Below are 141,973 nucleotides of genomic sequence, written 5' to 3' on the forward strand. Positions count from 1 at the left end.
TTTTCACTAAAAGTTTCTGATTTGATGATTTTTTGGCAACACGTAAAATGAAGAATATGGACCTGATCTATGTAGCAATATGTGGTGTTTTAAAAAGATGTTTCCAGTTTGCATTATTTGCTGTTACCTGAGCACAGCAAATGAGCCCAATACCACTGCAAGGAGAGGGCTGCTCCAAAGAAACCCAGAAAACTTAGAGTGAGTTTGTAGACAGAGACCACTAATCAGTATAAAAAAAACAGTTTCTTGAAAGTTAAAAAAATATTGAAGGAACAATGTTTGCACTACTTGACTAGAACAGACACTGAACTGAGCTTTACAACTGGGGTAACAAGAGGGTGGAATGTTCAGTCTCAAAAGAGCTTGGGTTAGTTATTGTAAGAAAAAAAAAGAAAAAACAATACCAAACAAAACTTGCCAGAGATTATGATCTCTCTTTCAGAAGAAGCTGGGGAAAAGGGAAGGAGTGTCAGGATAGGAGAAAAAATAAGTACAGCATTAGCACAGGACCAAGTGTATATAGCCTGACTATAGAGTAATATTATGACTTCTAACCAACAAAGGATCTGAAGCAGTCTTGAATAGAAGTGTGCGAGAAAAACCTTATGCTTAGCAAGGGCTGTGATATAGTAATCATTAGGATTGTTTTACTGAAGAGATTAAGCGACCTGATCCATAACCAAGAATATCCTTCCAGTCATGAATTTCACAAAGCTAGACAACAGCTTCCGTGTATAACTTCTTGCATGTGATTATGCCTGTCTATAGTTCCCCTTGTCTGAATTAAATTGTAAAATAATTACAATGTTTCAGAAGCTGATCAAGAGAAAAGGAGTATTTCTGGCTTTCATTTCACCACCTCTTCTGTTACAGGTTTTTCATAAATATCCTGTTTTGCTGCAGATTTTCTTCAGGGTGGGGGTTGTTGAGAGGAAGTGTCACCATTAGCTGATTTTAGCTGGGAGGCTGGGAGGCATGAAGTCTCTTGTGCTTATCATTCTAATCAGGTTTGCTTATGGTCCCTGTGATAAATACAGTAATTCTGACTAAATATGAAATAGAGAGAGCTGCATTAAGTAGAATTATTCATGTGCTTACAAGAAGTTGTGTTCAGGCACACAAACAAACAAACTTAGGTCAAGATAAGTAAACAAGGACAGAATGTTTCCAGGTAATTGCTACTAATTTAATAAACTCCCCCCATTCCCACGCAAGAAGTTCTTTGTTCAGTTCTGCAACGTTTGAAATGTGTTAGATATTTCTGGCTCTCTGGCTCTCCTGGAAGTAAATACAGCATGTTTAAATGCAAATTTTTGTGTTAGAAGCCATAAATGTTAGTCATAATTAGGTCACGGAGCACTGAATTCTGAAAGACTTACCAGAAAATAATTTCAAGAAGTAGCACATGACCAGCTGAATGAGATTCTGCAGTACATTAATACAATTAGAGGAACTAACGTACAGACTGTGGATACATATAAATTAAAAGAAAAGTTATTGCAGCTACATGTAGCATTTGAAACACTATTAATTAATTTCTTCTGTTGGGATCAATGCTTTAAATCAAAAATTGCTGTCAATATGAAAATGCTTCTGAAAAGGGAGATGTGAATGATTTTGTCCTGAATAACTTTACTCAGAAATCAACAGTTATAGACCAAGTAAATCTTTTTAACTTAGCCAAAGAAAAGGCTAAGTAGTCATTTCACACCAGCCATAAGTACCTTGCATGAGAAGATGATTTCAGGTAGGAGAAAAGTATTTTCTTTTCTTCTTTTTTAAATCTATGAGAGAAATATGGAAAGTGTCCGGTAGTTGGATACTGAAGGTAGATACAATTAGACAGAAATGAAGTGAAGAATTTTTACGAAGGGGAGCTATCTTTATTGCTGAAACCTCTCGCCTAAACGTATGCAAGACTTGTAGTCTTCCTATTAGCTCAGAAGGAAGCCCAGTACTAGCAGTGCAGGTAGAATTACAGCAGCTTCTAGCAGTGGAAGACAAATCAACTTCTTAGCCGGATGTCTTGGGGACCAGACTGCTTGCTGCTTTCTTGTGTTCTAATGTCCAGTTTCTGCAGCACTGCAAAGTTGTGGGTGAAGGCAGAAAAGCTGTATGAGAACTACAAAGAAAGAAAGGAGAACCACCTTCACTCTGCAGGAAGAGACAAAATTTTTGAGATGATGCCCTGAACTGATACATCAGGTATGCTGCCAGCAGTCTATCAGCACCAGGAGGTGGTAATGACCTTGATTTCCAAAGTGATCTCAAGTTGGTTGCAATGGTGTTTCCATCCTTTCTGTATGCTTCCAGGGCAGAATTCTGCCTGTTATCTGCTCCAGGAAAAGAGGCCTTGTATCTGTGCCTTTTCCCCCCACCCCCTCCTGTGGTTCCTGTCTACACTTCCGAAAAGCAATTTTAAGTAATTTTAACCAGAATTTGTACAACACAGATTTTCCAAATGCTCTCAACTGCTTATTAACAGAAAGACAGATGACTGACTGCTATTGCTAAATCTATCACCAGAAATTAATATTCTGGGATTTACCGCCAGATTTGGGGTCCAGTTGAACACACAATAAAAAGATAACATTTTCTCATAAGAATTTATAAGGTAAAATAAATTATTTGACAGATACCACTGAGAGAGGAAGTAGTGCAAGCAGTTGACAACACAGTCTCAGCATGTGGGTAGCCTAGATATCATCTAAGTTTCAGAAACTCTGTAAAGCAGAGCTTTACAGGGAGACTTGAAGAATAAGGTTGATGTAGCCCAAGAGAATTGTAAGCAGCACCTTCAATGTGTAAGCAGTAGTATGGAGGATGATTAGGAGAAGTAGATTTAATGATCTAGTTAAACATAACTCTAACATCATAGAGTTAACTTCTAGATAGGGAAGTGAGAGATGACAGGAAGACAAGAAGCTGTCAGTGACTTTAAAAGTGGGGACAAGAAGCTTATGCTTGATGAGATAGAGAAAAGAGATAGAAGAAATGTGTAGATAAATGTAATGGGCTCAAAGGGATGGACATAAAATAGGATTTTGTGTCTCTGACTCTTGGATGGCTGCAAGTAAGATCAGTTTACAAAAGCCTGATAAAACATGAAGTAAGGATTTCGCATGGAGATACATGCATAAGATTCTTCAATATGCTTGGGTATCCTTTGATACATATGATATTATATGCCAGCCCATAGCAGACAGCTGGGAGTTCTAGGCTTTATTCCACTTATGACATCAACATTTTTATAAGGTATGTTGCTTAATCAATGTAAATTATTCTTCTTGCAGCTCATTCACATGCTCTTGTATGCTCACCTAAATCTCAGAGAAAGTCAGAAACTTCAGGCTCTGATTTGGCAGTGGCTCTGGACTCTTTCAAAATGTGTTTTGCTCGTTCTCACTCCCAGAGCAAGATTCTGATATTGATAAGACACTTGACAAGGTCTAGCAATGCATGTTTGCAGCCCAGAAAGCCTGTTGTATCCTGGGCTGCCTCAAAAGCAGCATGACCAGCAGATTAAGGGAGAGGATTCTGCCTCTCTACTCTGCTTTTGTGAGACCCCCACTCGCAGTACTGTGTTCATTTCTGGGGTCCTCAACATAAGAAGGGCATGGAGTTGCTAGAGCAAATCTGGAGGAGGCCAAGAGATGATCAGAGAACTGGAGTCCCTCTGCTATGGAGACAGGATGAGAGCTGGGCTTGTTCATCTTGGAGAAGAGAAGGATCCAGGGAGAACTTAGAGTCCCTTCCAATACATATAAGAGCTATAAGAAAGCTGGAGATGGGCATGTAGTGATGGGGCAAGGGAGAATGGCTTCCAACAAGCAGAGGCCAGAGTTACATGGGTATTTTGCCGAATTTTTTCCCTGTGAGGGCAATGAGACACTGGCACAAGTTGTCCAGAAAAGACATTCCTACCCCATCCCTGGAGGTGTTCCAGGTCAGGTTGTGTGGGGCTTGGAGCAACCTGGTCTAGTAGAAGGTGTTGCTGCCCATGGCAGAGGGTTTGAAGATCCCTTCCAGCTGAAGCTATTCCAGAATTCTATGATACAATGAGTGGTGCACAGTGGGAGCAGACACAGCAGATCTGCAACCTTGAATGCTCGGTTTCCATTCCTCACTTTTTAGCAATTAGTCATAAATCACTTGCTCTCCCTCGGCCATAATCCCTTCCTTTGCTTACATCTCTTCCAGAGGCAGCACTAACAGGCACTAAAGATAGGACACTGACTAGCACTTACAAAGTAAAACCATGACAGGCAATAGCATGTCTGTACCAACAGGTACACTCCTTCATCCACTAAGATTACCCAAAGCGCAGAGTCTCCAGAGAAATCTGTCATGCCAGTATGTGTAATAGGAGGGGTACCCATTGCAAACAATCATCCCTGCCTATAAGAAAATCCTTTTGTAGGTCCTTAAAGAAAAATTAGTGATACCTTATCTACCTTCTGAATATCTAGGCCTCTAAGCACACGTTTGACAGAAACACATCAAAAGTGCACAACAGGGTCACATAAGACTTATCCTGGGGAATAAGGAAAAAGTAGTTGAATTTTCTTATCTGCACAGATTATCCAAGAGAACCCCATATAACAAGCCTTTTTCTCCCTTCATCTTTAGAGAGCCATTTTCCCAAAAATTTGATGCCCACAAACAGCCATGTACTTTTAGATGTGATATACTTGGATCCCAGAAAGAAAGCTGCTTCAAATGATGATTGCAATAAAGCAACATTCATACACACACACACATATATATATACACATACATTTAAAAAGTATGCTCATGTCTGCAAAGTCCCAAACACTAAGGACTATTTTGGCTGGATTCCTTTACATTCATCTCTTGCAGTCAGAGAGGAGTACCTTGTTCAAGATGGCCCTTCTTTCAAGCACAATCCATCAGAATTATTGCAACAGTGGTGTTTTGTGCTCAGTAAACTATCAGAACAAAAGTGCAAAGACACTTCTGGTCTTCAGGCTCCTAGTTCAAGAAACAATATAGAATTCCACATTTAGATAAAGAAATATTTTTTAGTATTTTGCTCAGTAGACGTCCCCTAACATTACATACTGGAATGCATAGAACAGAAATATGGTAAACTGTCTTACCAGCAAAAAAGAAATGTCACTTTTCACCCTGCTTCTCTCCCTTGATAGTTTAAGCTGTGTGGTTTGATGATCAGGCAGTAGCAGCAGTGGCATAATAAAACAGAGCTTACTGTGCCTGATTTTAAAGATAATCTCAAGAACCAATGAAAAACTGCTCTGATTATCAGATTGAGTTGAAGTAGCTATATATGTAATTTCTCATTAGTCATGGAGAAACAGGAATTTCTGCTAAAGGGTTAACATTTAAAAGGGCAAGTAATTTGCTGAATAGAAAAGTATCTGCTTGCAACTTTTATATAAATAGGTCAACAAAATAACTTTCTAAGTGACCTAAAGCCATTTCCTAGCCCTGTGTGGATATGGGGCTAAACTGCTTCCAGCCAAGGCCTGTGCCCAACTGTGCTCAGATCCCTGCAGCATCCCTGAGCTTCCCTGCCCTGTACTTCTTCCACAGCTGATTGCTGCACTGTGCTCAAAGGGCAGGTCTGGAAGCAAAGGCAAACAACCATTGCAGCGCTTCCTTGTCCTGATCCTAGAGTGTATAAGGAACGGATCTTCCCATGCCCAGCAGCAATGATGCAATGGCAGTGTTACAGCCAGGAATCCATCAAGTCAGTCCTGTACACAGGTCTAGTGAGAGAACAGAGAGAGAGAAGCAGTCAGAGAACAGACTGAGTAACGATCTGTCAGTATCAGCTTCTGGGGCCAAGAGACAGAGAGGCAGGGGCCATGCAGAAATGGAGATGGACATTTCCAAATTGGTACATCAGAATGGATTGTGGTGCCTCTCCCAGTAGCTGCTTTTCGACCCTATTTTTCCTGGGGGAAAAAAAATTCCAAATCAGAACTGCTAGATCAGGGACATTTGCAGTTTGCTCCTAAGAGGCACTGAAAACCCCCCACCTCAAACCCCTCCACATCCACAGTGACGACTCCCTGACCAAAAGCTTAATTGTTATACATTGCTTCAAAGGGAACAACTTCCCTTATTTTAATACCCTTGTGTCACACACTTGTTCATGAAGTCTGCCTCCTAGGGTGAGCAGAGATAATTTCCAGCCCAACATAACACCAAATCACCACCATCTATCAGATGTACAGCCAGACAGTGTTCCAGTAACAGTTCTTTCAGCAGTTCTGGGGCTATCAATACAAATGGAAACAGAGCACACAGGACTGAGATATAAAGGGCCCCAGAAAAACAAGCGAGTTTCTCCTTTAAGCAGCCCGGGCTGAGTTACCACAGTGTAGTTTCTGAAGTGAAAAGAGCTGCGAGATGAAGCTGCAGAAGACTGCGCTGAGACCATCAGAAATGCTTCTGTCCAGTACACATTCGTATCAACATGATCACAATGCAAGCTGCCCTCATAGGATAGCGTGGGGCAGTCAGCTCTTCAGGGCAGTGGAGCTGGGGTGATTCTCTGCTGGATTCTCTGCTGCCTTGTGGAGGGCATGTGAGGGACCAGTAGCAGCAGGGAGCATGCATCAGCACATGAAGACAACTACTCCCATGACTTATCACAGCACATGACAAGAAAAATGGAAAATAAGGAGGGAAGAAACCGAAGAAGCTAATATATCTTAGAGCAGTACCCAGGAAGCCACTGAGCTAGGGATGAAATGGGGGAGTAATAACTACATGGACAATACTAAGTCATGTAGGTCCAAAATCAACATAACAAATACCATGGCAGATCTGAACAATCAAACCAGAGGATGTGGATGCAATGCAGTACTCTCCCAGCGTTCACCTATGAAAAAACCAGCTTCTCTTTACTACAGTGCTCTCTCCAGTTTAGGGAGCTGTGGGGTTGCCTATAATCTCAGGTAAGAGAAGAGGGTGAGGGAAGGAAGTTTATTGGTATCACAGCAACAACAGATTATTACTACACTGCAAACATGCATCATTCACCACAAAGGTTCTCTCAAGATACGACCTTCTGGAACCAAGCAGTCTATGGGTTAGTAGCACTATGTCTATGTAAGATGAAGGTCTTCACATTCAATTTCAGTATTACTCTTCAGCGACTTTTTAAGACATGTATCCTGGACAAATCAGAGATATGGAGATGCCAGAGAGAAAAATGGATTCAAGGTTACAGTGCAGTTTCATATTTGGCTTTATTAGCTAGCAGAAATTGCTCAAAATTTGTGCTACTGACCGGTTAACTGCAGCAGAGCAAGTCCAAGGCAGAAGTGGCAGGCATATCCAGGTAGGATGATGTTTCGATAATTTTGGCAAAATTCTAAAAGCTGCTCAATTAAAATGCTTGAAAAGTGCAGGGAGAGAGTCTGACTCAATAGAAAAGCCAAGTAGCGAGAGGTTGTTTAGAATTATATATATTTTGAAGTCTTTTCATTTGCAGACTCTGCCTGGAAAACCTTTCTGAAACCTGAGTTGTGCTTAGTCTCTAGTACACACATTTCTGCAATGATTTCGTAAGAATTAGTTTTGATCCCCATGGACTGGTCTGGAGCCAGTCTGTCATTAACAGACTATTAGAGCTGAGTTTAAAGAGCCAAAGATAGTAGAAGGAAAAGTAACATCACATGTTGTTTGGAAAGGTAGGGGAACTTTAACGTAGCAAACATGCTTGCCATGGGTTATGATTCTAAGGTTCCACGTGCAGCCAAACTCTTAAGTCATGTGAGAATACCAGGGAAAATAAAGTTCTGTACTCTTTATAAGATTACTGCAAAAAATTTTTCATATTTATATAAGCCAAAGGATCATTTTCAAGGTACAGTTGCTTTTTTCTAACTTTTTTTTTGACATCAAGGGAGGCTTGATCTATGATTCTAAAAAAAACCAAAACCCAACAAAACTCAGGAACAATCAATCACAACAAATTTGAGACATTAATAGGATAAGTGGGAATAGAAACAGGTATATTTCTGTGGACCTAACAGGTGTCAATTTATGCAATAGAGCTTACACAAAGTAAACTTTGTTTCTCTTCTGAATTTTGCTAGCAGTTTGCTCCTGGCACACTATGAAAAAGGTCCCACACTCATCCAGTCCTTAGTTTGTCTGTGTCCCACTGATGGGGCTCTCAGAGCGGCACGAGACCCACTGCTTGACGTAGCTCCGTGTGAGGTCTTGCCCGTCTTGCTCAAGAGGGATGGACCCACAAATGGTCTGACTGTTTTGCCCAAATTCAGAGTCAACTGGACTTCCACAGTCTGAGTCCACAAAACCACTGTCAATAGTGTCCAAATCTATACAGATCAAAGGATAACTGTCACCAGGCTTTGTATTGTGAGGGAAGAAGTCATAGGAGCCTTCACTGTAGGAAACACTTTCACCATCAGGAGAAGGTAGAGAACCTGGATTTTCCAAATCCCACTGATATGGCTGCAAGCAAAGGGCTTCTAGGATGCTCCCCACCCCTCCTTCCACTCCCCTTTCTCCTTGCTGGTTGACTGGGACACTTGTGCTCCTCAAGTGGTCTGTGGACACAGAGCCTGAAGCAAGTATTTTGTCCTGTGTACTCAGATCAGCCAAATGCAAATCACTGGATATCTTTCTGTCTTCCTCATCAAGGTTAACCTTGGGGTAACCGGGTTCTCCAGCACTATCATCTTCCTTGTTGGTATGGTCATGTTCCCTGTACACATGATTACAGCTGCACTGGCAGTTACAAGATGTAAATTCATCAGCCACAGTCACTGTATCAATTGACAAGTGCCCATATGACTGATCCTCAGTCCCACCACTACTGTTTACACTGCACCACAGTGACTGGCTACCATGACCTGGGGTAGTCAGGCAAGACACACAGGGCTTGCAAGGCAGATTCTTTCTTAGCTCATGCAGCTCTTCCTGTGGGATGCTGTTGGAAGGATGCATGGTGTAAACTTCTAGGACTTCTGGAAGGACTATTCCCCATTCAAAGAAATCAAAGGTCATTTTCATATGGGATGCACCAACCCACTTCTGCAGAAAAAGAAACACAGGGAGAGAGAGGTTAGGTTAGCATCACAAGATTTGAGGTTCCACAGAAATAACCAACTTTCTTACACTTTTGGAGGCAAAAATGAAATTCACTGACTCCACCAATATAACAGGAGGATGCTATTATTATGAGACATGGGCAACTGCAGGGGAATTAATTGAAGTAATTGAAAATAATTAGCTCTGAGAGCTTTGCAGTTTTCTCTGACACTCCCGACAGGATCCCAGGCTTCAGAAATCCCATGAACTCAACTCACACATTGAGACAGCACTTACAGAGAATAAAGAGTATAGATGTAACATAAAGATTTTCATGGCACTGAACAGATACTGGAAAGCTCTGGTTCTTATATCTGGAGACGTTTGGCATTCCTTTGAAATAGATTTCTCCTTCTACTACCCTAATGAAAATCCCTTGCTCAGGATAGCATGATGGCCTTTTAGTTTGTCATGTACTCCACTCACTTGAGTAGCCCATTTATACCTTAAAATCTCCATTATGAGCCATGTAAAGAGGTTTGAAAAAGGGAGCAGGGTCTGGGATGCAAGCCATCTTCTTCCACAAGCTGGAAGAGAAAAGAGAAGAGTTAATCACACATTACAAATGCAAATCAAGGCATCTCTAGATCCATTTCAAGCAACTGGAATCACTTGCCCAGCCCTGTGAGCTAGCAAGCAGCCGAGGTTCCAAGGATGTCTTATGCTGCCAGAGTCATCTAATAGCCTTTCTTGTGAACCTCACTAGAGGCGAGACCTCAGCACTTGCACACACACATTCACACTGGGGTAAGAGGTTTCAGTTTTTTTCCTTCCTGGAAAAGCACTAAATGCTAGAAATGCATTTTTACTGAGGCTGAGCTGGTTTGTGGTCTGCAGGCCAGACCACAAACCTATGCAATTCTTCTGTGGACCTAGGCTGTGCCAGCCCTATTGCTGCACCAGCCCAGCCCTCCTCCATGTCAGCATCCCGTATCTCTTCAAGGGCGTAAGAAGCCTCTGAGAGGGACAGAGGCCTCCAGCCAGCATTGAGGGACCTATGTCAGCTTTGGAAGGGGGCAGCTAGCTCTGGCTACTGTGCTCTATCTGGCAACTGCAGAGCACAGACAAGACCAGGAGAACCGCTCAGAAGGCTGTGTTGCCCTTGCTTCATTCCCATGTGCCACCATCTTGGCCCAGCCAGCTGAACGGCAACAGAGTCACAGAGAAAAGCAGGTCACTCGGGGCAGTACATCAGCCAGTGACCATTCTTGGCTGTCCCTCACAGGTTCATAGCTGCCCACTCATAGATATACAAGACTCAAGGAAGGCTGCATGTGAACACCCCATCTTTAACAAGACAGAATAAAAGCATTAACTTCTGCCTCTTGAAGCATTCTTACCTCTGCTGTTTGGCCAGAAATGTTGTGATTGAAGCCATGATTGCCACGACAATACCAAACAACAACAGCCATTCCATGCCTGCTCTCTGTGTCACTGCTGAAGAAAGAGACAAGGTCACTGAGGCTCACCTTGCATTTATATCCTGATCAAGAATCAGGAGATGGTGAGGGGGAAAAGGGTTTTTGCAATGCAAAGTGTTGTCAAGCATTGGAATGGACTGCCCAAGGAGAGGGTGGAGTCACTATCTTTGGAGATCAAGAGACTGGACATCGCTCTTACTACTATGGTCTAGTTGATTAAGTGGCCATCAGTCAAAGGTTGGACCTGATGATCTTGACGTCTTTTCCAACCTAAATGATTAATTTCTATCCCAGATTCTCTCATTGGGATACTGAGGCTGTCACCTGGGCATCTGTACTCCAGATAGGTTTGATTGAGGGTGCTCAGTGATGACTGCATCAATGAAAGGAGCAGCACATCAGCTGCCCTAAGACTTGGCTGCACAACAGACAGCCAACAGTTAGGGCAGGACAGCTCCTTCCCACAAAGACCCCTGGTGTTCTGACTCCTGGTTAGGGACACCTCCACAGATGATCTCTGAAGTGAAAGAGTGCAGCTGATTAGAGACAGGTGTTGACTAGATGACGGTTTGGTAGCTGCTCTCCACCTGTGATGAAAAGCAGCATCTTTGAGATCCAGTACTCAGATATCCCTTAGCAAATGGAGCCAGGCCATGCTGCCATTGCGCCATGTAAACCCTGTAATACATCAGTTTGAGCTGCAGAGCAGTGAGAGCAGAGAAGCTTAGCACATACTGCTGGCAGTGATCACAGTAATTTTGTACCTGCTCTATTGGAGCAAAGGCTCCTTATTTTCATAGCCTCTGTTCCACCATGACAAGCATCAGTGTACTTCCATATACTGTGAACTCCTTGCAGAGTACTGCAGAGTGGGGGCTACCAAACAAAACATCCATACCCAGCATGACCCAACATCACAGTCCAGACACAGAACTCAGGTTTGAGAGCAGGATCCCCCTTCCCTCAGCTGAAGACAACACTAAGACCCAGTAGAGGAGATGTCTCCCATTTCTGAAAGCTGCAAATAGGACCTGGGACATTTGACATTGAAAAGGAAGCCAGAGGCTGCATTCCTGCAAGTGGTATCCAAATGTACAGCAACTCCACAAAACACTCTTCTTTTGTGACACACTTAGAATGTCAATACTGACAGCCCAGGCTTGGGGTTCCCATAACCAGTAAGGAAGCTAACCATACCTGTCTTCACTGGACTGTTTAAAATTTGTTCCAATTAATTAGATTTTATTAAATTTCTGAAAGCATTCTCTGACACTGGACTAATTGAAAGGGCAAGGAGATCTGGCAGCATGTACCGGCAGGGCTGGTTTTCAATGACAGCAGAGAACTCCATTCACTCCAAAAGCCACCATAGCCACTGTCTTCCCGGGGTCTAGCTCTCACTTGGAACTCGTACTCAGTGTCTGCCTGTAGTTCCCATGGCAGGATCACCAATGTCCGTTTATCTTCATGAACAGCTTTAGTCTTCTGAGTCTGTGAATGATTAAACACCAAACACTAGAGTGACTGCTCTTACTTTGCTCACACTGCTGCACAGTGAGGATGCCTGCAAAGTAACCTCTTCTGCTTTCATCTTACTTCTGCAAGGCCATGCTCTGACTGGTCAGCAGCTACATGCAATCCTGGGGGAGCCTTCCAGGCAGGACAGCATGAGAATCAAATGAATTATCAGTCTTCCGCACAGGATCTAATACTTCTCACACAGCTCCTGCGTCTCAATTAATCTTTGGATTTGCCTGTTTTCAGCCCAGTCAAGCAGAGAGACATTTTTTCTAAACCATGAAAACCCTTCTTTCCCACCAGTGCTACTGTCTTAGTTGTGCTGGCCTTCTCTTTTCTGGCACACCCTACTTGATGGTAAACTGACATCTCACTTACCTCCCAGGTGTCAGTTCTTCTTTTGTAACGCAGCTGATATTCTAGTTCCCCATTCAAAAAGTAGAAGGAAGAGTTCTGGTAGATGGTTTCCCAAGAAATATTGTAACCCTCTGAGAACAAAGCGGTCAGGTTGAATGGAGGCTGTGGTTTTACTGAAAGACAGGATGGTGTTACTACAGTTAAGAGATGGCCCAACACGGTAAGAGCAATGCAGAGTGAGTAGGGACCAAAGCTGCCCTAGCAGTGGTGGGCCTTCCTACACTAGAGAACATCCACATCATTCCTGTCCTCAGCCATGCATGGAACCCCACATGTGAGGAATATAATGAAGTCAGGACCACATTTCTCTGAATATATCTTCAGCTTGTCTCTGAAGCTCCTCATTGACTATGGAGAAGGAAAGATAGTACACAGAGCTAATAAACTCCTGGGAGATTATGTAAAATGTAGAGCACCTTGTTCTTCTCATGACATAAAAGAACTCTGTGTAGTCGTGATCACTCACAAGACTGGAGAAATACCCCTCAAGGTAACAGAGTCATGAGGAAAAGCTGAGGCTAGGAGACACTGCATAAACCCACTGCAATTCCATGCCCCATCTGCTCAAAAAGCAAGCTTTTGTATCCCTGCAGGGAGTGTTCATATATTGAAAAGCAGTCATGCAAAACTCCAGCAGTCTGCAGGGCCCACCGCTGAGCTATGATGCCTTTGGATGAGGGCCTCTAGGAGATATGCAAAGCACCACTACCCAATCTCTAGTCTGTCAGTGGGAGCAAGGAGGCTTCCTGAAATGTTAAGGCATTTGTCAAAAAGATGACGCTTCTCAAGTAAAGTTTCAGAAGAAGTCAAATAGAAAAATCCTTTTCCTACATCTGCCTGGTACCCATCTGCCTGGTTCACCACTCCTTTTTTTTTTTTCACAGTTCCATACACAGCCCAGAACTTACCAGCATTCCACCAAGCCAGGTGTATGATTGCATTCAGTCTTCGTGTCATGCAGGAGAAATGATGAGGAATTGCCCCAGAAAGGGGAGCTGCCACATCCAGTACATCTGGGAAACCTTGTGCCACCCAAAATAATGTCATGTTTGTTCAGGTGTCCACTGCAAAAGCCTTTTGGGAGCCTCCAGCTCCTTGGATATTACAAGAGAGCTGTAGAAAGGCTTTTGACAAGGGCATGTAGTGATAGGACAAGGGGGAATGGTTTCATACTGACAGAGGACAGGGTTAGATGGAATATCAGGGAGAAATTCTTCTCTGTGAGGGTGGTGAGGAACTAGCAAAAGTTGCTCAGAGAAGCTGTGGCTGCTCCATCCCTGGAAGTGTCCAAGATTAGGTTGGATGGGGCTTGGAGCAACCTGGTCTAGTGGAAAGTGTCCCTGCCCATGGTAGGGAGTTGAGCTGAATGATCTTTAAGGTCCCTTCCAACCCAAACCATCTTAAGGACTCTGTGATTTGTGACATTTGTTATAAAGTAATTCCTCCTGCCCTTTAGAATCCAGCCAAGAACAAGCTCTTGCATAGCCTAGGTATGAGACTGGTCTAAGGTGATATTTATCACCTACTGCTTCATGGGGAAAAGGAATTTCCACACAAAAAGCATGGAACAAGCCAGCTTGAAGCTCAGCTTCAAGCATAATCACAATAATAAGAGTACAGTGCTTTCTGTAGATGACTGTACAGCAAACATAGCCCCACACTGCTTGCTGCCACTCTCACTCCTTGTCCAGACTATCCTAGCACATAAAGTCAAAGAGTATTTATGGAATTCACCATTTTTGTACTTACTGTTGTCTGACAAATAAAATTCTTTGGAAAGCATGTGCTGCCTATCAGCTATCTCTGTAACATCCACCTGGACTTTGGTATCTGCTAGGAGTTCAGTCATGTCCACAGTGCACATGTACTGCGTGTGACTGGTGTTTCTTGACAATTGCACGAGACTGCAAGCAGCCACAGTATTTTCTGGATCTTCCTCAGGAACCCTAAAAAAGCCAAAACAAAGAAGTCTGCATGTATTACATGCTGTAGTTGGATTAATTTGTTACTGAACCACCAGGCACAGGAAATTATTAAAATGAAAAATCAACATGTTCAAATAAAAAAATATCTTTGAACTTCAAAACATATTTTTTCCCCTTCTACTTGTTCAGCTTAGCATCTTTGAGAGAAATAGGAAAGTGTTTCTGGAAAGGAAAGGTGCTCCTCAGGGCTACACAGCCCAAGACTGCATCCACTTCCTTGCTGGGACAGAACAGCAGCAGACTGGACAATCTACATGAGCCCTGCCAATGCACAGAGGTGAAATTTCACTTTTAACAGCAGCAAAGGGCAAGGTATTCCCATGGTAGCAGAGAAGGCAATGCTAAGGAAGCTGGAGTCAGCATAGCAGCCAGCAGCAAGAAGCACAGTCAGTGCAGATAGGAACCAGGGGTCCTTTGCTAGGGAAGAAGTCAGTTTGTAACTGCAGTGCAAAAAACCAAGTAAAAAACCAGCATGGCAGCAAAACCAGGATTTCTACCTAACAAAGAGGACAGAAGGTCACCACTGTGCTATGGCCATATAGAAGCTCTTGCTAACTGAACTTTGCTCATCCCACCAAGACATACCATGTAGCAGTGAGATTGTATGAACCAGCACCCAACTCATCTCGCAGGATACAGGACAGGGTCTGTACATAGTCCACAAAACAAGTGAGGCTTTCACAACACATAGCTGTAGGTTTGGAAAGAGAAAACGCAATATCAACTTCTGTGACAAATCAACATATGCACTCCTCAGGGTTCCCACTACATCTGAAGGAAATAGACCAGTCTCTGACAACCGCCCTCCCACCCACTGAAAGTCTCCAGTTTTGGGGCATAAGACGTGTTCCAACTCTACAGGGTGACAAGTCACTTGACGGCAAGATAAGTGTCAAAAAAAAACCTATTAAAAACGCTGAGGCAACCAAAATCAGGAAATGCCCAAATTGCGACTCCTGTAGAATCACTACAGCAGAGTCACATATTTCTGCAGGAATCTTAGCTTATATGGCACATAGAAGAGGCCTGAAACCCAGTAAGAAACAGTAGCATATTCAAACATTTTAATGATACCACTTTCAAAATTGAGTACTGTTCATTGCTAAGATAGTTTTCATTGTACGTCTACATAGCACTTTACACATTTTTTCAAGTGCTATTTTAGTAATTTTTTCTTTGCCATTCTCTTTTCTGTTTTCTAAAGCTTGATATCTGCAGTATCAATACTTTTTATGTCCAGCTCTAGAATCTTGAAGTACATTTTTAATGAAATTTGGGAATAAAAATACTGCAAATTTGTAGGTACTATAATTTCTATAAAACATTCCGATAAGCACAATTTATTAATTACAGACTTCTCAAGAGAACTTGAAATGCAATTGTAGAACTTATACTGGTCACCAGGAAAATCAAGTCATTTTTTGAAAGTGGTCACAAAACAGCATTTATACTCTTCTACTTGCTCTGCGGGAGCTCTGCTCAGAGAGTGTGTGCTTTGTAAAAGTACAATTGTCCTGTACATAACACACTTACCTCCCTGGATTTCAAGGCTGGTAAGACAGTAGCACAGTGAGTAATGTCTGCATTGACAAGTCCCCTCCTGACAGCTCCCTGGGCTGACAAGAACCACACCATTACACTAGGAAATGGCTGAATGAGGAAAGGCCTGCAGGTGATGCAGCATGCCATGCTGGTTCAAACCATGCCTACTGCAGTGACATGTAAAGTAGTACCCATTTTCAATGGGAATAAAATGCTCATCATCTAGGAAAAGACTCATGATTGTCACATCCATACTTAAATCAAGCATGTGTCCTCCCCTACTGCAAAGGCTGCTCCCAGCCTCCTGAGAACACACTACTTTGCAGCCATCAGGCAACCAAACCCTTTGATGCTAACCATGCTGCAAGCTCACTTCCCTTTGTTGTTCTGCTGCTTTCTTGGTTAGAGAAGCTGCACTCCCTGCTTCCTCCTTCCCTGTTGCAACATGCTTATGTCCAGAGTGTTGTTTGTTAACGTGATATGCTCAACAACCCCAATGCCCAATCTTACAGCTGAAGCTGTACACAGGGAACCACCACAGAATGCAGACAGTGTGTGCAATGAAGGACCAGAAACATCGGTTCCACCCTCCCCATTAAATGGCTGTCCACACAAACAAGCTGTCTGCATTGACAGTCACAACGAACAGCAGGCATGTCCAGCAGAGGGTGCAGCCTCCTTCTAGGGCGGGGTAAGTCCAGAGGAAAACAAAGTCCAACTTTTCCCTGCTGAAGTCACCCATCACAACATTTACTTCCTAGTCCTCACGTATCAGAGCATATGCTATTCTCCCTACACAAGCTCTGGGCAGCACTCAAATTTGCATACACAATCCTTCTTAACCCAAAGGTTTAGGATGGTGGCAGAAGAAATTTGGGGATATTTGCAACAGATTGGTCCCAAGGATGTACATTTGATTTTTTTTAAACCTTTATTTTGACTTTTTAATTTCATACTGAGTTCAGAATTATTTTTTAAATTTTAACTAAGTTCTCACATTTTATTTTGAACCCTCAATAGACTCTTCTGAGGGTCCTGGACCAAGCGTTGTTTAGTTCAGAATCCTGAGCAACATACTTTTTCTCTTTTAGACTAACTTTATTTTCCTAGAAAAAATGGGGTTAGGAAACTCTTGCATTCCTTTAGAAAGGGCAGCAAGTATTAATAGGCTATTAAGCATCAGTAATTAGTGTTCCTCTACATTATTATGTTGATTAGTCAAACAGATTACTATTCCTAGGTGGACAGACTACTATTCCTAGGTAGCTGGTAAGTTGCAAGGGTATCATTGGGCAAGACTCTGTTAACAAAATTAAGAGGACAGCTTTTTACTGGAAAAGGAATAATTAAGTATCCTAAAACCAATTAGTTAGATCTAGGATCTAGATCTAGGAGAAATGTCTCTCCTTGGCAGCTTCAGAAACAATACTCAAATACTTTTAACAGTAAGATCTAGATTTATCAAAACTGAAATTAGTACATGGTAATTCCCTGGCTTGCATCACACAAAACTTGGACCAGACATCACAGTGGTCCCCTGTGATAGAAAGATATAATTCTGAATGCATCTTTTCTCCTTATTTAGGTCTGGGGAAGGTCCAATGCTTTGCCTACAAGCAGCAGGTAAGATACTAAACTTGCATGGTTCCCTGCAGACATGGTTGTCACTGCCTTGTTCTGTCCAGCTGATCTGTTCAGAAAATCAAGTCTGAGTCAGCTGGAGTTTGCAGTGTGGGTAGGAGCCAGGAAAAAAAAGGGGGGCAGGGGATGTGACTATATGCACAGTTCAGTCGTAAGCAAAGGGACTCAGACTAGGAGAGGTTCACTACACTGATCCTGGCTGACCAGACAACAGCAACCCTGGGGATATCCTGGTCTTGGCCACCAGAACCTTTTCTACAGCAAAGGGTATTTTTGATGGGGGAAATCCTACTCTAATGCCACTAGGAGACATTTCAGTGCAAGGCAGGCACTGCCTCTGCAGGCTCTCCACAGGTGCTGCCCCCCAGAGCCGTATACAGCCTGGCTGAACTCTGCCCAGCTGTGCACCTTCCTGTGCCTGTCCTCCACTCATTACTGCATGGAACTCTCTCCCCTAGGACCTTATCCTCTGCTTGCTGTCCCATGGCAACCTTGTGCCATGCACATCTCATCAGAGCTGGCACATATGGTCACTAAGATAAATCCTGTGGTTGTACAATCTGAAAGAAATATCTGAGGACTTACTGTGCTGGAATAAAAGGCAGATGAAAATATTCTGGAGCCACAGTTTGTTCTTCATGGTGGTTCTCACTGGATGTCCTGGGGAAGAAAAAAACAAAACAAAACAACCACAAACAATACTCTCACAACCAGTTTAGAGCTCTGCTCAGACATTTACTTGATTAAGGTTGACGTGGAATTAATCTTGCTTTCATTTAAACGTCTAAAAGTAGAGTGCCTTTTTAAGACAATTAACTTCAGCTCTTCTGTGCGTATCTTTCCCATGGGCTAAGAGGGGTATGACCAACAGCCTGCCAACTTGCCATAAGCAAGGTCTGTGAAATCTTTGCTCTTTGCTACCACATGCACAGAGAAAGCAGCAAAGTGACTGCAGCTCAGATAATCCAGGCAACAAGAAAGACTCTTGTGCTAATTGCTAACCCATTTTTTCTTCATTAGTATCTTGCAGCTAGGAATGGCTTGCCACTAGAAGTGACGTTGCTGCAGATTAAATAGCTACACAGTGAATTGGCCAAATGGAGTCTGAATATCATTGTGGGTCTGTGTGAGGAAAGCTAGTGAAAACTCATTGATTTGGCCTACCTGTAGTTAAATAAGCATGAAATATCTAGTTAAGGGACTCCAGAAAGACAGACCAGAGAAAAAAAATTAAAAAAAAAAACTAGCTTCCCATGTAGCATATGAGAGAACAATACAGTACTGACTGCAGGGAAAGGCTGCCCTGATGGTATAGTGAAGAGAACCTACAAGAAAGTCTTCAGAGAAGATGACAGCAGGACGTTTAAAACAGAGGAAATGGCATCGCATACAAATGACTGTTCAACACACAGTTCCTGCTCCAAGACAAAGCCTTCAAGTCATAAGATGTATTTAAGGCTGTGTTTTCACAGCATTTAAATATTTATAGAAACACATGGGTGTGCACAGAAAGACTTAAAATATGCTCTCTGCAGAGTATTGGCTTTGATACCTGGTACAGACTTCAGCACTGTTTTCTCAAGCTATTCTTAAATGGGGCAAGACTTCGGAGAAGCAATGTGTATTATTTTGGCGACATAATTTCATTGAAAGCAAGTTGCAAGAATGCACAGACAACAGGAAGGGCCCATATGCCATGCCACATAGTCTGATCTACCCTTTTGATTTAAAAAACCATCACCACTTGTCCTGTTGCAACAGACTCTGCTAAAAAGTCTGTCCTTATCTTTCTTACTGGCTCCCTTTAAATAATGAAAGGTTGCAGTAAGGTCTCCTCAAAGCCTGCTCTTCTCCAGGCTGAACAAGCCCAACTCTCTCAGCCTGCCGGACATAGCAGAGGTGCTTCAGCCCTTGAAGCATTTCTGTGGCCTCTTCTGGACTCAATACAGCAGTTCCACATGCTTGTCACATTGGGGGGCCCAGACTTGAAGGCAGAACATCAGGCAGGGTCCCAAGAGAGCAGGGTAGAGGGGAAGAATTCCCTCCATCAGCTGCCCACACTACTGAGGAAGAACCCCAGGAGTTTCTGGGCTACCAGCACATATGGCCTGCTTATGGACAGCTTTCATTCCACCACTGCCTCCAGGTCCTTGTCAGCAGAGCTGGTCTCAATCTGTTTGTCCCTCAGCCTGTATTCATATGGGGGGTTCAAGGTATTCAGGTCCTGGGGTGCCTATGCAGCATCCACCACAAGCAACAAACACCCAGGCAATCACCCAGCAGAGAGAAACCCATGAAGCCTTTAAGACTTGGGGAACATTTGTGGAGTTTAAAAATTTCCCAGGTTTACTCAAATAATGAAAGCAAAACAAATTTAGCAGCCACCAGAAAGCCCCTGCAGCCTCATGTGAGCTCACAGATGTGCTCTCAGGGTGTCAGTGCCCAGGTGAGACTAGCAAGACTCATTCTGGAGGTGCCACAGACACATGTGTCACACTCTGCTGTGGGAGCAGTGATGCAGCTGCTGCCCCTTCTTTCCTGCCAAACAAACCCTGCCCATGAAGCACTGTTCCAGCTCAGCAAGGAGCCCCAGGCACCCTACCATCCTCCCTCACCTGCTGCCAGTGGCAGGGCAGACTCTCTACCTTTGTACTCCAGCTCTTCTTTCTGCATCACACATTGCCTTGAGTAAACACCTTTTCTTGACCCCTCTGGTCCAAGCTCTCCAAGTTTTCTCTGTATAATAACTCTCATCACTACCACTACTTTTGGTGGTGCAGTCCCTAGGCACTGAGATACAGTCCACTATCTAACTCCATCTTGTGATCTCACCCATCTCCATAGCTCTTCTCCAAATCCTCATTCCTTTGAGGAAGGCTTGCTGTTATCCTGCTATCTGAAACCTGCTCATTTGACTGAGACTGCACCATGAGCCCATCTCAGCATCACTTAGTATTGTAACTGTCATGCTCCACACTCTTGGCCACCATAGAAAACAAAGAAAGGCAACTTGTGAAAGAAAAAGAAAAGAGAAAGGAAAAGGAAAGGGAAAGGCTGGGCCCTCAGAGAGGTCTGCAGATCCACCACTTTTTTCAGAATCCAACTGGCAGGGCCTCTCACGCTTTGTATTCATGACATTGCAGTAGCTCCCTGTTTTTATGCTTATTCCTGCCTAAATGAATAGACCAATGCAAGGAAAGTCTTTGCTGCTTTTACCTATTGGACTGTGGTTTCTTTCAAGGACCTCCCCTACTTTTCTTTCTCCACTCAGAGAATGGTACCATTGACCTGAAGGGACAGGCAGGACTTAACTGGAAAAAGTCAAAGCAAGGAGCCCAAGTCATCTACCCATCACTGGGTAGATGTCTTACAGAATTACCAGAGACTGCCATTACACAATGGGGAGAGGTTAGCATACAGCCTTGTAATCTAGAAGGAAGATTCATGAAGATGAGCACAGTAGCAAAAATAAGAAAACCAGTAGGATCTGCTAAAATAGCTGAAACAAAGAGACAATACTTCCTCAGTTGGGATGTCACTGTCCCATCTCTCACCCTTGCCAATGCCCACAGATTAGTCCAAGATTTATCTTCTTCTATTTCCCTACCTCACTGTGGTAGGAAAGGACTCTGACCTCTAAGAGCACCACAGACAGTTTCAGTACTGCTGAAACTGTCTGACCTCCTGGCTGTGCTCCAAATTGTTATGACAGGACATGGACAGACAAGACATGTGCAGAAGAGCTGGGAAAGCTGCAGCTCTGCAGCAGCATCTTTGTGGTGTTTGATGCCAAAGACCTCATGACTTCAATGGAGATGTATAGCAGCCCTAATTCTAAAGCATGCTCCAGTGTCAGGCCCCCTGCAAGCTTCAATCCCAGTCTATTATTGGGACCCCCACCTTTCCTACATCCCTGAATTTGTTACACCTTTCCCATTTGCTTTTATCTGTCAGCATGTGATTGTTAACCTGGAGGAAAGAAGGGTAGTGGGCAATGAGCAAAGGCAGGAACTTATTCCCAGACTGGCATTAGAAAAATCCTTTCTACCGCCTCATTTCATTTGCTCAGTCTGTGAAATGGGGACTCAGAATCAGCTTCATGCATCCTTGCAACACAGACACTTGTTATAAAATGTCAAACATTTTACAGCTGCCAAGTACCACATCTGCAAACTCTATAATATCCTTATGAGATCACAGCAATAAAGCTGAGTAGCCATTCATAATATACACGTGTAAATGATGCTACAAGTTTTTAATATAACAGAGAACAGGAAATAGGACCAATACAGACAGACATTTATGAAGATTATTTTTGTTAAGAATCTGGAAATATGATGCTATAAGCTGCCAAACATTGATGCAGTCTAAGCTGACAGTTTGAACTGTTTTCAGGAAATGTACGTACTTAAAAAACAAAACAAAAAAACCCCCCAAAACAACAACAAAACACATACAAAAAAAAAAAAAGGGAAAAAACCCCAAGCAAACAAAAAAAAACCCACCAGAAAAATCCCCCAAAAACAAACAAACAAAAAAACCCCCAAACCACCAAACCCCAAATCAAAACTAATTAAGAACTCAGTTTAAGTAAAAAAAAAAAAAACAAGGAAAAAAATATTTCCAAACATGAGAAAATTTTTTGCACCCAAGCAAAAAAAGAGTGGAAGACACAGTCCACCAGTTATATGCCCAAATAAGCCTTCCTCTTGAAAAAAAAATCATTATCAATGCACACTGCCATTTAATCAGAAAGCTGAAGCAACAGGGAGACAAAGGGGTGCCCTGACTGTCCAGAGGCTAAGAGCAATGACGCTGGGCCACAAAGGCCACATCAGCTATAAGAAAGATTTACAGTGAAGTTGCAACATCAAGCAGGAACAAACTAGCAGCAGGGAGAGTTGGTGAAACATGGATATTACCTGCCCTGTTCTGTGCATTTCAGCCCTCCAACACTTCCATGACCAGCCTGGTTAAATCATTACTGCAATTGCAGACCCCACCTGGGGAGCTGAGGAGCAGGTGGGGCTCCTTAGCACTGAGTAAGAGCAAAGCCGACTTGTGCACAACCAAGGGCTGTGGTGTATTGGAATACACAGTGATAAGTGGAGATTGACGTCACCACTGTATCAGTATTACTGTGCCAACAGAAGGATGTGGTGAGAGGAGGTGATGAATTCAGGTCCAAACACCCACACAACGTTTATTACTGTACTGTTCTGCTTTTTTACATGAGAAAAGGGTGGGAGAACTGATAAAAACTCACAAGCCTCCTATCTAAAAGGTCATAGTGAGGCTTAGACTTGTGCAGTGAGGAGGCACCAGTATCAAGGTATTAAAGGGCTAAGCCAAACTGCATAGTACAGCATGTGCCACATTGGAGACAGTCAAACACCACTGTGTTCAGCTTCCATCCTTTCCCAAAACGGCCCAGGATCAGGGCAACAGCACCAGTCCTTAGACCACAGGCAGGGAGGTCATCTGGCTCCTACATAGGTGAGGGGCTCACCCCTGTTGTATCTCGTGCCTGTGACTTGTGTCTGGGCCAGGTCTCTTTAGATCGCAAGGTTGGCACTGATGGAGGATCCATCAGCTCACCTAATCATATCTTTAAAGGGGCTTCAAGGAACACATGCACACTCACTGTATCCTTGGACAAGAGGGAAATGAGCAGCACTATGGAGGGATTTGGCACACACAACACAGTGTGGAGGTAGGAGGAGCTAGGAGCAAGAACAAGGAACTGTAATAACCCAAGAAGACTGCAGCAGTGAAGTTGGCACAAAGCAGCAGGGTGCAGGATGAGGGAGCTCCATGTTAAGCCCTCCATACCTCTGACTCACCCTTTGAAAAAAAGATGTTTTGGAATGTTCAAGCCAGGGCAGGCAGCTCTTGACCATGCTTGCCAGGTAGTTGCTGGTAACTGAGCTGGTTGTACACGGTTAGGGCACGCATGGAGAAGGTCACATGACTTAATCCAGAAGCTACTCCTCATTGTGTTTGGAGCAGCCTCTGTGAAAGACCAGCTCTCCCTTCTGCATGCTTTGTGGATCACTTACAGGCACAATGTCAGGCCCAAGCTTCTAGAAAAGACTCGTCTCAGCTGATAGTGCCTGTGGGCTGTGGAGATTGCCACCCCTCTTGGGTGCAGTGTGGGACAGTACAGGGTTAATGAGGCTGAGTGGCTAAGTCAGAAATTTCCCAGAAGTAATATCTTTCTGTTGTGAGGACAGCACACCAGGACAGTGGTGTGGCTTTTGCCCCCTGCTTACACAGGACTCTCCAAGGTGTGCCAATATTGTTATTTGTGCAGAGGAGAGAGGGGAAAAAGCAGCATGTCTGATCAGTCCAAAGAGTGATAGTCTGACAGACATACGCCATACTACTTTTAAACCATGCATTAATATGTATTTGATATTACAGAGCTAACTTTAAAAACAGGAACACTGGTAGCACTCTAAGACTAATGGCTTTATAAATTTAAACACATTGCACCAAAAGGCCTGTTTTTCTCAAATTTAACTCATAAAAAGTGTAATTTCAGCCTAGCCTGCAGCAGTAATATTCACCAAGAAGCAAGCATGAAGGGCACACAAGGGAAAGCTTGGTAGATGCTGTTATTCATGACCCAAAACCATTTTGCCATCACTGGAAGAAGGGCAACATCATTATGTATTTATCAGCAAGATAAATCATCAAAAAAACAACATTCAGAGCTGACAATTCTTTCTCTAGGATATAAAACCAGTCATGCTTGGAGTTATCAGGTTCATGATTTGACAAAAAAGAGAAAAAACTCCACAGAAACAGTACTACCTCTGTACTTTCTTCCTGTCATAACAGAATTAAACCAATATCCCCAGCAGCATCAAAGATACAGACCTGGCATAACTTCAGAGTCAAAGGCACCATTACTGGCTGGTGACATTTAGGAGGAAGATAATCATACATTACAATAAGCGAAAAATGGCAGGACAACAGCTGAGACATGAGTAACAGTGTTCTACTGGAAGGGAAAGCAATAGAAGAAACCACCTCAAAGCTCAGGAAACAAGCTAAAATATGAATGAGCCAGGCAGAAAGCGGAGGTGTTAGTCAGCAAAGCAGCAGGTTGAAAAACACCGAAGCTCTACAGGTGGTGGCTGTGAGCTGACACAGGATGCTGCAGGGGAGGGAGGAGTGCATTTCTTTCAGTCTGGGGAATACTGAATATCACCTGCAGAGACCCCAGCATCCTGCCCTCCTTCTGCCTTTGCTAGTTATCTGTAGCCATCAACACTGGGGTCAGCCTCTTGTTTTCCCCAATATCCATTGAGTCTGAACCCATACTCCATGAATGCTGCTGTAAAAGGACATCACTTTGGCTCTAGCCAGAGCAAAAGAGCTTACCTTCCCAGAGCTGTGGCCATGTATGTCTTGCTTGCATGGAGGAGATTGCACAGAGGCTTGTATCTTCTCTTAGGAAATCACCCAACACATGCTGGTAAAGAGAAACAGGAATGACTGTGCTTGTGAACTCACCCTGACCATCTGGAAGAGAAACCTACAGCTCTGCTCAGGCTCGAACCCAACATCCGCAGCTGCACCATGCAAAGCATGCCCAGAGCATCTCTGCACAAGGTCAGCAAGACTCACGCATTCCCACAGTGCTCACCTGAGCTGGCAGTGCTGGCAGAACTCCCTGCTCCTTCCACGCAGGTTGGCAGAAACTGACCCTCTTAAGGCAACATTGATCAGCTTGTCCCAGATCTCTGCAATTGGGGATGCACCAAGACCAGAACTCTACTCCTGGCACACAGTTGTTTATGGCAAGATCCTCATCTGTATCTCATGGAGTTCTGTTTTACCACAGCTGTCAAAAATCAGCATGTCCCACCTATCCTGCCTGGCTGCAGCTCTTCCACACTTGGGGCTGGTGCAGCAATGGAGTGTGCCTTAAGCACTTTCTGGCACCTGTCACAGGGTGAAAAACACACCAGCTGTCTTCAACCTCGGCTGTGGCAGCATGTGCAAAGCAAAGGCCTGACACAGCAAGCTGCAGGGGGGTAGCCAGCTGCATCTGTAAACCACAGAACATGCAGTCCTAACACATTTGGTGACTTCTCACGTCACTGGCAGCAAGTGACGTGCCTTTAGGAGAAAAGGCAGGAAGGGAGTGGCTTCTCAGAAAAGCCCCCCTTCCACTATAAAATCTTGCTACACAAAGCCAATACAGGAGCAGAGCCAGAGGTTTTTAAGTTGTAAGAACAGCAAAGGCAGCTTGACCAGAAGTGGGAAGAATTCCTAACACTTCTGAACAAGAGTGTCTGTTGCAGGGGCCCAGCATAACTCAGAATGAGGCCATGAAATAGTCAGCACAGGCCAAACTGTGTATCCTAATTCTTGCTATAGTAGAGGAAACAAGGCATTTCATGGCTTCATTGCCCCCGGTCATGTTGTGGAGGAGCATGCTATGTGCTTCTGAAGCACCTCAGCCAGGCAGTGGAGGGGGAAGACCCGGCAGCAGTGAACTGCCCTGCACAATCTTCAAGCCCAGGGCCTGCCAGACATGAGCACTGGTCAGCACTTGCAGCACAGTACAAGCCACCTCCTCCAGACCTCAGCTGGCTGTTTACCACAGGCACTGGCTCCACGGCCAACACACATCTGGTTCTCACAGAAACTCCCTAGGGTGTCAAAACAAGAACTGGGGACTGGTTATAAGGCTGACCCAGGCGTGGAAATTCTACCCCCAGAATGCCGTCCAGTGCTTTCTCACTTCATCGTAATTTTTGCTGCTGTGTGGGTGGCTCATTGCAAGTGAAACCAGCAGAAGCTGAGCTGGGGAGAAGCAGTCAACCTCAAACCTTTCAGCTTATAGTGAATTTCCCCATTTCTAAGAGCTGGGGAAACAGCACCAAGTAGGAAAATCCCGGTGCTACGTATTAGTCAACAACTTGGTAGCCTTCAATCAGAGGACAAATACCACACTGTTGTGAATGCCCTGCTCTTTACAATTGGGTAGAGACAGGATGAAGGAAGTGGCTGATCCATCACTAAACTGGGACAGGAGCTCCTTAGGATGCCTGCCATGCTTCTTGGAATGGGGCAGGTCTAGCACAGAAATCCTTCTACCAAAGACAGACTGTGGCTCACAGGCTGTACTGTAACAGCTCTTGCCACAACAACTGCCTCTCTGCATTCAGAATACAGAATCTTAGGCCTCATGCAAAGATGATCAGTTTTATAGACAGCATTCTGACTAAGAGCAAAAAAGACCTAAACAGCTGTTCCTCCCCTCATGCAGCTAAACATGCCACAGCAGCCAGTTCCCCATTCTGTTCAACTAGGGCTGTTGCCAGTTTTTCTTCTCTTTCATCTTGCAGTCTTACTGAAGGGACAGTACGGAGATTTCAACGTTATAGAAAACTACAGGATGGGCAGATTGGAAGCAGGGCAGCAAAAAGAACAAATAGAGCAAAGCACCTTTGGCCAGAGTTCTGCAGAGATGTAAAGTTCCTCTCAACAAGATTGTCACAAGGAATGAAAATACTCAGGATTTAGCAATCCAGCTGTGCTGCTGATAGCTGTTAGGCACTCTGGGAAAACAGGCCAACGTATGGCAATTCATTAGGCTTTGGTTGTGTTAGTGAAGCAACTGGAAAATGCTCTCTTCCTCACTTGACTGTGTTTTTCCTTTGCTTGGGAGCAATCTGCTTAGAAAGACAACAGTCCTGCAGTTGAAAACCAACCAGTTCACTGATCTCCTTGCTTTTTTTACCAGAAAGTTCCTTCTGACCTTTTGACTTTGGTGCAGTAGGAGAGGCCTTGAGGGCTGTTGCCATGACTGCAAGGTCTCAGTCAAAGAAGCATGCTGAAAGAAACGAAAATTCCAGGTAATGTGAGATCAAGATACATCATCATGGGTGAGCCTGGGGCAGATCTTGATTTCAGCAATCTGCAGAGGTGAGAAATGATCTTGTGTGCATGCATGGGCAACAATTAATAAAAATTACCTATTTTTTGTAAAAAATAGGCAGCAATGTGATGTGCCTTTAGGAGAAAAGGCAGGAAGGGAGTGGCTTCTCAGAAAAGCCACCTTTGTAGCTCCCCTCCACTATAAAATCTTGCTACACAAACCCAAAATAGGAGCAGAGCCAGAATTGCACGAACAGCAGTTCTTACAAGTTGTTTAAGTTTTTAAGTGGCAAGAACAGCAAAGGCAGCTTGACCAGAAGTGGGAAGAATTTCTAATACTTCTGAACAAGAGTGTCTGTTGCAGGGAGAGGGCGAGCCAGACACCTGCCCCCTCAACCCCACTGGCTGTGTCCAGTTCTGGGTTATACAAAGACATAGGAACAGGGATCCCCCTTCTCTGAGAGTCAGGTTCCATTTCACCAAAGGACTGAAGGGAGAGAAAAGGAAGAATAACTCCACACAGAAAACCATTGTATGGAAATGTGCAGACTGGAAGGCATAGCTGTGTTGAACAAAAAAGCCAGGGAAAGGCAAAATGGAGCTGGGGCTCAGCAGAGAAGCAAGTGCTGCAGCAAAGTTGGCCTGAGCAGACCTCTCCAGCCAGGCACAAGCCTTCATGGATGCAAAATCTTTCTTCTCACAAAGAATGCAAGATCGAGCACAGGTGTAGAAGGGAAAGAAAGCACCACCGGTATCCCTACATAGACACCTCTACTACTTTACCATCTTGGAAGAGAGATTTGCAGTACCAATTGCTGTGCTTAGCATTATGGTTTCCTTCCTTATGAATAGCAATACAAGCAGAGTTTTCTAAATGAGAATAAATGTATACATTTCAATTGAAATAACAAACAACAATTCAACTTGCCATACGGTTTATTTCCAAAGACTAGTTCAGTCTTGGCAAATGTGGCTAGGCTACCTCCATATAGCAGTTGTTCTCTTGGGCAAGGGTTCGCACAAAAGTTTCCTTTTCTCTCATTTTTCCTGCTGTTTTCCACTAATAGTTCTATTGGTCTTTTTTTTAACTGCAAGTGCCAGTCTGGAGTCCTCATTGTGAATGGTGTGAGAGACAGAAGGATAGGAGTTACTCACAAAATTATTAGGTAGCACCTTGTCTGAGCCATGGAGCTCCAGGGGCTCTACAGTTTTTCTTTCTAAGCTTAGCCCAATACTGTCCAGTGATGCTGGTAAGCTGAGTGCTGAGGCACACCCCCTGCCCCCGTCTGCATGCTTCAGCACCTCTTCACTTCCCCCTGCATCTCCAAGTTCCCTCAAGTGGTTGTGTGAGTGGCAGTGGAAGTTAGTAATTTAGTCTGTTATCACCACTCTCTTGCGTTACTTTCCCAGTAGGGTTAAAGCTTTTCCATTTTGTTGCCTTTGTAGCTCTTTCTCTGCTGTTTAAATCTTGACATTTCATCTCTAACAAATGCAACAGCTGTTCATCTCTGCTGGTATTTTCATCATTGCTATCACCATACAGCTCATTAGTGCTGTTGATCCAAGGGCTACCATCACTCATCTGCGTGTCATTCTCACTAGATGCTAAACCTGGGACAGCGGTGCAGTCAGAACCCTGAACAGTCAAACACACACCATCCTTTATCCTTGGGTCAGATTCATAGACTGCAGTATCTGGTGGTGCTTCATTCAGGTTGTCGCACAGATTAATGAAGGATTCATATAGTGATGTAGACATAACCTCATTGTCACTGTCCCAGTATAGACCATTACATTTACCTGCACTACCAAAAGGCTGATAGCCAGATGGCTGAGGTGCAATGGGGCAAGAAATTATATCAGCTTTCCTTCGAACATTTTGATATATTACTTGCTTATGCATTTCTTCCTCTGAAAGAAAAGCTGAAGCACCTTCATTTACATGTGTGGAGAAAGACGGAAAATCAGTATGTTCTGAACAGGTGTTTGGAAAATCAAACTCAGTGCTGGGAGATCTGTAGGTGTTGTAACACATCTGATTGCTAGCAGGCTGAGCCCTTTGGTCTCTGCAGCTGCATTCGGGCATCTCTGACAACTGTCTCAAAGGCGGTAAGGAAGGCACGCTTTCAAAGCCCAGAGTCAGGCTACTGTTAGCCATTGACTGAGACACGAGGGCACTGAAGCTCTTGTATGCAGAGCTGCTTGGTTCCTTGCACGCAGACACAAGCATATTAAAGCTCCTGTAGGCAGAGCCACAGGGCTCCAGGGATGGAGACAAAAGGGTGTCACAGCTCTTGTAGGCAGAACCACACAACCCCATGGACGCAGACACAAGGGTATCAAAACTCTTGTCCGCAGGCCTGTTTTTTTTGTCTGTTTCAGTTCCAAACAATGACTTATTTATAGACTCCTGGGTGAGGACACAAGAGCCAAGCTCACTTTCAGAATGACATAGAAAACGGCTTTGATGAACCATTTGTTGAAGATCTCTTGCATCCAGAGAAGCAGAATTTATGCTGGAGCTCCGATATCCAGATTCAAAGGATTCTTCTGATAGTTCTGACTCTTTGCTGGCTGTACTACAATTGTAGTCATCTTGAGAGGCTTCGGTGAAAAGAGGAGCTCTATGAGAAATATCACACGGTTGCGGACTCTGGGCTACACTTTCTTTGGGATTTTGCTGTGATGGATTTTCAGACCCAATGTTCTCTAAGGTCTTCCTCTCAGCTGTGGGGATATTTGGGCCTTTATTGTCTTCCATGTTATTTTCATCTGCCAGGAGTGCATCAAACATGTTAGCTAGTAACTCATTGTGTTCAGGGTGCTCTCTGAAAGCACCAATGCTGCTCTCACAAGGCTCAAACATGGTGATCTGGTTGTCAGTTTCTTCTTGGCTCTCAGTTTCACTGTCTGTTAAACATACACAGATCTCTATACAGTCTTCAACTGGTATTGTATCAGGGGTTAAAACTGCACTGCTGCCTTTTGGCAACCACTCTTCAGACTTGCTGGGGCAACTGCAAGATTTCTCAACATTTCTGATGTTATCTTTTCCCTTGAAGTTTTGGCTTGACAAACTTTGAGCCAGACAGCTCTTGCCACTTCTGTTTTTGGAAGTCAAAAGGAAAGGACAGTTAATGTTTATAGTACAGGAAACAATTTTATGCTGTAAAGCAGAGGATTTTTTTAAAAATCTTACTTACATTTGTTGTTCCATGTGACTCTGCTTTAAGTCCTGGAACGGGAACTTAATTTCATCAAAGTAGCACAAAACTGAAAACTAATAAAGATACAAATGGGATTTAGGACACATATGAACTGTATTTAGTATCCCTTACACTAGACAGACAATAGAATTTACTACATATTCTACTTCTGATGATCAGGAAAAGGTATTTTTTGCAAAGCTTTTAAATTACCTTGACATTTTTTACAACCGATTGGCTCTTTGCTGGATTTGGGATTTGATCCCACCATTCTTTCTTCACTCTGCAAGGAAAGAATGAAAATAACTTGTTTTGACTGCACTTGGGCTTAATCAGTGTACATTTCTCTCTTCTGTTCTCCTTTCCCTCTTAGGCATCTGCACTGCAGCAACAGAAAATATTCATTTTGAGCATCTCCTGATTTTCATTAAACCAGTGCAAAGATGTTTGTATGTTTGGTATGTGACTGCTCTGCACAGCAACAGTCACCTGTTCTTCTAATCATGTTTAAAAGGATGTGTGAAATAGACAGGCTCTCATTACCATTTAAAAATTTCATATTACCATTTAAAAATTTTTGAAAGAAATAAAGGTATTTAGCCATCCTTACTTGAACTCCAGCAAAGACCAAGGTCCAAAATTGACAACCCCTACTATAATAAACCTATTCTAGTAAGTTAATAAGATTATTCAGAAAATGACAAATCATAAAACTGACTTGTGTTTATAAAATCTCTGCTCACAGACAGCTAGATAAAGGTGCTGAGAAAACCCAAAACATTAGATTTCCGTGCTACCAGACATTTGTCTAACCAATAGGAATACTGATATCCGTATAAACAATTACTCTATAAACTCTGTGACAAGCAGGATACCTACTTGGTGAAACAGAAATAACAAATTATGGATCCTGCCATGATCAGTATGCAGGATGTGGGCACAGCCATCTGCAGAATGTCTTCAGCCTTCACTGGGTAATCTGTTAAACATGCAAATGTCTACATGTGAATGCGCATCTAAATGCAAGCACTGACAATACCAAATTATTTGCTGCTCTTCTGCAACTCAAAAAAATGCCCTTTTAGAGGATGTAAAATTAAGCTTCCAGCACGTTAACAACAGACCCCCACAGCTGCCAGCAGCAATGGTGTGTGGTGTGTCAGAGACCTGGCACAGGTACTGTGCTCAGCTACTGGGTGTGGTAGGAGCTGGGAGAGCCAGTGTGCACTGCGAGGCCACTGTCAGCCCTCAGGGACAAGGGCTATCCCACAGTGCCTAAAATGGCATTATCATGCATTATCATTGTCACTGTAGTGCAGCTATGTTTCTTGTTCTCTCTGTTGCTCTTCAGGGCCTTTTATAAACCCTCCTACCTCTATTAAAATACTGCTTTATTTGCAGCATATATATATATATATATATATATATATATTTATTTATATCTATATATATATGTATATATACACACATTTATAGAGAATAAACAGATTCCTTTCAGCCTGTTTTTCACAAGGCTAAGCAATCCAACCTCCCTTGGTCTTCTCTTCCTTAGTTTCCCAAGGAGCTGCCTATCTATGTTTAGCATCTTTGGAAGCCTTTACAGATGTATTCACGTTACATTCAAAATGATGAAGATGGTGAGTCCATAACTCTCCTCCAAGAGAGCAGCAGAGTATGTAAGACTGTATACCATCCTTTTACCAAGCTGTTATTTCTGACACTATTACCATAGCGAAATTCAACTTCTTCACTCCATTCACTCCAGTAGGCTGGGTAGTCCACATAGTTACACCTGAGACTTGCAACATAATCACAGCCTCTCTTCAAGGAGCTTGCAGTAATCTCAAAACTTTTTGCCTGGTAGTTAATTGCTTTTACAGAAACCTGAAAAGAAAGTGAGAAAGTTCACTTTGATTTCTTTATAGGGTGAAGGGTTAGTGACAACAACTGCATATCAATAGTGTTATGTGTTTCAGTGACCGTTCACAAATGAACAAATGAATGCCTTGTGTATGATACTGCAGTTCATGTCATTGGCAGGTGGCATTTATTACCTGGCACCATGCATGTTCTTCTGCTACCAGAAGCAGCCCAGCCCAGAAATGCTGAATTATTCAGAACTCACCTGCCCCACAGAGCCATCAACCTCCAGCTTCCTGATGTCTAAGGAGCAAATGAAGTTCAGGGAATAGAAGCACTGTATTTTCAATCTCTGCCCTGTCTACTGCAAGCAGCAGACCATTTTGGGGTGTCAGTCACAAGAGTTTCAATTCTCTGACACCCAGCTGAATCATCTTGGGGGCAAAGTGAACTGTGGCAAGTGTGTAATCAGGATCACTGTGCTCTGGCTGGCCCTTACATTATTATTAATGAAACTATTTTCTAGAGGACTTTTTAAACCTTTAAGCCCTGGAGATAGAAAATGAAGAGCTTGGTTGTCTCTTACCTCTGTTGGGTGCTGCTTCCTCCAGTATTTCACTTCATAGATGACTGGCTGTCCAGAGAGAAAGGATGGATGAGAGTAGCTCTCCTCCCAACTCAGATTGAAGTTACCATTTTCAGCTTTTTTAATGGCAAGATTTTTGGGGGCTCTCGGCTTAACTGTATGGTAAAAAATACAGAACAGGGTAATGGGAGAGCACTGATAGAGAGAAGCAGAGAGAGAAGCATTCACCAGAGACCAGAATATCATTGCAGTCAATGCACTTAGCCCTTTTCACTATGGTGTACCACAAGAATAGAGAGGCTGAACCTGAGCAACTTGAGGGTATTTATTAAGCACTGATTCCTCAAGCTGGCTAAACCAATTGCAAGCACGGTCTTTTGGTGCACTGGATGCAGCTTTCACCCCGGAGAAACAGGAACAACCTGTACCCTGACAGCAGCTGCTGTGAGGCCAGGTGGGAACAGAGCTCCAACATCACAGCCAAGCTGTCCTGGCTCCCTGTCTCTTGAAAATCAATGTGGACTTCTGCTTATTTGGCAGATAAGCAGCAGCATCAATCAAGTATTCTGAAGAGAACCAGCTCCTTGGCCTGCCTAAAGTATGAAAATGGTTTCTCTGAGTGTTTAAGGTGACAGGCGCTACCAACAAGCACACTGTTCTGACCAAACTGGGGGTCTAGGCAGAGACATGAACTCTGTCCTGTTTAGGAGTAGTCTCTAACTTTTTTATCATTGACTGTTAAAATCCAACAGGAATTACTGTAAAAAATCTCCTGCTCATTTGGCATGATTCAACTAGCATGAAAAATCAGAGCATGACAGAGACAGGAATGGGAAGAATTTTAGCAGGGATAACCTAGTTTATTTCCAGAAACTGAAAGTAGTATGATTCCTCTTCCTCTTGTAAGCCACAAGTAAAAGGCACTAAAGATAATCTAAGTCCCCAAACTCCTTTTGGCTCACAGCTGAGAGGGTACAGCTAGAGGAACAATCACTCTCTGCCTTCCCCATTACTTACATTAATTCCTTAAGAATCTAATCCAGAATCAGGTTTCTAAAACAAATGGATTTTGCATTTAAGCTACCATGACATTTTGCACCTCTGACAAGCAAAAACTGTTCTGGAGACGTGAATGAGAAGTTAGCTAGGATTGCAAAGCCTTGAACCAGATGCACCAGTGACAAAGTAAACAAGATCTTACCAACAAGGGCTGGTGTAACATTGTAATTCCACGAATCAGTGCCATTGAATTGTAGGGCTAGAATATACGTGAGGCCTAATACAAAATATTCCGAATATATTGTACAAGTGCATCTTAAACTGTCTTTTTCATTCTCAGGAACACACTTGTTTCTGAAAAACAGGCACAAAATTATGTGATGTTTAAGACAATGCTACACACTATTCCTTGAAAAGGTGAAATCAAGTCTCTCAACATGTATAACAAATCAGAACTGAGACAAGTCAGTTCTCAGAAATGTTTCCAAAACAAAATCGAGATCCTCAAACAACCCACCCTCCCTAGCCACCTACTGGATATCTGTATCATGAAAATTAAAAACTTGACAGAAAGGCCAAGTATTGATTCCAAATACAACCCTTTGTCACACTTCAGTTTCTAAAGGAAGATACTAACAGCTTGTTAGTATAGGAACAGGTTTATTGCAGTGTATCAGCAAGGTTATTTGAATGTTGGTGTGGTGAAATCATGCAGCAAGGGAAAGGAGAACCCAGATGCATCTTCTTGAGTAAGAGATGATGACTGGCCCTGCTCAGAACAGGGACAACAGTCTGCGCCTGAACAAGGAGCTACACTGTATGCAGAGACAATCACCGGGCCTTCAGTGGAAAGGATCTTTCACACAGGCTGCAGACCAGTGAATCAAGAAAGACTTCTCATGAAGAAGGTAAAATTTTACATGAAGTTCTGTAAACTTCTAAGAGCCCTACCACTCCCACCAGTAGGACTTGATCCATCCTCTGTCCTAAGAAAGCAGAAAGTTCTACAGAAGAGTAGACCACTGAACTGAGGGTGCTGTTAATTGCAGAAACCCATTTTACTTAAAAGGAAATAATCCATTTTTCTTTAAGAGCAATAATGTAAAGTACATTTTGTCCCAGACACCCACAGTAGAGGGAGGAAATTAAAGCCAGTAGTGGCTATAGGATATATAAAACTTAACAATGGCAGTGTAACATCTTAAACACTTACGACACAGAAGTTTCCTTGCTGTAGTAGAGCACGAATTCTTTGGAGCAATTGGTTTGTGCAGGCACCTTCCAGTGACAAACCAGCTCTTTGTCATAGTCAGTGAAGCATGCAAATTCTTGTATGTGTCCTGCAGTCAAAACTAGGGGAAAGCAGCATAAAATGAGAAGCAAGAGAATCAGAAGACTATATTGGACTAAGCAGAAATACGAACTTTTCCATCTAAACAGAGCTGCCACATCTCTACAAATTAAGTGAAAACATTGCTATTTTTTGTGTCTGGGTAAATGGAAAGAGAAACAGACACTCAGACCGTCTCCACCTTTCTGGAGACAATGTCTATGGTCTTGGACAGGAGAAGTCTGCAGTAGTAATAATGAGATAGAAAGGCACATTTCAGCCAACACAGACTTCCAAGAACAGAAAATCTGACTGCAATAGCTCTATTTAAAACACATCAGCATTAAATGACATTACATTAAAACAGCATTAAATACAAAAGGTTCAAAACCCAAAATGCAGATAATTAACAGAGTCAGACCAGGATCACTGCTTACAGTCATGACTCCTGCTTTACCTACAACTAAGGTAAAAGGTTCTAAGCTTCCCAAATGCATTTACCTACAACGAAGGTAAAAGGTTCTAAGCTTCCCATGCTTCATTTCACTGAGTACTTCCTGCTCTGCCTTCTACTCATCATTGTTATGAGAGCATTCAAGACTGAGGAGAGATAAAGTCACACTGAGCCAGGCACTGAGGAGCTACACAAAAGCCCAGAGTCTCTGCACTCCACTGTTCAAGTTTATAACTATTTTCACTGGCAGTATTTAACCAACAAATAGAATATAGTGGTCAAAATATTTTTGTTAGAACTGGAAGTGCAAAGAGAATCCACAATCCTCAGTATCCCTTCCAGCTTCACTTTCCTTTATTTCAATGTGCTCCACAAGAGTGATACACAGAACAGAAGAGAAGCTAGGTGACAGTAAGGCCACGTTGTTATTTGGACTTACAGTGTGCCAACCCTGATACCGGACCCTGGAATGCAATTATAAGAAAATAGCTAGAAATAGCTAATACTTTTATCATCCAAGACAATTATTTGCCTTTTCTGATGTTTGACTTCTCTTTCACAGGTAAATAAAAACAGTATCTCATTTTTCTTGCACAACCTGTACAAATATAAATCTTTTTCCGCTTTACATGTCAATCTCCTGTAAAAAAATTAAAATACCTGTTTTTTGAATGCTATTAATTAAAATTATCTGAGAATTTCCAAAGGGATTCTGCTAGAAGGTTTTCTGCGGCAATTACACAAGACCAAATTTTGTGTACACGACCCAGTAAATTACCAACTCTCCATGCTGGTCATTTAGATTGCAAATTCAAGACACATTTGCCAACTATTCACATCCTGCAAGGTCTTTGTCCTTCAGCCATGTCTGCTTCACAGTCTTATTCCTTCCAACAGGTACCTAAATTTCAATTATTCATCCCATGCCTTTTTTGCTGAAAGTACCAAATTTCATTTTATCTTCCCTAGATTTCTACTTTTCTGTAGTCCACTTGTGTTATTTACTATGATCCAACTTCTGCATACTCTAATACAGTACAGGATCTGCAAATGTAAAATGTGATGGTCAGATACCTTTTAGTGGATATGATATATAGCACAATGGGATCTATAAAATTTGGATTCTAAGTTGTCTGGTATATTGACTGCTTATAAACCTAGAACTTACTGTGATTCATGGTTTCAGTAGTGTTCAAATACTTAGAAAATGTTTTGGTTCAGTTACTAAGGCTAAATATTTATCCTGTAGATAAGAACTATTGCTGTTATGTCCTTTCTGGATGACAGTAGCATGTTAGGTTTCCTTTTTTTTTTCCTGCATGGTATCCAATTCTTTAACACTCATCAAAAAAGCAGCAAGTCAAACTTCTGTAACACTTTAACAGTCATACTGCTTTTTATTTTACAATAATCATTACTCTGTTTATGTTGTTTATATTTGGTTGCCATTTGTAATTTTATTGCTAGTTTCCTTTTCTCACTTTAAAATGTACTTTTAACAGAAGTACTATCAAGTTAAGGCCCTTAAAGATGAATGACATTATTTTTCAATCTGTTAACCATCTTGCACTTTCAAGAATACTTCAATTAATTTAAGCTCTTCCTGCTGTGTTAAGCTATGATGACTAATAGTTTTACTTTATCTTGCCATTCAGTGCTGTCATGTCTTTTCAGAACTCTAAATTATATTCTCTGCTCTTTTCCTCTCACCTTCTCACTTTTTCGTCTCTGGTATACCATATTTTTTTCAAAAAGCTCAGATATTTGAGAATTTCCTTTTGAAACCATATACAGTACAGGGTTTGTTTTGACTTTGCATAGTTAAAAGCGGAAACTTAAATACTGAATTTCTTTTTTGATCCTCAAAGAGTACACAATGCTGAAGAAACTTAAAATGCATAGTTAACTAGGCAAACAAACCCAAACAAAACACAATAAAATTAAACTTTGACAAAGATAATTTAGGGAAATGAAAAGGTGGGATTACCTACTGTCACAGACATTTCTTTTATGAAAAATCTTCTCTTAAGATTTTCCTGCTGGAGCTGAGAAGTTCAGCAACAAGACATAAACAACAGATTATCTGCTGCTGTAGAATGCAACAGGTCTGTCTAGATTAGTGCAACTTGCATGTTTATAATTAATAGCTAATCTAGAACTGAGATCTCTGACACAGTCCGAGAGAGCTTGTGTGTTATCGTTCTTTACTTTTCTTAGCTTAGCAGCTTCTAGAAACTCTCCTTTCTTTTTCTTTTTTAGTATAGTATAGTATATGTATATAACATAATAAATCAAGCCTTCTGATCATGAGTCAAAGATCTCGTCTCTTCCTTCACCCAAAAACCCTTGTGACCACCGTCACAACCTACACCAGACAATCCTGCCAATGTGTTCTTGCAAACCTTGATCCTTCTCATTAATTCAAATTGCACTATTTCATAGCATGTAAGACAGTAGCTAAAACACTTTCTTTTTTAGAGACAGGGTACTTTAAATTGTCCTTTAACTATTTTGGTTTGCTTTATAAAACAAAATGAGATCTAAGAAACTATAGACTACTGTGGAACTAGTTAAAAAAATACAGGAAGCAAAGTGTGAGATTCATTTTCCAGAAAATAAAAATGCATTATTGAAAACCATTACTATATATATATATATATAAAATTTTTTTTATATATATAAAAAATTAGTATTTTTAATCAAACATCATAAAAGATGAAATGAAAACAACTCATGTTTATGGGTATGGGAAGTCAGCTTCTGCCAACTGAGCTTAAGGAACCAGCAGCACTTGGACTCGACGCACCTGCAGGCTGACAGAAGGGTGGCAAGGGACACACCAGAAATCCTGTTCCCTGTCTGCCCCTGGCAGGGCAAGTCAGAGCTGCCACATCCCACAGACAGATCTGCTCTAATCCAGGCAAGCGTGCTTCCCAGCCAGCCACGCTGCAGACTGTGGGGAGCACAAAGTGGCAGCAGCTCTGCAGGCCGGCTCCGGGAGCGGCTCCCTCCAGCAAACCACAGCAGCCAGGGGACACCGCGGCTTCCTGCAGAGCTGCCAGGGCTACGCGGAGACCTGGCCCATGCTGGGGTGTCCAGGGCACACCAGATGCTGGGGAAGGAGGACATGGCTTTCCAAACCTGTTTCTCCTTTCTGCAAATTTCTAGTTTTTCTTCTCCACATAGAAAAGGTCAATATAAAGAGTAAAAAAAAAAATCTAAGATTTTTTTCTAGTACAGGGATACTTCTGACATTTGAAGCTACAAATTTTATAGCAGTTAATTAGTGGTAACAGCGTTACCTAGTGGTCATAGAAAAATGCTATCGAGAAAAACTTCACTATAATAATTTAAAATATTGACAAACATACCTTCATTTGTTGTATATGAAAAGAAAAGGATCCACAGGATATATGGTGCAGCACTTGGGAGTCTTGCCATTATTGATAATGGTCAGGTTTAGTAGGAAAAACTGCTGCAATTCTGCCAACAGAAAACATAATAAGCTTACATCTCTGTCTCAGTTAAGGTAAAGGTGTAGCTTTTCCTATCACTGTGCTAGATGTTAGAATTCAGACTCCCTGCTGTACCTATTTCCCACCTCTGGCCCCTAAAATTAGGACTGAGACATGTAAAAGAATAAGGAGAACATAAATGAGCTAGAAGACTTTTCTGCAAAATTTTCATTAGGGAGGATAAGGGACTGACATTGGCAGTGGAGCTACTCTCTTTAGCTACTAGAAAAGAATGGCTGCTAGTATGTAAAGGGTAAAAAAGGGCAAGCACTAGACCAAAATGAGTGACATTGTCACCAAAGCCCTATGATTCCATTCAGATAAGTAAAAGAATTTAAGAATGAAGTGTCCAATCTACTGACTAAAATGTTTTCTCCAAGTCCTATCACCAGTACCTTGATAATCTGAGTATCACCTCTTTAAAAAAAGAATTTTAGCAAAGAACTCTGAGCATTGCTCCAAAAGAATGCAGATTCATTAAAACATTAATTATTAAAAAGTTGTAAAACACATACCTAATCATTATATAACCAGAACAACTTTGGAGAAGGAAAATAATGCAGCTTTTATGTCCCTAAGCATAGCAAAACTGTCTAGGTAAATTGAAAACAGATGAAATAATTAATTTCAGACTTCAAAATAGCAAATGTCCCCAAGATATTTTACCAATGGAGCTACTTAATGTCTAAGATAAGGCTGCCAGCTTTCATATAACTACAAACGGATATCATGCATTTAAAATTCTTGTAAATTTGTAAGTGAAGTCATGCTAACTAATATGCTTTTGTCTTTGCTTTCAGTATAAAGAGGGATAATATTGGTTCAGCAGCACATTGTTAAGACACAACCCTCTGGTCCCTTCCTCTCATGCATTTGGAATTTTCTAACTTTCATATCTGGACAGGGTGTTCTTGCTGCCTGAAGCTTCAGCTGTTCTGTTTATATCTGTAGGGCTCCTGGTAGTACGCTAGTTTTTATTTCAAAGGGAAGGGAGGGGAGGGGAGGGGAGAGGAGTCTCCTTCTCTTGGTGAATGGTATTGGGTGCTCTGCATAAGGTTGCTCAAATTCTGAAGTAGAAAAGACCACTGTAAGGTCACCATTTGTGGATGGTGGCTCAATACTCTCTTCCCCAAACCAACCATGCAGCAGAACCACTATACATGTGTCTGACAGAGGTGAGTCTGTCTGTCTGAAAATACCCATCTTAGAAGTTAAGGGATAAGGACATTATTAGTCAAAATAGAAGATCAGAATGGAGACTCTTCTGTGACTTTCTCTGGGGCAGTTACTGCTCATAGAGTAGTTCTTTATTAAGAACAAACTTGAAAGACAAATTTCTCATAAGAGCTTGAGAAAACTATTACTCAGGAGCTGAGTTTTTTTCATATTCTGAGAATAGATGAAATGTGACTAAGCACAGTAATACATTTTTTTTTAAAAAGAACACAAGCACCTTGGCTGCTGCTCAGAAAAAAAGAGCCAACTGCTCTGGCATAAAAAAAATAAAAATCCTTAATTTCCTTTTTTCCTGGAATTCTCAAGAGAGGAAGCATTTGCTTTCCACTGTTAGGTAATACTGCCACATGACTGGAGTTCCAAGAAACTCTTGGAAGTCTTAAAACTTTGGCAAAGAATCCTGAACCACGTAAGCATGTCCAAATGAGCAGATGGCAGACCAAAAGCATCTTCTCATGGAAGAATGGATCTGCACATGTGGATGAAAATGGAGTTAAGCCAGTGCCTTAATGAAACTGCAAAAGGAGAAAATTTTAAAACATCCACAGCTCTTCTGCCTGTTACCTCTTAAGTTTTTCATTATAACAGATAATGAAATACCAATCTTAAAAAAGTAGGTAACACATAGACAATGCTACAATTGCAGCAAACCTAGTAATTAACTCTGATATATTTGAGGAAAGTAAATTGCAAAGACATAAGTCACTTCCGCAAAACTAGGAAAGAAATCTCTGTCGGGGTTAGAACCAGATCTACATGGTTACTGGCATAAGCTAAATCCTTTGATCACTTAACTTTCTGTTTCTTGAAAATAATGTGATGTGATTAGAATTATTTCATTCACTATAAAGAAAAACGGTACTAACTTTTGGTCTGGTCTTGTAAGGAAATTAGGGTCACATTTCATTAACAGGTACAATCTGCAGAACTGTTACGTGGAAAGAGTAACTCCTGCCCAAACCAAGAGGTCAGATTAAACAAAACAGCTTAACGCACCGTTGCTGCAATTGTACAGCTAAAGCATCATTCCCTGTTTAAAACTGCCTCTTTTTAAAACTGATGCACATCTTGTCTTACTCTCTAGTTTAAAGCACTAACTATAAACGCTGAATAAAATGAGATAAGCGGTACAGAGCAAAGCAAAATGTTCACCAACAGATTCTACATCAAACCTTTAAAAGAAAACCCGTGCAGAGTGCAATGCCTTCTGACGAGAAACTTCTCCTTTCCGGGCGCTCAGCACGAACCGGTCCGAAGCTCGTAGGCCTCCGGGCACATGGGAGGCGCAGCCTGAGCCCTGGGCTGGGCACGGCCGGGAACGGCGCCGATCGGGAATGCGGGCCGGGGATAGGCGCGGCTGCTGCGCCTACCGCGCAGCACGTCCAGCAGGAACAACACTTCGGAGAATTACACCTTTCTGTGTAAAATATTGTAAAAGGAGCACTCACATTTAACAGCCTCCAGGAAAGAGAAGCGATTCTGGCCGCGGGTTCCAGCCGGAGCCGCCGCACGGGACGGGCCCAGGGATATGCGCCCGGCCAAGCCCCGGAGGGAGCACAGACCTTCCGCCCTTCCCAGAACCGGCACGGAGAAAAACACAGACGGCACAAACTGCACGCCAAGCGCAAGTAACGAGAAGGAGGCGGTCCTGACGCCAGGACGAAGGGGCCGCCGGACGTACCTTGTGTCTACCAGCACCCGCTCCGGACCCGGACGCTCCCGAACCCGGACGCTCCCGAACCCGGACGCAGCGTTACCCCAGGCCCGGCCTAACGCCATCCGCCCCCACACACCGCCCGTCCGGCGTGGCACGCCGTGGGGCGGGGCCGGCGCGGGGCGGGGCGGGGCCGGCGCGGGGCGGGCGAGTGCGGCCGTCGCTGAGCTGGTGAGCGCGGACCGGTGAGGGGGCGGCTGATGGGGATGGTCTCGTGATGGGAGTTCCGGGGAAGCCCGGGGAACCCCGATGGGTCCCGGTAGGGCCGAGGGCCAGCGGACCAGCGGACCAGCGGACCAGCGGACCAGCGGACCAGCGGACCAGCGGGCCGGGCGGTTTTCCGGGGCCTTGCCTCCGTGGGCTGCGGCTGGCCCGGGGCCGCGCGGGCGGCGAGGCCGGAGCTCAGCCAGTAGAGGGCAGTCGGTTGGTGCAGTGGTCAGGGAATTTCCTGAGCTGCCTTTAATTACTTTAGGCGTTCTTCGAAACCTGTAGAGGGTTATTTTCTGTCCAAATTCACCCTCTCTGATCGCCTGTGCTCCAGTCGGGCTGTGTGTGGAGCCGGAGCTTTATCTAACATAGAATGATGGACGGTGTTGTGTTTGTCACCCCACGGTGTTATTTTCAGGTTTGCAAATACCGCAGGGGAGAGTTTTGTAGCGGTTAGTGGGGCGTGGAGCGCTCTCCAGCTCCAGTTCCTAGCAAGTCAAACCGGCCCAATCCAGTTTGCTCAGCAACATGCTCTGCAGCTTCGATGAAAGCTACAGCGATAGAGCAAGAGAAGATCACTGTGAAAGTTAAGAGGCTCAGTGACCCCCAGGGGTACCTAAAGACCCTCCAAGAGCATCGTCTGAGACTAACTGTGCAGACTCAAGCGACTACTATCTGTATAACCTTGAGCCAATTATGCGCGTTAGGCAGGAGTCATTCCCCTGTGTATCCAGTGCTGCAATAAGGCATTGCTTGCTTCTTAATTGGTGTTAAGAAGGAGTTTTAGTCCCGATTTTGGGTGACAACGACACAATGCCTACGTTGTTCTTTTCTGTAGCTCAGACTAGTTAGATTTTATCTCTTGCACCCTTCCAGAACCTCAGAGCTGGTCACCCTCTGCATTCTGAGGACAGCCTTGGGATCTGCTTTTTTGCCCTCATTCAATGTAATAGACTTTAATTGAAATCTTGTATGTACTTGGACTGTTGTATTCTTAATTTGCATTAACAGGTGCATTAATTCCAGCTTAAACCTCCTGCAGCACTTGAAGCCTGGTGAAACAATCTGATGGCAGCTCACATGACCAATGCTCATCGACGGTTCTTGCAGGTTCTTATGTCTAATAGGATAACAGAAGGATCAGAGGCCAGAAAATTACACCAGCACTGCTGTGAAACTGATAAAGGTGTGTCTGTCTTGGTGATGAAAGAACTGGTTTTTTTTTCCTGGTGCAGCTTGCAAATAATTGGATTTCTGAAGGGCATATACCAGCTTAAAAAAGTTTTAAAACTCTAATGATATGAGTGTTCCCTCTCTTTCCTGAAAGATAAAATAATACAGCAATGAGTAAACTAACTTCTAATCAGGCCAGATTCGTATATAGTACTTTTTGTTTTATCAAGGTTGTTGTTTATAGGTTATACATATAAATTATTTTAAAAAATAATTTTTGACACTGGAAGTACTTCACTATAGTTAATGCTTTTAAGTAAATGCACTTCAGTTATTTCTCCCAGGTGTTGTGGGAGAAGTGACTCTACAAAAATATTTCTGTGAGGATGAGATGAGGTTTCTTGGTGAATTGCTGTGCTTTCTTCCCACCTCACCTGCACTATATTGTCCATTCCAAGTGCTGGAAGCTGTGCTCCTACCAGGCTTAGGTGTGTCCCTTGCCATGCCACCATGCTACTCACTCTGCAGGGACTCTTCTGGTTTTCCTTAGGCATAAATGTAAGGTCAGATTCCCACAAAGCAATCTATTTGTATGTCTCTTGAGTCAGGAACTGTAACTTGGCCTACTTTTTAGATGCTAAAATTGTGAAGTGCAACTTTTGGTGTTCTCTAACCCCTGTTCATTTTTTATGGAGAATTTTTATCCCTTTTTTTCCACATAAGATCTACCCAAGCAGCCACTTAACATTAGAATGTAACATTAAAGTGTTAAGGTTGTTGTACAAAAGAGTATTCTGTTACCTTTCATCTTTTACCCTCTCTGGGATCTGTCACTAAAGCTCCCTGGCTGCTGTGTGCAGTGTTTCCTGCTGACAGGGACCAAGCAGATGGCAAAGCTATACTTAATTTTGTACTTACTTTACTATCGTTTTTGTTGTTTGTTGACTTTGTTCACGGAAGGAGTCTTGTATATCAGAATCAGGAACTCCTGGGCAGGAGTGTCCTGTGGGTGCTGTTTGGCACTGGGCTGGATAGTGCGGTTTGGGAGCGGGACCTTGGCCCAATGCTCTTATGTGAGTGAGGAACTCCTCATTAATTAATTTCATGATAACTGGTTGTATTTTTGAGACAGTAATAATTTATCTAAAATTATGAGTTGTTACTTTGTGGCAGCAGCTCTCTGGTCACAGAGAGGGACAGACAACTTTCCCAGAACAATACCTGGGGAAGGCTGTGAGAACAGCACAGAAAAGAATGAGAAACAATTCTTATCTTCACTTGCTGCACCTGTTATTGTGAACATGTGGAATGTGTTATGGAGATTTGTTTACCAAAGGGTGGTTTCTTAATTAGCCATTGGTGATGGTGTTTTAATTAGAGGACCAATTAGGTCTACCTGTAGAGAACTAGGGTATAAAATAAGCAATAGGTTTCTTAATAAAGAAATCATCAACATTATGTAAATGTATGGGGTCTGTGTAACTTATTACCTGGCTGGGGGCCTACTGTAACAGTACTTAGCTCTGTTTTTTAAACCATACCCTGATGAAGACAAGCAGGAGTGTTGCCATTGAGAAAGTCTTGTTTTGGATGGATGTGAGGGTTGTGCTGCTGCTGTGCAGGCAAGAACCATTGTATACTCTTCCACAGAATGACTGCAAAGTCCATCCTAATTATGTCTATGATAAAACTGCTGCTATTATTTGCTTGGTTTGTAGAAAGTGACTCAAGATATTTCTTGTGTTTCCACAACACTAGAATTTATGTTTTCTAATGTGGAACTTGAGCACTTATGTGCCATTAATTTATGAAACAGAGCATACAGAAACAAGAAGTCCCTTGTGTATAAAGGAATTCAAGTAATTGTATTTTTCTATTGTGCATAACATTTTTTCCCCAGTCATATTATCTTTTCAATTCAGCTTAGTTCAGGTCACTGTAATTACTGGATTAGTGCTGTGGGTTCTGTGCAACAAGGCAGACTGTCTGGACTCTGTCAACTGATTTTAAAGGAGCTGAGCATCTCTGAAGGCCATGAAACAGCAGCACAAGGAAATGATATGTCTGCTAAATAGAACAGTTTGAATTCATGTTTGAATTCTGCCTCAGTTTTAGCACTCTTACCTGGGAAAAAATGTTTCACATAAAAAGATCTGCCTGATGTGTAGTTGTTTGACTTTTCTCTGTATGACTTTTCTCATTCATTTTCAGTTTACTATGCACACGATAAACTGGACGATTTCATCAGCACTATTAATAGCCACCTGCAGCCTTTGTTTATGCAGATCCGGAAGGGAATATCAGAAGACGATGGGAGAGCACATTATGCTGTAGTAGGTACCTGCTGTGCTGTGCTTGCATGGGGCTGGCAGTGGCTGCAGGAGCTGCTGGGAAGATAAACTGTCACAGCCTAGATGTATGGGAATAGGACGTGGCAGCAAGGATGACAGCAGTGTTGGTGTTACTTAGCATAAACATTGCTTAAGTGCTGAAGTGAGATTTCTTTTCCACAGGAGACTTTCTTTCCTGAGACAGATTTCTAAACTAGAAAACACAAGAGAGCAGTCCAACATCAATTTTCTTTTTCTCCCACTCAAAAATCAACCTAGCACAAAAGGATTGCTGAGAAGTAGCCTAAAAGTTGTTTCCCCAGATGATCTGCAATGTGCATGTCAGAGAAGGTTATCTAGTAATTTCAGAAGACCATACAGAAGGTATCCTAACATTAGCTGTTGCCTTTAACCTTTCCTTTTTCCAGTTAAGTTGAGCTACTAATTAATAGTAGTAGCATATGCAATAAGAGTAGAAAACATGGGCAACTGGTTTTCACAGTGTAAAAACAGGGGACTGATAACATAGTTCCTGCTGCGGTCTAGCACCAGACCAGTCTAGCACCTGTGATGTGTCAGCTCTGCTGCAGCACTCTGTGTCAGTTCTGGGAGCTTGTATTGTGGAATGGCTTTGCCTGGGCCAAGGAAGCTGTGGAGAATTTGTGGCTGGAAGATGAGGGGTTGCAAAGAAAGAACTTGAATACTATCAAGTGCTCCTCAAAGAACTAACATTTATGGTAATTGTAAGATGATGTATTCTTAACCTCAAGGGTTTTTTTACAGTTTCCGGTATGAAACTACATTGGTACTTTGTCAGTTTATTTTTTTGTAGGTGAATTTGGCGGAAACTGAAGTAACTAAAATGGCATCTGACTATACAGAAATGGAATTGGAATTGTTCAGAAAAACAGTAAGTATGTCAGTTATCGCTTAGTAAATCATAGTATTTGTGACGTTCTCATCTTAAAATGAATGAAAATGGAAATGGAGATGTGGTTGAAGAAGTAGTTGCCATTTTACCTAAGTTTATCTGAGATCAAATGGGTGGAGTGGGCAGGGATGAAGGTATGTGCAAGTAATGATTTGTTGTTGTAAGTCAGTTGTGGGTAAGGCAAAATCAGCACCAGGGAATGGCTCCCTGGGTTAGGGACAAGACATGCCTACTTTTAGTTACACAAGCAACTTTCTTCAGGATTTTCAGTCAGGACTGCTGAGTTTTTCACTGGCTTCAGTAGTTTAGTAATATAAAGTAGTTTTTAATGCTGGTAACATACAAAATTAATTTGCTGATTTGCATTTAAACATTTGTCTATGGTTATTGAGGTTTCTCCTCAAAAGATCTTTGACAAAGAGCAGATAAAAAGAAATGGATCTGTCACCACTGAGTGTGGCCAGGGGTCCCTGAATGCATCTTCATTTAGGCAGCACATATACTTCTATTTGTGGAAACGTTTTCTTGGCAAAGATCAAAACTGCTAAGGGGACAATGATTGTTTCAGCTTTTGGCCTTTGTTTTACAATTCTGGTTCAAGCTATATACTGTAGTATTTCTCACATACATGGATGCAAAAAAAATGCACATCAACACATTACTGTAAGGTGTGTCTGCCTAACTGCAGTGTTTCTAATACTTGGTAATGTTTCTTCCTGTAGATGGACCTAATAATTTTATCAGAAAACGGCTTTGCCTCATCTACAGATATTTTAAATTTGGCTGACCAACTTAAGACAAAAAAAATGAAGAAAAAGGAAGCAGAACAAGTGCTGAAAGTTTTTGTGGAGGATAAGTGGCTCTCTGAGGTAACTGCATTCAGGTGTTCTTAGTTCAATGGGTCCAGCTACAATGTTCTTATGGATGTGGTAGTTGAGACTGCAGCTCTTCTTGAATGAATGATGGCAAAAATGGTCTTATGGCACCCATGCTTATTGCTGCTCCAGTGATTTTTGCAGAAAAGGAAGTAGACTTAAATGGAAAAAGTCCTTGGGTAGGTCTGTACAGGACCATGTGGTTTCAGTTTCTTGTACTGGTGCCAGGTGGGTTTGTGTGTCCAGTCCTGCCCAGTGATGCACAGACACAACAGCACAGCATCCTTTGTACACAGCTTTGTACACAACAGCACAGCATCCTTCAACCTGGAACAAGAGCTGGGGAAAGCTCTTTGGAGTGATCAGTGCTGTTAGTTGCATTTAGAATTTCCTGAAAAGGAGTAAGGCCAGACATGTTGAAAACTCCTGTACCAGAAATGCATGGGCCACTGTGTATGTGGTTACATCTGTTTTATTTTATGAGGAAGCAGTGGAAATTAACTCACCATGTGAACCATGGTGGACTGACCATGTGGATACTGCAATTGCTTGCTAAGTGAGACCTTAATCCCTTTTCTGCTGGAGTCATTGCATCATAGATCCTCAACCTGCTGCCACACAGTTACTTATGTGTTAAGTTGATTTGGCAGATATTTCCAAAGATATATCAAGCTGGAAATGCCTAGATTTTGTTGAAAGCTGGAAGAATTTCCTCTAACGTTCTTTTTGGGAGGATCCCAAAACAGCATACCTCTGTTAAGGAGCGCATGCTCACTCATCTATGCTTTCCAAGGACTAGATCTCTGTTAAAGGTGTGGGATTTTTATTCTGCTCCTCTAAACAAAGGAGTTCTGCTATTTCAAAAGTGTTTCTGGCACTGCGTTGTACAGCATGTTGGTTTCATGATGGTAGAAAGAAGTGGCTTGTTAACAGATGGTTAGCAAAGTCAAAAAAGGTAAAAGGAATGAAAAGAAATTCCTAATCTCAACACTTGTTTCCCTAGAAAAATGGAGAATATACTCTGCATACTCGTTGCATAATTGAGATGGAACAGTACATTCTCAGCTACTACCAGGATCTGGCAAAGAAATGTAACCTCTGTCACAGCCTCGCCATCCAGGTAACATGTTTTATCACCTCAGCCAATGGACTTGCATGGTCATAGCTGAGGTTTGTGATGCTTCCCTTTGGGTATAATCTTGGTCTTGTAATCTGGTCATGGTGCTCATGCATTTTGTAAAAAAAAAATTTTTTTCCATTTTAGGCATTTTATCTTCTGTCTTTAGAAATAAAATTGTCTTGGAGCATTGTCTCTAAGTATAAAATTGGAAAAGTGTGCTCCCACAATGAGGAACATGGTTTTGCTGTCTAGCTTTCTAAACCAGCATGTTAGACATGAGCTCCTGATGCTGAAAGAGGTTTAGCAGTGAGGTGTTAGCAGCGTCCTCTTTGGGCCTTGCCAATAGATGTCATCGTGACACATTCATTCTTGGTTCTGGGATTTTAATTCAGCAATTCTTTGTGTTTGGACCTCAGAAGGAACACGTGTGCTATGTAGAGCATGCTAAAGCACTGTGTTTTGATAGCTGGGATGTTACCCATTCCATCTTGCTTAAGTACTTACAGCCTGGATTCATATTCCAAAACTGCTACATTTTCTTGCTCTGTGAGCCTGCGTCTTCTGATCTGCCCAACTAACATGCTTCCATGTTACTTTTTCCATCCCAATTAGTCTCCTTTATTGCACTGAAATTGTCACCTTTAAGCTAAATTTTGTCCATATAGGGAAAAAGTATTTCCTCTTTTACAGAAAAAGATCTCCTTTTACCAGTTACCAGCTTTGACTGTTGGGTGTGTCCACCACCTGTATTGTGGGAGCCATTCTTTGGAACAAAGCGTTGTATATCTGCTGCTCTTTGTAACAACTTTCTCTTAAATTGAAGGACAGTTTAGAATGATTTTATGAATCAACACTCCTGATTTCAGAGCCAAGTATGTGAATCCTGTGGAATTGGAATGCACTTACCTTGTGCCAGAAAGTACTTCAGAGGCCAGACTGAACCCCGCTGTCCAAAGTGTAATGAATTCTGGTCTTGTGACACTCCAGGTACTAAGCAATGTATTTTTAAAAAGTTGAATGTAATAATACTAGGAAATGGGCTGTGATGTTCAGTGGTACTGCCTGTATTATTTATAACTCTGAGTATCAGGTATTTCTGACTTCAGTGGTACATTTCAGACACTAAACCACACACAGGCAGCATTGAGCCCCCACAGTGCCCAAAGAGTGCCACAGGGGCATTAGCAGACCCTGTGCATATTTTTTTATATCTATCTTTAGGAGGTAGGGGGGAGTGGGGAAGGAATAGAGGCACACACAACCCATGACACTAAAACTTCTGGAAATACTGAGCTTCTAAGAATCTCTTTGGAATTACTCCATTTGTCCAGGGAAATTTGACATTGTGAACAGCAACAGAGGAATATACAAAGCATTTTAGAAAAGGTGATTTTTACAATATTATCTTTTTTTTTTGTGTGAAGTTTATTAACCTTCCTTTAGTTTTCTTTACAGGTGTGAATCGGATGGGCTCCCAGACTTAACACAGAGCTCCACTCTTGGCCTTAGATGATGCCAGTAAAACTTGATGTCAGTGACATCTGTTTGCCGCCACTCTGGCAGAACAGCCAGACTGTATTGTATTCATTAGTAACAGTGCTCAGTGTACTCATTTTCTAAAGTTCTAAGAATCTTAAAATAAAAATATAATTGATGTTCCTGTTCATAGTAATGCTTGTACAGCTTTCTTGGAGGCTGTTTTGTGTCTGTAATTCTCCATAATCTTAGGTTGCAACCGTCAGTGCATGTTTGGGGATGAAAGATGCAAATGTTTTAGTCAGTCGTGCAATTTGATATATGCAGCTGAACTCTTGAAAGAAGCCTTTCTCAGCAAGTGCTCCCTGGTTGTACAGGAACAGTACAAATTCAGTTGCACAATGGAAATGACACCTGCTGTAGCATGTCAAGCAGGTGAAAAATCAGTGCAGTGTGTGCAAGGCACCTGGCTCAGTCTCTGACCCAGGGCTAGAGTTGGAGCACTTCTAGTTGGCACTGTGGTTGTGTTTTGTCCCTTCTTTAGATGCAGAAGAATTTGTCTTGACGTAAGGCCATGCAATGAGCAGCTGTGCTCTGTAAGGAGGGAATATTGCCACAGAAGGATTGGGAAGCAGTAGGACAGGACGTGGGGCAATGTTAGCTTATGTCTGTGAACTCCTGAAAACATTACCATTCTGAGATTCTTTAGGTTTTTTGTCTTGGCACTTGTCTCCGGTTTTAAGTAAGGATGCTTTTTCCTTTAAGAGTGACTTGGAAAGGAGCCAAGGACTGGCTATTGCCAGACACCAGACTAAAATGGCAGCATTCTTGTCCTTGGTAGAGATGTGTGACACCGCAGAAGGGTTGTGGCAGCAGTTCATATGATGGTTAATCAAAGTATAATTAAACCTCAGGTTATCTAACTGCAATTAAACTATGGATTAACTTCAGTTATGTTCTAGGCTTTAACATGATGTTGTGGTTTAGAAATGGTACTCCCCAAATTAGAGTTCCCACCAAAACGCTCCAAACCACAAAATGCTTGCTCATTCCCTCCTCCCCCTACCTCTCCCCTCATGGAGAGGAGAACTGGGAGGTCCAAAAGATCAAGATCATGAGTTGCAATAAGAACAATTTACTGGAAACAGCAATGGAATAAGAAAATGAGCAGTAATAGCAACACTATCCATAACAGTGTACAAGAGAGACAAAGATTCACACAAAGAGATTCACACAGATTCAATCACTAAAAGACCAAGGAGCCCCTTCCTGCCCCTGGCCTGCAGCAGTGGCAGGCTGAGGTGGTACAAAATAACCTCTGGGTCTGGGCCATGCCCCTCCTGGCTACTGCAAAAATGAACCCTATCCTGGCCAGAACCAGGGCATTACTAACTTTTTCCATGCAAGTGACTAGTACCTTGCTTGGTGTTAGCTTAATTTTTTAATGGATTGAACCTTCAGGTAGCAACATCTCTCTAGCTAACTCCAGGGTTTAGTGTTACTAAATCCAAGTAGAAGATAACCCTGACCTGGTTATTCAGACAGAGGCTCAGGCAGAGCCCTGGCAGTGCCCGTACAGAGGCTGTTTCTGATGGATGCATAAACAGGACAATGACCTAACAATATGCTCTTTAGGAGTTATTAGAAACATCTACAAAAATGAAGTAATTACAGCATCATCTTTCCACTTACCCATTGTGACTACTTTTCCATGCTTTAGCAAGAGTTTTTTGGTTTTTGGTTTTGCTCCACCTCTAACCTCTCCTGAGAGAGAGATGCTACTTGCCTGATTTTTAATTTAATTTCAGTGCTGCTGGCTACATGTCAGAACTATGACCACCAGAAACTAACAGAGAAGCTGAGTTCAAGCGATCGCACATAGTGCCAATATTTAACTGGAATAAACAGAATCTGTCCAGGCATCAGAATGCAGGACTGAAATGCAGCCTTTGTGAAATTTGGAAACTTGACCAAGTCTGGATCTTCCACATCAACCTATAAAAAACCAAACAATCATCAGAAGAATGCCTTTACTCAAATATGATTTGATAACATTACTGATATTAAAATTTCAAGCAACTATTTACCTGACTAGTGTTGTGAAGAATTTGGCTTTCATGGGGGTACAGGTTTTCTGAATCTTGTGGTGAATAGAGACGGATATACTTTCTTCCAAATACCTGTATGTAATAAAATAAATGTTTTCCATTGGTCATTAGCTGGCACATTACTGGAAGCTGTGGGCCATAGCTGGCATTTAACAGTAAAATATACCTGATTACAAGGAAAATAATTATTGTTAGTAATAGACACTGCTATAATAAAAAGTTAAATCAGGCTATTGGAATTCAAGTACCTCTTCACTTGGAGCAGATAAGAATTTGAAATACCATTGGAAAGGAAATGCATTAACCAGATTGCTTTCAATTCAAAGTTCAAGGAACCCAATTTATATATCATTATTTGGGCTCTACACAGCTAGAAATAAGAACTGAGAATAAGGGGCTGAACCTTCATTGCAATTCACATCAATAGGCAGAGGTACTTGCACAGTGCCTACTAACCTTCCATATACCCCTCAAACTCATTTCTGTCTCATCATTAAACCAGTTCTTTCATTGGAGTGCTGAAATGAGATGAGAATTTGTAAGGCAAGTGGCCTGGCTTCCCTGAATGCTACATGAACTGCAAGTTTTTGGTGTCAAGATATGGCAGCATGAACACGTCAAAGCTGAGTCCTCCACTGTTACCAGTGGAAGAGAAGGTTTAGGGTGAAGATTCATACTGCTGGTGCCACCATTCCAGACCACCACAAGAACTAGGCATGATCATACTTGGGAGCTGTCCTATTGTGAGTACTCTGACTAATCCCAGCAGCCTTGAGTGGCTACCCAACCATTCCTAACGAACTTGCTTTTCCTCGATCTTAACATCCGTTCCCACATAATAGAACAGGATTTCCTGATATCTTACCAACACCAAAGCTGTCATACTGGCTATTTAGAGTTTGTTGCTTTCAAGGACATCACATAAAGGTATTCTACAGACGGGGCAAGTACCAAGTACTCCTGCCCTGTCCTCCTCTTCACTATCACTGATTAAACTACTTGATCTATATAACTCTAGCTGTCCATGTGTTTTTAGGATGTATTCCATACCCCAAAGAGATCAAGGATATTAATTAGCTCACTAAAGAACTAAGTATTACAGGGTATTTTTGGTGACATATGGAAGTGACAAAAATGCTAGTTATTGCTCCAATAGCATGTTCTCTGAATACTTGAAAGTTTTTTGGGACTGACATCAGCTGTTAACACCTCCTTCTTTCACTTGACTCACTGGATTAAGACCTTGTATATTATAAGATGGCAGGCACCAGTTAATGGGCAATAGCCTGCATCTCCAGAGACTGCTTTTCTCATTAATGGAAAAACTATGATCTCAGCACCAGCCAGGATAATTTCATTTTGTTACTTGTGCTTGTGCCTTCCTGTACTCCACAGCTACAGTTTAAATGGCATCACAACACAGGGCAATTTTAATTGAAAGCTGCCAGATTATAAAGACTCTTTCACAGCACTGGCAGATAATCTCCTATTTTTTTCAGGCAGAAGAAAACAAGTTCTGAGGTTTGTAAGGGAAGTATCTTTTCCCAGTCCAACAGCCCCTATAAATTTTTCTTCCACCAAGAAAAATTCCCCTCAAGCTTTACATAACATGAATAGTACAGTACTTCACCTTCAGAATGCAGCTGTATGAGTGCGCTGAGCAGGTAGCATGCAAAAGAAATACAATCCATAAAAAGCTGCACAGCAGTTGTAAAAAACCATTCTAGGAAGGCCTGAATTAAGCTTCAGTTTCAAGTGAAAACATATGTTAGCAAGATGCAACTGGGACAGAGAAACTAAGGCTCAACCCATAAATAACCATCAGTAGAAAGTAATGTCACAATCCTGCTAGAAAAGTGTGAAAGTGTATGTAGTATTTGCTGGGTCCCCAGGACGAAGGAGGAATTGAGAATCTGACTCCATGTTCTTAGAAGGCTAATTTATTATGTTACTATATTATATTAAAGAATGCTATACTAAAGAATACTAAACTATATTAAAGAATAGAGAAAAGATACTTACAGAAGGCTTAATAAGGTACTAATTAAAAACTTGTGACCCTCTCGAGTCCCAACACAGCTGGACTGTGATTGGTCATTAAGTCAAAACAATTCACATGTTGGATAAACAATCTCCAAACCACATTCCAAAGCAGCAAAACACAGGAGAAGTGAATCAGATAATTATTGTTTTCATTTTTCTCTGCGGCTTCTTAGTTTCCCAGAAGAAGAAATCCTGGCAAAGGGATTTTTCAGAAAATATGATGTTGACAAGTGTAAGCCTGGATTTTTTTAAGTCTGATGGGACAGCAATCTCCTTCAGTAAACAAAACACCTCTCAGTGTTCAAAGATTCACAGTAGTCAACTGCTTGGATCCAGACAACATCCCTTTGACCTGTTCAGTGCTTACCACAAAAGGCCCCAATATTTTATCAGGTTATTCTGCACTAGAAGTCATCATCAAAAAGCCTACCAAGAGAAACTCAACGGAAATTATGTCAAAGTACAAGTTTTAATTCCTATCTCACAGCATGCATTAATATTTTACTGGGTAACCTGAAACAGACTAAAGTATGCATCTAAGTCCACCTCAAAACCTTGCTTTCCAGATGTGCTGGCTTTGGCTGGGGTAGAACTACTTTTCTTCCCAGTGGCTGGTATAGGACTATGTTTTGGATTTGTACTGAACACAGGGGTGATAATATAGAAATATTTTTGTGATTGCTGAGCGGGGTTTACACAGACCTGAAACCTTTTCTGTCTATCATACTGCCATGTTGGCAAGGAAGTTGGAGGTTCCTGGGAGACTGGGAGGAGACACAGCCAGGACAGGTGACCCAAACTGACTGACCAAAGGTATTCCAGACTACATGACATCATGCTTAGTATATGGGAGAAGAAGAAGAAAAAGAAAGGGGGGATGTTTGGAGTGACAGTGTTTGTAGTTGTTAAGCATGATGGGCTCTGCTCTCCTGGGAATGACTGAACACCTGCCTGCCCATGAGAAGCAGTCAAGTAATTCTTTGTTTTGCTTTGCCTACATGCACAGTTTTTGCTTATTAAACCCCAATCCACAAGTTTTCTAGCTTTTACTCTCCCCATTCTCTCCCTCATCCTGCTAGTTGGGGAATGAGAAAGCAGCTGCATGAGGCTTGGGGATTGGCTGGGCTCAAACCACAACACCAGAAAAATTAACTCCTAAGTACAACATGACAGGATCCAGATTCTTCCCAACTCTGTTACAAATTCCATGTGACCTTGGAAAAGCTGCTTCTTGTGATTTCTATCTATCATCTGTAAAACAAGGGTAAATAATGGTCTCTCAATGAGCAACACTTGTGGTCTGTAAGATTACATTCAGTAGTAAGTTGCAGTAGTGACAAAAGCAATAAAGTAGCAAAATAGTATCTGCATGTTCTCTAACCTTCGATTGTTCAAGTTGTCTGCTCCCCTTGTCTCTCACACATACCACAAACATTTTCTCTAAGCATTGCATTAATGGCATGTGCAGAGTAACTAGAGTACATACCTGGGCTAAAAAATTTTGCTGGGGATCCTGATGAAGAGGTGAGATTGTGCCTCCTGGACCAAACCAGGCATTAATGGTGATGTCATCTTCTTCCCCTTCCCCCAGGCAGCAGTAGTCAGGGATACTGATATCTTCTTTCAGTTCTGGGATCTATTTCCACAAAGAAAGAAACATTAAATATGGTATGTACTGACTTGCCAAAATACGTAATTCATCAAACAGATGAGTCAGGCTGGATGCAAAGAAAACAAATGACTGGCTGGTCCAGCAAGGGTAGGAGAAAAGTAGCTGACCTGCTAGGAATTTGCAGGAAATATTCTCAAACTTTCTGTTCTAGTGAGCAGACTCTGTTGGAAGGAGAAGCAGGAGAAAAAAAGGGGTATCCTCATTCTTCAAGAGACCCTTGGCTTTTGCAGAAATTAGAGACATCCACAAGAATAAGTACATTTGCTCCTCATGGAAAAGGAGCAGCTATCTCTTCTACACTATGCTTGCTTCCATTTTTTATGTCTCCCACCAACATAAGCTCTAGTAAACTGGAATGACATTTCAGATTATGGTAAACATATTAATGTTGAAAACTTTCCTGTCCAAATCTCTTCCCTGACTTATGAAAGGGGCTTTCCAGGTGATATCCCCCTAAGTATATGCTACATTGTACTGAAACAGCACTAGGATTGAATGTCTTCATCCCAAACAGCATTTGTTTCAATGTCTTGTAGCCAAATGGAACAAACTTCTCCCTCTGATCCTTCAAATCATGGAAACAGAAACTTAAGAATTACTGTGAATTCTCCATATGCCCTTCAATCTAGTATGGTCAACATCTTGAGATACAACTTGTGCTGCAACAAAAGGAAGACATGACTGTAGGAATTAAAAAACATTCACTCAGTTTTACCTGATCAAAAAGCTGGTGCTGGGCAAGGTATCCTACATTGTTCTGAAATAACAGCAGAGAAAGAAAAAACACAGTAACATACAGGTAAGACTGTGAGTTAATTTACTTACAGGTGAATAGAATTTACTTATAGTAAATTCCAGTGTCCTGTTCAGAGTACTATATATAACTATTTCAACAGTATAAGGTGTCTTCAGAAATAGCAACTTACAGCTCCATTGAAATAGTGAGAGTGTAGGTGTGTCTCCACAATGAATAAATTATCCAGCTTGAGTTACTGAAGGAAGCTGGGATTTCCTATGGAGTCTTGACAGCTGACAATGCACTGCATCTTTCTAGCCAGACCCTGCTGGCACACAGACCAGTTCTCCTTCACGCCCTGGAACTACTTCCATACTCTATTCCAGGGTGCACCACAGACCAATTTCTTATGGCACATAGTCCTTCCTGCCAGAGGGCCAGGAAACAGAAATGGGGGCTTGGGATCCTCATCTCTGAAAGCAAAAGCGCATTCCAGATGCTAATCAACTTGGTATATTTCTGCCTCGTGGCTTGTAAACTTGGATCTGATCCTAAATCTCACTAAGGAGTTCAATGAGACAGAAGAACAACACTGCTGGCTGAGGATCCCTTATTCTTAGATTCCACCAGTCAGGTTTTTGCTGCGTATGTATGTGTGTATCTATTAATCAAATTCCAGCTACTGTACATTTGATTATAGGTAAAAATCGAATCTATTGTTGCAATAATTATTCCTAGCTTCAGGTCTTAAAAATATGTCAAACCTTTTCATTCCGAGCTGTGCTTACAGCACACCCCCTTCCCTTGATACCACCTCTGAGTAGGTTTGTTGTAAACAGAACTGCTGTCTGTACCAGTACCATGCTGCTGTGTTTGGAGATTAAACAAATGAGTGTAACAGACCTCATCCACGACATACTGGCTGATGAAGTCACTGACAGTCATGAGCTGCTGAGACCATTCCTCATCTGTATACCGAGCACCCAACTCCACAGGGACTGTGCGGCAGCCTGCGACTTGACAGAAATAGTCCACACTGAAATAAAGAAAGTTCCATTACCTTCTATACTGCTCTTACTGATTTTGAATGTAAGGCAATCAATCCAAATCAATCTTGTTGGGTAATAAAATTCTACTACCCTGCTTTTCTCCTGTCTAAACCAAACCAAACCAACCAGAAGAAAAAGGCAGAATAAAAGAATGCAAGCAACAAGGAAATCAGCAGACAGGTTTGTGTGTACATGACCCCACAACTGTCTCTTTTGTTTTGGTTTAAAAGCCTGTTTGCCTCAGTTGTTTCATTCCAAACTAAGAAGATTTAAGCTGTTACTGTCTCTTGGCAAGGGATGGCTTTCATGGATGGCCAATCTTTTTGCTGCCTGCTGCCACATTTGATAACATGTTGTATCTTTTACTCAGTAATATTAGATCAACTCTCTGTCAGTGTCTATACAGGTGCCAATAATACCCATTCCAATTGTAGCCAGAGGGATTAGTTTGATGGGTGAAATACATCTCTCCATGGACAACAGTACTAATTAAACTGAGAAGCTAATCTTGTGAGCGATTTTGTCCCTTTTCTGGGGAATCATGACCTTCACCTCACAAATACTTGATGGTCAGTATTGGAAATGTGGGCACCATTGCGTGCAGTAACCAGGCAGCACAATGCTGTTACTCAGTCCTGCACAGTAGCGTCTGAAACTCAACACTCAAACACAACACTGAACAAACATCAGTGCTTGGACTTAAGAATGAAAAAGTCAACCATGCTTACTCTTGGCTCTGAAATTCACTTTCCATTGCAGTAATTATCGTCAAGCTCCAAGAGGTAAAAACCATTGATATATGCGCTTGACACAGATCCACTGAGCTGTGAACAGCTCACTGGCACTTCGCAATGTGCACTTCTCATGAGATCCCAGGTGTTGCCATTGGGCTCCTGGGACGGCTGAAGGCTGGGCAGAGGGTGGCCTTCACCCATGAAGAGCCAGAGGCTGGTCAAAGAGTCACCTTTGGCCCCGAAACAGCCCAGCATCTGCCTTGAATGCTATGAAGAGCTTCTCTCATCTATGAAGCAACTTCCACAGAGCAGCAGGACAGTGCTGCTAGCAAAATGCACTGCCCACGGTATCCATTGCCTGGGAAGGCCTGCGGCTCTATCGAGCATCAAGACAGGCAACACAAGGAACGATCGGGCCTTCACTTGGACAGGGAAGGAACTTGCTTCTCACCTCCACTTCTTCATACACGGCCAGTGATCCATGACGCCCTCCAGGACCACGGGCCGCTGGGGAACGAGGTAGTTGTCTCTGAAGTACTCCAGCGAAGGACAGCGAAGGTGCGGAATCACCTCCTCCGGCTGCACGGCGGAGGGCGGCGGCGGCTCCGGCCGGACGCTCTGGAACGGACGTTCCCCTCAGCAGCCGGCACAGGGAGGCCGGGTCGCGGAGGGGGCGAGGGGGGCGCGGGCGCTACCTGGGCGCGGGCTCCGTCGCGCGGCGCCGCGCGGGGCAGGTGCGGCTGCAGCGTGCGCACCAGGCGCGCCAGGACGTTGTCCAGGACGGAGGCGCCCATGAGCAGCCCCAGGTCGCAGAGCCGCACGGCGCGCGCGAGCGGGCGGCCCGCGGCCACCTCGGCCAGCGCCCCGAAGAGGCAGCCGTAGGCGTAGACCTGGCGCCAGCCCTTGCCGACCTCCCTCCATGGCCCCGCGTTCAGCTTCTCCCAGGAGTAGTCACGCAGGACGTCGCTGAGGCGCTCCAGCGCCGCGGCCGTTGCCGCCCCGGGCCGGCCCGCCGCGCCGTAGAGCAGCGCGCGGGCCCGCCGCAGCAGGGGCAGGACGCAGTCCTCCACCTCGCCGCTCAGCGCCAAGGTCAGCCCCTCCTCGGCGCGGGGCAGCAGCGCCCGCACCTCGGCCCACAGCGCGGGGCTGTCGCTCGCGCCCTCCGCGCTGCCGGTCGCCGCCATGGCCGCGCCTGCGCCGACGTCCGCCAGGCGGCGCTGTCGGGCCGGGCCGGGCTGGGGCTGGGGCTGAGGCGGGGCCCGGGGCTGAGGCGGCGCCGGACGAGGCTGAGGCGGTGTCCGGAGGCCAGTCGGGCTGCGCGCGCCGGGCTCGGAGCTTCTGTCGTACCGGCGAAGCTCGGTCTCGTCGTTCGTTACCTCTGCACTTGACCAGCCAGTCAGCTGGAATTTCGTGACTGTCATCGGCACTGCTTTCGCAGTAAAGGGGAGCCCATAGACGCGGTGAATGTCACGGTCTCTTCTCCGGCCGTTCAACGAGGGCCGGCGTGAGGAGGGGCTGCCTGCGCTGTGGAAGCCTCTCAGTCCCGGTCGTGGGACAGCGGAGCGCAGGCGGTGAGTGCTGGGGGAAAGGGAGATGCGCTCTTCCCAGCTGACCTTTTGTGCTGCAAAGAAACGTCTCTGCTCGGCCCCGCGTGCCCTCGAGGAGCTCGAGCGGAGCCCAGCGCGGCTCTGAGCCCGTGTCCTCCTGCAGGCTCAGCTGCTCGGTGTTAATCTGCACATGGGACGTGCTTTCTGCATGGGATACGCACGAAAGTCTTCTTTCTAACGCTCTGGGCACGGCATCACTGAGCCCCAACTTGCTTTGATAATGTGCCTTGAACTTAATACTAAATATTAAGTTCTCAGGACTTAATACTTGACTGCAAAGGCAAAATAATATTTTACTTAAAATTCAGCAGCTGAGGAATGTTTTAACAGGGTGAACCAAACTAAACCACCATAAGAAGAAATGAGGCTTTTTTAGCTCCTAGTTAGGGTTGAAATCTTCAGATTTGAGACAAATCCTAATTTACAGAAAAAGTTAAAATCATCATTTTCTGTACTCAGACACTCACTCTTCTTTGTTCCGTGCTCAGTCACTAGTGCTTTCCAAAAAGGAAAAAAAAATTGAGATGAATCCTTCTGTTGTTGCTGGTGGTGGCTCTCCCCTGCCCCCCAGCTGTCTCCTCGAAATGATCACTTCTGCATTCACACTTCTCACACTTCAAAGTTGTGCATTGCTTATCATGCTGGCCTGTCTATTGCCTGTCTTCTGACTGCCTTTCTCTTAGCACCTTAAATTCCTTCTGTGACAGTGTGATTTTAGCATTCATTCACTATTTTCTCCTTAACTGCTAAATGTTAATATATGCTGCTGTAGGAGAAAGTATTTAAGTGTCAAGGAGGTTTTCTTGATAGACCCTTTGTTCATTATTTGCAATTTAGGATGATAGCAACTGTTGTTAGTCTTGTGTTTATGGACTGTGCACTTGCATTTAGGTTGGTTAATACAATTCTCATTAAATAATAGTTTTTGTAGTTTAAATATGAGTAATATTTTCATGAGTTTCACTTTGAAGATTAGGATTTCCTTTCTGGAATTTCAAACAACACCAATGTCCAAACAAGTAATCTCCAGCACAGCAGTACGGCATTGAGGCCAGGATGAGCTTTGTCAGTTTCACTTCAAGTGATTTTAGTTTTTGAGTATTCAAGGAGGCTCAGTGTTCCTCTGTGAGTATACCCTGGAAGACAATTATTTCTAGTCAGTTTTGGTGCAATAGTTTGAATTCTGATATGGCATCAATAGTCTTGCATCACAGAATCAATTAGGTTGGAAAAGACATTTTGAGATCATCAAGTTGAAGCTAAGACATAACACCACCTTGTCACCCAGACCATGGCACTGAGTACCATTTCCAGACTTATCTTAAACACCTCCAGGGATGGTCACCTCCGCGGGCAGCCCATTCGAATGCCCAGTCACTCCTTCTGTGAGGAACTTCTTCCTAATATCCAGTCTAAAACTTGCCTAGTGCATCTTAAGACTGTGTCCTCTTGTCCTGTCAGTGGTTGCCTGGAAGAAGAGACCGACCCCACCTGGCTACAAACTCCTTTCAGGAAGTTGTCGTTGCAGTTAAAGGGGCTGTATATCTGCTGAGCTAATAAAGCTCAGGTCTTAGGGTGTGTACTGAGTCTTGTGTGTTTGACCTCTAACCTTAGAGGAAAATCCACTAAAAGCTCATATCATGCTGCATCTTAACAACTTGATTGAAATTATCTTCACTGGGGGAAAAAACCTAACAGATTTTCAAATGCTGAATTGGGAAGTTTAGCTCTCAGAGCAGTTAACCTTGCAATAATGCATGCTAGCTTTGAAATGCCTGTAAGCTACTGCAGATGTTTTGTATGAACTGGCTGACCAAGGAAGTGGACAACTTCAGTGCTAGACATTTCCATTTTAGTCAAGAAGAGAGAATTTAATTCCAAAGAACAAAGACTACTGCCATGTGTCTAACCTGCAGAAACTGATGGGAAAAAGAGTTCCATGGATTATGCCACCATCACTGAAACGTGATTTTGTTAGAAGTAAATTTTTTAAAGATTGTGGAAAGCAGACTGCCTAGCCTTGTAGAAAGATGTCCCTTAAAGCATAGAAGAAAACTTGGTACCAAGACTTCCCCTGCTGCTTCCTAGGTTATAGTCTGTGCTTTTTGTTCTCTTTGTATTCTTTGTATTTTAAATATGCTCCAGCCACCTCTTTTTCTCCTAGCATGGACTTTCAGAAAGAAATTATCTATTTAAAAAGACCCAAACGAACAGGCACACAATTAAGGGAGATAATGCCATCTGTATACAGATAAAACCATCTGTATTTTGCTCTTCTGTTTACAGTCATATATTCCACGACCCACAATTGATATTACCTTGTCTGCCACTCGTGAAAAAGTAATTAGTTACACTGAGTATAAAAAAATACACTCTGTATCTTATCTTGCATTTGTCTTTATTGAAAAGAGCATTGGCCAAAGAGTATTTGGCCTGTCCAGAATTTAATTTTTTTTTTAATTATTTATAGGAATATTCTCCTTTACAGCTCTCTTTCCTCATTTGCTAATTTGAGTTAATGAACAAAGTCCTGTGATTGTTTTTGGATTTTATTAAAGTTACATCAAGACACATGCTCAGTGGTTCACCACTTAAGCCCAAAATAGGACGTTTGTATTAAGTGGATCAGTTTTTAAAATGACAGCATCTGCTGGCCTGTACATATTTATTTATGATTCTTCCCTAGGTGAATGTAGCAGAAGTCTGGTGAGGAATAGCCAGCTGTTGGAATTAGCAGATAGAGAAAGCAGTTATTTGTTCTGTGAAGGAGTGTGAAAGCTGAGGCCAGGAGTAATAAAAACTAAATAGGTGCCCCAAATATCTAACACAAGTCAAGACGTGTAAATTGCTTGCAGTGCTGACTGGTGAAGTCATCTCAGATGAGTTACTTCGTTGAGAGTTCTTGTTAAAGATGAAACCTTCTTCAGCGCAACATCATGTCTAGCAATGCAGAGCGCAACAAATAACACTGAAGGTTTTCTTTCTCAGGATTTGGGGCTGCTGCTCAGCTCCTCAGGAATGCCATGTCCCTTTTGGCAGCCTGGTACTTTGGAATTTATACTCTCCTTAAAGGGAGGATGGCAAGAAGATGGAGCCAGGCTCTTCTCAGTGATGCCCAGCAATAGGAAAAGAGGCAAGGCACTGGTGCATAGGAAGTTTCACCTGACCCTGAGGAAGAACTTCACTGTGTGGGTGAGATGCACTGAACAGATTGCCCGGAGAGGGTGTGGAAAGTCCCTCACGGGAGATATTCGAGAATGTATTGGACATGATCCTGTGTCAAGTGCTCTGGGATGACCCTGCTTGAGCAGGGAGGTTGGGCCAGATGACCTACCTGTTGTCCCTTCCAACCTGAACCATTCTGTAATTCTGTATCAGGGAAGGTGATCTGTTCCCTCGTTTCCAGGGCTTTTGGAATGCCTGGGCATATGCCTCCACCGGCCATCGCAGCAGGTGAGTGCCTGCCAGTCTTGGTGACGTCCAGGAGCAGGGATGAAGTGGGAACAGGCTGCTGCTGCCCTACCACCAGTGCTTAGGCTGTTTTTGCTTCCAGGAGTGGTTGACTGGTAGCTTCCATGAGCAGTATACACAATATACTCACTTAACATTGCCCCTATGCCTCCCACGCATGCAAAAAAAAAGGTAAAAATAAGTGAAAATGGAACCTAAGATGCCCTCTGGCACTTAAATGGGAATATAAATTGATAACTGCCATGAAAGCCATAGTTGGCTCTTATTTTCCTTTACAGGAAATGATTGTCTCTTCTTCTTCAAGAACAAAAGTGTGAACACATAAGACTTTAAAGATTTTGGGTGTCGTTCCAGATTGCTTTTTCTGTTCCTCTGAACAGGAGATGAATGATTCTGATTAAAATATGTACAGAATTAATTATTAAACATAATTTTTCTCAGATGAGCAAGGTCTTCGTGATTGAGAGTAACACAGCCATGTATTTTCATGGTATCTTGGAGCTGAGTGTAGTTGTGCAGTGACAGTGTAATGACGGATATATCTTTATCAACCTGTTCCCTGAACTGTTTTTATCACTGCCATCTGCTTGGCCGAGAGTGGCAGCTGCCAGGTCTCACAAATAGTGCTGTCATGTACTTTCAGTAGAACAACATATTGTTGTAATTTCCCTGATATTACTACATGAAATAACTTTAAGTGAGATAAGGTGACATTTTGCATGGCACTTTGAAATGTGTCTCATTGCTTTGGGTATAGGACACACAGTGTTCTTTCTGGGACAAGCTATATCAGCACACCCAGTTCTACTTTCAGAAATCACTGGGAAATACTTATTTTACAAAAACATTACATAACATCCATCTGGGACATGTGTCAGTGCTGAGATGCAACTGAGACAGTATTGCTTACACATGTAGCCTTAGTTACCTTTGCTGGATGGAAATTATGTAAGTTAGACTATTTTAAAGTTCTTTTTCCTTATATCAACTTGAATCCCCTTCATATATGCAAATACGTTCAGACAGCTCCTTTAACATTAAAGAAAACATAAAATCTTTACAACTGTCGTGAATGAATGTTTTAAGGTTGCTTAAAGAATCATCAGTGAAGGTATCAGCAAAAGTATGGTTGATATAAAAGTGGAAGCATAAAAAAGTTTGTTTGCAAGGTTAACTCTGCTACTTGGTTTAAGAACTAGAAAAAGCAAACTAAAGTCTAAAATCAGTCTAAACCCAGAATCAACTCCAATATTATCTGTGTGAAGGCTGGGGGATGGAGGGGAAAAAAGGGTAAGGGTAGAAAATGGTAAGGATAAAAAGGGATAAGGAAGACCCTTCTGCTGAGTCCCAAGGTTCAGAATGGACCTCTCTGCTGAACCGAGCTGGGGTGTGACCAACAGTTTAGGCCCAAAGGTTTAACAGCTCTTAAATTTAACAACACTTAATTGACAGCTCAAGTTGAACAATTTAACAAATTATTAATTTAGCATTTACTATAGGGCAACAGTAACTACCAGGCCTAATTTACTTAAAAATCTAAACTTAAGAATTTAAGACAGCAGCATTTATAGTACATTTCATATAGCGTATTCACATTTGCACGCACAGAGACCTACACACTATTTACAAGGTATATACTTGTGAAAAATTCCCCTCAACTTCAATGAAGGATTCACACTGGATGCCTTTGCGTCTTCTCAACAGGCAAAGGGTTGAGCCTCAAGGAGTGGAGGCGTCAACCCAGGATCTATCTTGTCATTCAGCAGTGGTTGTCTGAGTACAGCGAACGAGAATTCACGGCTCTGAGGGGCCCCAGTCAAAAGGAGGTCACTGGTCGCAGCCTTCTGCAGTCCAGGAGAGTTCAAAGGGTCTCATTCAGGACCATTGTTTATAGGGTCTCAAGAGAGTGGGCTTCAGTCACAGTAATTTTTCATCCTGGCTGCAATTTGCTTTGGTAACTTCCTTTGAAATTTTGATAACAAAAATGTTGTTCCACTCAGGTTGTTATTCAGGCAAGAAAAATAAGTTTCCAAGACTGTTTGTTAAAAACAGGAGCTCATTAGACAGCACCACTTCCTGGGAACAGACACTGTTTCTGAGAAGCTCAAGAGAAGCTTGGCGCAGGTGCTGTTTGTCAAAGCCGAAGCCTAGCCAGCATTTCTTGGATCATACTGTGGCCCAAGAAGGAATGGAGCAGATGCACTACCACAAGAACAAACCTTTAAAACAATCTTTATAGCTGGAGGTGCAAAGAAAACTGAATTGGGATATTTCTTATTGCTAATGAGCATTAATGAGAAACAGCCTTTCTCATGAGGCAGAAAACCCTGTTGTGATGAAGAAGGTAGAATATGTATTCCTGATTCTTCTATCATTTTCTTGTTCAAGTGCCATAGGATGTCAACTGCTGAACAGCTGATTGGCAGCCTGAAGGTCTGAGGCACAGAGGCAGCTGGCTTGTAGTCAGCCTGTTTGGAGCACTGCTGCAGGTACTAGACTTCCTGAGAGGAATGTGGAAGGAAGTGAGGGCATGGGTCCTTTATGTTTTTCTGTTTTATCCAAACGGATGTGTAGCTTTGGCACTTCATTGCTAGTGAGGCAGAGGCCATTGGAATTGTGAACACTGTTCTCCCAATGGCAAACAGAGGGCCAGGCCAGAGGAAAGTCTCTTGGCATTTAGGTGGTGATGTACACTCTGGAAATGTAAGGCTTACCTGTCATTCCAATAGTGCATTTCAAGAGCTAATGCAGGCTCCTGCCATTGTACTGATCTTGCGCTCACACAAGATTCCCTTTTTCTGCTAAGGGCTGGGACATGTAATTTTCATCAGCCACACTTTATATACATTTATGTACATTAAGAGGAAGAATATTTATACATATATATAAACATTTTTGCCTTCCTCCCAGGATTTAAAAATCTCACTTGAAACTGTTTGATTCATCCCCTGAACTAGAGCTATAAATGCTGCATGAATTTGTTTTTTGCTCTAAGTATACACATTTATCTGTGTTCCTAAATCACATTCTTATTAATGAGCACAGTGGTTGCACTGTGGTTGTTGGTTGTATTTTGTTTCTGTGGATGCTTTTGAAAAATATTTTAAAGTCTTTGTTGAAGTTTGCATGTGCTTCAAAAATTAAATTTAGTCTGTGATTTTATTACACTTTTAATTTAATTTATCTTAACTGGTGCTTTCAAGCTGTGAACCAGCTGTTGACTTTGAAAAACACATTGTTCAATTTGGAAGGAGCATTTTAAAGCTTAATGTAATGGCTGTAAGTAATCACTACAGCAATTATATTCTCTGGTGTTGTGCGTCACTATAGCAATATTGGAGGCTGTAAGAAAATGCAGGAAAGAAACCCATCAGGTTCATATGTCTCAGTTTTGTCTGCAATGTCCAGCATCTGTCTGTTCTGTGTAGCTTGATGTCCCTGCTTGAATTGTGTCAGAAAATAAGAAGCTTCACTCTGTTGTGGCTCCATGTTTGCCCAGCAGCAATCAGGGGCTCTTGGCTGTGCTCTCCTTGGACTGGAGACAGGTTTTGATTTTTCCCATGTGGACAGATGGTAGATATGCTGCTCTGCTGCCTTCTCCTGACTCATTCCAAGATATTGTGTGGAATTTTGGGGTTGATTTTTCTTGAGCAGCTGTGTACCCACCTTGCCTGATACTTGTGATAGCAAAGGTTTCACAAAGCATACAGAGAGTGTGGCCAGAATGGGAGGTCTTGGTTTCCTGTAAGGTCAGGCCATGCTCCCAGTGTGCTCTGGAAAGCATGGTAAGGAGAATTAATAGAAATGGCTGTATTTTCATGCACATTCTGAGAAGGAATAGCCTCCATTTATTTGTGAGTAACACCAGTTCAGACAGGCTGGAGTTTTTGGGGAAGAGAATTTTCTGGATCACTGCAGTGAGGATAAGGGAAGAAGTATCCCTTCATGTTATAATAGTCTATGAAAATGCTGTGCAGCTTCCTCTGCCCTGGAGACTCTCTCCATCATGATTTTTAAAGGAATTTAATACACATCACTGTGGAAACAGACTTATATTTTCCAACGAATCACCCAGCCATGCTTTACACACAGCTTGCATTTGAGAACCATGGACAACACTATTGCTCCAAAAAGGCAGTGCAGAACTTACACTGTCTCTGCTTTTCACAGAATCCCAGAATGGCTGGGCTTGGAAGGGGCCTCTGCAGATCATCTAGTCCAACCCACCTAAAGCAGGCCCACCTAGAGCAGGTATTTTTGCCAGTGTGTGTTGCGGAGCAGGTTCAAGTCACCTGCATAGCTACCATCACTTCCCATTAACAGCTCTGTGAAGTAACAGTGCAGGTGGGAAAAACTCCGTAGGAAGCTTAGATTCAGCAGTATACTGAACCTTCCCTAAATTTAATTTGTAGCATGATCCTTCAGAATACGTATCTAATGACAGCAACATCTGAGCTGATGCAGTATTGTGAGAATAAAAGGAAGGACAAGAGTGCAGGGAGAAGGGGCATTGTGAACTTTGGATGAACTGGAGACTGGGACTTGCTACTGAGGCATAATTACAGATGTTTTGTTGCCATGGCTTTTAAGAAAGATTAGAATATGCATCTGAAAGTGGGTTTTGTGATGGCACTTGTAGTATTAGTGGTACGACTGGGGTGATCCTCTGCTAAAAGGTAGCCGTGCTTTGGCATGGGAACACCCTGCTGGAACGTATGTTGCTGTAAAAATGAAAAAATGAGATTTTCACAAGAATGAAGGCATAACTGTCTGTGTTTGCAGTGTGCATTTGTGGGACATCCTCAGCAAAAGGAGTTTCAGTGTAGTTTCCCATTTATCCCCCTGTGTGTGGTGCAGAGCAAAACAAAGGCTGCAGATCCAAGCATGTTTCAGAGATCAGGCATGTCCCTTCTGGACACATGTGGCAGAAGCTGGGATGGTGATCACAGAGGTCACAAAGGGACAGAGACAGAATCCTTATTGTGACAAAGCCAATATGACATGTGAATTGCACTATATGTGGGTGTATAAATGAGACACTTAAAGGAAGTAACTGCTAGGATGGAGACAGACATGAAACAGTGTGTTCTGGAAAGTTAAAAGCTTAGCCATCGTACCAAGGTATTTCTTAATGTAGCAGAATGAAATTCCTTTGGGTGCAGCAAATGAGACACATAAAGTGTAATGCCCTGTGAAATCACAAAGACCCACTTTCAACAGATGGAAAAAGCAACTTTAATACAAAACCAAAAATTGATAGACTCTGCCTTTGATAATCCAAGTACTAGCTTACACTTTACAGTATCCATTACTGGCTGTGAAATGTATTTTGGTAGTTAAATGCACTTGCTAGTTTGTCAGTATATAGAATTTAAAAATTTGAATTCTATGTTCTGCTGTTTTCTTCACTATGATAAACTAAAAAACTCTGTGACAAATGGCTTCCAAGTCACACATGCTGTTTCACTTTCCTGTCTGCTGCACTAGTGTGGCTGTTCTTAGTGTGGAACTGAACCCCTGGACCTGAAGCTGGTTTTAGGAGTCCCTGTGGTAGGGATGTGAGGAGGCATAAGGGGACATGTATGAGGAGCCCATGGCCAATGGCAGAGCTTTAGGCTGGCACCCTGGAACCAGGGAGCTTTTCTGCACTCTCAGAGGAGCAACATCATAATGTAAGTGGGATGTGAGTGCTCACCTTGCCTCACCACCTCTGACTGTCTTGCTATGTCCACAGAGGAGTGGGACACCTCTCCCACTGTGCTATGAGTGACTGACCTGATGTAATCCAGTGTAGAGAACTAGGAAGTGATGAGCAGAAGGAAGAATAATCCTAATTTTGTGTAGACAGTCAAAAGTACAAAGGTGATTGTTAACTGATGAATGAGACCTGGGATAGTAATAAATACTTATATGGAAAAGCTGGCATAGCAGTAAGTCATAAGAGTAAATAACATGTTAGGAGTTCTTAGACAAGCAACAAACATGTAACAGGATTGTGTCCTTACCTAAATTCCCAGTGTTATGCGCCTTGAATATTCAGTGCTGTTTCCCCATTTCAGAAAGCAAAGAACTGAACTAGAAAATGTTAGCCAAGACAAAGATAATAAAAGATCTGGAATGGTTTCTTTATGAGGAAAGCTCTGCCTTGGAAAAGAGACAATTAAATGGAATATATGTGTATAAAATCATGTGGAATAGGAAGGAATGATTGCTCACTGTCTCTGTTGATGAAGGATCTGGAGGTGGAGGGAAGGACATAAAAATACATGAGTCAAACTCAAAGAAATAAATCAAAAGGGAGGTGCTTCTTCACACTATGCATACTGGAGCTGTGGAACTCCTTGTGTCAGGATGTTGTAGGTGCTAAAATTTTCAAAAATTAAAGCAAAAATTGTGGAATTGAAATCCACCTGTGAATATTAATCACCAAGGCCTCACCACATTCTCTCTTCAGAATTTTTTCAAACTGTATATGCATCACTGGAGATTGGGAACATGCTGCTATGTGCTTTTCTATTTCTTATGGTCTTTGCTAGACATTCTTCTTCTGTCTGTTGCCAGAAGCAGGCTATTGAGCTGAATGGACTTCAGATCTGAAGCCATGTGGCTACTCTTTCATGTCTGTGTTATCCTCAACTTGAGACATTCCAGGGAAGAAGCTATGTATGGTGCAGATTTACACTTAGGGCCATTATTTTTTACTGTTGCTTTATTTACCTCTAAAATCTTCCTCTGGCTCATCAGAGATAACTGCAGCCCTAAGCTGTGGTGTGTTTAATTCTTGCAGTGAAAGTTGTATTGCCAGCAATGGAAGTCAGGTCTAAAGTTGGGAGACAAGTGCTGTGTTGCATGGATGTCACAGGTAGGCAGGCAAGGCCCTGATCCAGTGATGTTTTGGTGATTGATTGGGGTGAAGGAAGAAAGGGGAAGAAGAGGTTGTCAGCATTGAGGATCCATTCAGAGTTCTCTGTGAAATGGTCAGTTAAGGCCCTGGGAATGTTTATGGAGACTCCTATGCGGTGGACGGTGATCAAAGAACTTATATGCACTTATATGCCTGTGGAAGGGGCTAGCAGCCTGCTAGCATGGAGAAACTGACATGGTCAGGAGGTTGTGGATAGAATGGAAATTGGTATTGGGTTAAGCAGACACTCACTCTAGTCTCCACCATTCCCAATGCTTTGCACACTTGGTTGTTCACTGTATAGCATGAAAGTCCTGGGGGTGAGTTCAGGGCTGCCTCTCACTGCATGTCTGTGTTACTGTCAGGATGGAACCAACTCCCCAGCTTTTCCTCTGCAGGAAGCTTTCCATTTACATGCCACGGAAATAACTCCTGTGAAATGAAGTAATCACAGTTTACATGGTAAATAATGTGTATCCCCTGCTGGAGTGGGGGTTCTGCTGGTTCCAACATTTGATTACTGCATAATCTTCTTCCTTTTCCTCCCTTGACTTTTCTACTTTTGCTTTCTTAAACACTGGATTCTCTGTTGTAATTACTACTTTAATCTACAATGTTGTCGCCTGCCTGCCCCAACTTCTGGCCACCTTTAGGGCCAGTGCTGGTAACAAGTCAAGGTGCCTTTCAGCTGCAAGGTTCCTGCAGAAATAACTCCCTAAATAAATAACAGGCAAACTGGATATTGGAAAAGAACTTTAAATAAGCTCTGAGTTCCTATAGGGAACTACATCTTACATCTCTGTTAGGGACTAATGGGTTCAACATAAGTAATGATCCTCTGAAATGAAAAATAAGGAAACATTGTTCATCAGCCTCTGTGGACTGGAATGAGAATAGACTTTAGTGATAAAAACAAAACACAAAGATGTCCCTGGGTGGTAGATGAGAGAGCAAAAGAATTAAACATTATTGGACTATAAACATAATCTCTGACATGTGCCACAGCTTGCCTCCAGATAGCTGCTTTGGATATGATTGCTCTAGCTTTTTTCTCTCATGCCATGGGAAGAAGCTAAAGGCCCTTTACTGTGACACCATTCCTGGCAACCCTTGTGGCACATGCCAGACCATGACCTTCCCAGATGGAGTTGCATCTTTCAAACACAACCTTGTGCTGAATTCTAGCTCTTCAATGAAACATAACTAGCTGGAATTCTCTCAATGACTTTCTGTTTTTCCTCATACTGTTGCAATGCTAAAATCCGCCTTGTTCCCACTTCAGGTGATTCATTGATGTTTTTATTTTGATTGCTATCTCCCTGTTGTTTGCTACTTGCCCCCTTACCCCTTTTGGACCTTATGACTGGACAAGCCCTTTTTGGTTCTGGGAAACATATTCCTGTTAGTGGGTGTACCAATTGCTTTGTCTCTGGCTGTTTTGCTTTCTGAGCTATGAAGTTATCTGTTGCAATAGGATGGTGCCAGTGTTTGAGTCTGTGACTGTGATCAAGCAATGGAGCTTACTGTGATGTGGGTGTGATGGCATGTGCTATGGAGAAATCCTCATTTGTGTGCTGTCCTCTGCAATAGGATGTAAAGGGAATACAGGTTTTGCTACCTTTAATCTCCATCCAGTGTTTGCTCCACCAAGTGTATGCAGTGGGTGTTGCTGCTGCCACTAATGCAGCACCTGCTCTTTTGTCTCCTTTTGTTTCCTGAGTGCCTGCTTGTCCTAAAGAAAGGCTTATTCTCACTCTTTGAGCTTCAGCTGAAGACGAGCATGTTTAGTGCTGTAGACAAGACCTTTCCTTTTGAGAATGTCTTTAGCTTTTACTAAAATGAAATTTATGGTGTGCCTGTTTATGCTAAGCAGGCCATCCCTGTGCAGGCTGTGCTCGGCTCCTGAGGAGGGCAGCATGGGTTAGCTGATGGTCCTCACCTGGAATTCTGCTTTACATTCCAGCCATGTTTAAGGCAGAGCTAGTGAAACGTAAAACAGCATTGAAGGAATTGGTAGTAAAACTCTTGGCTCTGTGATGAGATGCCCGGGCTGAGCAGAGTGATCCCCATTCCTGTTCTTACAGGAGAAATTGCCTCTTGGTAGTGGTTGTGCTGCCTGCTGCAGACTGACACCAGTGTCTGGTACTGGGGGATCTGACTGCAGGCTGGTCCCACACTGCTCTCCAGGGGAGATTGCAGACACAGAAAAGCAGGTATGTAAAATCCCAGTGCTTCCCTCCCTTTGAAAGACTGACCCTGCATATTGGAAGGACTTTGTGACTCCAGTGTTGTGGACAGGTTGTTACTACCTGTTGAACACTGATGCTGAACTCAGCCTCAGTTCTGTGATATGTACAAAATAACAATATGAAAACACAGATCCCCTATACCAAGGAACTTGCAAGGTGGTGGGGTATGATGTATGTATATCACTAAGAGGAAGACACTGGGAGACCTAAGGAATTCCTTAGGTTGAAGTCTGGGCACTTCAGTGCCTGACTGTCTTACAGGTGATGAATGAACAGCTTTTTCCTTAAAGCAGAAACAAGGATGGTCTTAAGCACACAAGAAGCCTGGAAAATCAAATGGAAATACTTGTGACATGTACATTAATACTAGATGAACTAATAAGGATTAATGTTAGCAGGAATAATGCCACTGGATATCACAATGATTAGACTATTATAATAATGAGTTTTCCAGAGAGGATGATGACAGGCGATTTATATACTGTACAGATATTTCTTCTGTGTATCCAGATGATAAGCAACTCTGGCACTTTGCTGCAAGAATTTGGGACTGCTCCTTATAGCTGAATTTCTCCACACTTCTGAATAGTTAGTTGGCAAAAAAGATCCCAGACAGGAAGGGAGAGAGTGCTGAGTAGACAAAAAGGGTGCTGGTGTCTCATTCTTTGCCTAGTTGGGGAGAGCTGTTGTGAACCTAGCCCTGAGATATTTTTGGGCCTCTTTGGGAAAAAAGACAAGAAATCTGTCTGGAGGCATGATGCAGGGACAGTTTTACAAGCACCACTCAGATGCAATAATGCGATAAAGGTCTGACTGCTATTCTGTCACACTCTCTACCTTTCTGCTCTGTAGGAATCAGCTGCTGTTTTCTGCTCTGGTATTCAGAAGAAATATATCCAGTGGGATATAAACTTCTGTTGCTGTAGACAGTTTCACATAGTGTATATGTGTATGGTCTTTGCCTACAGCAAGCTGTGGTCTAACAGAGCTAGTAGTACTGCGTGTGTAACAGTGATTGAGCAGCAAAATGAGAAACCTCAGATAGTAAGAAAAGGTAGTTGCAATTTTCCATGCATGGCATTCCATCCTTCTTCATTGTGTCTGTGACTTTGCTGTGCACTGGCTGTAGTTGTTGCTGTCTAGCAGGGTGACAGCATTAGCTTAGTGTCAGCTGCTGTGTAAGCCAGACTGCAGGATGATCTCAGGTATCCCTGAGCACAGGCCGAGCTCAGCAGCTCCAGCCTTCCACCTTTCAGAAGCAAACTAATCTTGTCCTGTGTGCTCCAGGCAGACTATTTCCAGTGCATTCAGACCCATGTGACTTTTTAGGCAGAAGACATTGGTCTACTTTCTGTCATTATTTTCTAGTAAGTTTCTCCACAGTTACAGCATTATGCTAAGGCAATTAAAGGAAATATTGATTTCATTCTGATACAGAAGCTTTGAAAATTTATTAACCATTAACATGCATGTACAATCAAAACATAATGTTTTTCCTATTAGTCAGATGTTCAGAGTTGTTAATTTGACTTTCCAGAAACAGTTGTTGCCAGTAGCATAAATGGACCATTAACTAGATACATTAATGCAGTTTGTTTCAGTGTAATTAGAGACCTGTAAGGTACATTTTAGCAAGTTGAAAGTGTTAATACAGGCACACACATTTTCAGCCCTCATTGAAAATATTCATGACAATGTCCCAATTAACAATCTGTTCAGATCCAGATTTCATACAAAGGCAGGAGAGAGCTCTGAGGCACTTCCAGGTGTTCTGCTTAGTCAGGTCTGGAAACCGTGGTTTGAATGAATATTGGTCTCCAGAATGCCAACGACACAGGGCACAGATAAAATTACTCAGAGGCCTAGGTGCAGGAGCTGCTGAAACATGCCATGTGCCTGAGTTCAGGGTCAAACTTCAAAAACAGATTGTTAGAATACGTCATCTGGAGACCCCCATTCTCAATTTCCCAGAGCTGTTCTCAGCGCAGAGGCCAGCACACACATTGCATCAGCTTCTGCTCTCAGAGCCCTTGCACTCACAGTCAGTGCCTCACTGGAACCTGTGGAATGTCATCTTACAAGCTTTCAGATGTTTACCAACAGGGAATTTTCTGTCTTGGTGTGGATTGGTTGCCTTTCTTTTCTGTTAGCTGTAGACTTACAATGAGATGTTCATATTTTAAATATGGTGCAATGACATCAATAGTAATAATTATTGCATGCATCAAAGTTTTGGAGATTAGCCATGGATCATGCGCCTAAATGGCAAATGGTTATAATAGCTCTGTACATGAAACATCAAAGTCTGAGGAAATGTTGCTTTGTTATAAAAAATACATCAGAATGATCATTGCACTCCAAGTAAAGTGCAGAACTGTAAACGTGCATGGAACAAATGCAACACATTTCATACCCATCTGAGTGTTTCAAGTGTGGGAAAAATTGATTCCACAGCTCCAATTACCAATCCACATCAAGTGAAGACTGTATTGAAAGTATGAGATTTTGCACAATAGTAGGCTTAAGTTGACTCCTCCTTTTGAAAATGTATTTGTAATTAGGGCCTAGAAGAGCAAGAAGCAATATTTGGGGTTTTAATTTTTTATATGCTCCCTGGCAGAGAGAGAAGTGGCTGAGATTGCATAAAATTCTTAGACCCATGATGTTTCAAGTATCCTTTTTCTGAATCAAAATTGCTCTCTTGTAGACTAAAAGAACTGCACTGTATTTTTCTTTGTTAGGAGAAAAGTATTCCAAGCAGAGTGAAGAATGGGCTCTCTCTGCTGAGCCTAGGGACAGCTGCTGAAATAAAAAAATGCAGAACAGTCACTAGAAAAACAGAACCTCTGAACTCAGCAACTGAAATTCCCAGTTATAGGCATGCTGCTGTTTCTCCTGCTTCATCGCAGCTGTTTTGCTTGATCACTCCCCCAGCGCCAGTGGGATGAACAGTGTGAGGATGTGGTGCTCCCACAGCCAAATCAAAGGCCCAGCGAAGCCTGTGCCTCAGCCATGAGTCTGGAGGAAATAAGAGACCTTCATTAAAGTTTCAGAAAAATCTAACTGGTATGAGGACAGCATTCAAAACTGTTTTTGGGGCAAAACAAATATTGTTTTAACTCTGTTAATAATTTATGTGTTGCCAACAGAGATCCTCCTAGCATTAAGGGAATTGAAAATTAAAGTCACAGAGACACTACTTTGAGAAAACATGTTGATAAATAATTAATATGGCATAGACCTACTGGAATCTGAAGAGTAGGTTTCAGCTTGTCTTGTCAAACCTATGCTTTCTAATACCACAGTTTCTTCCAGAATGAGAGTATGGTCATTTTTGGTTTATATTGACAAAAGCTCGAGTAGTTTTTAGGCTCAGATGGAATAATTCTGTCAGTATCATGTCCCAAGCCCTTGGGATCTTAAGCAGAATATACCCAAAGATTGTGGCTTTCTTAAAGCAAGATGGATGAAAGATTGCCGATTACTTAGAAAACAGAACAGACTATGCCTTTTTCAGAGAAGCTACTGTTTGTCAGGGTCAGGCTGGATCAGAATAAAAAACACTGGTGGAAGAAGAAGCTCTGTCAATCCCTGTTTAGCAATGTAATTTATAAATAGCTGGGTGAGATGCCTTGGGATATGTAATCCCCAGGAACAGCTACTGCTTTAGTTTGTGTACCTGGAGAGATGCATTTTCAATGGTGAGGCAAATCTTGGGGACCACTCTGAAAAATCCATGGCTGGCACTTCCCCATAGCATTCTACCTGATGGGGATCTTATGGATGAGAAATAGTGCAGCTCAACATTCCACAGATTACAGGCTCATCATTATGACCAAAGAAAGGATGGACACAGAACGTGCTAAGGGAAGTAAATATGGAATTTCTTCATTTGTCTCCAAAGCAGTTCTGGCACTGCTGTGAGCAGAGCCTGCCAAGCAGCATTCTGTGACATCACTGAAGGGTTCCGCTGGTGCACAGTTCTTGACAGGAAGAGACGCTGTCATTTCAAAACTGTGTACTGAGCACTGTGTTAACTAACAGAGCTGCTGCCATCTCTGAAGGTCTGTGTCTTGCTGAAGGGCCTGTGAGCTCTTTAAACTCCCAATTTATTTCACTCCACTCCTATCTTTTAGGATTGCTATAATAAATCAGATAATAAGTCAAGCATAATTTCTGGCAGTCTTTCAAATTTAAGAAGCTGCACAAGAGCATCCATAGAACTATAGTTATCCTTTAATTCCTTTAAATAAAGCAAAAGTGAATGCTGCTTCTTCATTAGATAATCTTTAGTTCAGTACTTTAATGCAAAAGATTTGTTGATATTGATGGAATTCCTAAACACTTTTTTTTTACTACAGCAAAGTTAATAATTAAGGAGAAGAGAGACTATCCATGAATGCCGTTGTAAAAATAATTCCTGCCTTAGTTCGAAGGAAAACTCCCATGTAAATTGAGACCGTAAGGGTTACTGACTTGAAGTATAAAGGGGAGTTTTTTCCATTCTGAATAAAGTAAATGCAGTAGTGAGGTCCTGGTGAGTGTGGACTATGCAGACTGCAGCTGAGTGTGTTCTGGTTCAGGTGAGTGCCCCTTTCACTGTCCCTGGTGCCCCAGTGGCATCCATGGCACCTGTCCCACAGCCAGCCAGAGCTCACCTTCCTGCTTGCTGCTGTGGCTGCCAGCAGCACTCAGGCCTTTGTTGAAACTGCAGTGTAAAGCTCATGGACTTGCAGTCCTGGGAAGGTTGGGCCTGACATGCCAGAGGAAGAGCTGTGGAAAATTGCCTCTTGCCTGCAGTGATTCCCCCAAAGGAGAATCCCTTGGTCTCACTATGATTCCTTCCTCTGACTGCGGCTGGTGGCAGTGGGCAGGGTGGGTGTGAGCGCTGTGCAGGAGCCGCTCCTGGGCAGCCCCAAGAGCCCCTCATTGTGAGTGCCATGAAGGCCAGAGCTGGTATCCTGCAGGGAGTGGCCCCCTGCAAGGCTACATCTTCCCTCAGTTGGTCTTCCTGTCCCACTGTTGCCACTGCAGCTGCTCATCCTTCTTCAGCACGTCCTTGCTTGTGGCTCTCTGTCTGTCCGCTGCCGCAGATGCCCTGCTCTGCCCTGCCTTTCTCCCACTGTCCCTGCCCTGCCCACTGCCTGCCCCAACTGCCACTGTTGCCTCTGCTGTGTCTTGCTCTCCCGATGTAGGGACACCATCTCGCAGTCCTGCTGTGGACTGGTGGGATAAGCATGCCTGCCAGACAGCCCTATTGTTAGTTAAAGATGCTGACGCTGGGAGCTCCATGCCCATTAGGCAAAGCTGAGAATCTGCCTGATTTAACAAGGCAAGGAAACAAGCCAGTCAGTTATCTTGATCTGAAGCGTATTCTAGAAGTGATTAGCTGCCTAAACTTACTCTGTAATTATCTGTGCTGAGTGGTTTCTGCACATCATTGCCCATTTTTCTGAGTGTTTTTATCTAAGTTGATAATGGAAAATGAATAAAGTCTTAGTTCCACTCTGATTTTGACACTTGTGCCAGAAAATATCTGAAGATTAATATTTTTGTTTTCACAATAGTTAGATTAATATTTAATTTGTTGGCATCCAGCAAGCTGATTAGTTTTCCTCTAATATGACTTCACTTTGTAATTACAGGAACCAGCTTCTCATGGGGAGGAGGGTGCCTGGGGTAAGAGGCTCAGAGACCATCCTGACATCACTGCAACCATGATTTCACCAGGATAATGTACTGCAAGGTTATTGTCATATGAAATCTCTACTCCTGGAAAGAGGTACAGGTACAAGGGACGTGCTTTGTATCTTCTGAGGACAAAGATCTACCCTTGATTGCATTTAAACTGAAGTGGGAATAAGGTGCAGCTGTGTCACATCTTGGGGAATGAGGGACTCTAGCCTGCTGCTGCAGGCCAAGCCTTCTTTGATGATGTAGCCTACCTGATGTAGCTGCAGGTGTAGGGGACATGCCACAGCACTGCAGGGGGATGGGCAGAGGTAACTGAGACACAGGGACTCCCCTTGCTGGGGATCCTCTCTTGAGCTTGGGGGGTGCTGCTGTTGGCTACTGGCAGTGGCAAGCCATGGAAGGACCCTCAGCACCACCATGGAAGCAATCTGAGAGAAAGCTCCTTGGGGCATGGGAGACTGGCTGGCTTTGGCCACAGCCATTAGCAGGGCCTCTCTTTGGCCACAGCCATTAGCAGATGCTTCTGAAAAGCCTGTAGCAGACAAGGTGAGGAGTTCTTGAGATCACGATCTGAGTCCTTGAGGAGCAGTGTCTGTGTTTGACCACTGCTCTGAACTAGCAGGTGGGGTTATGCTCCAGGAGTGTCTCTGAAGCCTGTTGAAATCCTGAGTGCATCTGGACTCCACAGGATTCCTGGTAAAGAGCCACATGTGATGCGGGATCGCACTGGCTTTCCTCTATCAACCTGATAGCAAAAAAATTCCCTGGCACCTTGTGACGCTTATGCTATGAAAATGGGCTAATGAGTATTTGGTGTGTGATGGTGATCCCTCCAGCTGGGGACAGTCCTGCCTTCCTGATTGCTGTTGTAGGCAAGTTGTCCACTTCCATTTGACTGGATCCTCCAGGGGTGGGCAGAGGAGTCAGCCTGCTGTTGGGGACACAGCAGCAACAGGCAAATTTGCATCCTTTGTTTCTAGGATTATCCGATGCTTTCTTCATAAATGGGAATATTACCTGTAATTCAGTCCTTCATGTGATGGACCCTTTCCTATTTCCTCAGAGAGCAACTATGGCTCAGAATCAAATGCAGCCTTTAGAATTAACCCATCTGTAATGGCAAGTAAGTCTGGATTCTCCTGACCAGCTATGCATAGTAACATCTCCGTGCCGTATTCATCTTGAACTGTCAGTTTTACCCAGCTCCTAAGCACTCAGGAATAGCAGCACTGTCAGGGTGTTGTTATTAATTCATTTTCACCCACTTGAAGTATATATTGTTGTCATAACCTGGCACTTTGCACTGGGAACAAACTCCCCATGTGGACAGGGATTAGGACCATTTTTCAAATGCTGCAGTCTGTTAATTTGTACTGTATGATGGAAAAAGGTTTTGTTAAAACTCCATTGTGAACATTACTTCAGCAGAGCATGGTGGGCATTTGTCTCCATTAGCCAGGGGACAAATGGGTGTTGGTGACAGGCACAGTGAGTGTAACCTCTGTGGTAGCGTATGCTCGTGCACAGTTCTCATTAGTGCAGCCAAAGCTGATCTGGTGAGTGTCATCCAAATCCACTTGTTCAGCATCTGACCGTCTACTACCTGCTGGCCGCTCAGACTCCATTTCACATTACAGTCCTCCAGAACTGTGCCAAAACCTGATCAGTGGGAAGTTCGGGTGTTTTCTTTAGCTGCAGTGTGCTCCTGGCTGGATAAGAAAAGAGACAGCAGATACTGAAGAGCTTACAGTTCAGCCAACAGCTCTCACAAACGGACTGTCCTGTTTGCTTCTACACTATAGCAGCAAGTGAGTGGTTACTACTGCTGAGCCATCCTGAGCTGTGATGGGTCTTTGGTCTTCCTTCACAAAAGGCAGAAAAATTAAAAAGGAAAATTAATCTCTCAGGGGAAAACAAAGCAAACCAGTAACCTCTACTACATCTCATGGCCTACTTGAACACAGGTCTGGACTAGAACATTTGCTGTGACAATTTAGTGACCCATGCTTGTCCCAGATTCATCTTATGAACTGGAAAAAGCAATTTGTCTGCCCACATGTCCTGAAGTACTGATATTTGTCAAATTCACTGCTTTGAAAGCCCTAGATTTGAACTACTGGATATGCAGAGAGAGAAGCAAATAAAAGCTGGCTGTGATATGTGTGTTTCATCTGGGTAATATCCTGGTAAGGCCGGATTTATTACTTTTATGTCTTAAGGCCAGGCAAACCACATGGGGTCAGTCATAAAGTAGAATGAGGCAGGAGAAGAGTTTGAAAAAGGAGATCCAGAAATCCTCTTTGCCAGTAGAAGTTCCTTAGTTCGTAGCTTTCGGAATTTCTACTTCAGGCCATGATGTCAGGTCTACCATCTGTCTGGCACTTTAGCTGCCCCTCTGTTTTGATGCCAGGCTGCTGCCCACTGACCTCGGCACTGCAGGGGGCCCTGCTGCCTTGACTCTGGGGTGCCAGCGTGGTGCCTGTGGTGCCCATGCCTGCCAAGGGTGACCACAGCACTTGCTCTGTTCTCCTTTTCAGAATATAAGCTTCCTTATCTAAAAATTGATTACAGTAAAAAGCACAGGCTAGTACAAAGTTATCAATGACAGGAACTGCGCAAGTGTCACCTGTCGCAGACATCCTTGTCACTAAAATCCTTTCTTTAGGATTTTTTCCTTCTGAGAAGCTGTGGCCTCAGAAACAAATGTAAACAATAGGTTATCTGCTGCTGTGGAATTCGACAGGTCCGTCTGGATTGGCCCAGCTTGGATGTTTAGAAATAATGGCCAATCCAGAACTGAGGTCTCTCGGAGAGAGCCCGAGAGAGTGGCCTTGTTATCATCCTTTCTATTCTATTTTTAGCTTAGCAGGTTCTGGAAATCTCTCCCTCTTTTTCTTTTAGTATAGTTATAGTATATGTATATATCATAAAATAATAAATCAAGCCTTCTGATCATGGAGTGGAGGATCTCATCTCTTCTTTCACCCAAGAACCCTTGTGACCACCATCACAGTCACCAATGAACTGGGATTAACAGTAAAAGAAGACAAAGACAGGGTACACAGAAGGTATTTTAAGCCACAATACCTAGGACTATTTCTAAATTTAAAAAAAAAATCACACTGCAATTGAAAAATTATACATTTCGTTGTGTTAGTTCTGCCCAACTGGCAGTGCCTAAAGAACTGTGACATTATCTGCTAGCTTCAGGGAGGCTGATGGGGTATGCAGAGCTCTGATATCCCCTTAGTGTGGTAGGATCTTTGGGACAGTGTGTTGGGAAGAAGCCATGCAACTCTGTGTCTGTCTGCCTGCTGGCCTTGGTGCCCTGAGCTGGCCTCAGTGCTGCTGCACGGGGCAGACACAGGAGCGACCTGTGCAATGTTTTGGTCAGCAGCTACCTGGCTGCCATCCTGTCATGTTAGTTCTTCATGTTTGAATTAGGGGAAGAAACTGAAGCACATGAGGATCAAAAGTTTTGTGGCATCCAGTGCCTTTTGTGGGGAGCTTGGAGCAAAATCACAGGAATCTTCCAGAAGATTGGTTCATTTTTAATCAGCTAGGACTACAATTTGTCTGTTTAATTCAACCTGAGTGACCTAATCGCTTCAATTTGGACTTATTACCAGCAGAGCAGTCAGTCAGTTGGAAGCAGACCTAGGGTAGGGCATTTTGTCATTATTTTAAATTTTCTCTATCTGACAAATTTGAAAGTCTTGAAGAGACTGAAGCCATTGTAAACGATAGAGCATAAGAGAATAGGTCACATAGTGTGTTAAAGAATGAAAACTGATTCATTCTTTCCTCTGTTGAATAAGCAGCTGTACTTTCATCCCTGTGATCCATGAAATAAACTGTCAGAGAAATAGGAAATGTGCCACATCTGAACTTCGCTCATTGATTCTGTTCTGATCCAAGGTGTAATATTAAAACACAGTATGGTTGGTGAAGAATCTGCAGCAGTGACAGCAGCCAGACCCAGCTTACTTATCAGTTGTCTGGGCTATTTGTAATTAAATTATTCAGTGCTTTACAATGCTGGGACTCATTTACTCAAGTTATGTGGTCAGGAGAAGTTTCACAAAACCAACATTTGTTAGTTTTAAATAAAACCAAAGGCTGCAGAAAAGGCTCACAGTTCTATAATTGTATCCCCTTTAATTGGGACTAATAATTTGCAGACAATTCAGAAAAATCTACTGTAGTCAGTGTAAGAATGGGTAGCAGAGAATTCTAGAATTTGGGATTTTATCTGGAGCATGTCAGGCCAATTAATGCCTGCGACTTAGACCTAGCTGTGAAGTTAAATAGAGGACATTCCCATTATTCCCTAAAATCGACACCTGGTTTCATTTCTTGTAACAGAACATACCTTCCTTTACATGCCTATTCCCAAGTAAAAAACTTAACCTTGTTATGCTGTTCTCAAGTAGTATCCAGAGGACTGCCTGCAACTATGACTTGCTGTGTTAAGTCTGTTTTATCTACGCTGAAGTCTTTTGCTTCTTTGGTGAGTTCTTAAAAGTTTTATTAACTAAAACATCAGTTTTACTGTCTTTGCTTTATTTGCCTTAAAATTATGATTCATAAAGATGGATTTTTATAATTAAGGTAGAAATGAGAAATAACCCCCTATATATAATTTAAAAATGTTGGAATTACAGGCACTATCTAACTTCTGTTTTAAATCACAGGAACAAACTGTTCCCCATTAGCAGCCCTAATTAAATCCATTTTTCTGTAAGTCTTTGGCAAATTCCATTTTAGTAAAGCTGTGTTAAACTCTCTTTTATTTCCTCTTGCTTTGCAGAATTCTCTGTTTGAGATGAATAATGGTTTGAATATGGTATGTGATGGCTCTGTAGACTCCAAAGATATAACTTGAACAAATACATTGTTCTGGAGAGATGGTATAACAGCACTGCTGAAGATTTAGACGCATTCCAACTACCAAACAGGCAGGAGCAGGACCATCCTGGCCTGCGGCATCTATATGCAATGCAAGAATGGGCAAACATTTGTGTAGCAAGGAGGCTGTGAAAAGGTGAAGGAGGCTTGCAGGAGGGGAGGAGAGGGAGCATGCTAAAGCCAGCAGCATGCTGTTCGCCCTGACTCAGCACATTGGGGTCTTGCACTCCTGAGGTCTGGGATACCAGCAGCTGTGTCCTTCTGGTGTTGTCCTATGCCTTGCAGAGGAGTGAAGAGAACTTCCAGAGGTTATCCAGCTCTGCTTTTCCTCAGTATATCCTCAGCCATCACATGGAGATGTGTTTTCTGCAAGGCTTTGTATGTGTTCTGTAGCATCTGTGTGGGTTGTTGTGTTGAACATGTTGTGTTGAACCTTTCTGCACACAGATCAGAATCTGGCCTGGGTCACTGGTCCTGTGCACAGACAATTTTGTTAGGGTGATGGTCCCTGGTGAATTAACTGAGCAAGCACTGCACACACCAGAGAACCCACTTGAAACAGCTACTCACTTTGCAGTCCCTGTGCTTGAAGATTAACATCCTTCCCAAAACCTGCCTCAGTCCCAGAGCAACGGGCTCTGTCCTGTCCTCCAGCATCTCCATCACTCATTTACTGCAACGACTGGCTTCAGCCTTCGATTTCCTCTGTGGAGCATATTGGAAAGAGACAGGCTGAGTTGTGAACATTAATAACAATGAATAATAACAGCACAAGTTCCACAAGCTTTAACAATCAAATGAATCAACAGTCAGGAGGGTTTCATTAATAAATACCTGCAGGAGTTAGATGAAAGGGAGCTAGTGTCAAAGGTGTGTGTATCAGTTAAAGGCACTTATCCAGTGTGATCTGGGTTCTTAGCCCCTTTGTTTACCTGATGGGTTCCATGCTCTCCTCCATGACCTGCTGCAGAGGGGAAACAGGGGCCCGGAGGAGCAGAGGAATAGGTGGAGCAGACAGGGTTGTCCTGTGTTGCGGTTACATGGCAAGGTTTTGGTAGCAGAGAGACTGTGAGGAACATCTTCTATGAGAAGATGCCCAGAACTGCCCCCATGTTGGACAGAGACAATTCTGCCATTATGCTTATAGATAGGAGTAGATTCTTCATGACTCAGGGCAAAAATATTTCTCTTCCAAAGTCATCAAATTAAAAGCTGGGAAAGACCTCTTAGGTTACAGTATATTTCCCTCAGAACCAAGTGAGGGTTGCAGGATAGGGCCATCTGGCTTGTCTTATGCAGCTTTCTTTTAGATGAACTGAACCTGGGATGGTTTATAACCTTTTATGCAGAGCAAATTGCTGTGCCAAGAGGAGCCTCCCTGGTCATTATGCTTTTACTACAGCAATAGCAAAAGGAAACACAGGCTTTCATCAGTCTGAACTCCAGTTTAGCGTAATACTGATTTAACTAGGGAGAGTTTAAGGGCCAACTACCAATATGTTCATTCATTTCAGGAAAAGAGAAGGACAACTTCTGTAATTATGATTAAAGGAACTATTAATGTCTCATTCAGGTGTTCCTGTTACTATAAAAGCAGTACTTTTCTCTCTTTGGAATTTGCAGCAAATATGTCATCTGCCTTTGTTGTCTGAAATGCTTGAAGTCAATTTTGTGAACTTCCATGTTTTCAATAACAAATATTTTTTTGCTAGAAGCCTTGCCCCAAGGCACATGATGGTTATGGGAAGGACAATTGGTTTCAAGAGAAATCACAGAGTTCAAGGGTAAAACAGAACTCACTACAGTCACAAGGAGTAAAACTGGGAGCTGTTGTTCTGAGAATCTATACAAGAATTAGGCTGCCTGTCAGGAAAAGGTACTTCTCTTATAGGCGTGAGATTTTACCTCAGACAGGGACTGTGAAGCTCATTCCAGCCTGTTGTCTCATTGTTTCCTGCTGCTTTTATGTATTCAAGGGCCTCTGCTCCACTTTCTAAACCTGCACCACGCTGCCATGCCTGGCATCTAGGAGTTTTTGTCAATCAATCACCACAGCACAGGCTAATTGCACAGCACACTGCAAATGCTTGTGCTGAGCATGCTTTAGCATGGCTGGTTTGACCAGGACAAGCATGTTACACTGCTGGGCTACCCCTGGGTGAGTGAGGAAAATATATCATGGTAACAGACCTAAGCCCTTTGCATACCTGTGTCCATGGTGAGCATGTCTGACACCTGCACAGCCTGGCACTTGCTGGTTCAGATGAGCTTTCACAGTACAGGATAAGTGCAGATTGGCACTTCCTTTCTGACAAGTATTTTCTCTTACTGCTTGTTGCCTTTCATCTCGAATCTGTGTTTTGGTATGCCCGTTGCCAAATTCCACTGAATACTCTGCTTGGTATCAGAAATGTCTTTATAAAGAGGACAGGGTGCTTGGCAGCCTCAGAGCTCTTTATCTTATTCCTCTACAGCTGTTGGGCCTCTTTGCCTTTCCGGGTTTCAGAGGCTATGGAGAGGTGCTGTAGAAAAACTTGTAAAGTACCATGTGATGGTTTGTCTTTGTAGAAGTGCTGTTTCTGAGGAGCAAAGAACACCCAGTGGTCTCATTTTTGTCCTTGATCATACACAGGTGTCTTTATTTCTTGAGGACCACTGGGACCCCTGTTGCTCTGCTTGGTAACAAAGTCCACCTGACAGCTGATATCAAAACAACTTATGTCCCAAAGGGAACTGTAGAAAGTGCTTTAGTTTCTCTGTAGTGATTAGAAACACAGTGCTTCCTTCATGACATACCTTATTCACGTGCTTCTGAGGCTCCTGCACACTGAGCCTTTTGTATTTCTGTTCTCACAACATGAATTCCACAATGCTCCATTTAATGGATGTTATTTGGGTTGAAAGGTAAGCAGCTTAAATGCTTTGCTTTCTAGCATCCCTCTCCTGTTAGAGCCATCTCTCACTCACTCTCAATTGCACAATTTGTTACATGAACATGTTTAGATCAAGAGTTTTTCTCTCCTTCAAATATTTATAGTGATGACTTGTGATGTAATCAATAGGGTTTGCAGAATCTCACCCTGCTCCATCACATCTCTATTCTTCAGAATGATGTTTGCTGCAGTGTTATAGCTAGGACTGACAAGATAAAGCTGAATTAAAACAAATTGCACATTATCTGCTTCCATCCTGTTGCTAGGATTACAAAAGAGAACAAATGAAATTCTATCAAAGAGGAGCTCTTCTCCCTCCTCCCAAGCAGAGGAATGCTGGCTGCTGAGGCAGACTGAGAGCAGTTCTGACAGAAGCTGTGCTGACACAGGGCTCCTCTTCCCTCACCCCTAGCAGATAACCACAGGCCTCTGTGCCAGGCTTCCAGATCCATATCCATCTTGCCTCTGTGCTAGATCCCAAACATCTTTACCAGCTCCTCTTCAGTCTTGGCTCAGCCAGCTCCTGGGAGATCCCCAGTGTTTAGCCATCATCACAGGTCACGAAGCAGCATAATCTGAGCTATCCTGCTCCTGCTGCACACCCCAAGAAGGGCACCCATAGCCTCCTGATTCCTTTTTATCCTTCTGCAAGGAGGAACACTTTCAGGGAACTACATTTGTAAGAGAGTTTTTTTCCTCTCTGTCACAGCCAGCTGTAAGCCAGTTTTCATGGGCCCAAAGAATGCTAGTGTCCCATGCAGTCCCCACAGGAGATGCTAACAGAATCCCTTTTTTGTCAGTCTGAATGCTGGCTGTCTGCTCCATCTGGTCTGCATCATGAAGTCCAAGTGTTTGGTGCTGCAGGCCTGCTGCGACCCTGTCTCTTGTCAGCACATACTGGAAGGACTTTTTAAAAGACTTTGGGAAAGCAGGCAGCATGTGAGCAAAGTGCTGGTCAATATGGATATGTGTACACTGAACTAAGAGAAAACAGGAGCTTTTCAAGTAGTGAAAGATAAAATGTAATCTTTTCAGGAAGCCACATGCTCATGCGGTTGATGAGGAGTGAGAGCGTCCTGCCACAGAGCTGCCCAAATAGGGGGTTCAGCACAAAATTTTTGGGCAGTGCATAGTAACATCCATGTAGTTCCTTTGTACGATGGAAGTATCTGACAGGCATTAAAGAGTAATATGCTACCACTGCTTTGGATGGATCTGCCAGAAATTGCCATTTCTTGCTCTTTGCTGAAAGGTGGCTTCACGTTTTTTGTTGTATGAGGTTGGTATATTTAATGTCACATGACAGGAAGCCTCTTGGCTTCAGCAAGAAGGCATTGCGAGGAATTAGTTTTAGATGCCAGATATCTTCCCACTCTTGTTGCTGCTGCTATGAAAGAGGACAAAAAAAAAGGATTTCCCAAAAATAGAGCAGATTTGACCTGAAAGTGGAGAGGATGGCTTGGTGGATGTCAAGGGAGGAAAAAAAAGGATCAGCACTGGGAATATTACAGACAAAATACCACCTGACTTCTGTATACTTTAAAGGGAGCTCTTTGCTGGGACTCTGTCTCTGCACAGTTCTCTGCCTCAGTCTGTGAGTGCAAAACTGGGGACTCCTCTAAGTCTGTGTGAGCTGCAACTCCTCTACCCCAAGGGATGATGACTGACTGCTCTGAGCTACTTGACATGCCCCTGGAAAGATGTTTAGCTTCAAAGACATTTAGCTAGCCATTAACAAAGAGTAATTTTCAAATACTCTGGCAAATAAAATTCTACAGATTTTGAAGATACTAGAAGTCCTGGATAATTATTACCTGGTATTAGGAATTATGTTTCCCAGTTCTATGTAGAATAGTCAGGCATATACTGCTAGGTGGAAGGAACATCAATCCCATGTAGCCTTAGTGCCCTGGTTCAGAATATCCTGGGCATAGTAAAGCCAGGAAAGACTCTTCGTCCTTATTTCTAGGCATGATCTCCAAGCCCATAATTTCTGAAATGCCTTTTAACTGCTGAAGGGACAGTCTTCTGGGGAAAGTCCCTGAGCAGTGTCTTCCTGGGCAAGGACTATGGTGAGGTCTGCCAGCACCCAGCCCTGGACAGTCCCAGGCCCAACCTGGGACAGAGGTCCACGGCAGTGGAGCCAGGCACATGCCACTCTCCTGACATCCTTCAGAAGCACACAAAACCTTGAGAAGAGCAGGGACAGCCAGCCCCCTCACTGATACACCTGCATTACTATTTCATTCTAGTAAGGATGCTGAGAATAAATATAGGGCTTGAAAGTACCAGCTGGAACCACAATAGTAATGAATGCTGCATCATAAATGCAGCAGCAAAGCTGATGTGGTTCCTGTTAGACAACACAGCTGTATATCCCCTTTCACAGAGCTCTGAGGAGGCTCTGCACGTTCCCTCCCTCATCCAGTCAAAAGAGATCTGCTCTGAAAGACAGCATTTTCTTCCAGAATATCAAGGGTCTGGTTCCTTTGGGCCCAGCTGAAAATCCAGGAGCCTCTGTGTGTATTCTACAGGGCTCTGTCACTGCAAACAGACTCCTTTGGTTTCCAAGTGAGTCAAGCCCAGTACTTGTTCTGTGTTCTCTCCCTTTATATTTGTATCACTGTTCCATTACATACAGCAGGGTGCTGCAGAGAGGAGATGAAAAGAAGCTTGGATATCTGCCTCTATGAATGTGTGAATTTATTTTTAAACCTCTTGAATTATTTACTTTGTCTGCCTTTTTTTAATGACAGGTGAATATGTTTGTGACTTGTTCTCTTTCCCAAGGTAGCACTTGTATGAAGTGAATTAATTACTTGTAGAGTAAATGCAGCTGATGTTAATTTTCAAGTCAAGTTTCAGCTTTGCTGAAATTTCAGAAAAAAAGTAGTGTTTTATAAATTAACTGCTGCTTTATGTGCTTTCTTTTTAAAGAAGTCTTGGCGTCTGGAAAGGCAGCAGGGAGAGAAAACAAACATACTAAATGATGGAAACTTGTCTTTAAGGATATACTCCATCAGCTATCAGTATGCAGCTATGAGAGATCCATGTGGCAGCCCATCAGCTGTATGATGAGTGTAATAGGCTCCAGCAGCACCCCAACACCTTTGGCAGCAATTGGCTTCAGTGGCAAATTGCTGGTCTCTGGCAGGAGCTGCTGCTTTGACCTGACAGGGTGATTAGACTGGTTGCTCCTCTCTGTGACAGCACATGCCATGTGCTCAACCGGGAAAACCTCATTCTTCTTCAGAGCGCTGTAGATTCTGATCCTATGAGAGCTGAACTGACAGGATCCTGGGCTGCCAGGCATTGCCAGTGGGATAGGTGAGCCCTAGTTTCCCTTTGCTGTTCCATCTGAGGCTTTAGTGATCTTTTCAGGTCCTCCCTCCAGAAGGCTGGGCTGATCTTAGAATAACTCCTGTGGTGTGAGTTGTCTTGGGAGCACAGCACCTAGCTGGATTGGTGCAGTGGACTGAGACAGTGGCTCTGGGTCTGGCTGGACTCTCCTGAGGGCAGGAGATGCCCTGCAGACTCCCAGCAGACAGGCCAGTTGTGAGAATGATGATTGTGGCAGTTGCTTGCCAGCCCTCAGGCAGCTAACATGGAAAGGGTCATCATTAATTTAACTCTGTATCTGTCAAGCCCAGTTTCTTTCCCTGGAATGACAACTCATATGTGGTGCTTTGCTAGAAAGCAGTTCCAGCTAGCCTCCACTGCTGATGACCGGCAGTGGTGCTCTGTGCATCTCAGCTGAGGGCTTATCTGTTTTAAACATGCTCTTCTGATTATTTTGGGTTGCAGTATTTACTGTCCAAGTTCTTAGGTCTCAGATTCCCAACTATTGTGTTTAAATTTGATGGAGATGACCCTGCGGGCAGAGGGAGAAGCTCTGTTGGGGTGAAACACTCTGAGCTGAGCTGGGTGCATTGCAGTGGAGTCCATGTATCATCAGTGTCATTGTGTCCTCTTTGAACAAGCAGACTATAGTGTGCCTTGAGTGAATTGATTTCTCTGGGCCTTGTTCTGAGAAGCAATGACCACCGGGTTCCCTGTAATATTTTAGCTCACGTATGTATGAACAAACAGTGATCTCCTGTTTCTTGTAGCGAAAGGCCCATATCTGATAGTGGAATATAAAATTAATTAATGATTTGGAAGTAGAAAAGGCTAACACTAAATAATAATAAAATATAAAAATGCAGAAGAGAAATGTTACTCTAATTTCTATGAATTCTACATAGTTTTGTCTCCTTCCCTGAAGGGTTTAGTATACCTCAATGAGAAAATTGCATTCAAACCCTGTAGGCTGATCTACCATGACTGAACTGAAATTAGGGGAAATGTACAAAGTAGTTTTACAGAAGCTCTTTGGATGGATGGCTGCAGGAGGAGGCATTTGGTGTCTGGGCTCTACTGTCTCTTGAACAGGCCAGAGATGGGACAGCAGCAGGCAAGACACAAGTGCATGCTCTTGCGGCCACAGTGCTGCACAGATGGTCCTGGGGAACCTGAGTGGCCAGTGGTCTCTGCCTGCTGTCTGTGCCCCAGGATGCTTGCTGAGAGTGACTGGGAGGGAGCAGCTCCTCAGGCAGCTCCTTGCTTGGAGGGTGGGTCTCATTTTAGATGTGTTATTGGTTTGATGATGCCAACTTTATCTGCCAGGTCTGCTCAGCATCCAGTGCTGTGGTCTGACGCTTCCTAGTGGGAGACTGCCGTCTAACCCAGAACCACAGGCAGTGCTTTTGTCCCCCTCCTTAGCCTTGCTTTAGGTGTTTGCTGAGCTCCAGAACTTCGTGGAACTCCCATGAGCACATTTACAACCAAATTGTGGCTTTTTATGACCTACACGTTGTTCAGAACACCATAGAAGGCTCCTCCTGTATGCAGACACTGTGTTTTCCTCCCTCTCCTGCAGCACACAGCTGGAAAAGTCTTCCCAAAACTTGAGACGATCTTAGCTCCTGTTTCTTTGGGAATAGGGGGATTAAAGTGAACAGGTAAGTGTGTGTCTCTGCCCATGCAGGGCCCTTGGGAGGGACTTCAGAGTGAGATGGACCTCTGACACAGCTCACAGCACAAGCAGCCCTTGCAAGGTGTGTGACAAGAGCCCAGGGCTCTACACAGCCAGTCTAGTGCTGCAGCATGAGCTCTTGGGGCTGTGAGCACCAAAGGACTGGGGTTGTTAGTGCTGACACTCCGGACATGACTAAGCCATTTTGATGAAAGAAATGAAATCTGACACTTTTCCTATTTAATTGTTTCTTGTAAATTTCAAATAAAAAGTAAATTGGCTTCTTTTAAAAGAACAAACTGTGTAAAAGGCTTGATGAGCAGGAGTGGCCCCTGAAGCATGACAGGCAGCTTCGTGATCACGGCCAGCTAACAAGTCTTCAAGGCGCAATGCAGAGAGGGCTGGACTGAAAAGCAAGTGCCTCTGCAGCTCTAACTTTGCCTTGAGGCACTTGGGGATAGAAATGTTCAGGAGGAAGGGGAGGAGGTTTTGAGGTCTGAGCATACCCCAGCCCTGAGCTAAGATGCCCTGGCACAAGTATTGGCTGGGGCAGGACTGTAACACCTGTGGCCACTGAACTCCTGGATCCTGGGGCTTTCTCAGCACTTTTGGAGGCCACAGAGCCTGGCAGCTCTTGTCAGGCTCTTTGCACCTTTAGCTTTGCTCCTAAAGCCTGGTATGTTCTGGGGTATCTGGGGTATCAGCTGCACTTTGCCAGTGAAAGCATGTTCTAGAATCTTTGGAGGACTTTATTTGCAAAGACCCTGAGATCCATCAGCAAATGGCTGTAAGGAAAATGCCTTTCATCATTCAGGTTAAAGAACATCACAAAGCCTTGGAGACAGCACTTCACTCGGGAATTAAATTGCAGGAGTCATCTGGTGTCAAATAAGTTTCATTTAATAGGTTACTCAAATAAAGTTTCTGTAGAAATCAATATCACTTTCTCCTGCAATTGACAACTCAAGACACTCAAAATGGCATTTTTCACATAAGGTTTATTTAATATTAGGAGGAAGAATCCCTCCTATACGTTTTACTTGGCCTATGCAATTCTGCAACGTTATCAGCCTGCAGAGTTGGAAACCTGCCCTGCACTTACCCAGGGGGACAGTGTGAGGTCACTAACACAGATTTGCCAGTCTCAGGTGCAGCAAGGATGCCATTGTCAAAGGGCTGTATCAGAAGTGTCTTTACAGCTCGCTGAAGGAAAGAGGGACAAGTAATTTTGTTTCTTCTTACAGGTGAGCTTGACAGGACAAAACGCCTCATTATATATATCTTAGTAGAATTGGATTTTCTGTAGAGATAGGGGTCTGTCAGCTGTGAAGACTGGGGCCTTCAACAGCAGTACTTCTGTGTCCAGGGTAGGTGAATCCTGAAATTTCTACCTCCCTTAAGAACATGGGACACCTTTGCTCTGTGTTTTTTATTTCAGTCTGACGGCATCCCATGAGGAAGGAAAGAGACTTTGGCACCTTTCTGCACCATCTCCCTTGAGAAGGAACTCTGTTTCTCAGACTTTCTTTGGTCACATTTGCACCCGCTTTGCTGATGTACTGTCCTCTGAGGTGGTGGTTCTGCTCTCCACATCTCTTTATAGTGCTGGCAGAGCCCCTATGATTGTACATCCAGCAAGGGCAGATTACTGCTAGGCTGCTTAAGTGCCATGAAGAGGCATTTGGCTCTAGGAAAGGACAAGTTCACCTTCTATCTAACATCCTTAATGCTTGTAATTCCTACAAGCAGTAATATTGATTCCTGGATCTGTGCTGACTATAGCACAAATGGACAGCAGCTGGTAGGAGGAATTTCCCAGCCCTGTGGTATTGGGTTCCCTGAAGAGGCACCGAGTGATTTGTATGTTTCCAGCAGCTGCAACCCAGTAACGACAGAGGCTTGTGATCTGCATGCAATCAGGTAGATTCTGGCTGCAGGTTCTGTGGCAGAAGCTAGGCGGGGAAGTGACTTTATACCATCAGTGCTCTCCAGTCTTCTGTTGTAGCCCAGTGCCAGGGACCCTTGTGCTGTGAGAAGACTTCATGTTTCCCATCTGTTCATAGCTATGGAGCTTTCAATAATATAAAGTTAATTTTTATTTGAACATGTTTGTGCTGTTAACCTAAACTATGGGCCTGGGTTCAGTTTTCCCATCTGATAAACAAGGATAAACATAACCAGTACTAGCTGAGAAAGGCGATCTGGCAGTAAACAGAGCGTTGTTGAAGAATGTTATTTTCAGAGATGCAGTTACTTGTCTCTGACAAATTAAAAAGGGAAACATCTGCAAGGCACAATGGGAAGAAAATACTTTGGGAGAGGTTTTATCAGGAGTCAGAGGTAATAGTCCTGTAGAGACAGTCTTCTGGTACTCCACAAAGTATTATAATGCTAGATGATAGCATACAGAGAGGCAACGTAGGCATTTGTATGCATTGTGCCACGGACAGTGTGTTATTTAATCATGCTTTCCTCTAAGAGTCTGTGTTGTCTAATTCTCTGTCAGTAAATATGAAGTGTTTCTTTCAAATGAGGAGGGAGTTCAGCCTTCAGCGCTTCTGGTAGGAGAGAAGATAGAGTGACCTGTGCCTTCCCCAGGCTGACACCAGCCCCTCTCTATGATTTTGTCTGGACGTTTTAATACTGGGCCAAAGGCGAGCACAGGAAAATTCCTACCAAATAACCCAGTGCTCTTGCTTCCTGTGGCACACCTAGGAAATACCTCCTAAGGTTGTTGCCCAGAGCAGGCTGAGCTGATGGTGGAAGCAGGTGACTGCAAATGAAATATTCTGTCTCCTGCTGTCAGGTGTGTGATGGACACATCTGTTACTGAAAGAAGTATTCATGCTTTGTAATGTAGATGTATCTCTCCTGGAGATGATCTGTAATGCATCAGAGAGGAATGCACTGGGGGAGGTGTGGCAGAGGTACAAGACTCCTGCTGTTCCACACTTTTCCTTAACAAGGTGAGCTTCAGAGATTTACGGTCAAACAAAAGGCGAAGATGAACCTTTTGTAAATGGTAGTACTTAAAATTTCTGCTGCTTTGAAACTGCAGGCTGAGCAGATGCTGCATGCACAGCCATTTGCCCTCATGAGACATGGGTTTTAATTCACCTCCATTTATGTAATCTGTTCCCCATGTGCTGATGTAACACTGTAAAACACGTTCAGTTCCCAAGGTGCCTGTGGACCAAATGAGCTTCTGTTGCAGCTCATGCTGCTCAGGTCTTGCTTATCCTGTCAGAGGGTGTTGGGCAGTACCAGCTGTGGCCAGGCTGAGCCAGGCATTCTAAATCAGTCCCACAAAGCTGTCATCTGAGGAGACACTTGATTATCTGTCCATGTTTTAACACCTCCTGCAGTGCATGGTGTGAGGGTCATCAGGGAAGTTAACAACAAATTTTCAGAGAAAAGGAGCCTTTCTGGGCGCTCAGCCTTCCTTCTTATATGAGGGGAGAACTGACTGCAGTGATGCCTCTTTGTGGAAACAGCCTTGCATGGGGAGCAGATGGCATGCTCTGAGGACTTTGGTGCATTTGTGCTGGAGCTGGCAATGGGGGTGACATGAGTAGGTCCTTAAGTCAGGCTTGGCTCTGATACTTTGCTGAGTGCCAGACAACTCCTTGGATGGAGGAGGGAAAACTTGGGGATCAGGCAGGAAGGCAAGCTCCCTGGTCGCCTTTGCAGAGGTCTTTTCATTTGAAGCCCTGAGCAGTGTGCTGCAGAAATAAATTGTCTAGCTCTAGAGTAAATGTTAAGCCTGGAGACAGATGTGCTTGTGAGTACCCAAGGAGCTTCTCCACCAGAACTGCATTAAGCATCTCCTATGGGACTTCAGAGAGTCTGCAGAGGGGAGCTGGAGTGCACTGTGGGCTCCCTATAGCTAATTTTTGGCATGATTTGTAATTACTGTTGGGCTCTTGAATTTGCATATTGCCCCAGGGGTGTGTCTTGCACCTCTTGGGTTGAAAAACTGTTGCTCTTGAGCACAAAGCTGCATCTATAGCACCAGGCTTCTTGGTTCTGAATAAAAGAAAGCCAAAGGCTCTCACTTTTGTACTTGTCGTGAACAGAGAAATGATATTTTGTTGAATTACCTCTAATTCTCCAGCATCCATGACTCATTCAAAGGGCCAGTGAAAGGGTAGCACGAGCTCATATTCCAGAGAAATGCTGCAGGGTGTCTCAGGCTGGCTGGGCTAGAGCTGTGACCCTCATCTCTAGGACCACAGTCCTCTACACTACTTATGTTCCCCGGACAAAGCCAGTGAGATGTAGATGAACCTGAGGTAAATACAATTTTTGTAGTCCTTGGCACTTCCTTAGCAGAAGAAAGTTAAACAACGTAGTTTATTAAATGTCTTACAGCTCTTGTTCAGTTATGTTTATCCATAGGTGACCATCTATTTCCAATATGATTATACTGGAGGGAAGTGAGAGAATTTGATGCAGCAAGTTCTTTCAGCTGCTCAAAGCCAGGTCTAGGGCTTGGTGCTTAACATGCTGCTGCGGTACAGACACATCCTTTAAGCATCAAGAAAGAGACGTGGATTGGCTTTTTCTTTCTTCAAAAAATGACATTTTGAAGTAGGTTAAGTCTACTACTTTTCCACGTTTTCTCAGAGAGAGATTTTGTCTGGCTGGTGTACGTGCTTTCCATGAGAAATTATTTATGAGCTCCTCCATCCCCAGTCTAGTCTTGATGTAACAATAGTAGATCTGGAGGAATGACCAAGGTTAGTTTTATGGTCTCACTTCAGATGTAGTGCCGAGTTATTCAGTGCTTCGTTTTGTTAGTGCCCGAACCAAAAAGCAATTTATCTCAGCAACATCCTTCAGATTATACCTATATACCATGATACCAATAAGGCATGCACCTGGTTGCTTCAGTACCAGAAGAAATCAATGTTTCATTTCAAAGATACCAGTTCTTTCCTCTCCCTCCTTCTGCCATTCTTATGAAGAAAAGCTTTTTTAGGGGACATGGGAAGAAATACAGAAGGATTGTGGAAAAACCTCCTCTACTTCAGCTATGCATCCTGTTCAATTATGAATCATAAAGAAACTCACTGAGAGCACAGTTGTCAGAGCTTAAATGGTCAATGTATGTGAATGAGAAGGAGCATGCCCTTTGTTGGGATCCCCTCCAGGTGATGAGCCTAGACTGCTGCAGTCCTGTAGGGATGTGTTCGGTGTGACCACAGCATTTCTGTCTTTACTGGGAGAAGGCTGCAAAGATGTAGCTCAGTTCACAGCCAGTTATCTATCCTAGCACCAGTGTAATTATAATACATACTTTATTGCTTGTCAATATTTTAACCTTTCTGACATATTATCCCCTAGGGAAACTGAGCAGCCTTAACAATATAGCTGATAATTATCCTCATGGTGAATAAAGTTATCACTAGGGTCCTGTATAAATCACATGGAAAACACGATGGATTTCAGTTGCTGGCCATCACAAAAATAGGAGGAGGCACAGATTGTGACAGCTTAATGGAGAATGTAATAAAACCAACAATAAAGTAATTTATAATATAGGCAATGATTTTCAGACTTTTCTATTTGTTTTCATGCTAAAAAAAGATAAATGTCATATTACAAACAAGACCTGCAATTTCCATTAAAAATATTTTGGAAATGTCATTAGATATCAGCAATTCCCAGTGCAAGAAATGGCAGCATGGGTCTTAATTACCTGTCTTAATTATCTGTATGCGGTCCTTGGAACCAAAGTGTCCTTGTGGTCAGCAACTACCCTTCACTTTTGTAAGGAGTGAGATGTGTGGTGCCTCAGCGGGAGGAAGCCTCTTGGCCACTAGTGGAAAGCAGGAGAGCAATCCTGCCAGGGATCCTGAGTTGGGTACATCATGGCTGTTTTCATAAGGCTGCAGGTTTCCTAAGAAGTCCAAGCTGTCATTATAAGCAGAGAACAAGACTTCAGCGCAGATGTGAGAAAGCCCTGCAGCAGTACTGGAGTGGTGAGAAAGGGAGAGTGCAGTACAGTGTGGACAAAGGTCTAAGATATGCTCACTAGATACACATGAAGGAGAGGTGTTGGCAGCTCTAAGTTACTGGTCAGTATTACTGGTTGGTCCTCTGGATTGCATGCTATGAGCATGAGTGTGCAGCCTTCAACATTTATAGTCCATTTATACTAACTAATTTATACTCCATTTATACTAACATTTATACTAACTAAAGGTTTGGGGGAGTGAGTGAACCATGATGGGACTCTGGAGTGAGCAGAAGTGTTCTGGGGAATGGCTGCAGCTCCCTGGGTGAGACCAGGTGACAACCACCCAAGAGCAGTGTTCTGTGCTGAGTGGGTGCTGGGGGCTGAACAGATGGAGGCTGGTGTGCTGCTTCCCAGCCAAGTGGGGTGCTCCTCCTGTGCACTGGCTGCTTGCAGAGACAGCGCTGCCATGCCTGCGAGGGCAGGAACAGCCCTTCCCAGTGAGCAGCCTGACCTGAATGGCCTGGCTCTGGAGGGTGTTCTCAGCACTGATTAGTGTGAGGATATCTCTGGGATGAAGGCTGGGGAGGGGATGGGGAAGGGAGAGTGGTGGAAATTGTATTTGTATCTGTGCTTAACATTCTTAGTTCACTCTCTTGCATTTCTTCTAAACAAGCATTTTGAGGTCTGAGCCCCAGTGCCTCTAATCTAGTGAGTGCCTTATTGATCAAGTCTTGCCATTTGGTCCCCTGAGCTGCCTTGTGTTGCACAAAAGGGATAAATTACTCCTTATACTGTAAAGAGTAAGGATGTTTTTAGTGCATGTAGACCCATATGATAAATACAGAGGCACAGGTGGGATGAGAATAGCAAAAAGCAGAGGGATAATTAACAGCACAAACCAGTTCCCAAGCCCAAGCTCTGGAGGAACACAATACATTCATCATGCTGCTCTCTGGGCTGATGCTACAGCTCTGGGGTGTGAGGTATTGAATTACAGTCTCTAGAAAATATTGTTTAGGGAATGTTGAGGAGAGCTGGTAAACAATGTGCTGGAAGGTGACAGATATGTTTGCAGCTTCATATAGGGCTATCACAATAAAAAGAGCCATGAGGGGTTTTCCCATCTCTGCCTACCTGTCAGGCCTGGCAGCAGGCAGGCTGCCAGGCTTCAGTGGGGGATGGCAGACCCAGAAGCCAATGTGCTTGCTTTCTTCTGATGCCTATTTTCTTTAAAATATTTTTTGTTACTGTGTGAAACACTAGCAATGGCTGACGAATCTCAAGCTTGATGAAGCCGTATCTGTGATTCAGCTGCTGTAGAAAACAACATACAGAGGGCTCTTAACACTGGATTTGGACTCAGCCTATCCTGGACACCCCATCTGGGCTCTCCTACCCTCAGTGTGGTTGTTATGGAGGATGGCACAGAGGCTCCCAGCTCAGAGCTGCTGCCCGCGCAATCAGGGCACAGCCAGCGTGTCAGGAGCTGCACTTCAGTCACACAGAGGGGGGAAGGTGAAGGCAGCTATAATCTGCTTTGTAAGATGCTTTCTTTTCTATCACCTTTCTTCACAGAAAGTCTCTCACAAGACCTTGATCTAGGATGACACTTCGTTCCTGCAGACCTGTGACAAGTCATGGCAGTGTCCCCCGAGTCGAGCTCACAGCATGCTCAGGGGCTGCCTCCTCTGGAGTGTCCTGTGTTACCTCCTCAGTGGCCCAAGTGCAGGGCATACCTATGAGCCAGCAGTAAAGCACACACCAAGGTAAGGAAGGGGGAATACTGTGTTCTCTCTCAAATGTCACATTCCTCTGGCAGCACAAACTAGGTGCCTGTTTATTTCATTGAGTAAATGGGGGACTCCCACAGCTGCAGTAACCAGAGGTGTATGTGCACAGGGGATAAACAGGGGATCAATGGTCAGATTTTGTTTGTGTAATGATGAAATGGGAAGTTTTAAGGTGGTTTACTACCTGTTAAAAAACCCCACAAGAATCAAAAAGAAAGAAAAAGACACACAGACTCTATTACATGGGAAAGTCTGCAACAGCATTATGCTGCTTCTAGAGGGATGTTCCTACACACGGAGTGAGTGGTGCCAGCAGAATTGGAGCACATGGATGTCTGGTAAGGATGCATCACATGCTTTCTGCAGAAGATGTGGCATTTAAGGTTATTCCATCCTTGCCAATGTGTCACCCCCGAGGGGTGTGTGTGATAACAGGTATGGCAATACAAATACTGCTCAAGAAATCCTCATAAAAAATGTGTCACCTCAACAAAGAGAAGAGTTATGGTTTTCCATTCTCCCTCTTGGAGTCAAGGGGAGATTGTGCCACTATAGAAGAAGCCTGAGGAGCTGACAGTGGCCAAGGCAGAGGATTTCACTGCCCCTGGAGAGGGTCTTTCAGAGTTCTTAGTTATATGTTTATATTTAATGCACTGATTAGGGCCAGGACTTGTAAACAGCTACTAACAGTGCATGTGAATTGGCTTAAGCATTATTATGTACAACTATCGTCAGCTCTGCTCCCCAGGACAATTGATACACTGAGTGAATCTTTTCAAGCTGCTTCTGAAAATATTCACGACGCTGCAGTGAAAGTGGCTTCCAATGGGAATCTCTGTATACTGATGTCAGCATATATTTTATTCCTCCTGACTGCAAGGGCTGGTTAGGTTATGAGCCTCTCACTGAAATGGACTGCATACAATTGCCAGATAATTGGTTCTTTCCCTTGTAGGCTGATGAAGTTATGATGCACCCCTTACTCCCCCAAGAGCAGCAGGTTCCCTGCATGGCTTCCTTATCTCTCATCCAGGTTCTCAGCTTTGCTTTCCTTTCCACCTGGCATGTGTGGAGGGGATGGCCCAAGAGCAGAGGGCAGGAAGGAGCTGAGCATAGATTTAACCCTGGGCTCGTGGCCTGAGCCAGCAGCAGGGGCTGCAGGACTGCACAGGTGTGTAGGGTGCTGGTCCAAGCAGGCTGGGGATGGTGTGGCTGATTCAGCTGTGCAGTGATGCTGAAATCAGGCTGCTGTGATCATTGGTCCTTGGCTGGTGCTGTATCCCATCTTCTGGCCTTTGTCCCTTGGACCATGTAGTTGTTTTCTGCTGTGGCAGAAACGTGTCACAGCTGTTGCTCATGCTGGTGTTGCTTATTGCAGAGGATGTGTGGAACCCTTCAAATCTGAAGTTCGTTGTATCTGTCTGCAACTGAAGACTCAGGAAGCCTTGGGAAAGAGCGTGCCTCTTGCTTGCTTCCCTGTCTGATTTAATCTTACCAAGAGGCCATGGTGGATCATGAAAATCTCCCTGCTCCCAACTGAGCAGTCACAGAGAAGCACTGGATGTCCATCTTCCTCCTTTGGCCTTGTCCTCATTTGGATACTGACCCCCTCCCCAGCACAGATCCTCTCTCCTCTGCTAGACGTCCTTGGTATGCAAAACATGGCTCCTCTGTCCTGGTGTTCCAGAGTGGGACTGAGAAGTGCTGGTGCTTGGAGCCATCCTGTTGCTTGCTTCTCGTCTCCTTGCAGGTTTGTACAGCATCTTCATCCAACATGAGAGGGTGCTGGGGGCGGAGCAGCATAGGATAGTGGGAATGCTGCTGCTGGGATGGCCATGCATACCAGGGAGCAGAGGCTTTAGTGGTTGCTGCTGCTCTGCACTGCTGTTTGTCCGTGTCAGCATCAGTTTTGTTACCTGTTTACATTTGCTGGTTAAAATTTTCTCTTAGGTCTTTCTCTTAGGTAGGAAGAAAATCTGTTTACTTATCTTGCACCCAGAGTGCTTTTTCCTGCTGTGGGGAGGGCAATGCTGAGATGCTCTGGGAGGATCTGTGGCACTGCTACCTGGTTCCTTGTCCCAGCTCCTCCTCGCCCCATTTGCTCCCTTCTGCAGTGTTCCCATGCCCCAGTTTCCCAGGAATGGATGTGAATGAAGCTGTTGGAAGAGTCGAGCTTCTGGGTGCCCATCTGCCTGGGTCAAATGCTGCACTGGGAGCAGCACTGCTGTTGCCTGTGGGGCAGAGCCAGGATGTGAGTGAAGGACAAAAGGTATAAAAAATGATCACAGCTTGCTTTGCTAAAGAGTTTATCATTTATTCATCAGACACACCACTAAGCCCTACATTGTCTCCACAGCCTCCCTTCCCTGTGTCAGAAAAAGCATCACCTGACCTCCCCTGTCCTGTACCTCAACAGTGATGACAACACAGTTACCTGTACTTTGTGAGCTGGAGATACCTATTGTCATGAACTTGGGGTTTTGGAAGTGGTTCCTGGTGGAGATCACTGGAACACAGGGATTTATTTGGATAGCAATAATTGAGAAGCTCATTTTATTCCAGTAAGAATCTTTCAACTGCAATCAATTCACATGCCATCCCAAATAGTGGAGGTCAGCAGAGCACAGCAAGTACCTCAGCAAGCACTGATGACAATGTTAAAATGCAATAAACATAGAGCTGTGGCTCTGCATGAGGGGGTGCACATTAATCCTTGTTTGGAGAGTGTGTGATTGGCAGACTCAGATCTTTTAGGATCTTTCTGATGGAAAATGCTTCATATTTCTTTAGTTTAGACTTGTCTACTTCTCTTGGCATGCTGTGGTAGAAGCACTGTCCAGGACTGCTGGCACCTTCTCAATTCATCTCCCCAAAGCACACCTAAAAGATGAATGTTCTTGCTACTATTCCTGCTAAGGCTTCCTCCTCTTGCTGCCATTGTGCAGTGCTCTGGAATACAAAACATCGAAATAATTGAGTAGATTAATTAGGTAATGTTTGCACAGGATCTGGAAAATATAAAGAACTATATAATTGCTAAGTAGAGTAGATTAATTAGTTAGTGTTTACCCAGTGCTTTGTAAATGTAAAGGCATCAAAGCAATGCTTAGTGTTATAATTAATTAAGTTTTCACTCTGGGATGCCCTGCTCCAGTTCTGAGGTAGGACCATGGTCTCCTTCCACTGGTAGCTGTGTGCTGCTGTTGCTCTGGCCCTGCTCCCTCCCAGCCCTGTGTGCCCAGGCTGGAGGCTGTGTATGGAGATGTGCCAAAAGCCGTGCTTGGCATCAGCCACTGATGCTCTGGGTAGTAAATGGCAGAGGGAACAACGGTACTTTGCTGAGCATGTGAGGAGCAGTTCATACCCAGGCAGTGCTGAAAAAATTTGTGCTGCAGGGCCATGGTCTGACCCTGCCGTGCTGCATCTTTCCTGAGGAGTTGAGGAGCTGCTGCAGTGCCTGTGTCTGTAGCTTTGTGGAAGGAGGCTCAAGAATGTGCTATGTCCCTGGGAGATCCAAGTCCAATGGGCGCTGGCAGCTGGGAGCCAAGGCAGTCAGGCAGGCTGCTATAATGACTGCTTTGACAAGTTCTTCATCTGCCATAGAGCACTGCCTCTGCCATCTGCTGTCACTTCACACTTGGAGATGGGCTTCCCAGTGCCTTCCCCCACTTCTGTTCTTCTCTCTCTTTGCACTTTGGTCTTTGCAGAGAGAAGAAATGCGTGAAGAACAGGAGGCTGATAGAAAGGGAATGGGAAAGAAAGTGCAGTCCTTCCCTGAATGGCAGCCAGGACCTCATAGCTGGCACTGGGGAACTGCTATCTGCAGTCCATGCACTCCCTTCACAGGGAGCTCTGCTGGCCTGGCCACAAGCTCAAAACTGACTGATAGCGTGCACAGGAAAGAGCCAAGAGGAACTTGCTCCATCTGCTGAAAAAGCAGGTCTGCCTTCAGCTGCTCGTGTAGGTGCTTGGAGGACTGTGACTGGTTGCAAGTTTGGGCACCTGTCCTTGCCACAGGCTGGGCTGTGCTCACTCATGGACTCTGCTTACAGGACCATGAGGTTTTCTGTCCTCAACCCCTTGGTGAAAACAAGCTTTGTGAAATAGCTGGGAGGTGAAAGCACAGAACTTGCCTATTAGCTATATCTTTGATTTATTCCAAAACTTTCTTCCTCAGGTTCAGTGGATGGAAGTGTGGAGGAAGTCTGAAGCAAGGAGGGAAGCAGGATGCCAGGCATGGGAGGCCTGGAGCATGCAGCCAGTCCCAGTCCTGCTGCCCTGGGAATGCTCTGTAATGCTGCATGCCAGGCAAGAGGGAGTGACTTCAAAGCACATCTTTATTAGGATACACTGCTTAGCATCAAAGAAATGTCAGGGCTGCTCTACACTGACTCTCTGCCTGTGGCACTAAACTAGCCTGTCATTCAGAAGTCTGAGTACAAACCACAGCTGCTGACAGAGTCCTGGAAAAATTTATTTTTCCACATCTAATTGCCCTTTTTGCTTTGTAAACATAAAGGTTGAAGCTTAAACTCTGACAGCTCCAGTAGCCTTTTGCTTAACTCCTTTAAAAAAATGACATTCGGCATGTTAAATTTTGCTTTTACTGCAGCCTGAAATCTCACAAAATCTGCACAATGTTGTTTTAAAGATCGTTGAAGCATTTCAGTACTCACTTTGGGAAAACCCTTCAGCTAACAAAAAGACAAAAGCTGGTGCCTGAAGAGCCAAGACCTTTCCCCATAGCAATTCAGGATAAAAATGCTTGACCAAAAGAGGCACAGCGAGCAATCGGCATTCCACCTTTCCCTGGGAGCAGATTAAAGAATGCCTATCTGCTCTTGTTATTGTTCCAGAAAGAAATGAAACACCAAAGACAGGAGAAAAAGAAAAACAAATGTTAAAAAGCAAAATTGGATGTATCATAGCAGCCTGAAAACTTACAGTTCCGTTTCTTCAGTGACATGGGTTCTCTGTCCTGAGGAGGATCTCCCAAAGTGGGGGGATGCACTGTTCCCCAGACTCTACACTGCCTCCTCTGAGAGCATCGTGCCTGCAGGAGCCTCCTCTGGGTCAGGGCTTTGACCTGCTCCTGCTGCAGTCCTTCATCATTAGAGATGCATGTCCTGAATCCCTTCAACCACAGAGAAGTGATTTTGTAGCCACAGCTCTTGAAGAAATATCCTCTGTTTTTCTGGGAGGTGCTGCCCATTCCCTCCATCTGACATGAAAACAGGGCCATTGCATCACCATCATTGTCTCTGCAAAGACCCTCCTGGCCTGGGCTCTGCTTCCATCTGCCCACGGGAGATGAGGACCAGACTGCCCTGCCCCCAGCCTCCAAACCTGCATGGCACAGACACTGTGCTCGTCCCCGCCCCTGCAGCCAGCCTGGCCTGTGCCCAGCTACCCCCAGTTCATGGATCTGTGTCTGTGAACAAGTGACAGCGTGGTCGGCATTGTCCTGAGTGTCAGATTCTCCCTAAGTGGCAGCTCTAATGGGCCGTGGGGCTGAGCTGGGGAAAGAGGGACTTTTCCTTCCTGTCCTCCCTGGTACTCTTTCCCTTTTGCTGTGATCCACGAGGGTGTTCAGCGCTTCTGCAGTTAGCAATTCATCTTACTCAAATGCAGCATGCTTTCTGTTTCCCTCAGTACTGGGTGTATAGACTGTGTCTTGGCCAGGATCAGCACACAGGATTCATGTTTACTTGTGGAAGGCTGTAGGTGTGATCCGACACAGTGTGTTTTATGGCACCTGTGTTGCTGCACTACTTTGAATGCTGAAGCTGTCTGAAACTAAGCTGTTTTGGAAACAATTAAAGCTTCTTACATACACAACAGAAATTCAAAAAAATCCTCAAAATACCTTTTAAGCAAGTCCTTTGATTCAAATGGCAAGCTTGACATGAAAAGTGGAGGAGACATTTCAGGACAATCGATGTCTGTTACAGATCCCAGCTGTCATCAATAAGGAAACAACAATGATGGGCAAATTCTACATTTCCTGTGCAGAGCTGAGCACAGGCAAGACTGCGCTTTGTGCTGCTCAAGGAATAGCTGTTATACCATTACAGCAAGTAATGGCTCTGTTAAGTTTTTCACATTTTTTATCTTCCAGTTTGCCCAAAATTAAATTTCATTTTGTTTAGGTGCAGCTTTCAAAAAGGCGTTGAAAAATGACAGTTTTTCAGCAGACCAGGTCCAGAGAATGGAATGGAGCTGGGGAATGGGCTGGAGCATGAGTCTGAGGAGCAGCTGAGGGAGCTGGGGGAGCTCAGCCTGGAAAGTAGGATGCTCAGGGGGGACCTTCTTGCTCTGCACAACTCCTGACAGGAGGGCAGAGCCAGGTTGTTGTTGGGCTCTTCTCCCAGGTAACAAGTGACAGGACAAGAGAAAATGGCCTCAAGTTGTGCCAGGGGAGGTTTAGATGGGAATAGGAAATTAGGAAAAATTTCTTTCCAGAGAGGGTTGTTCACCTCCTGACAGTGGTGAGTCAACATCCCTGGAGGGATTCAAAAGATGTGTGGATGTGGCACTTGGGGACAAGGGTTAGTGATGTTCTTGGCAGTGCAAGGGGAATGGTTGGACCTGATGGTCTTAGAGGGCTTTTCCAACCTCAGTGATTCTGTGACTCCGTGACCCCAAGCAGGCTGTCACAGTAACTAGCAGTAGTGTATTTTTCCTTGGCATTCACTATTTAGCCCAGTGAGGAAGTGACAAATCCATTACAAATTTAAGTCTTTTCACAGAGAACTGTCCTGGGGTCAGTTCCCCAGTATATCTGGAGTATCTACACCCACAATGGCTGTGGATGATCAGATGCTCCTGGGATAACAAGTTTCTGGAAAGAGATAAATGCAGCAAATGTGTGTGAACAGGGGATATTGTCATGGCTTAACCCCAGCCAAAAACTCAGTCCCACACAATTGTTTGCTCACCCTTCCCCCTCAGAGGGATGGGAAGGAGAATCAGAAAAAGGATATTTTTCTGTAGATTGAAATAAGAACAGTTCAATAATTAAAATAAAGTAAAATATTGCTACTTCTGCCCTGGAGTTCAGTAGAGCTGACTTTGGCCTCTTCAGGGATCTGCTGTCAGTGTCCTTTTCATAGAATGTCTTCCATACTTTCCCAGAGATTCAGTTTGTCTATCCAGTGCATGTTTTAGTTCCTGTCCTCCAGAGTTGACGGGTAGTTCTTGGTTCCCATCTCTGCTGTTGGCTTTAGTTTTGTTTCTGCAGACATATTTGACTACTTCCTGGCCACTGTTTCATGGAGGATGTAAATTTAACCAGAGGTGTTGTCGTGGTTTGACACTGGCCAAGCACCAGGCACCCACAAAAGACACTCGCTCTCCATCCCCTACCACAGGTGGACAGCATAGAGAAAAAAATTAAGGAAGGGTTTATGGGTTGAGATAGGGACGGGGAGAAAACTCTTCAAGGGCAAAACAGACTCAACTTAGAGGTTCAAAGTACAGGTGTACAGGTTCAAGTGCAGGAACCTTGTGTAGATGCTCCCAGGTTATCACTGGACAACGTCACTTTCCCCTTTCATTAGCCTTGTTTTAGCTGCCCACTCCTGTACTTCTCCTTCAGTCCATCAGACACTTCATTTCTCTCGTGCAGGGCTCAGCTGATAGGCATTTTTGCTCTTCACCAGACAGCGTGTGTTCTTGTCAGCTGCCAGGCAGCTGATCATGATTAGATTGTAGATGTGATAGTGATTTCCTGTTCAGGTCTTTCAGGCCTGAACAGATGGTGTACTGCTCCCAGTCCAAGGCTTGACTTTCATAGTGCTTCGTGTCTTGGCCAAATGGCAGTTGTGGAATCTGTGCACATGAAGCCTCTCAAGGAGACCATTGTGAGGGAAAGGAGCAACTGTGTCCTCTAAGAACCCTGCAAAGTTATACCCACTTCAGAGGAATGCTGGGGTGCTTTTGTTTGTTGGATGCAGTCCTCCAAACTACAGTGCTGTTCCCCACCTTAGAAATCTGTTGCTATCTCAGTCTCTCAGTATCATATTTAGGCTTGATATTTTAGAGAGTAACTAGTGTTTTATCCGCTAAGAGATGCTACTTTTGAATTTTATGTTACAGGATCAATAAGGACCAGGAATGGGGCCCTATATGATAGGCCTGATAATGGATTTGCTCCCAGGATTTCCAGATTTCCTTCTTCCTCCATCCATTTTCCATCCTAACATAACAGGTTTTCCTATCTAGCAGCTATACAGGGTAACCTGATGTGGCTTCTTCTGTAGAAGGTATGTTGGGGCTTGCATCAGTGACAGAAGTCCCCCATGCCTGAGGAGTCTGGTGGTGATGGAGCTGTCAGGAAGGAGCTCCCCTGCACAATTCAGCAGATTTGGCAGTATTCTGACTGCCTTGTGAAGATCCATGAAATAAATGATCATCAAATGTGGCCACTGCCTGCCAAAAAATAACATTTCTGCTGCACCTCATCCTGTAACAAAACAGCTTCTTCTCATAAAATAATAAGCTCCCATCTCTTCATTTATTGCATTGCACGGGAATGACTGGCAGCTTGATCACATGTGCCAATTTATTAACTAAATCTCATTTACTAACTGGGAACAAATTATTTTTCTTGTAGCTGCTGAATACAAATGAGGTTTGGCTTCAGAGCTGCCCAGGTGCCAGGAAGCTTCCTTGGCCCATTTGTCCCTGTGTCAATGACAGTTGCACTCTGCCAGTAAAAGACTTCTTTTCTGATGGGCCCTGCTAGATGTGAGAGGGTTGCTGAGGTCCAGGCTAAGGAATGCTTACATTCAGGAAGGTTCAGAGACCTATCTCTGGTGCTGAGCTGCAAGAGCTCTGTTCTAGTGCAGAGGAACACATCCCCAGCACTGGCAATAATTTCTTCCAAACTGTATGCCCTGCCCAAGTGACAGAGAGAGGGGGACCAGCCTTGGAGCAGACCACTTCTAAGGGCAGCCATCAGCTGTGGCCTGTGCTCCATCCTGACACGTGTCTCTGTAGTGACAGAGTACTGGAAAGAATGATGTTCTGAGAGCTGTGGGGCACACAGCAAGGCTTTACACCCTTCTGACAAGGGCCATTTACATGCTTGTGACAAGGGCCATCCCACCCACTGCCTGCTGCAGCAGTGGGAGCTCCTGTCCTCAGGACAGGGCCAGCCAGGACAGGCAGAGCCCAGGTGGAGACTGCAGGGGAAGGGGCATCTATTAGCAGGTTTCCCTGCCCAGGCTGCTTGCTTTTCTGAGATCTTCCTCTAGGTCTCCCAAAGGTAATTATCCCTGGGTACACCCTTTGGCTCAGCATTTCCAGTTGCTCCCTGGGGGAGCATCTTGGACACCCACTGCACCCCTTGGTCCTGTCCCTACACGCAGTTCCCAAACAGTGGGTAAAGTGACCTTCCTAAAACAGCCTGGCACTCACTCCTCAGCACAGGGTCACTGTGCTGGCACTCACTCTCTGTCAGGAGACCATCTCTGTGTAGAATATGGTGGTGCCTTTCAAGAGAGGCTTTGGCAAACAATCAGGTTGAGTTTTGAAATCTCTGGGAAAAGCCAGTCTGTGATGAGTGTTTGCTTCTTCATACCTGCCTCCAGGTTTTATGGTTTTTCCCAAGAAGGAAAAATAAAAAAGATAATTCTTTTAAAACTGTTTCTCTGAGATCCTAGGTTATCAAGCTTTATGCTGCTAGATAAATCTAACTAAATAACTAAGTTCATTTGTCTGACCATAAAGTGAATTCAATAAGCGTAAAACAAAACTAATTGGTTTGCTTCCATACAAATTTAATCATACTATAAAATGTGATCAATGCAAATAAAAAGCATTGAGTAGGTTGATTATCAAGAATCTATAAAGGAAAAAAATGCACTTTCTTTCAGGAATTGAAAACTCTGTGGGTTTCCATCTCTGTACTGATCATCCCATGATATAGACCCAGTCCAAATGTGCTGTGCAGGCAGGGGCTGTGGACAAGATCTTGAGAGGAAGCTCTCAGCTTTCAGTGAGATTTATTTTGACTGCTGCAGCACTCTCATAGAGGCCTCTGAGATCTCAGGAGGGACAGGAGGGCAGGGGTCAGTCCCCTGTCAGTCCCTGAGCCAGGCACAGTCCCTCTCCTGCTCAGGAAGGAGGAGCAGATAGGAGCACTGCAGAGTCACAGTGGGTGCCCTGACCAGGGGTGACAGTCATGTTGGTTTGTCTGCTACTGCCCCACCATCAGCTCCTGACTCTGAGCTTCTGGGAGCCTCTTGCTGTGCCAGGCACCCTGGAGAGCTTGCTTCCCCTCACTCCTTTTTCCCATCTCCCCAGATTTCAAGGTTAAGTTCTAGTATCTCATAAAACATGGTCATGCCATAATTTCATCCTGCAGAAAGTCCTTTCCACCCAAGGGCTAGGATCCATACAAATTGCCCTGTTCTATATCTCCAACTACAATAATGAAACTTCAGATGCTGACAGTTTTTTTGAAAAATACCTAATATAGCTTAAATAATTATTTAATGCAGACAAATAGAAAAGAGAGCATCCATATGCTGTGTTGCAATAAATAATACTTGTAACTTGCTGGGCAGTAGCAGCAGCAGCATGAACAAAGGGCTCTACCATGGCTAGAGAAGGAGGGTGCAGCTGAGGAGTCCCCACAGGAAGGCCCTGCTGGGTGCTTGTGGTGTTGAGGGACAGGATAAAGAGGGATGAGAACCCTCCACAAGCCCAATTAATACAGGGCTGCTGAACCTGGTGGGGTAGAAGGAGCTCTTTGTTCTGCTGCTGGTGCAAAGTGGGGCTGGTGGCACCAGGAGCTGGCAGGGTCTGTGGGCGGAGGGGCTGCATTGCCCAGCACAGGTGGTGGGAAGTAGGAGAGGAGTGGGGAGCCCCATGCAGGCTGCCTGGGCAGCACTTCTGCTCTCTCCAGCTGCAGCCACGTCCCAGAGGTTCTGCACCACCTGCCCATGCTGTCTGTGCCCCTGGAGCAGGGTGCAGAGGTTCTCTGTGCTGGCAGAGCCTGGACTCACGTGCAGCCTTGTCCTGCAGGCCTTGTTGGGCAGTTGCTGCAGCCTGGAAGGAAAGCGTAAAAGAGTACAGGGAGGCAAATGGCTCCTTATGAGTGGAATAGACTCCCAGCAAGGGTGCTGCTCTGCCAGGAGCAAAGCCTGTTCGCTTTTGGAGCTGCTCCTCCACCACTTTCCCAGGCTGATGTTGTGGGTTTTGTGAGTATAGCTCTCAGTCTTTCTTTGAGCTCCACAGTCAATGACTGCTTATGGGTTTTTGCTTTGCTTTATAAGATCAGTGGTATTTGGGAAAGCATCCGGAACCCCTCCATGAGCTCTGACAGATTACAAGGGCTGCACTTAACTGAGTTCACAGTGTTCCACCGTGTCAGCCACAAAGCAGCAGGGCTGCGGAGATGTGCCTTGGCATAGCAGAAGATAAAAAACTACTGCAGAGATGGAAGATAAGTGGCAATAAAAAGTAAAATGTGGAATGTCTGCCCTTTAAAATATATTAGGCAGTTTATAAATAAGCTCTGTGTTTTTAGGATGAATGCAGAATTGTTCAGTCCCTGAAGAATCTGACCTTGAAGAGAAGAAATGCTATGAGCAGCTTTCAAAATGTTCTCAGGATGGTCAGACAGGACAATTGCTCTTGCTTATTATTTCAGCAGTAGGTGGTGTGTTTGGCTGGTGCGGTTTGGGAAGAAACTTGATCTCCAGCCTCCTCTTTCTCTCAGGTAATCTCAGTGTGCTGTCAGAAGCAGAGAAGAACTTGAGGGTAAAGTTACCAAGTGTCTGGTGAGATTTCCAGGGATGCGTCACTCCTGGCAGTTGGGACAGTCTTGGCTGGGTGACTTGTGTGCTGGTTCTGACAGCCAAGCTCTGAGGGTGTGAAGCTGAACCAGACAGAAGTGCGCAGCCTGGTTCTCGCCACCTCGCTTGGCTGCCATGTGCTGCAAAGCTCCTGCCTGGTGAGCTGAGCCATGCCTGCCAAAGCTCCTGCCTGCACCCTCCTCCTGGAGGGAAGAAAGAGCACCTTTCAGGATGTGGGTGACTGAGTTGTGCTGTACCTCTTCTCCAAGGGTGGTTGGACATGTGTCTCCCATGTCTCACAGTAGTGAGGCAGCATCTTTGAGGTGGGGAGGACTTTCTGCTGATACTGGAGATGTTCCCAGTTGTGTTAGGTACTTAGCTTTTATGTGGGGTGAAGTAGCAAGCCTGTAAGCAAAAGACTCTGTGAGGAGTGGGGAGAGGTGGGCTTTGGCTTTTGTTCTGGTAAATGCTGAGGAGTCAGATGCTTTCTCTGGACAGCTAGAGGCTCTGGCCCAAACTGGAAAAGGCTGCTGCTGATTTGGGATTCTTCTGCTTTCAGGCAGCCTGCAGCGAGGGCCAGGTCTTGTCTTCTGCTGCAATATCTCAGTCTTGAATGAATGCCATCCTACCAGCCCCTTTTTAGGCAATATGGAAAACAGTGGCCCTGCAGATTCTTTTAGGGGTATGGAGTGAGTGGAGTGGTGAGGTGAACCATAGCCTCCCTATTTTAAATATGTTCTTAGAGAAAACAGAGATTATTCCCTGTGTAGAGGAATAATGAGCAAATTGATACCTGCACATCCTGGTCAGGGAGCCAGAAGCCCCTTGTGCTCTGGGCTCTGGCCGAGAAAATGTAAACAAACTCCAGTTTTATGTCTGACCAAGGAGACATAAACCAAGCATATATTGTAGCCTTTTAAATATGTTGACATTTTACAATCCATCAAGGCCTTTAATTGTATTTTGAGTGAGTTTTTCTATATGTAAATACTAGTTAATGTTGAAATTGTTTATAGCCAAATTGTCTGTTTATGCAAGTTGTGTTCCAAGATCACAGAGCTTCTATTGTACCATAAACATGTCTGTTTTATTTAATGTTGGAAATGTTTCCTTTGGCTGCTGTTGCTCTTCACCGCTGCTAGTGTGGGGGCGAGTGCCAGCCTCCCCGTGGGGCAGAGAGATGTGATGGCTGCTCCAAGAGCTCCTGCTGTGGATCTAACTCCCTGAAGCTGGTCCCCTGGGATGGCGTTTGAACTGCTTTTCTGCCTGCACAGTCCATGGGCTGTGGTATCCTCCACAAACCTTGGGGAGCCCAGTGGCTCCCTCCACTCAGTCCAGGCTGGGGTGCAGAGCCCCCACAGGTGCAGATGCTGCTATGTGAGGGGAGGGATTCCCCCACACTCTCTGGCATTCCTCAGTCTGGCTTCTGTTAATTCGATGTTTTGGTGCAGAAGATGGCCAGTATTAAAACCCAAACTGCTCCTACTGGGTGTGAAGTGCAGAGAAATCAGCATGCTGCTCCTGCCTGTGCTGCGCCCAGGCAGTAATCGAGATCACCACCCCGAGATAAATCTCTTCCTGCCATCGGACAGAAGAGAGAAGCAGTTACTGTGGGCTTTGCCTCCAGGTTTATTATCGCGGGGAAACGCATGTAAATGAATGGCTCACCCGATACAAATCAGTCGTGCTGGAGCGCTTGCTGGCTGCGATGCAGACACACGATGTCTGTGATCTGCAGGCAAGGAGCGAGCTCAGTCGTGCCTTTGCAGTCGTGTGCAGAGGCTCTCACTGAGTGCAGCCGCCTCTGAACTGGCCTCTGTGCCCAGGCCATGCTCCTTTCCTCCTGGATTTTTCAGTCTAATAGCACTGTTGATCTGGCCTTTTTGTTTGCTCAATGTCAGCATTCCTCAGGGAATGTTGCAGAGCACTAGCAGCTACACAGCCTGAAGGTGGGCTCCCATATTATTTCTTCATTAACATTTGTTGTTCATAAATATATATTCACTACTATTTATCACAAGAACACCGATTACAAACCATAAATTCAAACTGTGGGGAATATTTCAGTCCAGTTTTATTAAAAAGTGATTTTTAAAAATGTTGCCGAGGCTTTTAGCCAGTTATGTGCTACTAAATATTTAAATCTGTATCTCTTGCGGCATGCTGAATTACAGCAAGGGGATATTTAATGTTCCCATTTCTCCAGCATAAATCTGTGAAAGATTGACTGTAGAAAAAATACAGTCAGGAACAGCCCACGTACTTGCTGAGTGCTCTCTCATGGCATGCACCCCCTCGCACGTCCCTGCCACTGGTAGCAATCCAGCCTGGAGGCAGGTGATTGCCCCCCACAGTCACTCTGCAGTCACCCTGCCGCCCTGAGCTGGGCCAGGGGCTCTGGGCCGGGGGCTCTGGGCCGTGGCAGAACCCTGTCAGTCACTGGCCATCCTGGTCTGGCACACGGCTGTCAGCAGCAGGAGCTACGAGCGCCGGGGGGCCTGTTACCCGCCAATTACACTGCGGGTTTATCGTTCGGCCGTGTGCCTGCTTTACAACATGAAAAGCTTTCAACAGTTAAATGGTACTAATATTAACCTCTCCCTCATGGGCTCTAACAGTCTCCACCATTAAAAGTGTGATTAACAAATTAAGTCATCTGGAAGGGATTGGCATGTGGTGTTAAACAATGGTGTAATGAATTTTTTTATGAAATCTGAACCCCTGGCTACATGCAGAGAGGAAGCCCTGTTGCTCTTGCATGATAGCTATGGCAGCAGCTAAATGTGGTGGGAGGACTGAGCCCTGGTATGGTGCTGGTTGCAGGTTCCTGCTGGTTGCAGGTTCCTAGGGTGACGAGAAGGCAGAACAGGACAGCACTGAGGCTGGCGAGGCAGACAGGCTGCCTGGGCCTGCCTGAGGCTCTGGGGTTTCTCGTGGTCCTCACTGAGCCAAGGGCTCTCCCCTGATGCAGGGGCACAAGCTGGTTGCTGCTCAGCTTTGTGGTTCTATATAGTGCTTATAACAGTCGCAGAAGCTTGGAAAAATGACTATTGAGGAGGCTGCAGGGCAGCGATAGAGAAATCTGCTCTTGTCTGGGGTGGACACCTGGATGCCCCAAACACAGCCCCTGTGGGCAGGTGGATGGCAAGCACTGCGATGTGAGGCCAGCCTGGAGTGAGGCACTCCGGGCACTCTTCTAACCTGCTGGTTCTAACCACTCAGCACACTATACATGGCAGTTCTATTCTGATGTGGAAAAGCTTTAAAGTGCATACACCTGCTGGCAGGTGACTCTAAAAAGCTGTTATTTGCTTCTGAAAAGCAATCCAAGATTGCCCGTAAACAGCCTATTAGGGAATAAGTAGGGGCTGGGGCTGGCAGTTCCCTCCCATATCCCCTTCCCCTTCTTCTTTCACCTTTTCTTTTGCTCTCATTTCCTGGCCGGTTCATGGTCTGTGCTGGGGCTCAGAAGCTGAACCACCATGAGGAGCAACCCCCGCTCCTGCCCCCTCCAACTGTGTCCCAGGCCTGTCCCCATCTCTGGCTCTACAGTGTCCCAGGCACTGCCAGCATGCGGAGGATGGTGCTGTGTGTGGCTGTGGAAAACACACTCTGCCTAACCAAGTTTCCTGACTGAGGAAAAGAATCAGACAACTTCTCTTCACTGCTGGAAACAGCCTTGGGGTCTGAAAAACTGGGGGAGGCCGACCCTCTGCACGGGGGCTGTGCTGGCCAGCGAGGCAGGCCTGGGTCTGAGGCCAAGGGTGCTGAAAACAAGCTGTGTGCCTGGGACAGCACACCCAGGCTGGCCACGGCAACACTTCCTGCCTGCTTCCCATGTCCTGTCCCATCCTCAGCGAGGGATGGAGGGTAAAGCCTCTGCAGTGGGGCTGCTGTGCTGTTGGAGACCACAGAGGGCTGGAGGCTCCTCCAGCCTTGAAGGAGTCACTGTTTGAGTGTGACAGAGCCATGCGCAGTGCTTCAATGAAGGCACTGAGAATATTCATATTGTGATTTATTCCGTTCTGTTTCTCCATTGATTTTAATTAAGTTCACTCTCTCTTGCCAAGCCTGGGGAACACAAGCAAAAATTGAAAATGTTGAAAGTCAGCCTGCTTTGCATTTGAGTCTTCCCAGGCTTCCATAGAACAAGAGGGAAGGGGGCCTGTACCACCACAAGGGCATTTCCTGTGCTTTGCTGGTCCCCAAATAATAAACATAAAATTAAAATCCTGTTTGGAGAGTCACAAAAGCTATTATAGTTCAGCAGCTGATATTGACTGTGATCAAATCTTTTATGTGATTCACAGCATTCTGGCTGCTCATGTTCACACCTTGATCATGTTAACTCTGGCTTGATTTTTTTTTTCTCCCACACTGAAACAAAGCAAAAAGATTGACAAAAAAAAATCCAATCTAATCCTGCTGTATCTGTTTGTATCATACTTTTGCCATGAGCAGCAGTGTCTGGTGCTGCTGTGTGGCCTCCAAAGACAGGGTCCTCCTGGGAACAGGTGCTCACTCTGGCAGTGGATGTGCCATCCCAGGCCTACACAGGGGCTGCTGGCCTGGAAAACCCTTTGAGGGCCCCAGGAAAACCCTATGGCCAGCAAGGGTGTCATTGCTTACATGGTGTCCATGGCTTGGGGCACACCAGTGATGATGCTGCTGTCCAGGGAAGTGGCAAGGATGCTCTTTAGGGCCCCTTTCATGGCGTCACGGGTGATGTTGTACTTCTGCAACCTACAACTTTTAAATAATCTTTGCATGTCTCTTGAATATTACAGGCAAGCAAAAGTAGTCCCCAAAAGTTACAATCCTTAAATCAGAAACTGGTTTAAAGAACCTGAGTTCTACAGTTATCTATCTTCATGATATTCTCAAAAGTTAGACTCATTCTTCATATCAGATAGGGTGATAAAAGGGTAAGGGCACCTCTTATTCAACTCAAATTTTAAGTAATATGGTCATGAAATTAGACATGAAGAACTAGGAGATATCAGCAAAAATTCTGATGGGATATAAACCAGGGTGATTTACTGTTTGCCAGCCTGTGCTCTCCTCTAGTCATTGGCAGTCATGGTGACTTGGTTTCTGAGAGATGTCTGGAAATACCTGCACTAATTTCTTTAGAAAGCTTAATAACCTTGGGTCATTCACTTTTTAAAATATTTTAACTACTAGGAAATAAAAATGGCAAGATTGTTGCAATAACACTCCAGGTCACATCCATCTACCCTTTGGCTAAAGGTCTGGATTCTCTGAAAAGCTGCCCCCCTCCAGCAGGAGGTGAGCCCAGCTGGCTGAACCTGCTGTCCACATTGCCCACCTGGTAACTGGTGAAATGCCAGGGAGCACGTTGTGTGCCATGGATCTGGCCCCTAGTTGGTGGTTGTCAACTGCACTGAGGGGACTGAAACTCACCACACTCCATGCTCTCACTACTGAACCCACTGGCTATTTCAGGAGAGCAGGAATTGTTCTTAAGGACAAGGTTAAATACACAAGGCAAGAGGCCCACTGAAACAGGTCAGAAATGGAGCCGTGGGCAGGATTACAGGTGATGGGGTACATGTCAGGGGGCTGTCCTTTCCTGCCTATGCGTGACCCATGGGCTGGGACACCCGGGTTCAGCACTGCAGGAATTAGGCAAAACTGCTTGAGAAAAGCTGCCTGGGGCAGCTGCTGTGACAGAGCTTGGGAGCACGAGAGGAAGAACACTCAGAAGAGCTGTGGGGTACTGCAGACAGCCCTGACAGTCCTCAGACCAGTAAGACCCAGGCTCCCTGGGATAGCAGATGCAGGCAAAGAGAAAGGGCTGGGTGACAGCCTGATCCCTGCCATGTGTGAGCTTGGCACCAGCAACAGTGAAGTGTAGGCTGGAGATGGCTTCCATTTCCTCCTTGATGTGACTTCCTTGACTGCCTGCCATGTAGCTTGGCACAGAGAGCACGGGCAGGGCACGAGAATGAGGGGCATCAGCAGGCCCATCTGGCAGGGCTGGTGGCCACAGTTTGAGCTGGCTCAAGGCAGAGGAGTGAGACAGTCCTGATAGTCCCAGACAGGAGTTTTGGAGGGGACTCTAGGATTAGTGGAGACACACTGGTGACAATAGGGCAGGTGACACACTCCCCACTTAGGTAAGAGTAACCTGTATGGTTCTGTCTTATTAGATAAAACATCAACTTTGGCGTAAATGTCAGCTGGTTCTGAGTTGGTGTTACTCAAACAAGCTTTTGAGTGACAGAAAGTCTCCATTAGGCACATTTCTGGAGTCCTCTGGCTGGCTGTTGCCAGCATATATATATTGTGCACAATAAATATTGCAGTTTGGGGCCCAGGCTTTGGATTACCTGATGAAAATCAATTAATTAATCCTTTCCTAATTGCAGCCTTGTATCACACATCAGTTACACGATTCTGAGAGGGTATAATGACATAACCTCAAGTAAGTCACTCCTGGTGGGAGTGAGGGAGGGAGGTGATCTGGCTCCTCCCAGCTGCAGCCTCTGCCCTCATCACTCCAAACCAATGCTGCTCTCCAGCTGGTCCCCAAGGTAGGTGCCAGGACTTGTTGGTGCTGCTCCAGATGTGGGGGCTTAGTCCCACTCCCCCAGACCTCGGATTCTGCATCAGGAAGCACCGACTGGGGCCACTTCCACTCCCTCAGGGCAGAGGTGTCCAAGTGTCCCGCCCCTGTGTGAGGCCAGGAGGGCCAGGGTGGGGGTCTGTGCAGAGCTGTGCTGCAATGAGGCAAGGAAATTTCAGAGCCTCCTTGTTCCTTCAGTGCAGTTCCAGGAGCCCGTTTGCTTTGCAGCAGCTCCTTTGCTGACTGCTAAGCTATACTGGTCTCAGAGGTGGCTGCTGAGGGGATGGTCCAAGCCCCTCTAACCAAGGGGGCTAGTGGGAACTTAGAGTTGCCAGAAAAGGAAACACGTGCCAAGGTTTGCTGTATTTGATCGTTTCCTCTCTGTGGTGATGGTCTGCTGGAGGAATGACCCTCATGCTGCATTTCATGTTTGCGTGGGCCACAAGACAGGGCTTCTAAACCAAGGCAAAGCCCAGCCAGTGTGGCTCACACCAGCGGGCTGTGGTCCTGTTGATACCATCGTCTGGTGCTGAGGTCTCTGGTACTGTTGTCGCTGCTGAAGCGGCCCGAGAAGCAGGGCACCCCCGGACCATGGTAGTCCAACCAATCTCTGAGTGCTTTTGGGAAGAACTGGCTGCTCTGTGTGGTGCTTGACACCTTGCTGGCCATGGGCCCAGCGATGGCACCCACCACACCAGGGCACAGTGGCCACATCAGTGCCTGCAGCACTGAGCTCATGGCATCATGGCAAATTGTTATTTATGCTTTCAGACCCTGCTAACTCACAGATAATTAATGTCAGGAAGCTGCCATGTGCCGTGGCTAATAGCTCAGGAAAAGGAGACACAATGGTCAATTAGCAGCTATTTGATCTGACAGTAACAGCAAAGGGCAGATCTGGCTGCCAGCCCCTCTGTCCCCCTCCCTCCCTCCTTCTCTCTCCTCCTGCTTGTGTCAGGGCTCCTGGCGGGCGTGGAGACCATTGGAGGGCCGGAAAGGACCCACAGACACAACCTTTGCCCTGTGCTTGCTGCAGCTTCATCGAGGCTGGCATGGACACCAAATGCCTGGCTGGATGCAGAGGTATGTGCTGGCATCATAGCCATCACCTCTCCACCCAGACATGGGGACAGGGTGGAACAGCAGAATCCACTGCAGTGGAATCAGACAGGCCCCCTTTACTGGAAGATAAACTGTTTTCCTCTGGAGAAGCCCACATTATGAATTTCACAATATTGTTAAAGTATTAAATTAGAAAGAGACCTCAGAGCAACAGAGAAGTAATATCTGCATATGCGAGGCCTCCAACTCTAGGCACAGCAATATTAGAGGATTTGTGAAGTTTAACACTATTCTTTTATCTCAGGGCTGAGGCCACAAAATGAGACACCATGATTCACCTGAAAATAAAAACATATTGAGAATGAGGCTAGATCTGTTCTATCCCCTCTGAGGGGATTGTCAGTGACCCAACCTGCTGTTTGTTGTCACAGCTGTGACAATTTCGCCAGCAGAGCATCCATCAGCTCTACATGCAGTAGGGCTGGGGAAATGCCCATTTGTTTTCAGCACCTGTTTTGCCATCACTGTCAGGGTGATCTGGGACCCAGCTCCCTGTGCTGGGCCAACTGTGAGCAGAGCAGACTTCTGAGACCTCCCGGGGGCTTCTCTCTCTGCAGGCCACTCTGTCTTTGGAAATGCTAGGCGCTTCCAGGGCTGTGCTACTTTCCTCTGCCACTCTCTGAGGGACATTAGTGTCTGGAGCTGGGATTAGTTTTGCTTTTCTGTAGCAAGAGATTCTGATTACACTCAGTCTCCTTCAGAAAACCGATGTTTTAATACTCAGTCTTGTCCAATGAGGGCTATTCGTAGAATAACATTTAATTAAGCGCTCTGGCTCTCTGCCTGTGATGCACCACTCATCTCCATAGGTGCACTTGTCTTCACCAGCTCTTTTAAAATCAGTTGCAACTGAAATTAGAATAGACTGTAAAATTTATAGGCTGTTTCCTTCCTTTGTAATTAGCACCGTAAGTGTGTGATGAGAGGCCTCAGGCCAGGGGAAGGAGCCATTGTGTTTTTTACTAGTGCCTGTCTTGATCTGCAGCCTGGCCCAGCATCATCCCCCCTAGATGGAGCTCTGCAAAAACATTTTGAAGCCAGGAAACAGCTCCCTGGTTGCCCTGCAGTCCCCGTAGACTGGTCATTAGGAAAATCCTGATCTTTGCGCTAGGATGGGCAGGAGCCAATCCCATGGTCTGCAGGCAGGAGTGGGATGAGGCACCCTCGGTGCGGTGAGAGCAGGTGGGTGCTCTGGAGTGGCCACCCCATGGGTGATGGCTGAGCAGCTTCAGCAGAGAGAGTCTGGCGCTGGCAATGGCCAGGCTGGGCTGTGCTCTGCCTGCCAGCAGAGCAGCCCTGTGTCCAGTGCTGCTCCTTCTGCTCTGGCCCTGGGGGACTCTGGACAACTCCTCGGTACCAGGGCTGTTTCCCTGCAACCCCCAGTGCTGCCTTTTCCCTCCTCTGGGCCTGCAGAAGGAGCATGTGCTCTGTACAGGATGAGCTCCTTGGCACCAGAACCCCCCTTGTTATTTCTGTGAGTGCCCCCTGGCACACCACGCTCTGGCACTGGATGGCTTTGCTCCTGGGACAATGGGATGGTGGCACCAGAGAATGATGTTTGCTGGGACTGGTGCTGCCTTTGTGCCTGACCATTTTGACTTCACTGTGCTCTGATCATCCCTCCTGCCCTCAGCCCACAGCTCTGCCAGCCCCTCACCTTCTCCAGGGCTCTGTGAAGGCTTGGTCTGTACCTCTGGCTTATGGATGGTTGAGCATGAGATGGAATTTGAGCTTAGGTACAAAATCTGGCATTTCGCAGTCCAGACCAGAGAAGATGACTTTGCTTATCCAACCTGACCTATTGCCAAAGACATGCCTGAGCAGGAGGGGTGAGAGGAAGCATCTGCCCAGAAGGATTGGCAGCAAAAGAGATAGATGGAAAAGCTAAAACATCCAAGGCACTCTGGATATTTGAAAGCACAGCAGGTACAAGAGGCAGTCAGTTGAGCAAAGTGGTGGGGATGTCCATCCTCATAATCCTTCTGTTATCAGCCAGAAAATCTTAGACTGTAAAGTAGAAAAAATTTGTAAATGACTGAAAAGAAAGTTTGTCTGTGTCATTGGATGAAAGGCAGAAGAAGAGAGATCAAACCCACAGTGACAGCACGGTTGACAAGCCTGTGGAGGAATGAAGGAGAAAAGCCAGAGGGGTGGGAACACAGGTGGGGGCACAGGGCTGAGGCAAAGGAGAGCATGTGTGATGTCACCATAGTCGCTGCTGGCTCTGCAGACATTGAGATGCTGCCACGGCCTGGATAGTGTTGCAGACAGTTTGACTTTAATGCATCCAGACAGGGAAGGCTGAGGACAGGGCTGGAAACAGGAATGATGCTGTGGGAAGGAGTGGTGTGCCTGAGATTCTTCCCAGGGCTCCCCAGTATTGGTTTCCCCTGGAATTGAAGAGCAGTAAGAGAACAGAGACCACAACAGGGAAGGTGCTCTGGGGTGCAGGAGAAGGAGAAGTTCAGTTCTTACACCAGTGTGGAAGTAGATTAGACAAGTTGTGCCTTTCTCTTTTGTTGCCTCTTGGGACATTTTGGGTAACCACTCTAGAGACGATTCATGTGAATCTCCATCCAGCAGAACTGCGTGAATCTTCCTTGGCATCACTTACGCCACACAAGGACTGGTGCAAACAACTTCTGTTTTCATGAGTGTTGCACTGAAGCTGGTGGAGATTTTCCTCCTGAAGTACTGAGTCTCAGAAAGTGGCCACTGTCTGATCTGGAGTGCTGGAATAGCAGGGCAGCTGCCTTCCTTGTGTGGTACAAGTGGTATGGCACATGTTGCTGAGCTAGCTAACTTGACCCAAGTTGCTGGCCACTCTTTCCACTGTATGCATGGCTCATGCGAGTGTGATCACTCCTTTGGTTTCACAAGCACTAAATTAAGTCACAGATTTTATACACATAAAAAGACATACTGTCATAAAATCAGCTAGCCGAGTATTCCCTGATGAAAATGAACTGCTGCTGTGCCTCAGAAGAGCTGGTTCTAGATCATTTCTCTATTAAATATTTGGTGAAGTCTGACTGAAGCCCTGGTGTCTTCATTGCTCAGCCCTTTCCAGACCCGGGATGTCATCCTATTCCTAAACTTACAAAGGCAAAGCATCCCAAGCAAGCAACCTGCAAACAGGTTCTCACTGTCCTCTGGAATGTAGGCTGCAAGTCTGCAGGACAGAACTCCCATTGTCTGTTCTGTGGTGATGCTACTCATAGGGAGCATGTATCTCCTGCACCTGAGCTCGGGACTCAAAGTGTTTGTGAATCCAAGTGGTGAATTCACCATGTGGTGAATTCTGCTGCCTTGACAACAGATAGTTTGGGAGGATGGCTGGATCAGCTGCTGACCGTGGGGAAGTGGCTCGGTACAGTGCTCAGAGACTCTCCAGAGGGCTGGAGTTAATGTGTTTGACTTGTACAGCAGGAGCAAAATGTTTCACTGCCTCAGAGCATCACTGGGGGAGCGAGGGCCGGGGAGCTGAGTCTACCCTGTTTAACAGGCAGGAGCAGGAATGTGACTATCACTCCAGACAGCTGCTCCTGCTGCTGCTGTGCCTTGCGGCACTCGACTGGTCCCTTTCCTGCCGCCTGCCATGAGCTGCAGCTTAGCTTGGTCTCCCTGACTTGGGTGCTGTGCTCTGAACGGGGCATGTGGCATGCTTATCCCTGACCGTTCCCATTGCAGCTCAGCAGAGGCTCTTCTTCAGCCTGAGCTGACAGCAGGGATTGTGCACAGTCCAGACACCCATAACCCCCTCCCAACACTCCCTCATGGAATTTTGATGGGCACATAGCACAGTTCAAGGCTTACTATACTCCTAGAAAGAAGGAAGCTTTGAAAGACCCTCTCAAACCAAATTCCAACTGCAGAACAGTTAGCTCTTGTCAGCATTAGTGCTCCTGACCAGCCACTGGCAAGGACAGACGGGACAGGGTTTGCAAGTTCAGCTCTTGGCCTTTTTGGGGCACCTTGGCTGCTGTGCCAAAGGGAGGAGGAATGTTATAGCTGAGCCTGGAACATTTTGCAGCGGCATTTCTCTTAGCAGGTTTATGATCTTTTCTGACTCAGCTGGGAAGCCAGCAGGACTGAATAAATCTCCAGGCCAACAAAAGCCCAGGATGTTTTCACAATTGCCAGGATTTTATTAATTTACAGTACATTATTGCATTTCTTCCTTCCTAATAGCAGCTTCCACGTAGATGGGAAGTCCTTTAGTGTATTAGGGTCATAAAGCCAGTAAAACGCTGCAAAGGGTCACCTGCCAAATATTTGTGCCATCAATGCCACTAGCCTGCAAATGTGAAAAGGTAAATTTGATGCTTTCATTTGTCAGGTATTGCAGTTCTTTGAAGAAGAAAGAGACTGCCAGTCACCTCCATGCCATGGAAGGCCCTGGCTTCTATGGGTACATTTAAAATACAATTAATAATTTATCAGAGATTTTTTGTTCAACAATGAGAAATTAGGAGGCTTGAAACTCTCCAAAATTTTTGTCTGATAGGGAAAATGTTTAAATTATTTCTTCTCCTTCCTGTGACTGGAATTAGAGGGGCAGCACCCCCAGCCAGCCCCAGGCCTACACACGTTGCCCTGTGGCTCAGGAGCAGAGTGAGGGGCTGCCAGAGGTGTGGGGCCTGATGCAGATTGGGTGCTGCTGAGCAGAGTCCACCTGGGAACTGGCTCAACAGGCCCCACATGTCCTGCAAGGGCTCCTGAGACCTCAACCCATCTGTGTGCCCCTGAGGACCTCCTGTCCCAGTGCCCTGGCACAGGGCTGTGCTTGAGGTGGGGGACTGGGCCAGAAGGTCAGGGCAGAGGGTGGCTTTGGGCAGGCTGAGTGCCAACACCAGGAGCCCAGCCCCGGGGTGTAACTAACCCCTAGAGAATATGGCAAAGGTGGAAATGAAAGAGCAACAGCTGGAGTTCATTGTTCACCCATGAAAAACTCTGTGTCCCACCCGTACATGAAGAGGTAAGCAGTATGAGCTGCTCTGAAACATCCTTCATTGTCTATGGAAACATGTCTTACAGAAAAAGAAATATAGTGAATTGAAAATAAATGGCATTATTAGCAGAAAGGGAGTCCCTAATTAACCAGATATAGTCCATTACTGTAGCCTTCAATTCATTAAATTGCATAATTACATAAAAACACCGTTGATGTGCTATTCAGTATATCTGGTATTGTCTTCCTAATAATTAGCTCCATAATTGTCACTTTGACAGGGTAATTAAAATTGTTTAAAGATGTTGTGTCAGCCTGTTCTCCTTTGCTGAGCTCAGTTGGATGTCTCTGGAAGATGATTTTCTACCCAGTTCAACCATGGTTTTGTATTTGATTTATGCCAATGTGTTACAGGAATGACCAGGCTCATGGATTACTTTGATGTTCCTGTTAGTGAGATTTTTAAGAGTAGGAGAAAAATAACTTCAGATGTCATTTTCATTTACTTTTAGGAAATCTGTGATCCCATCCCCTGGTTCATGCTACTGGTGATGTGCTACAGTTTTATGGACAGCGTGTTGTGAAATCTGACATTTGTAGCCCTAAATCTCAGTTCTGTTTGCTGTGTAAAACCTTTCATTCAACATCCATTTTTTATGAAGGGATGGAAAAGCAGGAAATGAAGGCGGTAGCTCTGAGGAGTGTGGCTGGGTGTGGAATGGGCAGCTTTGCCAGTGCAGGTGGCTGTGCCTGGGCTGGGGCACAGCTGTGACACGATGGTGGTGAAATGCTGCAGAGAAGCACAGGACTGGGGGGTCCGTGTGCCACTAGAGGAGAGCAGGTGACACGATGCCCTGGATGGTGGGGAGCAGGACAGGACCTGGAACTGATAAGCCAGCTGTGGAGACAGCCCAGGAACAGTGCAAATGTTGTCCCAGGAGCAGAGCCTGGTGCTGGGAATGTGCTTTTATGGACGTGGTTTCTGGAGTCTTTCAGGCAGGCATTCTCTGTTCTGTGTTTAGCAGCAGTGATTGCCACTTTGGATGGTCAAAACCCTGACTGGTTTTCCTTTTCAACAAAATAAACTCTAATATTCATTGCTGAGAAGTGATAAATTAGTCTATCCTCACACCCAGGAGCTTTGCCAGCTGGATTTTGGCTGGATGAGAATCTGTTTGTGAAAGCTTTTAAGGATTTTTGAAAATAGCATGTTTTGAATTGTTAAATGAATGAAGCGATATGGTTTTCTAGAATAAACAGTAATCATGTGGAAGTGAAGTTTGAACTTCTTTCTTGGCAAAAAAAAAAAATCTGATACTTCTCATTCTTATTTTTACATTTGTATTTGTGTTTATTTTTGTTGTTGGACTGTCTCTTACACCACGTATTCTCTGCCTCAGCGGGCTCTGTGGAGACCATACACATACCCCAGTGCCTACAGCACTGGGCGAGGGAGTCCCCTCACAGCTGTGCATGTGTCTCCATGTCCAGATGGCCCCATTCCACACCCTCCAGCCATAGTTTGGATTCAGTGTTCATAATTGCTTCACTAACAGAGAAACTTTACAATCTGTTGCAGGCCATTATATGCAAACCCATGTCCAAATAATTGACCCCCTGCCATCCAAATTGCAGAAGTGCTTGAGTGATTTGTAATCTTACCGAAAAGGTTTGTATTTAAAGTATTTCAGACCTACATGAAAATATAATTGACAGTGAGATAACAAGGTGTAATTTTGTAGTGGCTCTGTCAGGAGGTGATCGCACAGCCATCCCTGCACTCTGGATGTTCTGCAGCTGGCAGCAGGGTCCCTGACGTGCTGTCTGGAGCTGAACTGATGCCATTTACTCCTCTGATCTTCCTCAATTGCCAGCCCCATCTCGCCCCTCAGCCCTTCGCCAGGCAGCTGGCAGAGTATCAGTGCTGGGGCTCGAGAAGGGGCCAGTGGCTCGGCTGGCAGGGCTGGGCTGGGCTGGCAGTGGGCTGGGCTGGGCTGGGCTGGGCTGGCAGGGCTGGGCTGGGCTGGCAGGGCTGGGCTGGGCTGGGCTGGGCTGGGCTGGGCTGGGGGCTGGGCTGGGCTGGCAGGGCTGGGCTGGCAGGGCTGGGCTGGGCTGGGCTGGGCTGGGCTGGGCTGGGGCTGGGCTGGCAGGGCTGGGCTGGGCTGGGGGCTGGCTGGGCTGGCAGGGCTGGGCTGCTGGGCTGGCAGGGCTGGCTGTGGGCTGGGGCTGGGCTGGCAGGGCTGGGCTAGGGGCTGGGCTGGGCTGGCAGGGCTGGCAGGGGCTGGGCTGGGCTGCTGGGCTGGGCTGGCAGGGCTGGTAGGGCTGGGCTGGCAGGGCTGGGCTGGCAGGACTGGGCTGGCAGGGCTGGGCTGGCAGGGCTGGGCTGGGCTGGGCTGGGCTGGCTGGCAGGGCTGGCAGGGCTGGGCTGGCAGGGCTGGGCTGGCAGGGCTGGGCTGGGCTGGGCTGGGCTGGGGCTGGGCTGGGCTGGCGGGCTGGGCTGGGCTGGCAGGGCTGGCAGGGCTGGCGGGTGGTGGGCTGGGCTGGGCTGGTTGGTTGGCTGGGCTGGCAGGGCGCTGGGCTGGCGGGCTGGGCTGGGGGCTGGGCTGGGCTGGGCTGGCAGGGGCTGGGCTGGCGGCTGGGCTGGGCGGGCTGGGCTGGGCTGGGCTGGGGGCTGGGCTGGCAGGGCTGGGCTGGTAGGGCTGGGCTGGCGGGCTGGCAGGGCTGGGCTGGGCTGGGCTGGGCTGGGCTGGCAGGGCTGGGCTGGCAGGGCTGGGCTGGGCTGGGCTGGGCTGGGCTGGGCTGGGCTGGGCGCGGGCTGGTGGGCTGGGCTGGCTGGGCTGGGCTGGCAGGGCTGGGCTGGGCTGCAGGGCAGGGCTGGGCTGGCAGGGCTGGGCTGGGCTGGCAGGGCTGGGGGCTGGCAGGGCTGGGCTGGGCTGGGCTGGCAGGGCTGGGCTGGCAGGGCTGGCGGGCTGGCAGGGCTGGGCTGGCAGGGCTGGGCGGCTGGGCTGGGCTGGGCTGGCTGGGCTGGCGGGCTGGCGGGCTGGGCTGGGCTGGGCTGGGCTGGGCTGGGCTGGGCTGGCAGGGCTGGGCTGGCAGGGGCTGGGCTGGGCTGGCTGGCAGGGCTGGGCTGGCAGGGCTGGGCTGGGGCTGGCTGGGGTGCAGGCTGCTAGCTGGTGGTGTCTGCTGGCTGGCGGGCTGTGGGCTGGGCTGGGCGGGCTGGCTGGGCTGCAGGGCTGGGCTGGCAGGGCTGGGCTGGGCTGGGCTGGGCTGGCGGGGCTGGGCTGGCAGGGCTGGGCTGGGCTGGCAGGGCTGGGCTGGCGGGGCTGGGCTGGGCTGGGCTGGCAGGGCTGGGCTGGCAGGGCTGGGCTGGTAGGGCTGGGCTGGGCTGGCAGGGCTGGCAGGGCTGCGCTGGCAGGGCTGGGCTGGCAGGGCTGGGCCGGCAGGGCTGGGCTGGGCTGGCAGGGCTGGGCTGGCAGGGCTGGGCTGGGCTGGGCTGGCAGGGCTGGGCTGGGCTGGCTGGGCTGGGCTGGCAGGGCTGGCAGGGCCGGCAGGGCTGGGCTGGGCTGGGCTGGGCTGGGCTGGGCTGGGCTGGGCTGGGCTGGCAGGGCCGGCAGGGCTGGGCTGGGCTGGGCTGGGCTGGGCTGGGCTGGGCTGGCAGGGCTGGGCTGGCAGGGCTGGGCTGGGCTGGCAGGGCTGGGCTCGTCCCCGGGAGCCACCAGCCCCACGCTGCAGAGCCCAGATGGCCACCCAGCACTGCCAGCCCAGCAGTGGCTGTGGCTGCTGTGGCTGAGCACTGGTGACACTCCCTCCACCAAGGCCGTGGGCACTGGGCCATGTGGGAGCGGTGCCAGCCTGGGAGGCGCTGGCAGTGCTGCTGAGCTGATGCCTGGTTTCAGAACACCTTGTTTATAATAAGCCATGCAGGTGAATGAATCCTTAGGACAGGAAGGCAGGGAATGCTACATAAAACTGTACAAAGGTTTCTAGAGACCCAGCAAGGTCTCCTGTAGGATGATAGATCTCTCTTTAAGTCATAGGAGGAAAGGCTCCTACAAAGAGTAATAAATTCATAAATTTCTCTAGTCACCAGGGTTATTTCCAACAAAAGAATTTATTGCCTGGCATACATTTCTCTGCTCACAATAATGAGATCTGGGCTCCAGCACATGACATTTATGACTGACATTATTTAAAAAAAAAAAGGAAAAGACATACAGTCTTCGAGGAAAATATGTGGAACAAATCTGCCATTCACATGTACAGTATATTCATACTCCAAACACTGCAGGCTGAGCTGGGCTTCAGACAGGGAACCAGCAATACTTCTGTGGATGTTTTCCTGGGAAAATGTGCTGTGATGGGACTGCTGACCCTGGATGGTCTCCAGTCTGCTGCAAGCGTAGCCACCACCAGAAGTTTTGAAGGTGTCTTGGGCTCAGCCATGCCAGCAGCCAATGTGCAGGCTGTACATGAGGATGCTCAGTCCCCTGTGCCAGATGCCAGCGAAAGCCGGTGGCGAAGGATGGGTGTGCTTCTCTGCAGGATGGTCACTTTTATGTTAGATTTGTAGGAAGAAAGCAAAAGCATTACTGCGCAGCAGGACTGGTTATGCAGCTCCAACCTGGGGTAGTGTTTACTCAATAAAACTGATGAAAACAGTGTCTGCAGCAGCAGTGAGCACAGCAGCAGCGGCAGCTGCAGGGCCGGGCCGAATTATGCAGATCTGTCTGCTGGAGGAGGAACTCAGCCTACCTTTGCGTCTTGTAATGAAACTTTACACTTGCTCAGTGCATTTTAATTAACTCTCTGTGCCCCTCCTGCCTGTAGGAGGCATCCAAACACGCTGCGTGGCGCTGGCAAGCTCGCGGCTTTCTGCAGTCTCTGTAGCGAATGCTTCCAGAGCTGCCAGGGAAAACATCATCCTCAGCCTCTTGCAGGCGCCCGCCGTGTGCCGGGAGGGCACTGCCCAGGGCGGCCGCCGCTGCAAACTGCCCGGGATCATCCCAGCCTCACTGCTGGCTGCAGGGAACATGCCCTCTGGGAGCTGGATGCCAGCCGGGCATGGCAAAGGGAAAAGGTTGTGCCGGGAAAACCCGGGTTATGGGAGAAGGTCAAAACGGGACCCCACTCTGATCAGATGGAAGATTCAACTGTCTGGTTTGGGGCCGGGGGCGATGAACAGATGCTGGCAAAGCATGCAGTTACCCTGAGGTATGACACGGGGTACCTCCTCTCAGCTTCCACTGTATGCAGAGGAGGTGACCCTCCTTGATTCAGTGTGGGCATGCAGAGAGTCCAGTCCCATGGGACACTCCAGAAATTATCTGCAAATGTGATTGTCAAATGTGCTCACTGCGCTAATCCCTCACATACCTTGGTTATATGGACCTCAGTTATGTCAGGGAAAAAACCCTAGGAATTATACAGCAAAGTTGTTTGCAGGATAAATGCATCTAATAGAATAGGATTTATAAAATGCAGTGATGGAATTTGGTGTGATGACACCTCTCCAAGAGCACTTTGACTAGTGAAGGTAATACCTCCCCAGGGAGCGCTGCATGCTCTACTTGTGCTCCAAAGGGATATTTTCTGGGAGTTAATCCTCTGATGGGAAGGCTGTCAATTATTGATACTTCATGTTTAGCTTTCCTACAAAGCTAGAAGTCTTCTGGAAACCTTTAGATTAGCAGAATAATTGAATAATTGATATTACACAATTTATAGGATTTTGAAAAATTCACAGAGCGGGTTGTCTGGGGAGGAGCCTAATTAAGGTGCAATTCAGCCAATCCACCTCCCTCCTTGTTCTCCACCCCCTCAATCTGGGAAGCAGCAGGTACAGAGGGAACACACAGCATTTGCATTGCAGAAAGAGTGAGCAGTGTGACAACACTTCGTTTGCATTTTTACTGAGCAGCAGAGAGGTAAGGAGAAGAATAAGGTAAACATCCCAGACAGCCCAGACCACAGCATGAGGTGCTCCCTACATGGGGTAGGTGTCTCAGAGCCCACTTGCAGACTGCCAAGGAGACACCGTCCTGCTGCAGGTGGTGGGATGCTGCACTCTGGACCAGGCTGTGTGCATGCAGAGAGGTGAGGATGGGATCATCCCTGAACTGCACTGACACTGGACAAGAGTTGTGTCTCTGCAAACACTCTGGAAAGAGGTCTGTGGCATTGGGGCTGGGCATGGCATCACTCTGCATGCTGAGGGAGCCCAGAGGTCAGCTGGCAACCACTGGGCTGTCCAATACTGGCAGTGCACATCACTGTTCTGCCTTTTCCTACTTCTGAGGCTGGTATTTATTGCTTGATCCTTTAATTCAGCTCAGCAAACAAGCTAAGTCTGGTTTCCTCTTCATTAGTCTTCATGGCATGCATGGTCTCCCTGTGAGCACCAGTGCTGAAGACAGAACTGTTTGGGGGAGCGGCACTCACAGAGCACCTGCCAGTCAGCACCAGTCTGAGGCATGGACTCTTCCACTTGTTGCCAAAAGCCACATGTGCCAGAGGAAATCTGCTTTGCAGGACATGCTGGATCCCCCTGAAGAGCCCTGCAAAAGCCGTATGGGTGGGCATTGTGGCCCCTTCCAGAGGATTTCTGTTCCCAAGGTATTGGGGCAGACCCTGGCAGTGCTGACAGGAATGTTTCCTCCATGGTCAGAGAGGCCAGAGCTGCCTGGTGTCTGCAGAGTGCTTCTGCCAGTTCCTGGACAGGTGCTGCCAAAACAGAGCAGATGGGATGCTCCAGGGTGACCCACAGAGCATCCTGGGACACAGCCCAGGAGGCAGCAGCCTTCCCAGCCCCCAGAAACCCCTAGCCCCAGGCACAGCTGTGGTGCCTTTGAAGAGGAGCCCCGGAGCAGGTTACTATAGTTACTGCAGGCTCAGGGTAACAAGCACAGAGATATTTAAAAATTGATTGTTCTAGCAACAGCTCATCCATGTTTGGCAACATCAGGCACATGATGTCAGCTCACTGTACTGGGCTGCAGCCTCTGATATCCCTGTCTGGGAATTGCTGATGTGCAGGGAGTGCCTGCTCCTTGGAGACCTGCACAGTGGTCTGTCAGTGGCTGTGAGCAGGGAAGGTTGGAGGTGGTGGTGGGGCTGGATTATTGGGAGAGCTGTGCTGCAGCGCTGAGCCTGCTGCAGGGACTGTGACTGCTGCCAGTGTGTGTGTGAGGAAAAGGCTTTTTATCCTCTCTTAATACATCACCAGTACTGACTACAAATGGATACTCCAGTAGCTCCTAGGGCTTTACAAGGCAGCTGCCTCCTGCAGATGTGGCCTTGTGTCCACCTGCCCATAGAGCCAGCAGCTCCCTCTGCCCACCTGGCTGCCCCGTGTCTGTGTCCTGGGAGCCAGCAGCGCCCTGTGCCTGCCTGGCTGGGCCCTTCCTGGACACTGCATTGAGGCACCAGGGTTCTGCTGACTGGGGCTTGCCAGGCCAGGAGCAGCTGTGGAGGCGCAGGGGACAAACAGCCCGTGGGAATGGCACCTCAGCACAGCCTGGCCAGGGCCCTCCACTGGAGTGTCCCTGGGGAGGGGATGCAGTCAGCAATAGTTTAGCAGTAGTGTGGATGCTGAAGAGCACTTCAGAGCTCTTTCTATGGCAGGGAAAGACTGGCTGAAAGAACAACCAATACTGCATTTGTTTTGTGTGTAGGAAATGGCTGCCACAGTGTTATGAATTTAATGTATAAAGTGTTTTTTCATTCCATGTAAAGTGTTTTATATTTCATGTGAATTAGCCTGGGAGCTTGTCCCATCCAGTGCTTCTTGCAGAGCTGAGGGCTGGTTCCCTCGGCACTGGGCACTGTTGCTAGGTGCAGGGAAAAGCTCCAGTATTTGGTGTGTCTTCTTTTCCAGATGCCAGCACTGACCGCTGACAATGGGGCTGACCTCCAGGCAGGTGTCACCTGGAGACAAACGGCTCTCACTGGGCAGATCTGATTTGCTTCATATTGTGGCAGCAGTGGCACCAAGTGTGTGGGACATGCCTTTCTCACAGGAGCAGGGGACCAGTTGTTTATGAGGTCTTATGGGCTTCAGGGTTTTTTTTCTGTTCTTTCTTACATGAGACAAGAGGAGCACAGAGACATGGGGTTAGTGCTGGTGCTTAGTGCACACTGAGAGGAGATGAATACAGGAGGACTGTGCTGCTGGAGGCAGGAGAAGCCACGGAAGCTCCCAGTGACAGGGGTGGACCAGCACCACTCCTATCTGATGTGTGAGTCACACAGAGCCTCGAGAGGAGAAATGTTTCAATCATTTGTATTTTATGCGTGAGGGGGTTAATTGCACTGATGGTAAAGACAGGCATTGGTATGACAATTTGATTAGAAAGGAACTCTGGTTCTCAAAAAGATGTAGCCAGAGGCAGAGGTTCTCTCTGAAGCAGCAGTTTTTACCCCAAAGGCTGCATTTCCTGTTGTGAGCCAACTGGGGAGAGCTTTGGTATGATTTCATGCACCAGTTGGTCTATCTTATCTAAGTTGCTGCTTGTGCTTATAAATCCCTGGGCAGGGGTGATAGGATCTCAAGGCGTTCCTGTCTGTGCAGTAAGAAGTTTGACAAGATAAATTAACAAGGTTATTTAATTGCTGTGTATCAATGCCAGGAGCTTGGCTAATACTCGAGAAGATTTAGAATTGCTGCTTTATGAGAGTCCATTGCAACCATTTGCTGTGTCTGGGACTTGCTGGGAAAGTTAACTGAAAAGTTACATGGGACAACCTCTAGCCAGGAAGCTGTTGGAAGGGACTGGGAGGCAAAGATGGTGGCAGGTCCATCTCAGCAGAAGTGCTCTTGGGTCAGTGGTGCCACGTGTCTTGGTGTGTAGGGTATGAGCTGGGGAGGTGGCTGATGTTTGCTGTGGAAAACAGAATGTGTGATGGAGGAGGAGGATAGGTCCATTTGAATCTATGGAAAGAGGACAAAAGACCAGGTTTACATAGGATATTTTGCTTGGAGTCATGTGACTGGAGGGCCCATGCTACCAGAACTAAAATGACCCCATGTTTCCAAACCCATACATGACAAGTGCCCAGTTTTGAGTTGCATCCAGGAGTTCTGTGCTAGTTGTTTTCCCCAAGGAAAAGCAGCTGTTAACCCTTTCTTAACCTTGTTAACCCTTCTGCAGCAAGGACATGGTCCCTGAACCAGACCTTCCAGGGAGCTTTGAAGGGAGAGCTGGGGGGTGTTAGGACTCAACTTATTTCTTTTGTATGAACACAGTAAAATCTAAGTAGTCATCCCCTCACAGACACAGGACAGAATAGGTTGAAGCTGAAGTTTACCTGTGGCTGGTGTGGCTGGAGCAGAGTGCCTGGGTCTGCCAGCTATGCTAAGGTGGAAGTTGATGTCTAAGAGAAGAGTTGGGAAGAGCTATGAGATTATGGAGAATGAATTCATGCTGTGGGGTGGGAGCCTGCAGGAAAGGATCTCATTCCTTGTCAGAGACGGGCAGTGGAAGCAGCTTCCTTCAGCCCCTACTTAGGGGACAGGGCTCAGGGAGCAGACACTGTGTCTGGAGGACAAAGGTCTCTCTAACTAGATGCAGCTGAACACAGACAAGTTTAGATTAGAGAGACACAGTGGGAACTGAATGTAATTACGCACTGGAACAATGGACCTCAGGTCTCTTCCTCATTAGAAATGCTGGCTGTGAAGATCAAATGTTTTCTTTCTAAAAGAACCTTCTGGTTGCTCAAACTGGAGTTAATCCAGAGTAGTCTGAAGGCTTGTGCTGGGCACAAGGTCATCCTGGATGATCATCACCTCTCTGTCCTGCTCAGGTGAGACCCCACTTGCTGCATCCAGCTCTGGAATCCAGCACAGGAAGGATATGGAGCTGTTGGAACAAGTCCTCAGGAGGCCAGCAAGGCGAGGAATAGAACACCTCTCCTATAAAGAAAGGCCGAGGGAATTTGGGGTTGTTCAACTTGGAAAAGAGAAGGCTTTGGGATGACTTAATTATGGCCTTCCAGGACCCGAAGGGAGCTGACAAAAAATATTGGAGAGAGGCTTATTACAAGAGCATGTAGTAACAGGACCACAGAGGGAGTGGCTTCAAACTGTCAGAGAGTAGGTTTAGATTAGATGTTAGGATGAAAATCTTCCCCATGAGGGAAGAAAAGCTGCAGCTGTTGCTCAGAGCAGCTGTGGATGTCCCATTCCTCTGAGTGTTCAAGGTCAGGTTGGATGGGGCTTGGAGCAACCTGGTCTAATAGAAGGTTCCCTGCCAATGGCCAGGGATTGGAACTAGTTGAGCTTTAAGGTCCCTTCCAGCCCAAGCCATTCAATGTTTCTGTGATCAGGTCCCTGCTGGCCTTATTGCCAAATGTATACACAAATGTATATGGGTGTGGGATGGCTCTGTCATCAGCCTGGCAAGGCCAGAGTGCGCGGCTCCAGACGGGCAGCTGCAGCGGCGTGGGCAGTGTCAGAATGAGATGTCTGGGGAAACACAGTGGAGAGCTGCCCTGGTCTTGGTGATGGGCCTGGCAGGGTTGGAGTGGCCACTGGGGAAGCAGTGAGGGCAGGTGACAGGTCAGAGCCAGGTGTGAGGTTCTTTAAGCACTGCAGAGACCGAGGAGCAGAGCAGCTGGTCTGGGGACTGCAGTATCTGCTTGTGGGGGCTGACAGGGCAGCACCTTGGGCTGTGTGTTCTTCTTGGGCAGCTGCTCTTCCTTAGGAAAAACGTGCTCTCAAAGAGCTCCTCTCAAAGAAGACTTTGCTTCACATGGCATTCTTTGTTGATTTTATTTTTCCTTCAGCAATTCTTTTTGGGGAGAAATCAAACTGCCAACACTGACTTGCTCAATAAGCCCAAAGCCATGTGGTGAATTGTGGTTTCATTGACCTGAGTGCCCAGGAAGGCTTTCCCCATCCATCCAGGGCTGACTATTGGGGTATTGCCCTCAAAGGTTGTCATCTGTACTTGTCGTGGTCATGGCACGCTCCCTCAGCTGTCAATTTAGGTTACAGCTGCCTAAAATGGATTATATAGACTGTTTTGCATGGCAGAAATATTTGAATGCATCAACATGCCTTGAATGCCTACGCTTTAAACCATACAGTGTGCAGGTTCAGTGTACTGGAACAAGGAGGGACGAGGCAGTGTTGTTGCTACTCAGCTCTTTCAGTCAAGTTGAGCAGTGTGCAGCCTTGGGGACTCCTGGATGGGAGGTTTGCATGTGTGCTCCTGCTGCCTCAGGCACATCCTGGAATGGCTGAAGCAGTGGGCTGACCTGGTGCCTCCAAGGGACCAGTCCAGCACCTTTCCCTCATCTCTGCCAGTTGCCAACATCTCTTTTGATAGTCCTTTTGTACATCTTTGTCAGTATTTTTACATGCTGCCTTTTCACTCGCCTTGGTTTGTGAAAGCCCTTCAGGCAAAGGCTCAGTACCAGCCTGTGGCACTGCCCTCTGAACTAGAGCATGCCTGTGCCTGCTCATCTAGCTCTGGCAGGAGGAGAGGCAGGTAGGCTTATGGGGCCCTTAAACACATTTCTGTTACTCTAGAGCCTGGTTTAGTTGTTTTGTGCATTTTCCTTCCCTGTAGGTAAATGCAGACATCTAGGTCAGCAAAGCTATCCTGCTCCAGCCCTTGTACAACATCTGCTTTCTTGCCACTTGGTAAAAACTTCCTCTCCTTTTCTCTCCTACATGCAGCTCTTCATCCTGAACAGCTCATGTACTTTTTGGTTCTGGCAATGCTTCACACCTGGTCCATGCTCTGTCTCTGCCCAGGTTTTGTGAGTGGTGACTCCTATGATGAGTTAAATGTTTGATCCCTGAAAGCACAGTTACTCCAGGGGATAAATCAGCTCCATAGCAAAGGAGCAGGAACAGGATGGTTCTTCTCTGACTGACTCTCCTGCTATGCTAGAACAGTTAACTGTGTTGGTCACATCTGGGTGCCATGGTCCTGGCCTTGCTCTGCAGAGCGGGAACACAGCGCAAGCCCCAAGTGCTGATGGAGCACATTCTTTCTCCACTTGAGCTGCTGACTTTTAGCATGGGCCTGTGTAGAGACAGATCAGCAAGGATTGCTTTACATTGACAAAGTATGGTGCCCTGTGTAAATGGCTTTTTTCCAGACTAAATAAGTCCTTTTGTCAGATTTTCCTGCTGTATAATCTCCCACTCTGTTCTTTTTTTGACCTCTATTATTCAAGCTCCAATTCAATTCTACCTTTGTGTAAATCAGGTGACCAGACACTCTCCAGTGCTGATTCATGGCTGGCACCATGGCATCCTCTGACAGATGTAAAATGTTTCTCTGTGCAGAAGCCCAGCTCTTGCTGACCTTCCAAGCAGCACGTGTGGGTCAGGATACAGACAGAGGTGTTGAGTTAGACCCGTACAGTGACTCCTGTGCCATGCTGCCTTTTGCAGTGGCATTTAAGCAGCTTGTAGTATCAGTTTTTATTCCCTATACCCCGATATAAAAGTTCTTATTGCTGATAACTTGTGATGCATTCAAAGCTCTTTGCCTTTTCCTGGAGCTGGACAAGTGGATCCAGACAGCAGAATTTTCATCTGGAATGGGCAGTTACTGGGCCCCTGTGGTGGTGCCTCCACTCTGGCCTCTTGACAGCCCTGCACAGGTGTCTCCTCCCAGCCTGGGCTGGCAATTCCAGTTCCCTTCTGCTTCCCTGAAAAGGAGCTGTCACTGCCTGCACTGAGCAGGACCCCCCAAATGCTGAAGATGCTTTGAACATGAATCAGCCATTTGAAATTCTTTTGGGGGAGGGAGGGAGGAGCTGGATGGAGATCTGAGGCACAGAGGGCACTGCCTATAGCGGCTTGTGTAGCCTGCTGTCCAGAGAATGCCATAGTGCCAGGCACACCATAGTGCCACAACCTCCTGCATTTGGACACAGACAAGGACAGCACCCCAGGCAGTGAAACTGTCTATAACGTCTGCTATGCACTGAGGAGCTCATGGAGCACTGGTTTGATTTCTGCAGCCTGTGTGAAGTGATGTTTGGATGGTTTCAGTTTGTGTTGTCATTAGGACTTATATGGAAGAAAAAAAAACCCTTTTGCCTGTAACTGGAAGGTAAAAGCTAACAGCTGGTCTCAACTATTATCATACATGCCAGAAGCAGTAATGATTAAAGGAATGGCACTGTGAGGTAAAGAGATGCCATCCTGGAGCCAGATGACTGGGTGATACAATTAAGATAAAGAAATCACATGTTGTTGGCAATAGGGAAGCAGGAGTGATGAAATGTGTGATTGGGAAGTGTGGGAACAAGATGAAATTAAAGAAAAATCACAATATGGAGCAGAAAATGAGCAGGACTAGGAATAAGAGATGCAGTTGTTGAGAAGATAAGAAGAGCAGAAATAAATTGAGAGCAAACATGCTTGGAGTAGAAGTGAGGACATACAAAAAGAAATCTTTCCAAACTCCATAAAAAATAAGTTGGTGTGTTAAAATGAGAACACTGCAGTCTAAAGGAAATGAAAACATTAAAGTGTTGGCTTCTGCAGTCAGTGCTTGGAGAAGGATAGAGGAAACCCCTGACAGGCTGAGCTGCGCTGTGGGAGACTTTCTGCAAAGACCGAGCTGTGCCGCTGCTCTCAGGAATGGAGCCTGAGGGATTTGTGAGCAGTGAGGGAGCCTCCAGCGAGCTCGGCGGCTGCCGGCGTTCTGCAGAAGGGCATGCCGAGGTGCCCTGGGGAGATGGACCAGCACACAGCTCCGGCACACACGCTCACACGAGGATGGAGCCCGGGGCTTTGAGGAGGAGCTTTAAACCGGGTGGAATGGCTGCTCCTGAGCTGTCCTGGAGGGGCTGGTGGAACAGTGCCTGGGGTCTGTGGCTGTGGCCGCATGCTGTGTTACAGCCCCGAGAAAGCTGTGGAGGGTTAGGGTCTGTCCCTGCAGCCCAGCGAGTTCCTGCCTTGGCCAAAACACGCAGTGGTAAGCGGTGCAGCTACGCAGTTCTGCGCCATCAGGAAAGGACTGGCAAGTGAAAACATCAGAGGGCTGATGGCACATGGGGTGGCCGGGAGGGAAGTGCCCGAACCCTCTGGTAGAGCCGTTTGCCTGCGCAGCTCCTCCCTTCAGCGCTCCCGGGCTCAGTGAGCTCAGCTGGCGGCAGCTCCTCAGCAGAGCGGCAGCGTAACTGCGGCCAGCGGGACTGTGCTCCGCGCAGAGCTGGGGACAGGGCTCCGAGCTGCCGAGGGGCTGGAGCCCCGCGCCAGGAGCTCCAGGGCTTTCCCAGCAGCGTGAGGGCCCACTGCAGGCGTTTTGGGGCGCTGAAGGCAGGAGTGCGGATGAGTGCTGTTAATGGGGCGTGGCTGCATGGAGTGTCCTCCACATCTCCCTCCAGCCGGGGGTCTTCCATGGCCCCTGGCCGTACGGCAGCTGGGAAGAGCTGTGTTCCCACAGGGAGCTGCCTCTGCTCCACACAGAAGGGAGATGAAGCCAGCACATTATTGGAAAATTGTTTTGTTTAATATAGGAAAATGGGAGGTCTACTAAACCCTAGCTGGGGATGAGGGCAGAGCCTACATGCTTATAAACCTTGTAACTCTGGCCGGAGTCATGTAGATGAGAGTCTGAACAGTCCCAGGGGCACAATTAAGATAGGAAAGTAGCCTGCACTGATACAGAAAGTCCACGTTCTGCATAGAAGGGAGAACTAAAAAGCAGGAATACATACTTAAGTATTTATATATTCTGCTTTTGATATATGAAATATCTGGCAAGGCAACATTTTTGCAGGAAAGGATGTGGGTGTGACGATGCCAAAAAGAAAAGCCTTATTTTAGGACACATTAACATGAGTGTTGCCTGTATGGGCCCAGGTATAAACATTCCCTCTGCATGTAATATCAGAGAATAAAAATATTTTAAATCTTAGAAATAATGAAATATATATTTCTTCTAAGAAAAAATACAGAGAAGTTGGTGAAGTACTGGAAAATTTTGAAAGAGATGCTAAGATCCAAAATATATGACACATGAGGAAAGGCTGAAAGAATTGAGTGTTGTTGACCTGAAATGGGAAAATAAGAGGTGGGGAAGTGACGATCCTCAAACAAAGGAAAGGTTATTGCACAAAGGACAGCATTCAGTTGTTTTATGCCCTTCTTAGGCCTAAATTTCCATGATTTTGAAAACCCACAGTACTGTTTTTTTGCAAATGAGGTTATAGACGAGGACAAACAATAATCAGTTTCTCTGAGTCTGCCATGGGAAATGCCTGCTCCTTCCAAAGGCATTTGTTACAACATGGGGGAACCCAAACACAGGGGCACTGTGGCTGAGCCAGCTGTGGCTGGTCGGGGCTGGGGTCCAGAGCTGGACCCTGTGCCAAGGATGGCACACACCTGCATGGTAGCCAAAGCTAGAATGAAGGTCTCCTGGAGAAGTTTTTGCTTCAGATGACTTTAAAACTCTTTATACAGTATCCTCATACTTTTTGTGGGTACAGGTATCATTATTTCATTATGCTTTCATGTGAAGTGTGAAAACTATCTTTACCAATCCTCTTAAATTAGTTAAATATAATATTCAGGGAGACAGGAGATAGCGAAATGTTAATTGAAACTGGAGAGGTGTTTATAGGGTGATAGAGTGTGGCCAGCTGTGACTGAAATTAATGTTCAGGGTCCTTGATAGTGATTCATATTCTAGAGTTTATTAAATATTTTCAACAGCAGTCAAAGCCACGTGGTGTAGCATACTACACTTGTGAGAACCCTTGGTGCAGGTCCATGGTACTGTCAGGGAGCAGGTCATGCAGGATTGTTTTTCACTGGACTGGTTCCCCACGGGCTGCTGTGAGGATGCCTGTGAGTGGCTCCAGGCCTGTCACACCCTGTGTGCCTCCTTGGGCCAGAGCGTGTCTGTCACATCCCCTCTCCTCCATGTGTGGGCTCTCTGTGGGCTCTCCATGTACAACTGGAGGCAGAGCTCTTTCCCAGAAAAAGGGTCAGTGCTGCTGGGCATGCTGCCCTGGACAGAGGCTGCTCCACAGCCGCAGTGTGGCCCCGCTGCCCGTGGCTGGGCATCCCTGAGCTTGCTCAGGAGCTGCTGAGCTGGGCAAGGCAAGTCATAGGAATGGGATCTGTGACTCATTATCAGCTGCTCATCAGTAAAGACAACTCAAGCCTTCACCTCTGCTTTCCCATGCAGTTACAGAACAAGGAGCTCTGTCCCTGGCTGCAGGGCTCATCATTGCCTGGGGACACGTGAGTCTTCATGGGGAGCAGCGTCCTTCCTGGACACTGGGAGGCAGGCTGGGGAGGTGTGTGTGGGCAGGCAGTGCCCTCACCTAGGAAGGTGTCCCGCTCTTGTAGGTAATTGGTGGCTGTAGTTGAAGTACTTCTTTTACCTTGCATTCAGCTCTGTTGTGCTGCTGCTTTCGTCCATCTGAGCCATCCCTCCTGTTACCAGCAAGCCCTGTTAGCTCAGAGCCATCCCTCCTGTTACCAGCAAGCCCTGTTAGCTCAGAACCATCGTCACCAGTTTACTGCTGCAGCCATTTGCAATCATGTGAACTCCCTGGGAAGGGAGAGAAAACACAGCAGGGATAAGTGATGGTGACATGTTACAGGCAACAGGCTCAGCACTTTTGCAAACCTTCTGCATGCCAAAGGCAGCAGAAAGCATTTGAAACTATTGAATACTGCAGCCAATAAGAAGATGCAGTAATTTATTGATGTTTCTAGCTTGCCTTTATTCCTTTCATCTATCTTTGTGCCTGCCCTGGAAGGCTGAAATAATGAATGTTGCTGGTTTTTTAATGAAGTTAGGTAAGCTGTTCACCTTTGGCTAGGAGGGCCTGAGCTCTTGTTATAGGGTCCTGACAGTAGCAGAGGTCATGAAGGAGTCATCCTTTGCTTTTCCTGGATGTGTCCCTCCTGTGGGAGGGAGTGGTGCTGGACACGAGTGGGCTGACCAGCCTTGCAGTGCTCTTGCTGCAGGATGTTCATCACTGTGGGGCTCTCAGTTTCTGTTATGCATGCAGCAGAAATCCTTGCCTGTTCTAGAAAACCCAGCAGCTCCCAGATGCCCACCATCTACAGGGATTGGACTTTTCTGCTCTGAAGTACCAAAGATGTTCAGGCTCTGCATGTCTTTTCTTCTTTATGACAAGGCTTTGGGCTCAGATCTCATTGTCTGCGCAGTTAGGGCTGTGCAGTCTTGTGCTTCCAGCATATGCCATTTCCCACAGCTCCTGAACCCGACAAAATGATTCTGCATAATCCCTTTGGCAGCTTGTTAAGCCATCAGCACATCCCATCACTATGGAGAGAGCCAGGTCCACTGGAGGAGAGAGTGCTAAAGGAGAAACCAGTCTCCATAGAGCACCATCCCTGACGATGCTGAGTGGACTCCTGCCTTATCAATTCCCACTGTGAACTCATCCCTGGCAGGAGCTGCCAGGCCATGGAAACTTGCTGCTATTTGTGCTGCTTTTCCTCCTTTGTAACAGATGCTGCGCTGCCACTTGCCATGTGAGGCCCATCTGGTCTCTGTTAATACTATGGTGCTTGTTTCCAAGGCTGTGGACTGTCCTGCTTGGGCTATGCCTGGTTCATTTTCTTAAAAACATTGAAATTAATTATCCTTGTCTTGCCAGTAAATCAAGAGGTCCTCAGTGGAAAGAGGGAGCATGAGCTTGTTGTGCCAGGGATTCCTGTCCTTCCAGATTTCCAGTTACAAGTTGAGTATCTGCCTCCCTGGGTAATGTCCACAACCCTGGATCTTTGACTGGCAAAGTTTTTTCTTTCATGAAGCATTTACATTATCTGAATTTGAATTATTTTGCTACTAATATTGCAACAGTAAGCACAGACAAAAGGAGTCATCAGCAATCCTCAAATTTCAAGGCACTTGTCACTCACTAGAATATTTGAAGATTAATTAACAGTCCTCAGAAATCAGTAACTATTTTTGGTGTTCCTTGTGAACTTGCAAGTACTAATGCCAACTGCTGCCTGGTCCCAAGAGTGTCAGGAACAACAGGAACATCTCCACTGCTGTCCTAGACCGAGTGAATGGGGAGTCTCCTCTGAGTTTATTGTGAAGGCAACTGTCTGCAGACAAGGC

General features: G+C 45.3%; 4 protein-coding genes and 1 long non-coding RNA gene across 9 annotated transcripts; 2 read left to right on the plus strand and 3 right to left on the minus strand.

Moving 5' to 3' along the window:
• Positions 1-7,486: 7,486 nt before the first annotated feature.
• IL21R (interleukin 21 receptor) lies at positions 7,487-27,891 on the minus strand. 2 transcript variants are annotated; one of them, XM_030958148.1, is made up of 10 exons: positions 25,293-27,891; positions 25,028-25,118; positions 18,224-18,298; positions 15,041-15,146; positions 14,220-14,416; positions 12,432-12,583; positions 11,849-12,026; positions 10,455-10,551; positions 9,560-9,641; positions 7,487-9,057 (listed from the first exon to the last, which is right to left on the minus strand). In XM_030958148.1, exons 2-10 carry the CDS (start codon positions 25,062-25,064, stop codon positions 8,143-8,145), a joined length of 1,839 nt encoding a protein of 612 aa, XP_030814008.1. In that variant the 5' UTR covers positions 25,065-25,118; positions 25,293-27,891; the 3' UTR covers positions 7,487-8,142. The 2 variants fall into 2 exon arrangements, with proteins under 2 accessions (XP_030814008.1, XP_030814009.1); XM_030958149.1 differs by having other exon boundaries at positions 27,104-27,115.
• A 98-nt stretch (positions 27,892-27,989) lies between these two features.
• On the minus strand, positions 27,990-42,540 carry IL4R (interleukin 4 receptor). 2 transcript variants are annotated; one of them, XM_030957920.1, is made up of 11 exons: positions 42,403-42,540; positions 41,894-42,138; positions 39,342-39,453; positions 35,400-35,538; positions 34,389-34,540; positions 33,188-33,342; positions 32,469-32,625; positions 31,621-31,720; positions 30,955-31,024; positions 30,739-30,815; positions 27,990-30,639 (listed from the first exon to the last, which is right to left on the minus strand). In XM_030957920.1, the coding sequence occupies exons 3-11, from the start codon at positions 39,409-39,411 to the stop codon at positions 28,899-28,901; spliced, it is 2,661 nt and encodes an 886-aa protein (XP_030813780.1). In that variant the 5' UTR covers positions 39,412-39,453; positions 41,894-42,138; positions 42,403-42,540; the 3' UTR covers positions 27,990-28,898. The 2 variants fall into 2 exon arrangements, with proteins under 2 accessions (XP_030813780.1, XP_030813781.1); XM_030957921.1 differs by lacking the exon at positions 41,894-42,138 and having other exon boundaries at positions 42,170-42,534.
• NSMCE1 (NSE1 homolog, SMC5-SMC6 complex component) lies at positions 42,191-51,672 on the plus strand. Of its 3 annotated transcripts, none has more exons than XM_030957923.1 (8): positions 42,191-42,606; positions 43,654-43,828; positions 46,027-46,148; positions 46,978-47,055; positions 47,799-47,945; positions 48,955-49,071; positions 49,938-50,058; positions 50,515-51,672. In XM_030957923.1, the coding sequence occupies exons 2-8, from the start codon at positions 43,711-43,713 to the stop codon at positions 50,553-50,555; spliced, it is 744 nt and encodes a 247-aa protein (XP_030813783.1). In that variant the 5' UTR covers positions 42,191-42,606; positions 43,654-43,710; the 3' UTR covers positions 50,556-51,672. The 3 variants fall into 3 exon arrangements, with proteins under 3 accessions (XP_030813783.1, XP_030813785.1, XP_030813784.1); XM_030957925.1 differs by having other exon boundaries at positions 50,527-50,743; XM_030957924.1 differs by lacking the exon at positions 42,191-42,606 and adding an exon at positions 42,671-42,694.
• On the minus strand, positions 51,666-60,105 carry KDM8 (lysine demethylase 8). The gene is made up of 7 exons (XM_030957922.1): positions 59,585-60,105; positions 59,341-59,507; positions 58,010-58,142; positions 57,086-57,127; positions 56,185-56,334; positions 52,635-52,727; positions 51,666-52,542 (listed from the first exon to the last, which is right to left on the minus strand). The coding sequence occupies exons 1-7, from the start codon at positions 60,071-60,073 to the stop codon at positions 52,378-52,380; spliced, it is 1,239 nt and encodes a 412-aa protein (XP_030813782.1). The 5' UTR covers positions 60,074-60,105; the 3' UTR covers positions 51,666-52,377.
• Positions 60,106-60,180: 75 nt separating this feature from the next.
• Positions 60,181-99,385, plus strand: LOC115908957. Its single transcript, XR_004061133.1, has 3 exons — positions 60,181-60,460; positions 78,766-78,902; positions 99,207-99,385. It is a non-coding gene; the product is annotated as an uncharacterized LOC115908957 (long non-coding RNA).
• The last annotated feature ends 42,588 nt before the right edge of the window (positions 99,386-141,973 follow it).

The sequence above is a fragment of the Camarhynchus parvulus genome, chromosome 14 (assembly GCF_901933205.1).
Source record: "Camarhynchus parvulus chromosome 14, STF_HiC, whole genome shotgun sequence".
Lineage (NCBI taxonomy): Eukaryota > Metazoa > Chordata > Aves > Passeriformes > Thraupidae > Camarhynchus > Camarhynchus parvulus.

Excerpts from the sequence above, each read along its gene's own strand:
- IL21R (XM_030958148.1), bottom strand. The coding sequence starts at position 25,064 with ATGCAAGCAAGACATACATGGCCACAGCTCTGGGAAG. Across the intron at positions 15,147-18,223 it reads CTGCCTTTTATTCCAGCACA|CTATGTGTTGTGAAAGCCTC; the intron begins GTAAGTCCTCAG and ends CCAAACCTACAG. Across the intron at positions 10,552-11,848 it reads ATTGAAAACCAGCCCTGCCG|CAGTGACACAGAGAGCAGGC; the intron begins GTACATGCTGCC and ends CTCTTTCTTCAG.
- IL4R (XM_030957920.1), bottom strand. The coding sequence starts at position 39,411 with ATGGCAAGACTCCCAAGTGCTGCACCATATATCCTGTGGATCCTTTTC. Across the intron at positions 35,539-39,341 it reads TTCATATACAACAAATGAAG|TTTTGACTGCAGGACACATA; the intron begins GTATGTTTGTCA and ends GCTTTCCCCTAG. Across the intron at positions 32,626-33,187 it reads GGAAGCAGCACCCAACAGAG|GTTTCTGTAAAAGCAATTAA; the intron begins GTAAGAGACAAC and ends CTTTCTTTTCAG.
- NSMCE1 (XM_030957923.1), top strand. The coding sequence starts at position 43,711 with ATGGCAGCTCACATGACCAATGCTCATCGACGGTTCTTGCAGGTTCTT. Across the intron at positions 47,946-48,954 it reads AGGATAAGTGGCTCTCTGAG|AAAAATGGAGAATATACTCT; the intron begins GTAACTGCATTC and ends TTGTTTCCCTAG. Across the intron at positions 49,072-49,937 it reads GTCACAGCCTCGCCATCCAG|AGCCAAGTATGTGAATCCTG; the intron begins GTAACATGTTTT and ends TCCTGATTTCAG.
- KDM8 (XM_030957922.1), bottom strand. The coding sequence starts at position 60,073 with ATGGCGGCGACCGGCAGCGCGGAGGGCGCGAGCGACAGCCCCGCGCTG. Across the intron at positions 52,728-56,184 it reads AGCAAAATTTTTTAGCCCAG|GTATTTGGAAGAAAGTATAT; the intron begins GTATGTACTCTA and ends TATTACATACAG. Across the intron at positions 52,543-52,634 it reads TTCTTCACAACACTAGTCAG|GTTGATGTGGAAGATCCAGA; the intron begins GTAAATAGTTGC and ends GGTTTTTTATAG.